Genomic DNA, 144,179 nt, shown 5'->3' with positions numbered 1-144,179 from the left:
CTAAGTAAGCCAACTCCTCCTGAACCCCGCAAAAGAAAGCCTGAAGAGCACCTGGGGATCATGGGTCTCACTCCTGTGGCCCGCTGGGAATCATGGGTACTCCCACGCCTGTGGTCCACTACCGGTCATAACAGTGCGTCCTCTATGTGCCGAGTATCAATTTGCTTCAAATAAAATCATCTCACTTCTTTTGTAAATGTGTATGAGTTCTCCCTTTCAGTTCCTTGGATAAGTGGCCCAAAACCTAGAAACACATGGCCTACCTCCCGACCACTGCTGACAAGCCGGCAACTGACATGCCCCAACAGTCTTCCTGTCTCTAGCCCTATCTGGGTTACTGCTACACCCAGATATTTGTTTGAGTGATGGATATTTGAACTTGGGTCCTCCGGCATGCGCAGGAAGCCCCCTCCCTACTTTTTGTTTTCTGCACCTGTATACCTCTTGCTTACAAGAAAAGTGACCTGAGTTTAGATGCGTACGGAGAATCTAATTCTGATCATGGTTTCTATTGCTGCAATGAAACACTTGGAAGGAAAGTGTTTATTTCACTCTCACGTCCGCACAACAGCTCATCGTCAAAAGTAGTTAGGGCAGGAATGTGGAAGCAGGAATGTGGAGGCAGCAGAAGAGTGATGTTTGGCTTCCTCCTCATGGATGGCTTTTTCAGCCTGCTTGCTTAAAGCACCAAGGACAAGCAGCCTAGGGATGGCCCCACCCACTATGTGTTGGTCCCTCCCACATCCCTAATTAAGAAAATGCCCTATAACTTGTCTACTCTCAATCTTATGGAACCAGTTTCTCATTTGAGGTTCCCTCAATTCTGATAATTATAGCTTTTGTTAAGCTGACATGAAATTTGCCCGCGCATGGTCCAAACCCGTTTCAATGGCCCTATGTCTTACTGTTGACCACTAGATGGCACTATGCCAATTTTCTCTCCAAAAGATCTTGAACACTTCAAAATATATTAATGAACTCTTGGTCTGTCTTTGGACACTCTAAAGTTCAAATAGTCTGCAGAAATAGAACCTGAGGGAGACCAAACAAACACAGCTGGTCTATTGAGTGTTTCTCTGGGTTTATGAAAAGTACACTAGTTGCATAGAGATTTGTAGGTGATGATCAATCAGTCATCTGCTGATACACAATACAAAAACGCTACCAAGAACCATACCAAGGTCACAGTCATCATCATCACAAGATAACTTATTACTCACTCAAGTCCAGGTGGAGCTGTGGCAGCGTTTGTAAGATATTTTCTATTCTCTACAGACTGTGGACCTGCCGTGTTACACTCAACCTTGTTGGACACAGTGATTCACTTACTTATCAAACACACATTCACTGTTGGCCTCCAGAGTCCTGTTCTGCGTTAGGCATGGTGTATGTACCAATAAACCAAAAGTCAGGGCCCCTGCTCACAACATGGCCTGTGTTATGGTAAGTATGTTGCACACACACGCTAAAGGTTCTGGGAGAGGGGAGTGTGTGTGTGTGCGCATGAATGTGTATATATTCAATCAGTTCTCATTACTGGGAAATCCCGTATTAGCCTCTTCACAAAGATGAACTCACGATCTCAGGGCTCTCTTCTGCATCATTTGAAACACGGAGTGGCTCAATTGTGAATCACCCTACACGCCTGATTCTGTCTATCTTCTTCATCTAGTTTTCATGTCTTAATTGATTTATCTCTCCAGTCTACGTAGTACCACAGTTTTATAGTTTTTATGGTGAGTCTGCTGTTCATGGTGCCAAGTGCTGTCTCGTCTGTCAAAGTACAGGATGACTGAGATGTGTCTTCTGGAGAAAACATGAGTTTCAGAGAGGGCTGTCATACTTCCATGTTAGTGAGTTAACAACAGGTATTAAAGGTCTTTAAATAAAAAATATGAAGTAGGGCTGTGTGCTGACTGTAATAAAAGAAAACAAGGCCAAAGGATCACGGAGGCCAACCTGGGCTTCCCTTGGGGCAATGACTGAATGTTGTCAATTCAGTCTCCATGGTGACTTATGCCTACTGTGACCTGCAAGCGTTGACTGTGTGTGCTTGAGTGTGAGGAGCACAGATGGCCCTGGACAAGGCTTCCGTGGAACACATCCCTATGGCTGCTGGGCAGGCTCTCCAGTGGATCTCACACACACAGGGAAGAGGAGGGGGTTAGGAATGTTGGAAGACTTTTCTGGCTGGTTGGAGGCCGCAGTCTGCCGTAACCTGACATCTTTCTCTAAGCTCAGCAATATGGAAACTCGCTCCTTCTCCAGCAAGGCTTCTTGTTCTCTATCTTCCCTTATCTGGAGAATTTCTCTGGGTCTGGAAAACTGACTTTATCTAAAAACTGACTCTAAACCTGATGCCTGACTCATCTTTAGCTTGACCTTTGGCACAGATCACTGCTGAGAAGACTTGGAATTGAACTCTGCGGTAGGACCCCACTGCTGTGGACTAAGCCTGTGACAGGAGTGTGCCACTTACTGCAAATTCGGGCTTGTCCCCAGGTCCCCAATTCTGTATATTCCTTATACTCTGGAATAAAACTGAGCTGATTCACTGGAATCTGTCTCCGTTAGTGCTCTTGGGCTGTGTGAAGAGCTTTTTCCTCTTTCCCCTCTCAGACTGATGCCTGACAGGCCTGGAGGGGAAAGAGGACCCCACAGCAAAGCTATCTCCCCTCACTGCAAGCACCCACATTGCTGAGGGAAGGGGGAGCAACTGTCCATCTCTAGGGTGAATGAGAAAGTCAGTCGCATCATGGGAGGTTTTATTGCTGAACTTTCAGAGATGGTAAAGATTTTAGAAATAATTTCTTTAATTTAGCCCACTGTCTATTTCCCTACCCTAACCAGAACCACTTTGCCTTGGTGACTGCAAAAGTATTTCTTATCGTATTCAGAAATGGAGTGAAGGATGGGGACATGTGTCTGTCTTCCTTCCCACAGGGCCTAGGTGACGTCAGCTGAGAGAGTTCCTAGAGCTCTCCAAAGAGAAATGAATCCAAGATGCATAGTGTCCAAGGTAAAGGACCCTATAGCCAGCTTTGCAAAAACACTCAAAGCTGGAGCCAGGCATGGTGGCACACACCTTTAATCCCTCCACTCAGAGACAGAGTCAGGCTATCTCTGTGAGTTCAAGGTCAGCCTGGTCTGCGGAGTGAGTTCCAGGACAGCCAGGGCTAGACAGAAAAATCCTGTCTCAAAAAACAATACAAAACAAAAACCACACAGAACTGGACCTCTAAGTACCGCTTGAGGAATCTCTCTTGATCAGGGCTTGTGAAAAATGTTGCTACCTACGCAAAGGACTCGACTTTCCCACCAGTCGGAAACCAGGAAGTCGACTCACAGGCTGCAGGGAAAGTAGCGTGTAAATACCTAACACGGAACCACTCAGAACCGCTCAATGATGCTTTTGTTCTCTATCGGGAAAATGATCTTCTTACTGAGGACATGTAATAAAAAGAAGCTTAGAGAGATGTGAAACCAGAGAGGAAGCCCTGCAGCGCTAACCCTCTGATAAAGGACGAGATAGCGAGAGCAGTCTGACAGAGCTCGGGGTGCGGGGGCTGGGCGCCAGCGGGCTGGAAGAAACAGGACGCCACCAGAGAAGTGCACATCTCCAACTGGTGTGATGTCTGAAAAACAGACAGGTAGAATCTGAGGAGGCTAAACAAGTTGGCGTTTTCTCCTGGCGAAATATTGGAACCTACCATTAAGACATTGGAGCCTAGGCATTGAGAGCAGGTGGTGCCAGACTAGACACTGTGTGTGTGTGTGTGTGTGTGTGTGTGTGTGCGCGCGCGCGCGCGCGTGCGTGTGTGTGTCTGCTACTAGAGGGGCGGTTCAGAAAGATCGTGTGTGTGTGTGTGTGTGTGTCTGTGTGTCTGTGTGTGTGTGTGTGTGTTGGGGGAACACGAACTGGATCGTTCATGTTATAGCCATGTGTTCAGCAGGGCCTGACTGAGCTCAGACCAACTGCCAGCATTGGGCCGCCACAGAAAAATCAGTGCTGTGGAAATTCTGAGCTAGAGGTTGACAACTTACAAAATTTCTGCAGCTGTGCTTGATGGTGGGCATACATAAAGATGCTGCGCTCCTGGAGTCTGCGCACGCAGGTGCACCTTGGCCCCTTCACAGCACCAGCACTCTCATGGCCAAGCAGAGGAGAATCCAGGGTGAGGAGACAGCTTAGTGAGAAACGTGCTTGTCACACAAGCATGAGGGCCTCAGTTTGGGGTCCCGGAGTCCACATAAAAGGTTAAGCATGGCTGTGTACATCCATCCCCCAGAACTCGGAGGAAGAGAGGGGAGGCTGAGACAGCCAGAGCTCCAGCCCTGTGGTGAGCTCCAGCCCCACTGACAAGAGCCTCTCTCAAAAACTAAGAACATAGCACTAGGGAGATGGCTCAGAAGTTAAGGCCACTCACTGCTCTATCAGAAGACCAGAGCTGGGATCCCAGCACCCACGTTTAGCAGCTTTTCACCTGTAACTCCAGCTCCAAGATATCTATCATCCTTCCTCTGACTTCGAGATGTACCTGTGCATAAACATGCACATACGCATCTGTACCTGCACATACAGACATACATAAAGTATTTAAAAGCATTTGAAAATATAAGGTAGAGCACAATAGAGGATGATACTTGATATACTTGATGTTGATCGCCAATCTCTACATGCAGACACACATGTACATATACATCTGTCATACATGTGCACATACATACATCACAGATACGTATACAAAGGAAAGCAGCTTAAGGGTTCGGTGGTGAATGGGTTTAAAATGTGGCAAGTCACACTTTGAGATGAAATACACCTTTTACCATTTGAAACACCTCCTAATGAAAGAATGCGAAGAGAAAACGTGCCATAGCCACATAATGGGAAATGCTTTTGCAGTAAAGAATGAGAGGATGTGCTCTACATACTGACGAGATTTCAGAATGGTTTTCCCTGTGAGAAGACAGTCATGGAAGACTGTGCAGGGTGTCCTTCTCACTCCTCTGTATGAAGTGCTCTGAACAGACAGATTAAGGGAGAACAGAGGATCTGGGGTGGCCTAGGTAGGTTGAGGGGAACGGCAGGTGACTCCTAGTGGCTGCATGCCTTCTGTGGGGGTGATGAAAGGCTCTCGGGATGAAGACAGCAGTGGCTGCATGCCTGTGTGAACATGTAACCCCGACCATACTGCACTTTAAATGTGTGAGTTATATGGTGTGTGAACTTTATCTCAACACACTTGTTTAGAGGGGAACTGTGCCGGTGGGAACATTGAACAATACAGTCTGCTGTCTGGTGCCGTGGAGGAGGTTCCACTGACGTATGTGTTTCCTGACCAGCCTGCCACGTTGCATTCCTTGGAGAACAGAACCAGAAGTGGTCATCTTTGTACTTCCAGGGACCAGCACAGTTCCTGGCCCGGAAGACAGTTCCTAAGTGTTGTGGAGAAACAAATTACGAGCGAGGGCTTTTTGTAAACATATGATATTGGAGGCTTCTGCAAAGGTAACGGCTCACACAAAAGACCCACCCTCTGGGCCAGTGAGATGGCTCAATGAGTAAAAGAACTTGCTGACAACCTGTGTTTGATTCCCGGAACCTACATAGTAAAGGACTCAAGAAATTGTTCTGTAACTTCCACATACATGAGCATGTGCAAGCACACACAGAAATAAATAAATAAAATATAATTAAGACTCACTTTATAACATTAAAATGCTAAATTTGATTAAAATTAAACAAAAGAATTGAGAGTTTCATTTTTTCAAACACCTTTTCATTGTTGAAATACAAATAGATTGCAGAAACCACATGCAGACATTCCTTCTGTGTAGGCAGAGAGAGGACCTTCCAAAGTAAATTCACACAACCAAAGTTATGATGTCTTTTTCCTGCTTCATCTTTTGCTGTCGAGCACCAGACTCTCTCTCTCTCTCTCTCTCTCTCTCTCTCTCTCTCTCTCTCTCTCTCTCTCTCTTTCTCTCTCTTCAAGACAAGGTCAAGACAAGGTTTCTCTATAGCTTTGGAGATTGTCCCAGAACTAACTCTTGTAGACTGGGCTGGCCTGGAAGTCACAGAGATCCACTTGCTTCTGCCTCCCGAGTGCTGGGATTAAAGTCATGTGCCACCATTGCTTGACTTGATTCAGTGTTCTTAAAGAACATCCACTGACTGCTTGATGGGTATGGATGTCTCTGAGGGCAGTCAGTAGCAGATATTGCTTAAGGCTCTTCGAAGCATCTTGTTATTTGTTTACTTGTTTTTATAGTGAAAAAATTGTTTAGAATTAGCCTGATGGACTCAGTTTAGATGATCCCAATTTTGTTAGCAACATCCAAAGAATCATAATCAGGACCCACGAGAACATCTGCCTTCTTTCTGTCAGGCCGTATGAGGGTATTGACTTTGGCCACATCAAGTCCATAGAGCTTCACAGTACATTTGATCTGGTCCTTGTTGGCCTTGACATCCACAGTGAGCAGTGTGTTGCTGTCTTCTGTCTTCTTCCAGGTTGAGTCAGCAGTTGGGAGAATTGGATGATGGTGTAGTGGTCAAGCTTGCTCCTCCCGGGTGCTCTTTTCAGTATATTTGGGCTGCCTCTAGAGCCATGCGATCTTGGGCCACAGGAAGGTGGGTGATGTGCAGGTCTTCTTTTTGTGGCTGTGGACATCTTTCAGCTCTAACTTCTGGGCTTTCAAGACCTTTGCTTTGCTTTAACTCTGGAAGGGGGAGGAGCTTCCTTCTTCGCTTTGAGGGCAGGGAAAGGCGAAGTATCTTGTTTCGTGAATGGTGAACATTCCATTTTTAAAAACTCATCCTGCCTTAGCTTCTCTGAATGAGGACTTAACCATTCAAGTACATCTGTAAGAGGGGGAAAAAAGCTCCCTACTCAATATACAGTGTATCAAGGGAACAAGTTGTCGTCTTTGACAATCCAATAGTGTTACATCCAAAGGCATCCTATCTTAGTAAATGGGTTGCAGCTCATGCGTGGAGAAGAAATTAAATCTTCACTGAAGTGTTATTTTTCACTCCTCAGAGAAGCAAAACCCCAAACCGGAGTAACATTCTCTTTGCTGGTGGGATGCTCTGTGGTGTAAGCCTCTCAGAAAATCTGGAAATAGCTCATAAAACGACATGCAGTGCCTTCTGGCTCAGCAATCTCACCACTAGGAATCACTTACAAAAATCATCCTTTCAAAAATAAGAAAGGCACACACACTAGGACTTTTCTGCTGAGGCCAGGAATAGCGCAGCCTCATCACCAGGGGCCTGGCTGACTGCATTAAAACTCATCACACACTAGCGCGCTGGCAGATAGGAGTGACATTCTGCGTGCTGACAGGAGTGAGAGTCACAGCGATGTGCAGCCCAAGAACAGCACAGCTGTGTAATGGGCTGTCCTTTCTCTAGCCTTGGAAAGGCTAAATGTGTACACACATGTCTGCTTGCTTTTCTAAAAATAATTAAGTACATGGAGAATTACTGCATAAAAGTACAATAGAATGTAACAGAGATCACAGACAGAATTTTCTGAAGTGACCTTGTCTGGTGTGTGTTTGTGTGTAAATACATCAAAGCACAATTAAATAAGCATGTTTTTTTTAAAAAACACACATGCATTTATACACACAATGCACACATGAATACATACACACAAAAGAAGCAAAATATCTATAGTTGTAATTTAACTTACAAATATCAATATGAACTCATATGGTATTATAAATATTTCTTGCTTTCGTCACTATGAGGTCTAAAAATAATGATCATGATTGGCCAACTCATGAATATTCACAGGCTTCAGACTGAGGTTTTAAAAATTTGTTCCACGATGCATGGGATGAAGGCTTCTGAGGAATGGCTAATTTTTCTTCAGAGGCAAGAGATGTGCAAAGCGAGCCTGGACCATGTTCTCAGACAAGAAGCAAAGAGCACTATCAAGGCTATGTTTAAAGGACACAGGAGGGAATATGAGAAGCAAAGCTAAGAATAGACTATTCGAGTATCAAAGGGCGGAGGAAGAGGCAGCTGGACCGCAGAGAAGGCTGGGAAAAAGGCTTAATGGCTTCTTTTGCAGAAGACCCAGGTAGAAAGCCCAGCACCTGCAGCAGCTATTTCACAACCATCTGTGACTCCAGCTGCAGGAGAGCTGATGCACCCAAGGTGTGCATGGCACCTGCATGTGCATGTTACACATGCATGCATTCAGATATATATATATATATATATATATATATATATATATATATATACACACATAAAATAAAAATAAGCTTTTAAAAAGACTTTTAAAATGCAATGAATTAAAACACAATTCATGTTAAAATTCATGTGTTTACTAAAATGGTTAGTCATCTTAAGAAATAGCTAGGGCAGGTAACTCTCCTTATTCTAAAAACTGGTAAATAAGGGAAAGAGTCAATATTTACCCTACCTTCTCTGAGTAAATGACACCATCAGGGAACAAAATCTTTAGGAATGGCTGCTCTGTGTAGGAGAATATCTGCTAAGATTTACAAGAGGATTGAGCCTTACGGGAAATAGAGGGCCAAGAGTGGCAGTCTCTTCAGAACTGTGGAAGTGAACAGGACAGATGGCCCAGTGCTAGTGCTCTTATTGGCTGCTTACTAATTGCACATTTTGACAGTTCCATGCATGCGTGCAATGCGCTTTGCTCATCTTCACCCCTCCATTGCCCTCATCTCCTTCCAGCTTCTCCCCAATTTCTGTTTCCACATCTTTTTGTTGTTGTTGTTCTGTTTTGGTTTTTTGGTCCTTTTGTTTTTTGAGGCATGATTTCTCTGTATATCCCTGGCTATCCTGGAACTCACTCTGTAAACCAGGCTGGCCTCGAACTCAGAGATCTGCCTGCCTCTGTCTCTAAATGCTAGGATTAAAGGTTTGCATCACCACCACTCGGCTTTTAAATTGAGGTTCGTTTGTTTGTTTTTAAAGATTTGTTTATTTTTTGTGCATGGGTGTTTTGCCAGCATGTATGTCTATGTGAAGGCGTCAGATCCCCTGGAACTGGAGTTACACACAGTTGTGAGATGCCATGTAGATGCTGGGAATTGAACCTGGGCCCTCTGCAAAAGTAGTCAGTGCTTTTAATCAGTGTGCTATCTCTCCAGCCCATTTCCACACTTTAAGTCTCCTATCCTTCATGCCTTTTTCTAATTTTGCATCCCATTCTCCATATGAAAAGAAAAAACCATTCAGCTTTTGTCTTTGTGAGTCTGACTTATTTCACTGAACATGATCTCCAGTTCCAAGCACATAACAAGATTTTGTTCTTCATGGCTGAATATAACTGTGGTGTATACAGATCCCACTTCATTTTCTTTATCCATTAATTGTAGGACACCTAAAATCAATATTTGTTCTGTCTCTCTCTTTCTCTCTCTGTGTGTATATATGTATAATGTATGTACATATATGTGTGCAGGTGTTGGCGGCCCCTGTGGATATGTGTATATGGAGACCAGAGGAGGATGTCAGCTGTCCTCATCTACAGCCCCCGCTGTGTTCCCTTGAAGCATGGTCTCTCTTCAGATTTGAAGTTCCTTGTCTTTCCTGCTAGACTGGCAGCTCCAACCAGCCTCCTGTCTCCACCCTCCCCTTCTCTGCCCAGAGTGGCAGGCTTTCATGCTCAGGAAAGCTCAGAGCCAGCTTGTTGTATATAATGGGATCTGAACTTAGGTCTTCATGGTTGTTCATGTGTTCTCAGCCACTGAGCCACCTCTCCAGCTGTAGAATCATTATTCTTTAATAAATAAATATCACGACAAGAAAAAAATGGAATGGGGCTTATAGAACAAAGCCCACTGAAAAAGGCATACCAAGTGAATGCCAAGTGTGGATCTATCTTGCTTGGGTTCTATGTTGGGTGCACTGTAACTACTAATAAGGAACTAGGGAATATCTCAGAAATAATTATCTGATGATTATAAAGAGTTCTTGATAATTTATATATGATTATGATGCTGTAATTTTTAAAATGTCATTGTCTTTGGAGATGCAAATGAAAATACTGTTTAGATGAAATTATATGTGGAATTGTCTTGAAGTTTCTATTGCTGTGGCCACAGCGATATGAAGGAAATTATTATAAAGGAAAACATTTAATGGGGACTGGCTCACAGTTTCAGAGATTTAGTCCACTATCATCTTGACAGGCCGCGGCAGCATGCAGGCAGAGTGCTGGAGAAGGAGCTGCGAGTCCTACAACTTGATCTACAGGCAGCAGAAGGGAAAGCGGTGCTACGCTGGCCAGCCCTCAAAGCGTGCCTCCACAATGACTCACTTCCTCAAACAACCTCTTCCATCAAGGTCACCTAAGAATGCCACTCCCTATGGGCCAAGCATTCAAACTCTGGGTCCATGGGGGCCATACCAATTCAAACCACCACAGGGATTCTCTCTAAAATGGTCTATTAGTTCTTGAAGAGATGGCTTAGCAGTTAAGAGTGTGACCACTCATGTAGAGGACTGTGCTGATTTTATTTGTGCTCTAACAAATAAAGCTTGCCTGGAGATCAGAGGGTGGAGCTAGCCACCATTTAACCACAGAAGTCTGATGGTCTGCACAGACAGACAGGAAGTGACATGCCTGGGTGGAGAGATGAACATAGGTGGGAAGAGACAGGAGCTTGGCCTTTTTGGGGCTGAGGAGTTAACAAAGTAAGAGATGGCTGTGGCTTGCTCCTTTGTCTTTCTGATCTTTCAGAATTTATGTCAATATTTGGCTCTGGGTTTTTATTATTAAGACCAATTAGAACTCGTGCAACATCTGGCACCCAACTTTAAGGCAAAAATTCATGAAAAAGCTGCTTGCCTGACTTTGCAGCCTCTGGCACTTGCCGAAGCTGCATGTGGGGGCTCCTGCCCAAGTCATTATCATACCAGCTAGGTTTTCTTTTTTTCCCCAAACCTCTGAGTGAGTTTGGGATTTTCCTATTGTAGCCTCTCTAAAACAGTCTCCAGCTGCCACCCAAATTTCAGAAGTATCTGGACTCCAAACACCACAGGACTTACTCACCCTTGACCGGCTGGCTCTGCCTTCAGGCAGCTTACACCATACATGTGCTTCTTCCACACAGTCCCGTGTGCATTTTCAGACAGGTGGCTCCCTCTCCCACCTGGGTGTGAGCTTCCCTAGACCCCACCCCCCTCGGGCAGCTGCCATCCACTTTCGTCTATAGCTGTCCCAGCCAGGCTGTGCACCGCTACATGGTCTCATGCTCCACCGTCATTGTCAGCAGAGCTGGTGAGACCATTGGGAATTCTTTTTTTTTTTTTTTTTTTATTCTTTTTTACTTAAAATTTCCAACTGCTCCCCGTTTCCCATTTCCCTCCCCCTCCTCCCACATATTGCCCCCTCCCCCTGTTCCCCTCCCCCTATCCCCACTCCACTTCTCCTCCCCCTAGTCCACTCCCCCTCCCTCTCGATACTGAAGAGCAGTCCAAATTCCCTGATCTACATGAAGACCAAGGTCCTCCCACTTCTATCTAGGTCCAGGAAGGTGAGCATCCAAACAGGCTAAGCTCCCACAAAGCCAGTTCATGTGTTAGGATCGAAACCTAGTGCCATTGTCCTTGGCTTCTCATCAGCCTTCATTGTCTGCCATGTTCAGAGAGTCCAGTTTCAACCCATGCTTATTCAGTCCCAGTCCAGCTGGCCTTGGAGAGCTCCCAATAGATCAGTTCCACTGTCACAGTGGGTGGGTGCACCCCTCGTGGTCCTGATTTCCTTGCTCATGTTCTCCCTCCTTCTGCTCCTCATTTGGACCTTAAGAGCTCAGACGGTTGATCCAAATTGGGTCTCTGTCTCTCTCTCGATCCATCGCCAGATGAAAGTTCCTGTGCCATTCTCCTTGGCCTCTCGTCAGCTCTCATTGTCCACCACATTAAGAGAGTCCGGTTTTATCCCATGTTTTTTTCAGTAGCAGTCCAGCTGGCCTTGGTGAGCTCCCAATAGATCGGCCCCCCTGTCTCAGTGGTTGGGTGCACCCCTCATGGTCCTGACTTCCTTGTTCATGTTCTCTCTCCTTCTGCTCCTCATTATAACCTTGGGAGCTCAGTCCGGTGCTCCAGTGTGGGTCTCTGTCTCTATCTCCATCCATCACTAGATGAAGGTTCTATGGCGATATGCAAGATATTCATCAGTATGATTATAGGATAGGTTCATTTCAGGTTCCCTATCCTCAGGTGCCCCAATGAGCTAACTGGGGACATTGCCCTGGGCTTCTGGTAGCCATTCCAGGTTCAAGTCTCTTGCCAACCCTTAGGTGGCTCCCTTAACTAAGGTATGAGTTTCCCTGCTCCCCCATCCAACCTTCCTTTACCCCCAATTACCCCGATTCCCCCAGTTCCCCTCATCCTCTCCTTCACACTTTTCTCTCCCCATCTCCCCTCATCCCCATCCCACCCCACCCCCCAAGATTCCCATTTTTTGCCCATCAATCTTGTCTATTTCCCATAGCTGGGAGGATATCTATATGTTTTTCCTTGGGTTTACCCTCTTGTTTAGCTTCTTTAGGATCACAAATTATAGACTCAGTGGCCCCTATCCATGGCTAGAAACCAATTATGAGTGAGTACATCCCATGATCTTCTTTTTGGGTCTGGGTTACCTCACTCAGGATCGTATTTTCTATTTCCATCCATTTGCATGCAAAATTCGAGAAGTCATTGTTTTTTACCGCAGAGTAGTACTCTAATGTATATATATTCCACACTTTCTTCATCCATTCTTCTATTGAAGGGCATCTAGGTTGCTTCCAGGTTCTGGCTATTACAAATAATGCTGCTATGAACATAGTTGGACAAATGCTTTTGTCATATGCTAGGGCATCTCTTGGGTATATTCCCAAGAGTGCTATTGCTGGGTCCAGGGGTAGGTTGATCCCAATTTTTCTGAGAAACCGCCACACTGATTTCCAAAGTGGTTGCACAAGTTTGCAGTCCCACCAGCAATGGATGAGGGTACCCCTTTCTCCACAACCTCTCCAGCAAAGGCTATCCTTGGTGTTTTTGATTTTAGCCATTCTGACAGGTGTAAAATGATATCTCAAAGTTGTTTTGATTTGCATTTCTCTGATCGCTAAGGAGGTTGAGCATGACCTTAAGTATCTTTTGGCCATTTTAACTTCTTCTGATGAGAATTCTCTGTTCAGTTCAGTGCCCCATTTTTAATTGGGTTAATTATCCTTTTAAAGTCTAGTTTCTTGAGTTCTTTATATATTTTGGAGATCAGACCTTTGTCTGTAGCGGGGTTGGTGAAGATCTTCTCCCAGTCAGTAGGCTGCCTTTTTGTCTTAATGACAGTGTCCTTTGCTTTACAGAAGCTTCCCAGTTTCAGGAGGTCCCATTTATTCAATGTTGCCCTTAATGTCTGTGCTGCTGGGGTTATACATAGGAAGCGATCTCCTGTGCCCATATGTTGTAGGGTACTTCCCATTTTCTCTTCTATCAGGTTCAGTGTGTTCAGATTGATATTGAGGTCTTTGATCCATTTGGACTTGAGTTTTGTACATGGTGATAGATATGGGTCTATTTTCAGTCTTCTACAGGTTAACATCCAGTTGTGCCAGCACCATTTGTTGAAGATGCTTTCTTTCTTCCATTGTACACTTTTAGCTCCTTTATCGAAAATGAGGTGTTCATAGGTTTGTGGGTTAAAATCCGGGTCTTCTATACGATTCCATTGGTCGACTGCTCTGTTTTTATGCCAGTACCACGCTGTTTTCATTACTGTAGCTCTGTAATAGAGTTTGAAGTCAGGGATGGTAATGCCTCCAGAAGTTCCTTTATTATATAAGATTGTTTTGGCTATCCTGGGTTTTTTGTTTCTCCATATAAAGTTGATTATTGTCCTTTCAAGATCTGTGAAGAATTTTGATGGGATTTTAATGGGGATTGCATTGAATCTATAGATTGCCCTTGGTAGAATTGCCATTTTTACTATGTTGATCCTCCCAATCCAGGAGCAAGGGAGATCCTTCCATTTTCTGGTATCCTCTTCAATTTCTTTCTTCAATGCCTTAAAGTTCTTGTCAAATAGATCTTTCACTTCCTTGGTTAGAGTTACCCCAAGATAGTTTATGCTTTTTGTGGCTATCGTGAAAGGTGATGATTCTCTTATTTCCCTCTCTGCTTCCATATCCTTTGTGTATAAGAGGGCAACTGATTTTTTGGAGTTGATCTTGTATCCTGCCACATTACTAAAGGCGTTTATCAGCTGTAGGAGTTCTTTGGTGGAGTTTTTGGGGTCGCTCATGTACACTATCATATCATCTGCAAATAATGCAAGTTTAACTTCTTCCTTTCCAATTTGAATCCCCTTTATCCCCTTATGTTGTCTTATTGCTATTGCTAAAACTTCGAGAACTATATTGAAGAGGTATGGAGAGAGTGGACAGCCTTGGCGTGTTCCTGATTTTAGTGGGATGGCTTTAAGTTTCTCTCCATTTAATTTGATATTAGCTGTCGGCTTGCTGTATATAGCTTTAATTAAATTTAGGTATGACCCTTGTATCCCTAATCTCTCCAAGACTTTTATCATAAAGGGATGTTGAATTTTGTCAAATGCTTTTTCAGCGTCTAATGAAACGATCATATGGTTTTTTTCTTTCAGTTTATTTATATGATGGATTACATTGATAGACTTGCGTATGTTAAACCAGCCCTGCATCTCTGGTATGAAGCCTACTTGATCATAATGGATAATTTTTCTAATGTGTTCTTGGATTCGGTTTGCCAGAATTTTGTTGAGGATTTTTGCATCGATGTTCATGAGTGAGATTGGCCTGTAATTTTCTTTCTTGGTTGGGTCCTTGTGTGGTTTTGGTATCAGAGTTACTGTAGCTTCATAAAAGGAATTTGGCAATGACTCTTCTGTTTCTATATTGTGAAATACTTTAAGGAGTATAGGTATTAGGTCTTCTTGGAAGTTCTGGTAGAATTCCGCATTGAAACCATCTGGTCCTGGACTTTTTTTGGAAGGGAGGTTTTTGATAACTGCTTCTAATTCTTCACGACTAACAGGTCTATTTAGGTTGTTCACCTGGTCCTGGTTTAACTTTGGTATATGGTATTTATCTAAAAAAGTGTCCATTTCTTTTACATTTTCCAGTTTTGTGGCATACAGGCTTTTGTAGTAAGATCTAATGATTCTCTGAATTTCCTCTGTGTCTGTGGTTATGTCTCCCTTTTCATTTCTGATCTTATTAATTTGCAAATTCTCTCTCTGCCGTTTGATTAGTTTGGATAGGGGTTTATCAATCTTGTTGATTTTCTCCAGGAACCAGCTTTTTGATTTATTGATTCTTTCAATTGTTTTCTGTGTCTCTATTTTGTTGATTTCAGCCCTCAGTTTGATTATTTCCAGTCTTCTACCCCTTCTAGGTGAGTCTGCTTCTTTTTTTTCTAGAGCTTTCAGGTGGGCTGTTAAGTCTACAATGTGTGCTTTCTCTGTTTTCTTTAAGTGGGCAGTTAGTGCTATGAACTTTCCTCTCAGGACTGCTTTCATAGTGTCCCATAGGTTTGAGTATGTTGTTTCTTTATTTTCATTGTCTTCAAGGAAGACTTTAATTTCTTTCTTTATTTCTTCCTTAATCCAGGTATGGTTCAGTAGTTGACTATTCAGTTTCCATGAGTTTGTAGGCTTTCTGGGGGTAGCATTGTTGCTGAATTCTAGCTTTAATCCATGGTGATCTGATAAGATACAGGTGGTTATTAATATTTTTTTGTAACTGTGAATGTTTGCTTTGTTACCGAGTATGTGGTCGATTTTTGAGAAGGTTCCATGAGCTGCAGAGAAGAAGGTATATTCTTTCCTATTTGGGTGGAATATTCTATAGATGTCTGTTAAGTCCATTTGATTCATTACCTCCATTAATTCTCTTATTTCTCTGTTAGGTTTCTGTCTGATTGACCTGTCCATTGGTGAGAGAGGAGTATTAAAGTCTCCTACTATTAATGTGTGCGGTTTGATGGCTGCCTTGAGTTTTAACAATGTTTCTTTTACGTACGTGGGTGCTTTTATATTAGGGGCATAGATATTCAGGATTGAGATTTCATCCTGATGAATTGTTCCTGTTATGAGTAGAAAATGTCCCTCTCCATCTCTTCTGATTGATTTAAGTTTGAAGTCAACTTTGTTAGAAATTAGTATGGCCACACCTGCTTGTTTCCTAGGTCCATTTACTTGATAAGCCTTATCCCAGCCCTTTACTCTGAGTAGGTGCCTGTCTTTGTGGTTGAGGTGTGTTTCTTGTAAACAGCAGAATGTTGGATCCTGTTTTCGTATCCAATCTCTTAGTCTGTGCCTTTTTATAGGTGAGTTGAGTCCATTGACATTAAGTGATATTAATGACCAGTGGTTGTTAACTCCGGTCATTTTTTTTTTAGTAGTAGATTTTGTGTGTTTCCCTTCTTTGAGATGTGCTGGTAAAGGGTTTCTAGATGTCTGAGTTACTGTGGTCATTGTTGGACTCCTTGGATTGTGATATTCCTTCTATTACTTTCTGTAAGGCTGGATTTGTGGCTACGTATTGTTTAAATTTGTTTTTATCCTGGAAAATTTTGTTTTCTCCATTTATAGTGAACGAAAGCTTGGCTGGGTATAGTAGTCTGGGCTTGCATCCATGGTCTCTTAGTTTCTGCAGTACATCTATCCAGGACCTTCTGTGTTTCATGGTTTCCATAGAGAAGTCAGGTGTAAGTCTGATAGGTTTACCTTTATAAGTAACTTGGCCTTTTTCCTTTGCTGCTCTTAGTATTCTTTCTTTATTCTGTATGCTTTGTGTTTTGATTATTATATGGCGAGAGGATGTTTTTTTTTTTTTTGATCCAGCCTATTCGGTGTTCTGTATGCTTCTTGAACCTTCATAGGTATATCTTTCTTTAGGTTGGGAAAGTTTTCTTCTATAATTTTATTAAATATATTTTCTGGACCGTTGAGCTGCGCTTCTTCTCCTTCTTCTATTCCTATTATTCTTAGGTTTGGTCTTTTTATTGTGTCCCATATTTCCTGAATGTTTTGTGATGAGAATTTGTTGGCCTTGCTGTTTTCTTTGATCAGCGTGTTTATTTTCTCTATGGTATCTTCAGAATCTGAGATTCTTTCTTCTATCTCTTGTATTCTGTTGGTTATGCTTGTTTCTGTAGTCTCTATTCGTTTACCTAGATTTTCCCTGTCCAGCTGGCCTTCTGTTTGTGTTTTCTTCTTTGCCTCCATTTCAGTTTTTAAGTCTTGAACTGTTTCCATTATTTGTTTGATTGTTTTTCCTTGGTTTCCTAGGGTATCATTCACTGATTTACTCAATTCTTCAAACTTTCTGTTATACTTCTCATCCATTTCTATAAGGGCATTTTTTACATGCTGTTTAAGGGCGTCAATCACTTTCATAAAGTCAATTTTATCTACTTCTTCATGAATAAGGTGTTCATGTCCTCCTGTTGTGAGGTCGCTGGGTTCTGGTGGTTTCATATAGTTTTTCAGATTGTTGGGTGAATTCTTGCATTGGCGCCTGCCCATCTCTTTCTCCGAATGCTCCCCTATGGATCTTCTTTTACCGGATCAGGTCTCCTTGCCTACTGATGTACTTTCCCAGTGATGGCACCCTGCAGTGATAGCTCTCCTGGTGCTCCAGTGATGTCTCTCCTGGTACCAATATCAGATCTCCGTGCCCAAAGACGGCAATCCTGGTACCCAGATTAGCTCTACCACTGATGGCTCTCCTGGTGCCAAGATCAGATCTCCGTGCAGGTTGGGTAGTTCGTAAACAAAGGCCTTACCTTGTTTGGTGCAGGCAGGCCAGTGAACCAAAGGAAGTCTCGCCTGCCTACTTGCCCTGAGGATTTGCCCCCAGCGCCAGACAGACTGAGCTGGATGGTGTTATGTGCCCAAAGAGGAAAGGGGGCAGAAGGAAGAAGGGTTCTGGATGCAAGCTGGGTGGGACAAGAAGAGAGAGGCAGTATGCAGGGTGTAGAGCCCCTGCAGGGAGGCAAGGGAGTATAGGGTGGGGGATGAGGAACTTCAGAGTTCCCTGTCCAGGGCTGCTTCCGCCGCCGCCAGTCAGGTCACAAACTCTCCCCGCTGCTGTCTCTCCTGGTGCCTAGATCAGATCTCCATGCAGGTTGGGTAGTTTGTAAACAAAGGCCTTACCTTGCTTGATGCAGGCAGGCTGGAGAGACAAAGGAAGTCTCGTCTGCCTACTTGCCCTGAGGATTTGCCCCCAGCGCCAGACAGACTGAGCTGGATGGTGTTATGTGCCCAAAGAGGAAAGGGGGCAGAAGGAAGAAGGGTTCTGGATGCAAGCTGGGTGGGACAAGAAGAGAGAGGCAGTATGCAGGGTGTAGAGCCCCTGCAGGGAGCCCAGAAGTATAGGGTGGGGGATGAGGAACTTCAGAGTTCCCTGTCCAGGGCTGCTTCCGCCGCTGCCAGTCAGGTCACAAACTCACCCCGCTGCTGTCTCTCCTGGTACCTAGATCAGATCTCCGTGCAGGTTGGGTAGTTTGTAAACAAAGGCCTTACCTTGCTTGATGCAGGCAGGCTGGAGAGACAAAGGAAGTCTCGCCTGCCTACTTGCCCTGAGGATTTGCCCCCAGCGCCAGACAGACTGAGCTGGATGGTGTTATGTGCCCAAAGAGGAAAGGGGGCAGAAGGAAGAAGGGTTCTGGATGCAAGCTGGGTGGGACAAGAAGAGAGAGGCAGTATGCAGGGTGTAGAGCCCCTGCAGGGAGGCAAGGGAGTATAGGGTGGGGGATGAGGAACTTCCCATTGGGAATTCTTAAAGGGGGGAATTAGTTAAAAAGAAGAGAGAAAGTTTTTCCCACATTAAAAATGGGAAACATGATTACAATGGGAGTTAGGTCTCTGTATGATAATACTCTGAATGGTTTGAAAAAATGGAACACTTAAATGAGAGGATAACTAATTTAGATGGGATCTATGTAATGTCAATCATAAACATTATCAGCTTTGTCATTTTTGTTTTATCACTAAAATGTTGGTTAATCTGAGTCCTAAGATACAAGTTTAAGAGAAACTTCATAAAACAGATCATAGAGATATTCTGATTAAGACAGAGGAATTTAAAGCAGCCACTCTCAGCATTGCACTTCAAGGTTAGAGAATTGCCTAACATTTTCAAACACCCAGGTTTAATTTATCCAGTAACCTCACAGGAACAACTGCCAAATGACAGATATCCCCAAGGCTGTGAAAGAGCTTGATGGACTTCTGTGGAAATATTGAATTCAAGGAGATTCAAGGAAGCAATAGTCTCATATGGCATGCATTCACCTTTTGTGAAGCAAATGTTAAACTCGTGGTCAGTTAGTAATAGAACTATCCCTAAAGATGGGATAGACTTGGTTAAAGCTGTTTTAGAGTCTGGTCCACAATTACAGTGGAGTACCTTGTTCAGAGAAGAGGCTAAGATTATTGAACAACAGATTAAGAGGAAAGGTATGGAAATCTCCCAAGATAAACTTCTTGGAGAAGAAAATTATGCTACTATAGGAAGGATATCTCTATATGATAACCATGCCCTGGATTTATGCCATGCAACAGCTTTGAATGCTTGGGACAGAACTGGAGAAATGGGAAAGAAAGTTGAGTCATTTATTAAAGTTATACAGGGCCCAAAGGAAGCCTTCATGGAACTCTTACAAAGATTGACTTCAGCAGTAAATAGAATGATACCAAGTTGAGAAGCTATACAAACAATAATTGAATATATGGATTTTGAAAATGCTAATGCACAATACAAGTGGGTAGTTAGGCTACTAAATGCAAGACCAGTATTCTCAGAAGAATGGATCGAAGATACAATCAATATTGAATCTCAAGGCCATGATAATGCTTGGATAGGAGAGGTAATTTCCAGAGATTTGAAGAAAGATTGAAATGTTAAGTGTTTCAATTACAGTAAACATGGTCACGTGAAAAAGGATTGTAAATAGGGCATTCCATAAATAATGTTTTCTCTAAGACTAATCCACACAGAACACCCCTTCCTTCTGAATTATGCAGAAGGTATGGCAAGGGCAGGCATTGGACTAATGAATGTATCAACAAAGGACAGTCAAGGTAACTCTTTACTGTTGAGAACCTCATTGAGAGACCTCTCATAGGCCCTATGCCAAATTCAGTTCAGTCATTTCCTGTCATCATGGAAGAAACTCCTCCCCAGAGTAATTAAAGAACCTAATGCCTATTATAAGGAACCATACTGCTCTAGATGATAAAACAGCTATAGAAGAGAAAACAAAAAAATCAGGAGAAACCATAAAGCAAATATTTTGACAAACTTCTATAAGTTGAACAAAGACCAAAACTAAAAATATTAATAAATTACATTGTCATTGAAGGTCTTTTAGACACAGAGGCTAATGTAGCAAAAATTGCATCAGAATCTTGACATCCAAATTGGTCTCATAGGGGGTAAATGTTCAGTTTTTAGGGATTGTAACATTATCTCAGGTAAAACAAAATGAAAGATGAGTCAAATATATAGGGACAGAAAGATAGAGACTATTATGTGACTAACATAGCAATAAATTTTTCGGGGACATGATTTGTTACAGCAATGGAATACTCAGATTAACATTCTCCCAATCTTAGAAGCAAACAATAAATTAATGTATGCTTCTAGGAAAAATATATTAGAAAGTATTATAAAGAACAGTCACCAACCATTTGGGTTGTACAAGAACAGGACACAATAGCTGCTGATATTTTAAAGGCACCAACATCCCTACCTTTAAAATAGTGATGGACAAACCTATATGGGTTGCACAATAACCTTTAGCAACAGAGAAACTGCAGGCCTTAGAATAGGAGCAGTTAAATGTTCAGCACATTGAAGAATCAACCAGTCCTTGGAATTCTCCTGTATTTGTTTTTAAAAAGAAATATGGAAAATGGAGAATGGTAACAGATTTAAGAGATGTTAATAAGGTGATTCAGCCTTATTAAGTCTTATTTAGCTTTCTTAAGTCTGGCAGTTTTTTTGCCTTCTCTATTGTCTAAAGGATGACCTATTATGGTTATTGTTTAAAAAGATTGTTTCTTTATAAGAAAAAGACAGATAAAAAATTGCCTTCACAGTGCCTACTTATAATAATTCTCAGCCTGTTAAGAGATATCAATGGAAGATTCTCCCACAGGGAATGCTAAATAGCCCCACCCTGTGCCAGTATTTTGCAAGTCAATCACTGGAAATGGTATGTAAGCAATTTCCTGAATCTATAGTTTTCCTTTACATGGATCATATTTTACTAGCTGATTCAAATGTAGATACTTTACAAAGAATGTTTGAAGAAGTTGGTGCAGGAGAATTATCTGTATTCTGTCAATCATGTATTTTAATAAAACGCAGGAAGTATAGGCGGGAAAACCAGACAGGAAATAGAGGTGGAAAAAATAGAACAGGAGTATTCTGGAAAGCAGGAAGCTTCCATTCCCATTCCGGCCCAGACCACTGACAAGCAAGATGTAACCTACCTGGCTGAAAGGTTCCAAGCCATGTGGCTAACATAGATAAGAATAATAGGTTAATATAAGCTACAAGAGCTAACAAGAAGACTGAGCTAATGGTCCAATCAATTTTATAACTCATGGAGATCTCTGTGTGATTTTCTTTGGGACTTGCCAGCTGTGGGGTACTAGTCAGGACAGAAACCCCAACAAACTGGCCCTTCATGTTACAAGAAGTAAAGAATATTTTGCCTTGTTGGGATTACAAATTGCTTCTGAAAAAATATAAAGAGGAGGCCAGGCAGTGGTGGCACACGCCTTTAATCCCAGCACTCAGGAGGCAGAGACAGGAGGATCTCTGTGAGTTCGAGGCCAGCCTGGTCTACAAGAACTAGTTCCAGGACCGGCTCCAAAGCTACAGAGAAACCCTGTCTCGAAAAACCAAATATATATATGAGATTCTATTATTTAGGCTATAAAATAGGCTTACAAAAATTAGACCCCAAAACACACAAATTATGAGAGATTGGTTGTAGAGTGTAAATGACTTTCAAAGATTGCTAGAAGACATTTCTTATCTACAGTCCACTATTGGGGTAAAAAATAATGAACTAAGTATTTTGTTCAAAACCTTAGATAGTGACAAGAACTTGGATAGTCTAAGAGAATCATCAGCTGAAGCTGAAAGAGAATTGGCTTTGGTGGAAAAGAAATTACAGGATGCACATATGGATCATTTAGATACAAAACTTGAATGCATTTTAGTTATTTTACCCTCTAAACACTCTCCTATAGGAATATTAATGCAGAGTGAATATATTATCTTAGAATGGATCTTTCTATCACATAAACAGAGTAAAAAATGAAAAACTTACATGGAAAAGACCTATGAGTTGATTCTAAAAGGAAAATAGAGACTTTCTTGAAGAAACTCCTTATGGAGTTTATTTTCTTTGTGGCAAAAGTAAGCACTGGGCAAGAAAGTGCCCTTGCCTTGACTGCCAACAGTATATTGTCCAAAACTGGACAAGCAGGACACAATGAAAGTGATGGCTCAACTTTGCCAAGACAAGGTAGGACAGTCCTTCAGAATATCCTGCTTCACAGAAAAGTCTTTTAGATATGCTAGGCCTGTAGGCAAAAGGTGGATGTAAAGGAAGTTTGGGTGACTATCCAGGCAGCCAGATGTTTCTGCCATATCTCACATTTCTTTGGAAGTTGCTTCCTTGCACTTCTTGCTTACTTAGAGGATATTATTTCCTTCTTGGGTCTCTGATGGAGTTGAAGACTTTATAGTTACAGTTTTCCTTGTTTGTAGCATTAATTCTAATTGTTCTTAATACTAAAATCCCAGAGTCAGATATAGGAGTCAATACTGAAAGTTTAGAGAAGCAGAGCAGCCAACCACTAAAGAGTTCTTACCTTGACCAAAGGGATGATCCTATCTCTGCAAATCCTCAGACTGCTGCCATCCCTACAAAACCTCAGACTGCCTCTCAGACTGAATCCTCAGACTGCATTCCATCTCCACAAAAACTCAGAATGCACCGAGTTCCTGTCTTCTCCCACCTTATATTCCTCTCTGCCCTGCCTTATATTTCCTGTTTCCATCTCCCTAGCACTGGGATTAAAGGCATGTGACTCCCAAGTGCTGGGATCACTTTTGTATGAGCTCTGTTTCTCTTTTAGACAGACTCAACCTTGTGTACCCCAGGGTGGACTCGAACCCACAGAGATCCATCTGCCTCTGTCTCCTAAGTGCTGGGATTAAAGGTGTGTCCCACCACTGACTGGACTTTGGCTAACTAGTTACTTATCTATGCACTCTGATCTTCAGGAAAGCTTTATTTGTTGGATCACAAACAAAATATTACCACATTTGTTACCAGATTCAGAACAAAATTTACTAAAGAGGTGTAAAATGTATATTGTTGAGAGATATAAAAAGATAGTTTCAAGTAACGCAAATTAGGATAGAAAGTGAATTAGGTACAACATTTTGAACTCAATTTCTATAAATTTTTTAATTGCTAATGGACTAGACATTGTTGTTTTTGCTGCCTATATATTGTATATAGTTATTGTACTTATTGTATATAATTTTTCTTGTATTAGTTATTACCTTTTTTATTTTTTTATTTTTTTTTAATTTTATTTACTTATTATGTATACAACATTTTGTCTCCATGTATGCCTGCATGCCAGAAGAGGGCACCAGATCTTATTACAGATGGTTGTGAGCCACCATGTGGTTGCTGAGAATTGAACTCAGGACCTCCAGAAGAGCAGGCAGCGCTCCTGACCACTGAGCCATCTCTCCAGCCCCAACCTTTTTTATTTTAGACAAAAAAGGGGAAAATGTGGTGAGCTTTTTTCAGCTGAGGATTAGCAAGGTAAGAGGTAGATGTGGCTTGCTTTTTTTTTTTTAAACCTTTCAGCATTTACCCCAATATCTGGCTTCAGTTTTTATTATTAAAACTTGTGTAACAGAGGACAGAAATTTGGTTCCAGTTCCCATGTTGCAGGTGTTTGCAACCATCTTTAATTCCAGCTCCAGGAAATCACATGGTCTCTTCTGCCTTCCAGACACAAATACACGTGTGTGTACACACTCAACACAAATAAAAATAAAACCTTAAAATGATACATTAGTGACAGAGAGAAGTAGCTAAAGTACAGAACAGATGAGCGTGGTCAAATGTGAATGATCAATCTTGGCTGATGTCGTCAGAGGGGCTCTGTCATTTTACTCCTTTTGTTAGTTAGAAGGTTTCTTAAGGAACATACACACTAGCTTTTCTGTATTCATGAATCCCAAGAATTTTCCTGGAATGTTACTTAATGCTCCTGAGACAAGGCTTGTCCTTGAGCCTGCAATAATAATCAGCCTATGACCAAGCCATCTTTCATTCCTGCTTCTAAAGCTTAGGATCTAAAGTGTTTCATGTCCTCTGAAAACATGTTTCATTTTCTAACTAGAGACAATAATACTTTTTTTTTACTGCTGTGTGTCTTCACCAGCTATTGCCTTATAGTGAAGACTCAAGCTTAGTGGAGTAATTTGAACCAGGAGTCTTCTTCATGCAAACTCATGAGCAATAGCCCTTGCCAGGTAGAAGCACAAATCCATTTTGGCTCCCCAGAAGATTTGTCTGCATAGCTCCTGAACATAGTCAAATGAACCTTTGCACAGGCCTTTGGCACTCAGTTCAGACAGTCCTTGAACCAAGCTGGGGAGCCTGGTGTCTAACTGAGCTTGCTTGATACTGGCACACCTGGCCCTGCCCCTTGGGGACCTGGAAGAGAGTGTCACCCCTGTATGCATGTCAGGCAGTACACTGACCTGCTGCATGGCCTCTATGCACATGTGCTATGCCCATCCTTTAAAAGGCAAAATTCAACCTATTCCTTCCTTTTCCTCTTCCTCTCTCCCACCAGTCTTTGGCTCTCTGCTTCTCTCTACATCTTTTGCTCTCTCTCTAGCTCTCTGTCTCTCTCTCCCTCCCTTCCCCCTCTCTTCTCATGAGGCAACTCTGTACTTCCTTTCTCTTTCTCCTCTCTCCCTTCCTCTCCCTTTCCTCAATAAAACGCCCCATGACCTGTTTGTTCCTCGCCCGCTGTAGTTTGAACCAAATCCATCTCACACCATATCATAATAATTCCTTGCATGCATTTGCAATGGGTGAGATATTTGCCCTTGTTCTAATGTCATTTCGTTGGTGTCATAAAATATCCAGACAGAACTCAGCTTCAGGAGAAAGGGTTTGTGTCAGTTCACTGTTCCGGGTTACTGTCCGTCACTATGGAGAAGCCATGGCAACAGAAGCTTGAGGCAGCTGCTCACGTGGATTCAGTCAAAAACAGAGAAATAAATGCTCTCCCAGTTGTCTGGACTCAACTTGGTTTCCCCCCTCTTTGTTTTTAAGTGTGTATATTTGTGTTGGGGGAGGGTGTGTGCACGCAAGTGCTGGTACGCTTGGAGGCCAGATGCGTGTGTCAGATCCCTACAACTAGAGGCCCAGCAAGTTGTCAACTACCTGACGTGCTGGGAATGAAACTCAGTCCTCTGCAAAAACAGTAAGCACTCAACCAATGAGCCATGTCTCCAGTCCTCTTCCCCATCCCTACACAGTCCAGGACCTATCTTTAGCTGTATATCAATTCATAAGCACCAGGTCTCCAGCAGCTGCAACATGACCTCCATTTACCCAGACCCTGTTGGAGTCAGCTCCCTGCTCGTAACAAATACCTCAGATAATCAACACTGAAGAGACAATTGGTTTTGTTTTTAGCTTTAGAACTCTCAGCCCATGGTTAGCAGCCATATCACTTTGGACCTACAGAGCACATATTAGCTGAAGTTTTCAGTGAAGCAAAATTACTTCCATCGTGGCCAGAGAGTGAAAGAGAGCCAGGCAAGGCCTGGTGTCCTATAATTCCCTTCGAGGCCATGCCACTGATGACCTGAAAAGGCCCATCTCTTAAAAGTCCCATCATCCCCTTGGACAAGGGACTAATCTTGTAATACATTGACTAGAAGGTAGGTACACTTATCCCAATCATGAAGAGCTTCCCTCCCCCACACATACACACACAAATGCATGCACCTCTCTCTCATAAAGATATTGTGGTCCACGAGGGATGCACCCGCCCACTGTGACAGTGGAACTGATTTATTGTGAGCCCACCAAGGCCAGCTGGTCTGGGACTGAATAAGCATGGGTTGAAACTGGACTCTCTGAGCATGGCGGACAATGAAGGCTGATGAGAAGCCAAGGACAATGGCATTAGGTTTCGATCCTAATACATGAACTGGCTTTGTGGGTGCTTAGCCTGTTTAGACGCTCACCTTCCTGGACATAGATAGAAGACCTTCGTCTTCCCGCAGGGCAGAGAATTTGGACTGCTCTCCAGTATCGAGAGGGAGGGGGAATGGTGTGGGGGAAGGAGAGAGGAGTGGGGATAGGGGGAGGGGAGTGGGGGGAGGGGGCAATATTTGGGAGGAGGGGAGGGAAATGGGAAACGGGGAACAGGTGGAAATTTTAATTAAAAAAGAATAAAAAAAAAATTCAAAAAAAAAAAAAAGATATTGTGGTCCAGATCTTGGTTTTACCTTTTAAAATTAAAATAGAAAATCTGTTTTCTTAGTGTCATGGGCCTCGTTTCAAGTGTTTAGTAGCCATCTGCAACCTGTGGTGACAATAGGGATAACAGATAAAGCATTCCCACCCCCTCAGCTCAGTCTATAGGACAACTGTGGTCTAGAAGGTTGTTTCTCAGTTTTGATAGCATTTCTAGTCTTTCATGAGTGCCCTAGATGGGTCAACATCCCGCTTTATCCTAAAGAAATGAAGTCCCACTGGCATCACACAAGCCCCCTCTGTGCCAATATCTAAACCTAATGTCCACATTTGCCAACTGTGGTGGTTAATTTTAATAGACAACTTGACTTGATTAAGAAACATTAAGGCATTAATGAGGCACACTTTTGGGGGTTCCTGTGGGGATGTTCCAGAGAGGCTTAACTAAGAATGGAAAAACCCCTGCATATGGGTGGCACCATCCCCTAGGCTGAGGGCCTAGACTGAATAACAAGAAAGGGAGCCCAGCCCCAGCATTCATGTCTCTCTGCTCTGTGATTGCAGACTCAGGGTGATGAGTGGCTTTGGACTCCTTTGCTGCTCCTCCCCCACCACCATGGACTATGTCTCCTCAGACCGTGAGCTGAAATAGATCCACCATCGACTGTGTCTCCTCAGACCGTGAGCTCAAACAGATCCACCATGGACTGTGTCTCCTCAGACCGTGAGCTCAAACAGATCAACCATGGACTGTGTCTCCTCAGACCGAGAGCTCAAACAGATCCACCATGGACTGTGTCTCCTCAGACCGTGAGCTCAAACAGATTCTCTTTTCTTCAGTTGCCTTTTGTCAGATATTTGATCCCAGCAATGAGAAGGAAACTAACACACCAATGTGATGTAGAGGGTGGGGCGTTGTGTCTTACCTAGCAGCTCTGCTAACTTGTTGTATATGTCATATGTCATATACTGTGTTCCTTTTTTACAGTCGCAGCAGTGAATGAAAGCTGTCAAAGGGAAAAGAAAAATCCACAAACACTTATACATTTAAGAGATGTCTGTTGGGGCACAGGGTCTGATGTGGCTAGTTTCTGATGTTTGGTTTTCAGGCAGATGTGGAGAGTAACTTGGTTACTAGTGATGATATAATTATGATATTAATAAGGTAACAGCAAGAATCACAGGAAGTTGCACTGTGCTGGAGTCCCTGCAGCCACAGAATTGATTTTATCCTCTACAGCGGACAGTGAAGTAAACTGGGAATGAAGGAGACATCACCCACTGAAGATTTCAGTCCAGAGCAGGAATGCTGCCATTGAACATTGGTCCAGAGTTGGCTGGTTCAGTCTGTCTCCCTGTGAGGCAGTCCAGACTGTAGAGATTATAGTGTAATGTGGGGCTGCTTCCTTCAGGGGCTCACAATTTGTCAAGCATAGTGGTGACATTTGTAGTCCTAGCATTCGGGAAGCAGAGGCAGGTGGGTTGCTGTAGTTCTGAGGCCAGTGTGTGACGTGCAGGCCTAAGGAAGCAGAAGCAGGAGGATTACTGTAGATCTGAGGCCAGTGTGTAACGTGCAGGCCTAAGGAAGCAGAGGCAGGAGGATTACTGTAGATTTGAGGCAGCTTGGGAAGTACAGGCCTCCTGGGGAACATAAGGAAACTTGCCCCAGAAGATGAGAGATCAGCACATAATATGAAAGTGTATTTATCAAACAGAGGCAACGTTCTTGCCCAGGCAATTCACAGGAAAACACCAATGACACTTCCGAGAGATTGTTTTCTAAGAAAAGTCTTTTTAAGGTTTGCCCAGGCAGGCATGGCGGTATACCTTTAATCCCAGAAACAGGAGGCAGAGGCAGGCAGATCCCTGAGTTGAAGGCCAGCCTGATTTACAGAGCGAGTTCCAAAACAGCCAGGACTACACATAGAAACCCTTCTCAAAAGAAAAGAAAAAAATAAAAGAAAAAAGTTTTGCTTCAGGAGCTAGACTGTCCCTGAAAAATCACAGAATATTCCTGGCACGTGTTTGACATTCCAGCACACACTAACCTTGGTAATTAATAGTTAGAATACATCATCTTCACAGGAAGGTGCTGCTGCCATGCTTTATGACTTTCAATTAATATTCAGAAATATGTCTGTGTGAAAATGAAAAGATTTGAGCAGAAGCAATTGTGGAGCCTTTGAAAAGTGCAATTGAGAAAATATACTGAGATGGTTGGAACATGAATTATGAAATTACCTTCCAGCCTGACATTTGGGGAATCTCATACAGTCAAACATTCCAACAGAAAGGACATCTCTTATTAGAGTAAAAGTTCAGAATCGGGACAAAATGATGGCATGAACTGGACCAAGAAAGAAGTCTCAGCAAGTGCAAATCTTGGTTGACCTTCGACATCAAGGTATATTTTCCCAACAAGGTCTTGGGTCTTTTATGGAGTGGGAGATTGCAAGAGGGTAGAGACATCAGATCATGCACTCATTCTTCTAATTGTTTCTTATCTGATTATGTCTGCGAAAGGCTGGAGTTTTCTGCCCTCTCTGTCTCCCTTGCCTTCCTTTCCTTCTTTGTCCCAGTAGGAAAGGGATCTTGGGAAGGCAGCAAGCTAGGTAGGGGAGATTTTGAAGTGGGCCCCAGGAGGCCAAGGAGAAGAGCTGTTGGGAAGGGATGCAGAGAGGGAAGAGAGCAAAGGCCTGGTCTCGACTGTGTACGTTTCTCATAGGCTGCTAAGGACCAGTCATGGATTCTCAGTCCTTCAGGCTCCGGATCCTTCCTCCCCAGGCCTACAGGCCCTGTGCAAGGAGGCTGTGTGGCTTTCCAGCAACTTTCTGCAAGAACTGTGTCCTGGAAAGCCTCACAAGAGACAATGTGGACACAGCCCAGGAAACCCGAAGCCTGATGAGAGAAAGAAGCAAAATATTCCACTCATCGCTTCATGCCAGGCTCTGACGGGGAACGTCCACATTTCTCCACAGATGTTTTGGAGCTAAGTCATAAGATATCTTAACAAATGTGTTTGCTGTGGTAGGCAGCAAACGGATCCTTGGCACCCACAGTTGTGCTAGCGTTAGGTGACTATAGCCAAGGACTTGGCATAATTAATTTATGTGACAAAAGAGTTCTTTTGGCTCTTAATTTTGGAGCTTCCATCCCAAGATCTGGTACCCCATTTTCGGGCTTCTACTGGGGGGGCCAAGTGGCAATGGCAAGGGATGTACGAGAGTGTGGGCTGCTTACTTTATGATCAGAAAATGAAAGAAAGTAGGAAGAGTTGGGATCCCATAGTATCCTTTGAGGAGATGCCCTCAACGACCCAAAGAGATCCTATTACCCCCCACCTTTAAAAGTTCTGCTACCTCCCAATAATGCCTCTCAGGCCAACAAAGTTTTTTTTTGTTTTGTTTTGTTTTTGTAGGCTCATTTTTCTTGTTTATTCTGTGTGAGTGCGTGCATGCCACATGCATTGTCGGGGTCAGAGGGCAACTTGAGAGAGTCAGTTTTCTCCTTCCACCATGTGGGTCTCCAGGAGTAAAGTGAACTCAACTCATCCAGCTTGCTGGCAAGAGCCCCCACCCACTAAGCCGTCTCGCTGGTTCCAGGGTCCATGGGTCTTACAGGACGGTCACTCCTCCAGGAGCCTGGTGGAAAGGGAGTCTAAGGAAAAGATTAAACTAAGGCTCTTGGGTGGCCAGGTGGCCCTCACTGCACTGGGGAGCACTGAGGAGCAGAGGGGAGCACTGAGGAGCACTGGGGCGCCTTGGTGGAACTGCTAAGCTCGGCAGTGAAGGAACAGGCGGGAGAAGACAGCAGAACAGAGGCTGAAGTGATACAAGTTTAGCTTTGAAGGTGGAAGATGTACCAAACCAGAGAGGTAGACAGCCTCTAGAATCTCAAAAAGGCCTGCAGAAGAAACAGGCCCTGCTGGTCCCGCAGGCTTGAGGAGCAGGCTCTTCTTGACATCAGCCTAGGGAGACACACTGTAGAGATCTAACTGCTAGAACTACAAAATAACACAGTTGTGCTATTTTAGGGCTCTGTGCCTGGTCATTTATTACAGTGGCCAAGGGGAAGGATCAGGCTGGCTATTAGCCAGGTGAGACTGTGTTCAAATCCCTGACAAATTCAAAATATCGAGCAATGAGCTGACTCAGCAGGGCAGGGCATTTGCTGCCAAGCCTGGTGGCCACAGGGTAGAGGGAGAAGAGCAACTCCTCCAGCTTCTTCTTTGACCTCTACAATCAATACGGAAGAGCCCGGAAGCCAAGAAAAGAGGTCTCAAGGTGGTGAAGGTGTCCAGCCCAGAGAGCTGAGAGCTCTGCTAACTTCCACACCAAAGTCAGCACTGCTGTCAGCTGAGTCCTACTGATCCACTCTGCCACCGGCCCCCTCAAGTAAAAACATATTAAGTTGTCTCAGAAGGAACCTGGGGACTGGTTCCAAATTTCTTGATTCCACAAAATAAATAGTTCATGGTTGATAACTCCAGAAAGCATATGCTGGTAATTTCTTTCTTTCTTTCTTTCTTTCTTTCTTTCTTTCTTTCTTTCTTTCTTTCTTTCTTTCTTTCCTCTCTCTCTCTCTCTCTCTCTCTCTCTCTCTCTCTCTCTCTCTCTCTCTCATTTATGCGTATGTGTGCTCATGCACACACGTGCTTATGCATATGTGTGTTCATGCATGTGTGCTCATGCACATGTGTTTATGCACATGTATGTTTATGCATATATGTGTTAATGCACATGTGTGTTTATGCATATATGTGCACATGTAGAAATCAAAGGCCAACATGGCTGTCTTTCTCAATCACTTTCCACTCTAGTTTTTGAGAGAGAATTTCTTCACTGAACATGAAGTTTGCTGTTTTGGCCACTAAGGTCTGCCTGTCTCTGCCCCCACCAGGTGTGCCTAGCTTTTACATGGGCGCTGGGATTCAGAGCTTAGGTCATCACGCCTGCAGAGCATGCACTTGCTCACTGAGCAATCTCCCCAGATCCCTGGAATACATACAACAACTATGTGGAAATGGACCTGGCCAGCCAGTGTTTCCAGTTCCATAGGTAATGACCCTAAAGAAGGAAGTGCTTGATATTTCCCTGCCTGTGCTCAAGTGGACCACTCCCTTGTAACCCCTCCTCATTTCCGCCTCCCAATGAAATACCGTGGTGAGATTTAATTATCAATGACCACACAAGGAAGAACAGACTTAGAATATGGAAATCTTCACCATGTGGCCGGAATGCACCAAAGAGAGCTTGGGCCAGACTTAGTAAATCAAAGTAAAGTGGCCAGTTCAATCTAGATCTCAGACGAAGGAAAAACTGTTTTATTCTATATTTGCAACATGAAAATGCTAAGAAATGTAGCGACTGTTTATCTGAAGATTTACCCGGGCATCTTGAATTTTCCTGGGAGCTCCGGTGAGCTCCCTTTCAGAGTGTTCTTTCTGATTGCTCAGGAGGCAACTGTGGAGCTGTGGGGAGGGAAAGGGGCTGGAGCTGAGCAGATCTGGCAGGACTGTGAGTCTGGCACCTGGACTAGAACTGTGACTCACTTTACCTGGCCAACACAAGTAACTGAGGGACAAGTCTTCCTTGGTCACCCTCTATAAGATTACATTTGACTATCCATGAAACAGATTCCAGTTCTCAAATGAGTACATAGTAGTTGCTTAACAAAATGTCAGTTCCCTCCCATTGATTTGTTATTCCTCTTTTTGATATATTTACTTAGTGCATGTATGTGTTTATGATTTGTGAATGTGTTTGCATCAGGGGCATACATGCCATACACATGTGTGGAGGTCGGAGAACAATCTCAGTTTCTAGGCCTTGCCTTCAACCTTGTTTGTGAAGATGCATACACTAGACGAGTGGCCCTTGAGCCTCTGAGGGGTTCCCCTGTCTCTGTATCCATCTCTTGCTGTTGGGGTGCTGGGGTACAGCACACATGGCTGTATCTGGTTTTTACAGGTTTTTTGGGTCAGGCTTGCATATCAGGTGCTTTTGCCTGTTTATTGCTCCCCCACTCTGGCCCCTGGTGTTTTCTGTTTGGGGTCAGCCTCTGAGGAAATGGTCATTTTTCTGGAACCTCAGTGGATATAGTGAATAATTCAGCCTTTTGGGCCGCTGTCATCTTCTGCCTTCGATTTGGAGGAATCTTCAGCAGCTCCTAACTGAGTTGGCAAAAGAACTGTCCTTCCTCACTGCATAGCCCACAGCAGCTGGCCTCCTTTGAACCATTCATTGTCACACTGTTGCTGAATGTGCTTTCCTTTTATTTTTAATTTCCCAGCTAATAAAGAACTATGGAATGATGTTCCAAAGAGGCCAGCTTCAGGGTGTGACCATCAGTCTTCAGGTCGGTTTACAGAATTATTTTTGTTACCAAGATAATTCTCTAACTATGTTACATTTGGGCAAATGCTAACTATTTGAAGTTATTTTGTAATATGTCTGTACTGAAACACAAAATCGGTTTGCTTGGGCTCTGTGGGAGCTGGAGGGAAATTTGAGGCAACTCATTGTGCTGAATTGTCCATACGTCATTTTAAAAGCAGATAATATATCATATAGACAGATAACTTAAAACAAAAACAAGCCACTTCCTAGAAGAGAAATGAGACCAGCCCAAGTTTGCCATTGTTCTAATTATGGCTCTATTTTTCCCCAGGGCACAGGAATCTTCATTTAGTTTTTTCAAAGCAGTATTAAGGAAGTTAATACTTCCTGTTAACAAAAAAACAGTCTCATTGAAATGTTTAAAAATGCTTCAGACCAGTTGCTATTCTGTCTACTGGTGAGGTAACAGGGATATTGTCTGGAAGACTAACAACAAGGAAAAAGATATCATTTAAGAGCACAATTCCCCGAATTACTCAAAAAAATACTTTATCTCTTTACTGATTTCTTTAGATTGCTCTGAAGTCCATTTCTATGCTTCCTCACTTCTAGGAAACAAAACAAAACCAACTCCACCCATCATTAGCAACTGTGAAGGCTGTTTTCAGTTGTTATAAAATTTTCCAGTTGTTGGCAAGGATATGGAAAAATTATATCTCTCCTGCTTGGCTATTATAAACCTTGCTGGATTTTTGCATCCCCCACCCCCACCAAATTTCCAGTTGAAACCTCATCTCAAAGTAGGTAATGGTATCCAAAAGTGGGGCCTTGGAGAAATAACCCAATTATGAGATGATGGATTATGAATGGGATTGGTGCTGTGATGAAGCAGGCCTGGCCTGGTGAATAACCTGTTCCTTTCATTGTGTGAGAACACAGAAAGAGCTTTACAGTCTATGACCCACAGGAGCGCCCCTATATTCCCAACCCAATCAACCCACCCAACCAACTCAACCCACTCAATCAACCCAACCAACCAACCCAATCAACCCATCCAACCAACCCAACCCACCCACCCAACCAACCCAATCAACCCACCCAACCAACCAACCCAATCAACCCACCCAAGCAACCCAACCAACCCAACCAATCAACTCAATCAACCCACCCACCCAACCCAACCCACCAAACCACATTGTAAAGGGAGAAAGTGACTCCCCCAGTTTGTTTTTTGACCTCTACAATCAATATGGACAAGCCTGGCAGCCAAGGAAAGAGGTTTCAAGGTGGTGAAAGATATCTAACCCAGAGAGTTGATAGCTCTCCTAATTTACACATCCAACCCAACCAACCCACCCAATCACCAAAACCACCCAACCGAACCAACCCATCCAACTTACCCAATCCAAGCAACCAACCAACCTCCCTAATCCTGTGTACCCTATCTTGGACTTCTGTGGTTGTCTGAATTAAAATGACCCCTATAGGTTAATAGGGAGTGGCACTATTGGAAGATGTGGTATCATTAGAGTAAGTGTGGCCTTGTTGGAGGAAATGTGTCACTCGGTGTCTTAGGATTTCTATTGCTGTGAAGAGACACCATGACAATGAAAACTCTTATAAATGAAAACATTTCATTGTGGTGGCTAGCTTACAGTTTCAGAGGTTCAGTCCATTATCATCATGGTGGAGACATAGGGGAGTGCAAGGAGACCTGGTGCTGGCTCATCTTTACCAGAAAGCAACAGGAAATAGACTGTGGTACTGGGAGAAGGTTGAGCATAGGAGAATACAAAGCCAACCCTCACAGTGGCACACCTACTCCAACAAGGTCACAGGTCCTAATAGTGCCACTCCCTTTGGAGGCCATTTTCTTTCAAATCACCTGGGGATAGGCTTTGGGGTTTCAGAAGCCAAAGGCAGGCCCAGTATTGCTCTCTTTTCCTGCTGCATGCTGATCTAGATGTGAAACTCTCAGCTCCTTCTCCAGCACTGTGTTTGCCTGCACACTGCCATATTTTCTACCAAGACAATAATGGACTTAAACTCTGAACTATAAGCCAGCCCCACTTAAATGTTTTTCTTTATAAGAATTGCTGTAGTCGTGGTGTCTCTTTACAGCAATAAAACCCCAATTAAGACAACTTCCCAGACTCTAGAACTACTAAAAAAAATCAATTTTTATTGTTTGTAAACCACTGAGCAAAGTTTTAAAACAGAAATTTATATTTCAGGAGTAGTTAATAGAAATTTTAACTTTCATTAAATAATTTTTTATACTCCAGTTATATGAAACGAGCAAACAAAAATATGCACTCAGACTGTGGCATGTTGTTCTGGCAGCTTGGAGAACCATAATGCAGAGCAAACAATCCATTACTCCTACTCCTGGCCACACCTGCACCTGCACAGAAGCCTACAGGAATGTTGAAAATAGTCTTACTCATAAATACCTTAAACTTAACCCTAATGCAGCCCAACTCATGAAGAGCTAAACAAATTACACTGTTAGGCCAGAGTATGGGGAGCAAACAGACCCAAACAGCACTACTAGGTAATAAAACTGGAACAAATAGAGATAACATGCAAAAATCGCACACTGTATTAAGTGAAAGGAGACAGACCCAGGTGACCACAATAGCAGGGCAAACAAAGCCGAGCCACAGAAATAGAGAACAGGTCACTACTGCCAGGTGTACTACCGAGGAGCAGGAGGAAGCATTCTGCTGTGGTGGAATGTCCTGCCTTGTCTTGGTGGTGCTAGGACTCCATATATTAGTCAGAATCCACAGAAGTGCAGACCTTAAAAAGGCAAATTTTACTATATGTAAATGATACTGACTCAGTAAAAGTGATTTTTAAAAGTGAGTCATTTTGAGACCTCATGGGTATTATTGCAATGCTAAGTAAGCTTTCATTAAAATGCCACATACAGCCAGAAAGCAGTGGCACACACCCTTCATCCCAGAGCTCAAGAAGAAGAAACAGGTGGGTCTTTATGAGTTTGAGGTCAGCCTGGTCTATAACTGAGTAACAGGTTAGCCAAGGCTACGTAGTGAAATCTTATCTCAAATAAAAACAAAGATTAAATTAAAATACTTGATATAAACAGGCTTGGGGAGGCACATCTATAGAGGAGAGGGACAGTCCCTTTTCTGCTTCATAAAAGAACAACCATTCAGTGGCTTCTTTGCCTGCTTGAACATGAGACAGTACATATGATTGACAGAGACCCTTGGCTGACTACAGGGCTCTTAGAGAACAGTGGTCACTGTCCATCCCTCTTGGTGGATGCCCTCCATGCCATGGACATTTGTTCACTGTCCATACCAACCTTGTATGCTTGGACACAACGAGTCCCTCAGGTGACCACAAGGCTTGTATTTGTCTTCTTGGTTTTAAAGAGCTCCCTTCTCGCTGCTGTTCTTCACATGATAGCTCTTATAAATTCTACAAGGCCCTGAAGCACATATCCAGCAGCATGGAGTAATAGATCAATACCTCTCAGTGATTATGAGTGGGGCTATTCCCCTCCTTTGTCACTGTATGTGGACCTACACTTGACCTGGGTGCTGGAAAGGAGGAAATCCATATCATCTTTTATTATTATTATTATTATTATTATTATTATTTTATTCTTTTTTAATTAAAATTTCCACCTGTCCCCGTTTCCCATTTCCCTCCCCCTCCTCCCAAATATTGCCCCCTCCCCCCACTCCCCTTTCCCTATCCCCACTCCTCTTCTCCTCCCCCAATTCCATTCCCCCTCCCTCTCGATACTGAAGAGCAGTACAAATTCCCTGCCCTGCGGGAAGACCAAGGTCCTCCCACTTCTATCTAGGTCCAGGAAGGTGATCGTCCAAACAGGCTAAGCTCCCACAAAGCCAGTTCATGTATTAGGATCGAAACCTAGTGCCATTGTCCTTGGCTTCTCATCAGCCTTCATTGTCCGCCATGTTCAGAGAGTCCAGTTTCAACCCATGCTTATTCAGTCCCAGTTCAGCTGGCCTTGGTGGGCTCCCAATAAATCAGTTCCACTGTCACAGTGGGTGGGTGCACCCCTAGTGGTCCTGACTTCCTTGCTCATGTTCTCCCTCCTTCTGCTCCTCATTTGGACCTTAAGAGCTCAGACCGTTGCTCCAAATTGAGTCTCTGTCTCTTCTTTTTATTGAAATGAATTTCGGGAGCAATCATCAGGAATCCTTGTCTGTAGCCCAAGATTGGATTTTGCTGCTGTTGTTGACTTTTTCTTATTCATGTCTTAGATAGGGTTTTCATTACCGGGATGAAATGCCATGATCAAAGCAATGGTTTGGGGAGGAAGGGTACTTGGCTTATACTTTCATGTCACTTCTCATCACTGAAGAAAGTCAGGACAGGAACCTGGAGGCCGAGGCCATGGAGGAGAGCTGCTTACTGGCTTGCTCCTCATGACTTGCTCTGCCTCCTTTCTTACAGAACCCAGGACTATCAGCCCAGGGATGGCACTGCCTACAATGGGCTTCGCTCCCATCAAACACTAATTAAGAAAATGTCTTATAGGCCTGCCTACAACCCGACTTCATGGAGGCATTTTCTCAGTTGAGGTTCCCTCCTTTCAGATGACTTTAGCTTGTGTCACATTGACATTTCCTGTCCCCCTAAAGCATCTCAGGTTTTTGTTTTCCTTCTTGGGCCTTTTGGAGATCTTTTGGTATACAACTGTGCCCATGAACAATTTTGTAGAATGATCAAACTCTTGGCCCTTCTGACCTAGAGGGACTCCATTCAGGAACTCAGAAGCGGCAGTGACGGGGTGGGCTGGGTCCGTCAGTTCTGTCAGCTCCCTGCTGGTTTTGTCTTAGAGGACCTGGCAATAATCTTACGTTTCAGTCTGCCCTGTGTTACCTTCTTCACAGACACTGCCTTGGCCTCACATGCATGAGGCCTCTTTAGTTTTGTTTTCTTTAGCTTGCTTGGTCATTCAGCCCTCAGATATTTTCTCCAAACCATTGTGGCTGCGAGTGGACTTTTGTGAAACTCGGTGAGAAACCATATGCTGGGGACATTAACCGGCCATGAGATTGTCAGCTTTGTTACTGTGACAAAATACCTGGAATAAACAAGGTTACTGACAACGTCTCAAACTTGTTTTAGGCTACATTGACCTGGACCCAAAGCAAAGCATATTATGATGATGGAAGTGGGTGTGGTGGATAAGGATACATACGTCATGATCTCTGGGAAAGAGTGGAAACAAGATCGACCCTTTAACAGCATGCCCTCAGATCGTGCCCTCCCAATAATCTATTCAGCTATGAACTCAACGTGGGTTAATCCGTTGATGAGATGAGCACCGCTGTGATGAAACCACCTCAAAGTCATCACCACGTGAGGACCAAACTTTGAACGCATAGCAATGTTCTCTTGTTGGCGAGCCTTGCTGAAGGTTTGTAACATCATTTGCTTTCGGTCACACGTCACGTATTGATTGCATATTGCCATATACCGAGTGCTGTGGGACTGCAGAGTACGGTAGCAGCTGGGTGTGCCGTGGTGGCCGGGTGTGGGGGACACTTGCCTACTCTAAAGTAAGCTGGCCATTGTCATTTGGAATGCATCTTGTGAAGGAAAAGTTCCTGGGTCACTCCTTTTTAATGGGCCTGAGCCGCTCTGTGGAAGAGAAGGCGGGTGCCCTGCTAAGTGTTGAGCTGAGGCACATTTTGGATTTAAGTGCTGAAGAGGACTGTAATCAGAGAAAATGACATTTGCCCTGGAGGTGAGAGAGGAGACCAGTGCCATGGAAGGTGAGGGGAGTTGGGTGAGATGTAGCCACGGGGGAAGGGTCATTAAGAATACCGCATAGTTTGGTCTGTGTTCCAAAGGCAATGGGGAGCACTGGGGTTTGAACAGGGAGTGCTATGATCAGTTTCATTCTCGTCTTATATTTCCACGAACACATCCTCTTGTTCTTGGCTCTCTTGGCTTTCTTGGTTCTTTTGGGTCTCTTTTGGTCTCCTTTCTTGCCCGTCTCTCTTTTTCTCTCTCACTCTCCCCCCTTCTCTCCTCTCAGGGCCTGGTTCAGTCTGCCAGCCATTTTCAGTCTGCTATTTTCTTTCCCTGCTGTAGACTCTTCCAGATGCCTCTGAATGTTCCCTCCCTCACATCTACGATAGAAACCTTCTCTTCAACCACACAAAAAGAATACGCACTCTTGGCAGCAGTGACTGTAGCCATATGCGGAATGCCCTGATCCTTCTTTTCCTCACATTTGCCCATCTCTGGCCTGGTCTCTGTCATTAGCTTATAAACAAGATTCCATCTTCAGTCTCCCTGGTAAGCACGGAGCCTGCAGATATGGCATCACTCATATCAAATGCTTTTGTTCCAGTCATTAAAACCATTGATGAGTTCACAGGACACATGTTCTCCTAAATGAAGGCACAAAAAGACTGATGGTCACAGCAGTGCCCTACAGCCCTCCAGCTGGGGCCTTTGGTCTTTGCTGAGCATTCACTTATCTCCCAGACCCCCATGGACTGCTGCCAAGGAGCGACTTGGCCTTCAGAGCTATAACTCCACTGGCCTCACAGCTCCGTCATGGTCTGCCAAGCTGAGTCATGGTGGCTTGGCTTGACTTTCCACCTCCTAACTTCATATCAGGCCACCAATCTAGGTGCCATTTTGGGGAACTTCAGTTTAGTGTCCTTCCCTTCCTGGGAAGCTCATTAGAAAGGTCCTTCCAGGAATGCCCCCTTTTTTGAGACAGCAGTCTCTATGTAACCCTGGCTGTCCTGGAACTCCCTGTGTAGATCAGGTTGGCCTCAACCTCATGGAGATCCTCCTAACTCTTAGTGCTGGTATTAAAGTCATGCACTACCAAGCCCAGCCTTAAGACCCTCTTGAGTGGGGACTCCCAGCCTTGCACACAGGCTGCTCTCCACATCTCCCATACCATCTCTGCAGACCAATGTGACAACAGTGGGGGACCTTTGCCGGACACAAAATCTCCCACTATGCCCCGGGCCTGTGAGCACCCACTACCTGTAGATCTATGTGACTAAGCAAGTTTTCTCATGACGATAAAACTGAGACTGAATGCACTTACTCTGTCCATTTCCAGGGTTAGAAGATGATACCATTTTGATTTAATTGTATTTTCCCCTCATATATCACCATCTTATTATCATATTACTCTCAATATATAGAACAGTGAAGAGAGAAGATAATAAAAGTGTTGAGGTGTGGCGGACCGCTTCCCACCTCCAGGGAGGGCTCCCAGCCACCGGCTAGCTTTACCTAAAATAATTACACGGAAACTGTATTCTTTTAATTACGCTTGGCCCATTAGCTCTAGCCTCTTACTGGCTAACTCTCACATCTTGTTTAACCCATTTCTATTAATGTGTGTAGCACCACGAGGTCGTGGCTTACTGGGAAGGAATCTAGCCTGCTTCCATCTCGGAGAGGAAAACTATGGCAACTGCCTGACTCGGCTTCTTCCTCCCAGCATTCTGTTCAGTCTACTCCACCTACCTAATTTTCTGTCCTATTAAAGGGCCAAGGCAGTTTCTTTATTAACCAATGAAAGTAACACATAAACAGATGACCCTTCTCCATCATTTCCCCTTTTTCTGTTTAAACAAAAAAGAAAGGCTTTAACTTTAACATAGTAAAATTACATATAACAAAACAGTTATCAAGCAAGAATTACAGTTACAATATTTATATCTATTTTATCTTTTATCATAACTAAGGAAAACAATAATTATCTATATATTCTTCAACTCCATCAAAGATTCCAGAAGGATATAGTATTACCTAAGGAAACAAGAAATAAGCAACTTCCAAAACTCTAGAAATGACAGAGACAACTCATTGCCTGGACAGTCACCCAAAGTTCCTTTGTACCATTGGGGCATCCATCTTCGACCTTCAGGCCCATAGTATCCAGCAGACATTTCCATGAAGCAGGAAAATTCAAAGGCAGTTCAGTCACTATCTGCTGTCTCCTGCAGAATGTCTCACAGACTTTTTAATGAATCAGGAACCCCGAAAGACATCTCACCTTTAGGCAAGTTCAGCAGTCCTCTCTCTGCGGGTTCTCTGTGTCCAGTTTATGCAGTAGTCCAGGCAAGAGCAGTTTCTTGCCCAAATGGCTATCAAACTCCATAAGGTGCCTCTTTGATGCCCATCTTTCTCTTGAAGTAGATTGGTGCTGCCAGGAGCAGACGTGTCTCGTTGTCCTGAAAAGCCCTAAGTTATTAAAACATTTAAAATGCCATGTTTTGTAGTCTTTGAAAGATATGAAGAATGCCTATCTGAAATATATCTTGCACATCTAGAAAATCTAACTAACATGACTACAAGCTAGACTATTATCAATGATTATCTATTAACAACCTATATTTCCTAATTATACATTACATTTTAAAATGAACTACACAATTACAATGCCTTAATCAAGATCAGAAATACGTATACATATAACAAAACTGATCTTAAATTTCGATCAATAAGGCAAAATTTATACCAATGCAAATTATTCATATCTATATCATATCCCCCTTTAAATGTAAAAGAACATTTATAAACAATATTTGGGAACATGGGCGCAGTTTTTTTTCTCCAAACTGCTTTAAAAGGACATGTCATGCTTCATCAACCAGCAAAAGATTTTTATGTAAACATGTTCATTACAAATTCACAGGTCACCACAAACGGATGGGTCTCTGAGAAGCGTGATTGCCATGTCTCAGAGGTGGTAACAGGCTGTGAGATTCCACATAGCAAGCAGGACTCCGAGGCTGTGAAAAGAGGTTTAATTGTGGAAGCATTTGCTCTAAAAAAAATAACCTATTGGAGTTTAGAAACATACATTTCTAAAGAATAAAAAATTGTAAAGTTTTAGTTTTTCCTAATAGTGGATGTTTACAAAATGTGCTGAAACCTTTGAATTTGCTTTTCACGTGGTTTCTTTGCCTTCAAAATGGACACCTTTTGATTCCCTGGCAACTCTGTCTGTAGGTGCAGACCTAAGTCTTTCCTGCTGCCCTTTAAGCCTTTGCTTCTAGCCTATCTCCATTCCTCCGTGACACCCACTGACCCCTGGACCTTGGAGCATTCTCTACCAGGAACCCTGTAGCCACCACACTAACACTGGATCCAGAGTAGACAACAGAAACAAGGAACAGAGTCCCCACCCAACAAAGGCAAGATCTGATGTCTACACCAAGAAACACTTAAAATGTTGTAATTCTAGATGTTGAGATCGCAGCACAAAACACAAATGCAAACAGTAAAGACAACACGCCTCCTTCAGAACAGTCAAGACAACATGCCTCCTTCAGAACAGTCGAGACAACACACCTCCTTCAGAACAGTCGAGACAACACGCCTCCTTCAGAACAGTCGAGACAACACACCTCCTTCAGAACAGTCGAGACAACACGCCTCCTTCAGAGGCTAGCAATCCCATCATAAGACCCCAGTCTCTGCAATTTAGCTGAAGCACAAGATAAGGACTTCAAAATATTATGAGTATGTTCAAAGACCTTAATGAGGTTATGAATAAGTCCCTCAATAAAGACTATGAAAACATGAACAAACAGTGGAATGAAATAATGAAAACATTTTAGGGCCTGAAAGTAGATACAGAATCACTAAAGAAAACCAAAACTAAAGTCAAACTGGAAATGAAAAACTTAGATGTCAAACAAAAACCTCAGAGGTAAGTCTTGCCAACAGAGTACAAGACAAGGAAAAGAGAATTTCAGGTGCTGACAAGGCAGAAGGAATGGATAGCAAAGTCAATCTAAAATAAAAAAATTCAGGCAAAAACATCCAGAAAACTGAGACACTATGAAAATACCAAACCTGTGAATAATAGGGATAGAGAAGGAGAAGAAACACAGGTCTAAGACATAGGGTATATTTTCAGTAAAATGATAAAAGAAAATTTCCCACTCAAAAGAAGGAGGTGTCTGTCAAGATATAAGAAACATACAGAGCACCAATTAGATAGTACCACATAATAATCAAAACACTAATTTATAGAACATAGAAAAGATATTAAAAGTTACAAAGGATAAAGACCAAGTAACATATAAAATAAAAAGATCACAGGCTATTGCCAAGGCCATCGATTGCTCTCTGCATCCTGATGGTAAGGCCCTAGTGATGACGATAACACTAATGTCTCTTTAAACCCTGAGCAGCTGAGCTGGCGCCTAAGCAGAAGCTTCATCCCATGACCAGCATTCATGGTATTGGAAAACACTCTACAGGCTACCTGAGAAGAAACCTAGTCATCAACCTCTCCCAGCTACTGGCCCTATGATCCACAGCAGTGACCGGCCTGCAAGACATCCGGGTGTACATGGCACAGATTTGATGGTAGTGACCAACACTGCTAAACCAACACTGTTAAAGCAGCCAAGAACCTGAGACTGGATATGTCACCTGCCTGGGGAAAAATCTTTGGGCTAATATTTGCTAAAGGAGCATAGTTATGGAATGACTCCTGGTGCCCTTCACTACACCCACAGACCCCGCAACCAGAGGAGTTCCTTTGAGCAGTAGTGGGACTCACGACAGGGACTCACAACTGGGCGGAGTGCACAGATTGTCAGGCTGTGGAGTGCTTTGTCCTGAACGTGACATTTTCCTCAATTCTTCCCATCGGAGCTCAGGGAAGTACGTGGAAAAATATGAAGAAAGAGTGTAATAGCCAAAGTGGATGCATGAGTCTGAGCAAGCCGTGTCTTCCAGGTGCCACAGGACTGACCACGTATGCAGTCACAGTGGCTGTGGCCTGCATGGGACACACGTATGCAGTTACAGTGGCTGTGGCCTGCATGGGACACACGTACGCAGTCACAGTGGCTGTGGCCTACACAGGACACACTATGTAGTCACAGCTGTGACCTGCACGGGACGCACGTATGCAGTCACAGTGACTGTGGCCTGCTCAGGTTGAAGCCACACTGGGGTCCCAGCAATGAGAGGGGGAAATGGACATGGGGTCCCACCCCTAACCAGGAAGATATTTGAAATCGATACCCACTGGGAAAGGGAAAGTCAGCTTTTGCCAATGGACTCTCACTGGATAAGTCAACCACACTCTATGGCAGGCCCATGCCCAGAGCAATTCCCCAACATAAAATAAACTCAGTGCTATTTGGGGGGGGGGCATTTTTGTTTCAATTTGCTTTGTTTGGACTCTTTTTTTTTTTTTTTTTTTTTTTTGGTCTTATTGGTCTTGTGCTTGTGTGCTTTGATTTTTAAAATATTTTTAAAATTATTTATTTTTATTTTATGTGCATTTGTGTTTTGCCATCGGTGTTGGGTCCCCTGGAACTGGAGTTGCAGGCAGTTATGAGCTGCCCTGTGGGTTCTAAGAACTGACCCCTGGACCTTTGAAAGAGCACAGCTCTTAACTGCTGAGCCATCCCTCCAGCCCTAAAAGAATATTTTGGTCCAGGAAGGATTTTTATTCTTTTCTTTAAGGTTTATCTATTTCTTTTATGTATACGAGTGCTCTATTTGCATGCATGCCTTTATTCCTGAAGAGGGCACCAAATCCGATTCTAGATGGCTGTGAGCCACTATGTGAGTGCTGGGAACTGAACTCAGGACCTCTGGAAGAGCAGCCAGTGCTCTTAACCACTGAGTCATCTCTCCAGCCCTTGTTTTGATTTTTTTTTTTTGAAGAACATAAAATTGGCTGGGTAGGATTTAAGAGGAACTGGGAGAGGGAAAAACACGACTGAATTTTTTTTTCCAGTAAATATTAGACAAGTTTTACAAACCTGTGAACTTTTGTGTCAGTAAATAACAGGACTTTAAAGGTCACCAAGAAGGGCTGGGGAGATAAGCGGCTGGCACGATGCACAAGCACATACAAAGTCAGTAGGAAAACAAGTTACCATGGCATAAAGATCTGAACACACTCAGGTTAGGGATAAAGATGGCAGGGCGAGCATTTGAAAATATGCTAAGTCCCAGCCTACAAGTTGGAGCATGCTCAGATACTACATGCCAATTAGAATGGCTAATATAAAAACAAACACCCAAAGGGCTGACAAATGTAAGTGCTAAGGATGTGGAGCAACCCAGCCTATCACCATTTTTGATGGGAATGCCAAATCCTGTAGACACTTTGGAAAACAGTCTGAGGTTTCTTATAAAGTAGAATATAATTAGCATGTGACTTCACCATCTCACTCCTAATTGGTAATTGTCTCCAACAGAAAAGAACTTTACATGTCAGTAAAACTCTGCAACAGTCTAACTCTAAAAAGCTAGTTATATCAGTAAAGAGGAGTGGACTAGGATCTGCCCAACAACTCGGAGGGACCCTCGGACGGCGCGGCACTCCTCTGGAAGCAGTCCAACTCGAAGGGCTTCCAACTCTCCCAATCATAGAAGAATGCAGGAACAGAAAACAGAGGGCTGTGGCATGGGGGTGGCGATGGGGGAGGATCTCCTCCTCAAGGGAAAAGGGGTGCCAGGATGCTGCAACTGTCCTGTGTCTCGTTTGTGATGGCTACGTTGTGTCAGAACTCAAAACTATAACCGAAAAGGCTGAGTTTCATCCTCATATAAGAAACTCTATGGGGAGTTGATGCTAACAATGTTTATTTGTCCACAGATATAGTAAATAAAAACCTCAAATATAAATTTTCACAACTTCTTAGCCATTGAAATAGATCACTAAAATCAGTAATAATAAATCTGCGTCGCTCCTCTGCACTAAAAGGTGGCCTTAAGAACCTCAGCATGAGAATGTGGGTCCTCTTGGGACTTTAGTGCTCACAGAGCCTTCCTATTCTGCCTCCTTGCTCTTGGGGGACCAAGAGCTTGAGTACAGTGACAGCTTTATGTGGGGGGATTGTGTGTGTGTGTGTGTTTAAGAGGAGGCCTTCGGTGCCATTCTTCAGGGGCTATCTACCTTTTTGAGGCCAGATCTTTCATTTGAAGTCTGAACTTACCAGGCAGACTACGCTAGCTGACCAATGGTCCAGGGTTTGGCCTGTCTTTGTCTCCCCAGCAGTGTGGCCACAAGAGCCCACTCCTGGCTTTATTCTACCTGGGTTCTGGGGATGGAACTCATGCATGCAAGGTAAACATTTTATCCAGAATCCCGAGCCACACTGAAAGTTTTTACTGGACTCCAATCCCCTCTCACTGTGCTTTGGTTCTCTACTATAACCTCTTCTGAGCTGATGGCCACTTTGTTATTCTTCCTGAACTTGGAGAGACACCTTAGATGAAAACAACCCAGTCCTTTGACCACATGTGGGTATTCCCTCTCTTTGCCGGTCTTTGGCTATGACGGAAAGACCAGTAGGGCCCATTTTAACTGTTGGCTCTCAGCACAGGATGACGTGAAGTTAGATAGCCTCTCTGGACACGTCAGCAGCAGGGGACAGCACTTGGGTTAGGTGGCACAGTCCTGCCAACTGTTTGTGGAAAGGTGTGTCCCTCTGTCCCAGCTTCAGAAATGGCTAGGTGTCTGTGGTGGGTGGCAGAGCTCGTCCCAGATATGTGGTCTGACTCAGGAACATAGAATGAAGTATGACATGGCTTCTGAGTCTAGGAGAGGACAGGCATCAGAGGGACAGCGAGAGAAAGTGCTGTGAGAACTTGGGTTCGATGGGGCACTTCACCTGGGGTTCTCCCCACACCTGCTGGACTGCTGTCTTCTCCCAACACAGACAGAAAGTCAGGCACCTGCATGAGATGAGCCTTCAGTGAGGCCGACTGGAAATGCCGGTCTGTATTCCCTCACATAGACAAAGGGTTGTGCTACCAGCTCTTTGGCCAGAATGAAGCTACAAGTTACAGGATAGGTGATTTTACCTTCTTGCTATAGATAATCTTGTTGAAGCTTTTTAAATTTTCATTTCCTTCACCTTGAGAAGCATTTCTAACTATTAGATTTACTAAGGGAAATTGAAGGGTACTGTTGGCCAAGAACGACCCCAAATAACTGTAGGAAGGAGAAGAGAGAGAGAGAGAGAGAGAGAGAGAGAGAGAGAGAGAGAGAGAGAGAGAGAGAGAGAGAGAGAGCCAGGCTCAGCAAAGCCATAGGCAGGCATGGTGGAGGGTGTCAGTAGACAATGAGGTCATGCATGTGACCCTGTCACCTTTGGGATCTGGAAAAGCAGTCGCATGGTGTGGCTTCTATATGTCTGTTATCAAGGATTCCAGAACTTACTGAGCTCAACTTCGCTGATGCCAGCGAGACTCTTGCTGGGCCTGCCCCTGGACACTCCATCACCCAGGGTCAAGTTCCCCCTCTTTTCTGGTAAGACACTAGCAGTGGGAGGTAGCCTGTTCATCATCACTGCCCTAGGGCTCCGGAAGTCCACAGACAGCCTTCCCACAGCCTCCTTTGACAGTCTGCCCTCCTGAGGTCCTGGCTCTCCAGCTCTCTGGATCTTTCTCTGGTCACTCAGGGCCCAAACATTAAAAGCTTCCTGTATAAAGTGGTCCTTTATCTCCAACTACAAACAAGTTATACACCTCGTGGGCAGTGTTCCCCATAGCCTCAGTCAGTGCACAGTGGAGTGGAGGGCACATGCTGTCAGACCACCAAAGAACAAACATTTCAGCATCACAGTTCTTCCACTGAAGACAGACCTCTGCCCAAGTTCACCCCTTTGCCAAGCATGTCACAAAGAGCTGGTTTAAAACTGGGGAGACAGTTGGTACATACGAGAGAACCTGAGTTCTCTCTTTAAGATACCTGCAAAAAGCCAGACGTAGGAAGTACTTGGGCTTGTAACCTCAGTGCCGTAGAATGGCTCTCTGGGGCTTGCTGACTCACTGGCCAGCCAGGCTGAAGCAGCTGTCTCAAGTCATAGGACAGCATCCTAAGGAACAACACTGGACCACAATGGCCTTGAACTCAGAGATCTGCCTGCTTCTGCCTCGCTAGTGTTGGGACTGAAGGAGTGTACCATCGCGCCTGGCTGAATCATAATTTTTGTAATGAGCTTTGTTTTAGCAAGACATGAAAAATTATCTTTTATGGACAAATAAAGGTTTAATAGTCTCTTTACCATGCCATTGAAATACTTTTTCACTGTACTGTTTATACCTGTCACAAACATTTGACTACACACATGCATATATCTGTCTTCATCATGTTTTTCCTGTCATTCAATTGGCTTTGAACCAATATAGCAACATTAGCATGGATCACTGTGGGGAACCATATCCACCCGCCCCCCGCCACAAAGTAGATTCTTAACGCCCTTAGTACTTTGATTTTAGGAGTTCAAGGTACTTTAACTTCACTGAAGCATCCTGTTGATATCTCTGGGTAGGAAAATGATATTAAGTTATCATTATTGGCTTTGTACAGGGAAGAATGGAAGTACAAAGGTGAAGTCGGTCCAGAGAGACCCTGAGAGTCACAGTGCATGTGGGTGTTTAGCTCTGCACCCCACTTTGTGGAGTTTATTTAATACATTCCACACTAAAAGGTATGATGGTTTTGTTGAATTGAGTCGTATCTCTCTTTGGAAGATTAACAGAATTCGATCACTGCACATCCCTGCACTTATTTCCCGCAGCTCTTTATGTCGGAGAAAGAGCCCATGAGTTACAGAGCCATTATCTGCTTCTGCATTCAATTCACAATCAACTGCTGTCACCCCAGGGGAACTGCAGTCAGAGGGAAGAAGCCAGCGATGGATGGGCCTTCTGTTCAGCTGGGTGTCCGTGGCTGTACGGTGGCCCTTATTAACAGGCCCATAGCCTCTCAGATTACAAAGCTGCGTGCAATTTGCTTAAGTGCTTGCTTTAGCCCTTCTGGAGTATCTGAGAACCGGCTCCCATGGTAAACCCACCCCAGTGGCCACTTTCAGTCTTAACTGCTTCGTTGCAAAAGGGCCACGCCAAAAGAAAATCACTGTAGGATAATTAATTTTCTTACAGTCACGTCATGGAAATTTGAATTTATTTTGTGTGTGTATATGCACATGTGTGCAGTTACCTGTGGAGGCCTGGAGCTGGAGTTACAATAGCTGTGAGCTGCCCAGGAGGGTTGGGTACTGAATTCAGGCTCTCAGTCTTCTTAACGGCAAATCAACTCTCTAGATCTCCTCCTGGTCTGTAATTTAAATGCACGAGCGACACACACACACACACACACACACACACACAGAGGACTGTTTTTTATTTCCATAAAACCGAATTACTCGTGCACAAATACTGTGGAAGAAAAGAGGGCCTGCTGCCTGAATATATTTCTGACATTCTTCTGTAGAAAGAGACTACGCACATCAGCATGGCAACTTTATTCATTCTTTCTTTTCTTCTTTTTTTTTGGGGGGGGGTTTCTCCAAGAGACAGAGTTTTTCAGTAGCTTTGGAGCCTGTCCTGGAGCTAGCTCTTGTAGCCCAGGCTGGCCTCGAACTCACAGAGATCTGCCTGCCTCTGCTTCCGGAGTGCTGGGATTAAAGGCGTGCGCCACCACCGCCCAGCAACACTTTTTCTTGAATTTCCCTGGCATCTTCTTTTTTTCCTTTGGTCCCATGTTCTATTCACCTTTTCCACCTTTTCTAGACAGCACTTAAATCATTTAAAATTAAGAATGCCAAACCACAAAGGCTAGGGTTTTTTTTTTTTTTTGAGATTTCGTGGCCAAGTACCTGTCACTGTGGCAAAAGAAAACAAAACAAGAAACAAACAAAATAAAACAGGTACAAAACAAAGCCACACACCCTGAATTTAGTTCTCAAGGATCTAGCTATACAATCTGACAACCTTGCTTGTTGTTTTTGGGGGGCAGGGTCTCCTTCTTTTGAGAAAAAACAGAGACACAGAATATTTCCAGAAAATAAAAATCCCTCTACTCATTTCTTGCACTTCAGTCCCCAGCTTTACACATCTGGCCTATTCCCAAAGTGCTTAGAGGACACGGGCAGGAGCCCTCGCCAGACCACTGGAGGACAGAGCGCAAAATAGTGTAAAGGAGACAGCACCTTCAGAATTGTCAAAAATAAAATACAAAACAAAACAAAAACCCTTAAATAGTCGAGACAGAAAGAAGAGAACAGCATCAAGAAGCACACTACAAATGCAAGTGAAATATAAATACTAGGGTGGGGTACAGACCTCAATAAGGCAGGACACCAACGTTGCCAAAAAAAAAAAAAACAATCTGAATGACACCAGGTGGGAGAGGCACGGGAAGGGAGGGGCTTCGCCACCACACCAGCGGCTGCCCCTGCGAGGAGGTGCGCAGTGGAGAGTCAGGACACATCTGTTTAGTGAAAGCCCTGGTGCTCTGCGCCCAGGGCAGGCAGAGAACTCGGGGGTCATTCTGCACATTGTCCGGAGCCCAGGGCACTGCGGGAGCCCTGCGCCCCGCCCTGCTCCTGCACCGGCCGCGATGTCCCGTCCTTGGTCCCGTACGTGCCCTGTTCCTGGAGCCCGGCCCCGGTGGCACTCGCGTCGGGGAAGCGCGGAGCCGTGCCCGCGAAGGAGTCTCTGCGCGCCAGCGTCTCCTCCTGCACCGGGCGGCCCACGGGATCCGGCTCCGGCTCTGGCTCCGCAGGGCCCGGGCCCTCCTGCGAGGTCTGGCTGACGTACACCACGATGATGTCGCCCTTGAAGTTCATCACCTGCCCGCTAGAGATGAACGTGGAATTGCTGTTTCCCGTCACGTTCCCTGCAAGGGGCAGAGTATGGAGAAGGTGCATCAGGGACTACAGGGTGTCATTTGGAGCCACAGCAGGCGTTCCCTTGGAAAGTTTGGGCCACCTTAGAGGCCCCCCTGTGACAGCAGACGGGGGAGGGGAAGAAATTATTGAAAAGACGGGAAAGGACACAAGCCTGTGGGGCCATTCTTGTGTTTCATCTTCTCATACCTCGCTGGGATCACACACAACTTCAGGACACTGGCAGGAGAACCCACCTGGATTCTGGAATCTAGACAGCATTCAGTTGGAGAGAAGTGGGGCAGGGATAGAATACTGGTAAGGGAAAAGAGAGGAGAGGGTGGAGGAGGCGGAGGCTGATGTCAATAGGTAAAGTACAGGCAGCCACCCAGCCAACAGACCTCAGTTCACAGAAGCAACTGAGAATGGCCTTACCATTTCCTTCCAAAAAGGTCGAAGGTCTCAGCCACACAGAATGACCATGGAGCTAAACGGGCTCACAGTTTAGATATTAATAAATTCAGTTTTACTCCTCTAAAAGAAAAGAAAGGGGCAGAGAGGAGGGAGGGAGAGAGGGGGAAAGGAGAGAGAGAAAGGCGAAACAAAGAAATCCAGTCCTATCCTTCCTCGGTGGATAACTGGAAGTAAGCAGTCTTAGGAATAAAACCCCTGGCAAGCAGGAAGTCTAACCGACATCAGGAAACGTGTCTCCTTTTATTATTCTTTCACTTAAAGATTAAATTTCCAGAAATCTCCCAGGTGAAAAATAACTGGTCAACCCCCAACACTCAGCATCACAAATAAGCCTGGGTCTGTCAGGGGACAGGGACACCCCAGTGGCCCCTCTTCAGGTCTCCGGTCCTCCTGTTCATGCCTAGCTTTTGTTGTGAGCCAGCTCCACCATAATTTATTTAATACAATGAGGTTTGCTCTACCCTCCTGAAGGAAGTCTCCTCAAACTTGGACAGGCTTTGTCAGACAGTGACTAAGGTGCTATGGACATTCAGGAAATTCCTTTGGGGCAGCCTTCCTGCTGCTGGTGGGGACCTCCTGAGAAGTCAGTGTGGAGGCACAGCGAAAAGTCCATGGGAAGATAAAGATTTTAAATGTGAGCAACAAATCCAAAGACACAAAGGCCGGTGATTCCCGCTGTTCCCCCAGGGTGCATAGCACACCATCAGGGAGCCTAGCTAGTGTTTCTGCCTCCCTGCTCACTTAGATGGTCGCCTGCAGCTGCTTCTAACCTGCACTGTGCAGTAAACAGACCTTATCTATGACTTTCTCTCCCATCTCTTCTTAGTTCTCATGCTTTCACCAGATAAACTCAGGGGAAAGTCAAAACAAGAAACCAAGGTAACACAGACATGTCACAAATGTAATAGTCTAACTAAACACATGCCATTTAATAAAATAGATAACCGTGAGTTGCTTAGAAGTATGGTTTTCCTCGGTACAGCCATTCTACTGTTTTATTATGCCATCATTTAATATGTCCTTCAATATACTAAACCACAATGGGCCTCTCGAGCTAGTGCAGGATTGATTTATAATTCTGGATTTAATCTCATCTCTTCTTTCTTCTCGTCATACTTAGATTTATCTGGTGGTATCATATTACATGGGATTTATTTATCATTAGCATTTTTATCTTCCAGCAAATTGTCATGGCCAGCCCACTGCTGCTTACTTCTCTTCTGTCAGAACCTCAGATAATCAGAACCAGTAAAACCCTGAGCTTTGCATGCTACACACAAAGATGTGTAACGTTTTGCATCTGGAGCCATTTCCCCGTAACAGATTTATTCTGGTAGTGATATACTAAAAACCCTGATATACAATTCTTGTTTTTCATTCTTATTTTCAGTGTGAAACTCAATCTTTTTCGCTTACAGGACATAAACAATCCACTGTCCTTTGATTCACAGAATAATGAGTGCCATCCATGGAAGTCATGGGTCAGGCAGAAGGAACAAACACCTTTTAAATTGCTGACAGCAAGTAAAAAAATGTACCTAGAATGAGTTATCAATGTTATTTAACAGTGTTTTGGATTTTTGTTTGTTTTCATGAAAGGTTTGAGTTATGGGCCAGCACAAAGGCTCAGGGTAAAAACACTCTTCCAACAAGAATGATGACCCGAGCTCAGACCTCAAATACCACTAAGCAAGGAGGGCATCAAACTGTCCTGAAAACAGTCCTCTGACTTCCACAATGGCACTGTGGTGTGTGTGCATCACCCCACAAATATATAGTGAATAAAATAAAAATGTAAATGAATGATACGACAAAAACAACCTTTGATCAAGTTCTCCAGGCTAACATTCCTGGTAAACCGTCAACTGATACAGATTAAACTTAAGAAAAAAAATCTGAGGACTGGAGAAATAGCTCTGCAGCTAAGAGCACCAGCTGTCTTCCAGAGGACCCAGGTTCAATCCTCAGCACCCACATGGCAGCTCACACCTGTCTGTAACTCTACTCCAAGGTTTCTGGCGCCATCACACAGACATACATGCATGTAAATCATCAGTGAACATAATAAAGAATAAAAACAGGCTTAAAAACTTCCTCCTGACTTTCCAGTATGTAAAAGGCGGGAGAATGGCCATCAAGAATGTGTCACCTACTCACCTGCCAGGGCCACGTGTGCAGAAGCAGGCTTTGGTATCACAGCACCTAGACATTTCTATTAATTTTTACACGAGAGAGGTTGCATTTTATCCTTCAGTAGGCTCCTCAAATCATGTCAGCGGCCCCGAGGAGCTATGCGGTAAGGCCACAGAGGCTCTGATCTAGCGTCACTGCTTTAGGAGCAACGCTAATAATCTGATAAGATGGCCGTATTTCAGAAGTGTTTGCCAATCTAATTTTCTCTATCAATGAACTAGTTACTCAATACGAGGTGATTGTAGATATCTATTGACTACCCCTCTCTTATTCTCTCTGTCTTTCTACACAGCTGAAGATTCCCTTGAACTTCCTATCCTCTTGCCTCCTCTCCTGTGTGCTGTGGCTTGCTGTGGCCACAGACACACACCATCTGGTTTACACGGTGCTGTGCACCCAACCTGGGGCTTTGGGCATGCCAGGCAAGCAGTCTGCGATCTGATCCTAGGATATGCTTCCCTGGTGTTTAAGCCTCTTGCCACTGGCTAGAAAACTCAAAGGCTTTCTGATGATGGAGAATTGAATCTGCACCTCTAAGGATGGATCTACACAGTGTGTCTGTCAATCAGATCTTCAATGCTTTGATCTAACGTTTGGTTTTATTGCGTTAAAGCAGTGTGAGAATGAGAGGTTATTTCTGAAGATCTGAGTGCAGACCGCTAGAGTTTGTTCCCCGGTTCCTGCACAGCCCTCTTACCTACTTCAAATTCAATGGCACGATATTTTTAGCAAATCATTTTTGAATAGTACCAAAGTTTTCAATAGTTTATATAGCAATAATCCTCCTGTCTATCAAATTTACCATTTTTTGAAAGCAAATATAATGGTTAGGTCCTAAAGCACAATGAGGTCAGTTCACACTCACAGCCCTGGGAACACGCATGGGCCATTCAGTGGTGGGAGCGGGTGTGGTGTGTGTTTACAGTGTTAGTGTGTACAGGCATGTATACATGGCCGTGCATGTGCACACGCAGAGGTTGACGCTGGGTGTCTGCCTTAATTCACACATTATTTTTGAAATAAGCTATCTCCCTGAATGCAGACCTCGTTAGTGTGGCTAGGCTGACTTACTAATGAGCTCCAGGGATCCTGTTGATTCTACCCCCCAATGGCCGTTGCTAGGATCACAGACATGTGCTGTTGCACCCCATTTTTACATGTGTGCTGGGGATCTGGACTCGGGATCTCACGCCTGTGCAAGAAGAAGCTTTACCAGCCAAGCGACCTCCCTAGCCCTAAAGCCTGTGTGTTTTCAAAAGCCTGCTGCTTTTATGGAAGACTCATGGAACCTCCAGGAATACAAGAAAAGGAAGGCCTGTCCTTTGCCCTGGCTTGATTGTCTCCTCCTGGGCTCCCTTCTCACTGATTTATAACGAAAGATGGTTGGAAGCATGTGGGAGAAAGAATCAATGTCAGGGAAAGCAGACACTTCCAGAGACAGCTGGAAGGGGACAGATATGGCAGGCCAGGCAGCGATGCTCACTGCACGTCCTACCCATGCCTGTGGAGACTCCGGCATATCTGGCTCAGCCTGGCCACTGGCCCTCACTGAGCTGGAGTAGCCCTTCACCTCGGGCCCGTGCTCTCTAATTCTCTGAAGCAGCAAGCCCCTTCCAAGGCAGAGCAGTCAAACAATACCCACGCCACTGGCGGCAACTTCAGAGGCAATGGTATGGTGCTCTGAGGCAATGGTATGGTGCTCTGAGGCATAAGCTGCACCGGCAGATACTTGAATTATGGCTGCACTGCTTAATAGCTTCGTGATTCTGGATGAGGAACTCACCCTATAAGATTTCCATAAGTAATTAAGATAATGCACACAAAGTACTTATTGCACGGTTAAGCAAATCTCCCTGCGAGTGCACTATACGTATGCACAGATAATATGCAGGTCCATACACAGAGCCCAAAGTCAAGCGTCTTCACACTCCACTTGATTTCATGAGACAGTATCTCTCACTGAACCTGGGGCTCGCTGACTGGACTGGCTGGGCAGGGAGCTCCGAGGGTCCCTGTCTCCATGCCCCAGTCTAGGGATTATGGGCGTACACTGCTGCACATGGCTTTTTAAGTGGATGCTGGGATGCAAACTCAGATCCTTATGTTTGCTCAGCAAGAACTTGGCACTGAGCCATCTCCTTAGTTCTTGTAATGAATGCACGTCACTGATGAGACTGTAAATTTTAGGTAATGGCGGCCAAGTCCCTGCTCTCTGAATGTGGAGGAGCTGGTATGTGAAGGCTACTCATAACTAGGACTGCAAAGCCAGAATGCCATGGGCATTTTTGTTACATTTAAAATGGGTTAGTTGACTTAACACTAATATTTAATGTGACTTGACTAGATAAACGATCAGATAACATGACAGTATTAAAAGCAGCGTCTAAGACAATGGGAATAATGAACAAATGATCTACTTCATCATTTCATCATAATCAGAAAGATGTTTGCACTGTACTAAATCCACACTTTATATAGAAGACTTTTCCTACATTTACTTATAGAAAATGCCTTTCTCAGGCAGAAAGCACAGGCTTGGTTCTGAGAAGACACTTCCTGGCAGAATTTGCATTCTCAAGCAAGGGAATGCAGTCTTCTCGTCACAAAAGCGTATCACGTTGTGTAAGATGCATATCATATGAATATTAAATCACAAGAAGCAGCCAGATAAGACATACAAATTGTCATGGAGATTTCTCCATGACGAGAACTAAAAGTATGCACAAATACACTCAAACATTTTATATTTCACCCATATGCTTCTCATGTCGCTTTCCTTTTTATAGCAATGCAAGTTCTGTTTCAAGCATTCGGGAGACATCGAGCATGTGATACCAGGGAAGGAAGTAATGTACAACAGTTCTATTCTGAATCATGCTGAGAATTCGTTAGAGGCTGCATGGAGCAAGCCCTTCCCAAACGAAGTCTATCGGCTCAGAATAGAGGATAGTACTAAGGCAAAGAAAAATGCGAAGAAATTTTTCTTTTTCCACTGTCATGTGTGTGCAATGTGTATGTACACATGTGTGTGGTTACATATGTGTGGGTACGGGTGAGTGTGTATGTGTACAGGTGCATGTGGAGGCCAAGGGTGATTGAGAATATCTCTCTTCTACCTTGTTCACAGAAGCAGAGACTCTCAACCAAGCCCGGAACTTGCTTATAGACTAATCTTGCTTGTTTTGGGGATCCTCTGTTTTAGCTTCTGGGCCTGGAATTACAAGTAGACTTCCACATGAACCTGGCATTATGTGGGTTCTGGGGATCTGAACTTGGACCCTCACACTCCAGCTGAAGTGTTTTAACAGCTGAGCCATGTAACTAGACCACATTTTTCATATATTTTGAAATAATGTGTTGATTTTTAACATTAATGAATAACAAATGCTACTGACAAGTAAATTATAAAACTTCCTCCTCCAGTGCCCGGGCTCCCAGGACGCTGCTAGGGAGGTCTGGACCGCTAGGTTAAAGCGGCTTGACTTCGCTGTTTCTGCCTCTTCTCCCTGCACAGGTAAATGTGTCCAGGATGGTCAGAGTCGGCTCTTCCATCCCCTTCTCCCCTAGCTCCCAGCACCATAGACATGGGCGGCTGGGACTACATTGATGAAAGAACAGTTTCCTGTTCAAGTATTTGTTCTGTTTAAATGAATAAGCATATAAATAGATGTTCATGGACATACGGAGACGATACCCAAAAGTGGAGGGACAAGAAGCTTATGAAAATTCCTAGTGACTGCTATGGCAGTGGTTAACCTTCATTGTCACCTTGGCTGGAGACTGGTCACATCTTTGGATGTGTCCTTGGTGGAGCCGTCACCAGAGTGGGTTCACTGAGAGTGGAAGACCCGAATGTGAGTAGGTGGCATAAGCTCACAGTTGGGGTGGGGGAGATGGAATAGAAAGGGGAGGGGAGAGGAGAGGACCACGGAGTTCTGGCATGCCTTTCCTCCATTTCCGGTCATGTGATGTGAACCGATCCACTCTGCCACACCTTCGCCATCATGCTGGACTGAGCTGTGGGCCATAAGCTTTCCCTCCTGACAGAGTTGCTTCTGTCAGGTATTTGCAGAGTAACATGAAAAATAACGAATGCATTGGCTGCCGGCTTGCTGATAAAGGCTGTGATAGCATCTAGGCTTGTCTAGAAAAGCCAGCGTCATGGCAAACAGGTCACAGGCTGCAGGACTTCACCTCTGAAATGGCAGGTTCTTCTTACTTTATCATCAATCCATTCTTATCTTCAAAGCTCCAGACAGTCCATACAGGTTTGGTGGGAAAGAGCACAGAGCTGGGCTCCTCAAGGGGTGCTGCTGTCCTGTAAACAAGCAACCCTTTCCAGCTCAGAAATGGCTGAAAGAAATGGGTGATTTTGGAAGCTGAAGCCGAGTAACGGGTCAGCAGAAGACGCGGTAAACACGAGCGGCTGTTATTCTTTCCACCAGAATACCAGTTCTCCACGGGGACAGTGAAAACTCTCCTAATTCCCTGTAGGAGGGTGTCGTGTCTGGTCAGGATGGCCCCCATAGGCTTATAAATCTGAATGCTTGATCCCCAGTTAGTGGACCTGTTTAGCAAGGATCGGGAAGTGTGGTTTTGTTAGAAGGTTGTGTAACTGGGAGTGAGCTTTGAGGTCTCAAAAGCCCAAGCCAGGCCCAACCTCCTTCTTGTGTTCTTTTTGCATCCTGCTTGCCAGTCAGGATGCAAGCTCTGGGTTTCTGCTCTGGTGCCACGCCTGCCACCATGCTTCCAACCTTGCTAATCATGAATGAACTCGCTAAAACTGTAAGCTAGCCCCCAGCTAAAGGCTTTTTTGTGTGAATTGCCCTGGTCACAGGGTCTCTTCACAGCACTAGAACAGTGGTAAGACAGAGGCTGGTCTAGGGGTTGAGGTACTACCATGAGCGGCCTGACCATGCTATTCAGATGACAGAAAAACTTGGAACTTTGGACTGGACATGAGACGGAATGCTATGACTGAGGCTTATGGGTGGTCCCAGAAGGAACTTGGAAGACAACGTTGCTGAGAGCTAAAATGGAGGCCCAGCTCAAGAGGTTTCAGAGATAACTATGTTAGTGGCTAGGGTATAGATAATTCCTGTAATATTGTGGCAAGGAATGTGATTGCTTTCTGCCCCTGTCCTAAAAATCTGCTGGAGGCAAAGTGGAAGAGCTTTGGACTAACATCATAAACTGGAGATTTCAAGACAGTCTAGTATTGGCTGTGTCATGTGGTTATTAATGATTACTCATATGTAGATTTATAATGAAAAAGAACAAGCAAGGCAAAAGGCAATACAAAACATATGGTCTGAAGAGAAAGAGAACCAGGAAATGCAATGCCGGATCCAATTCGCCCAATGCTTAGTGGAATAAACAGAGAGTGCCCTCAAGGCAAGACCCCACCAGCTAATCCCGAAGCTTGGGAAAGAAAAGGCCCAACGACTTATTTCTTCCTAAAGAGCTACAACCAAGAAAAACATGCACAAATATAATTTAAGAAAAGGGCAGTTTCCAGCTCCACAAAGCAGCGAGACTTGGCAGTTTCAGCAATGTGGTTCTGGATTTAAGAGTGCAGAGGTAAAGGTGTTGTGGAATATTCTGCCATGGTTACATAGACCATGTGGCAGGGCAGTCCTGCATAGGGACCAAAGAGGCCATTGTGTGAGGCTGTGAAGGCAAACTATGGATTCACTGGAAGTCCCAAGATGCTGGAGAGCCATGGGTTATCTGCCAAGGAGGGCTGCATACAGGGTGTTGAGCCAGCCCAAGGAAAGGAGGCATTGCTGTCAACAAAGCTGGAAGCATGGGAGAATCAAAGAGCTATCAAGCTCCTTGACATCAGACATGGAGCTCCAGGATTTGAGGTGTGCCTTGCCAGGTTTCAGTCTTGCTGTGTCCAGTATGTCCTCGCTATGACTTCTTGTTCTCTCTTTTGGAATGATAATGCTACTGTATGTTGGAAGGCTGTGACTTGCTTTTGCTTTAACAAAGGGTTACAATTAAGAGATAATTTTGAATCTCAGAAGAGACTTTGCACATCTTTTTTATTCTGAGACAGGTTTCTTTCTATAGTCCTGGCTGTCCTGGAACTCACTCTGTAGACTAGATTAGCCTCAAATTTACAGAGATTTGCCTGACTCTGCCTTTCAAATGCTGGGATTAAAGGTGTGTGCCACTACCACCCAGTGAGACTTTGGACCTTTAAACAGTTTGAAACTGTGACAGACTACAGGGACTTTGAAGTTGGACTTAAGGCACTTTGCATTATGATATGGGTACAAGTCTATGGGAACCAGGGAGTGGAATGCAGTGATTTGAGTAATAATGGCCCCCAGAAGCTCATAGATTTGAAAGTTTGGTTCTCATTTGGTGGATTGTTTAGGAAGAATTAGGAGACACCACCTTGTCAGAGAAGATGTGGCTTTGTTCAAGGAGATATGTTACTAGGGGCTTGAGGTTTCAAAGACCCATGCCAGGCCCGGTCTCTTGCACTCTCTGCCTCCCGCCCGTAGATCAGCTCTCAGCGCTGCTCCACTGTCCTGTCTGCCTGCTTGCCACCATGCTTCCCACCATAATCACAGAAACTCTGGAACTACAGCAAGCCCCCAATCAAATGCTTCCTTTTAGAAACTGCCTTGGTGACAAAGTCTCTTCACAGCAAGATTGTTACCAATGGCATTGTAACCACAGTAACCATCATGTGCCCAGAATTAAGCATCACTTATGAATCAAGGCCTGGAAAGAAAAAAATCTTCACTGGTTTCTGCTACTAATTCTCACTATTCATTAAGAGTAGGGGCATCACTAGAGTAGACTTGACAACCATAAGTATTTTCTCAAGTCATCTCTACCTGTGGAGTTTTCTGAATTTATGTTTTGTCAAAAGCTGCTAGCATATTCTGGAGATACGGCTCAGCAGGCAAAGTCAGGAGTTGCTGGCCATCAGAGTCTGATCCCTGACTCACAATGGGAAGGAGAGAATAGATTGCCAAAAGCTGACTTCTACGTAAGAGTCATGGTACATGTGCACACATGTGCACACATACACTAGGTAAAATGTGGTTAAAATAAGACTGTATGGTAGGTACTCTTTCTCCTCCAGAAGTCCCCAGTTAGACACCACTTGATTTTGGCTATAAGTTAAGTGAACAGAATAACAAACTGGTATAAACCTAAAAATCCCAGAAACAAGGCTACCTATTTTAAGTCCTCAGAGCACATGCCTTGTAGGAGGGTGGGGCAGGTCTTTCTCTTTCCTCAAGCATCACACACATTATAGAGAATGAATTATGATGGTTTGAAAAAGCTAAGAATATATTATTTTGACCATAAGGACTGTTTGTACAGAAGTAATTATGGAGAGAATGGGGTGGCCTTAAAAATCAATCTGGCTGCTGCTTCTCAGGTGAGAATTAATTTGTCCTACCAGTAGTGATGAGCTGACTGCTTCTGCTGATGTTCTGCATGGCTAAACATCAGACATGGAAAAAGCAGTGTCAACTTTTTGCAAATGAACATTGTCTGTTGATGACATGTGGTATTCTTTTCCTCTATGCCTAGGGAGTATTTGATGGACACACCAGACTACTGTTTTTACTCTAAGTGGAGGACAAAGTTTGGTTTTGGGTTTTGTGCTTCTTTCTCCCTCCATGTCACACATCATGTACACATTTTCTTCAAAGTTCTAGAGTCTTGAAGAGGAAAATCAGATCAGTTCTCTCCATACGCAGAATGTCTCCTCTCCTTCAGTCTGACAGCTGAGATGGAACAGTATGTCTGTGTGTTCACAGCTGCCATGGAGACAGAAGTGCAAACTGCTCTACCAGTCAAGTCAGGAACTATACTATCTTGTGGCAAAAGCAGGCTTTGTGCTTCAGGGCTCAATCTGGCCAGGGCCTGGCTGTAAAACGCAGCTGCTGGCACCACTTGAAGTCCCAACCAAGAGCAGGGAAAGAAAGGCACCTCTGGGGAGGGGGATCCCACATGTTTCCTCCCTTCATCTCTCCCTCCTTCCCTTCTCTTCCTCCCTCCCTCCTCCTTCCCCCTTCCCTTTTTTCCCTCCCTCCCTTATTTCCCTCCCTCTCCCCTCCTTTCCTCCTTCCTTCTTCCCTCCCTCCCTCCTCCCTCCCTCCTTCCCCCTTCTCTTTCCCTCCTTCCCTTCTTTCCCTTTCTCCCTTATTTCCCTCCCTCTCTCCTCCTTTCTTTCTTCTTCTCTCCCTCTCTCGCTCCTTCTTCCCTCCCTCCCTCTTTCTTCCCTCTGTCCTTTTTCTCTCCCTCCCTCTTCCCTCCCTCTCTCTTTCCTCCCTCCCTCCCATTCTCCTATCCTTCCCTGAGCTGGGGGATTCTGAGAAGCCTTTGAAGTGGTACATACCCATATATTCATTTTTTTCTCCTGGTGAATGTTTACAGTTTCCAAAAGATTCTCAGTCAGCTCCCTGCCTTTGACCAGGCTAATAATACCCAGAGGACACCCTCACAATCAGGTACAAAGTCCTCTATGATACATAATTTTTAACAGATGGTGTTCTACCTTCAGGCAAAAAAAAAGTCATAATATTATCATTGGTGGGCGATTTGTGTTCCAGCAATGTTGCGGAAACAAATCTCTGCAGTGATACTTGATTGTAAATTGTTGTCTGGGTTTAATAAACATTAAATGTGGTAACTATAAAGGGGACTTCTCTTAGAAAGCAACAAAAGGCACTTACTGCATCCTTAACTTGCTACTTAAATAAATCATAAAGGATCAACTAAACAGTTTTGTTTGTCCTCAGATTTAGAAGCTGAAGCTTCTTTTAACAACCACCCCTCCCCAGATATGAGAGAACACCACGATTCAGTCACTCCTAAAATGACTATTGACTTTGCCTTTCAGGGTTTGGTCGTGAGGTTGGAGCACTAACTGCAAATCCAACCATGAGAAGCCTGAAGACAGAGGGCTCAGGCATGCATAAGGCGGTAACAGCCTGCCTGGAGGACAATGTCATGATAACAGTCAGCGCAGCCCACAACACAAAGTCCCTGTGAAGATGCTCAGCAGAGGACTGGACATTTGTTCAGCTGGTAGAATGCCTGGCCAACACACGTGAAACCCCAGTAAACGTGGTGCAATGCCCTACACTTGTAAGTCCGGTATTGGAAAGATGGAATCAGAAGTGGGAGGAGCTCAAAGTCATCCTAGCCATGTAGAGTGAGCTTGGGGCCATTCTGGGCTACAAGAGACCCTGTGTCAATAGGCAGAAAGGAGTTGGGCTGTGTCTCTCGTGCTGGTTTTCTTTTCTCCAGAAGACTGTGAAACATGCCTCTGACCCTTCACCCAAGACAGGCCTTCAACCCCAAAGTGGGAACCCAGGAAAGCTACTTACCAGATACAGGTGGCTGGTCACTGGAGGAACCCCCAGGTCCCGAGGCTCCCCTCTCCGAGCTTGGAAGCGTTGCATCAGCCCTGTCCTGGGGCTGCCCTCCTGCCTCTGCCGTACTGGCTGCTGCTTCGCTGGGAAGGCCCATGCTGTAGGCACACTGGGGCAAGGGTCCACATTTCAGAGAACCCAGAAGCGGCTCATGGTCCTCCCCAGGAGTGTTTCCACAGCCCGTGTAGCCGTCTGTTGAGTTGGAGCTGGCCACCCAGGGCAGGCAACTGTCACCCTCTATTTCTCTTTTCAAGTACTTTTCAGGGGACAAAGGGATACAGTCAGTTCTGCATGGGGGCGCAAGGAAGCTACAGCCTTCAGACTCAGCCGTGCTCTCAGTCCCTGTGAAACACTGGCTTAAACTGTCATTCTCCCCCACTTCCAGAGGCTCCTGGAAAGGGGGTGTGGATTTGCTCCTGGGCTGGCTCAGGAACAGCGAACCATCAGAGGGCTGTGAGGGCCGGTCTGTGTACTCATCCTCTGTGGGAATCTTCCTTGAGAGGTTCCCCTGGATCTCGACTTCACTGACCAATGTGAGCATCCTGGCATCTCCGCCGTCTGCTGCACACACAGGCTCACAGACCCCAGAACCACCTTCTAGATAGCACATGTCTTCTGGAAACATCTTCTCCCCGAGGGTCATTAGTAACAGTCTTTCACATGCTTCTTGCTGACCAGAGGTTGCTGAGTGTGCACCAACACAGCAGTCCCCTGAGGACTCCTGAGGATGTGAATTCAGAATATCCAGTTACTACATCTGCCTAAACCCTGCAGAAGAGCATTGCTATGGACTGCTTCCACCTTGACAACTACAGGTGGCCCATACTTTATAGATTTGTTTATGCTGCTTAAAATCACAGAGTACGGAAGAACTCTGGAAAGGGACACAAACAGAAATGACTGGCTCCTTACCGCAGTGAACAGCATCTGCACACTACAGGGGAAGAGGGAATGCAAGTGACACCTGGACACATCTGTCTCTAACAAAATGGCGACAGCCGCGCAACTGCTGAATTGCAGGCCGCAGCTCTGCCTGCAGCATGCTTTAGTTCTGTGAGCCACGGAACTCAGCAAATGAACGGAAGGGTTTGTATGTAATGCTGGGAAGGGAGAGAGGAGAGCAGATCTGTGGCACTGGAGCTGAATTTTAGAAAGCAGACTAATGTCTGCAGCTGACAGATCTTACGGCAAACAGATGCAAACGGCAAACTAGGATAATTAGCATTTTAATATCAAATCTGGATTGGAAGATAGCTAAGTCACTCTTAACTTTTTGTTGTTTAGTTTGGGATTTTTGAGACAGAGTCTTAGGTAACTGAAACTGGTCTTAGGGAGTACGGGATGACTCTGTGTTTCTGATCCTCCTGCCTCTGCTTCCCAGGTGCTTGGATTATAGACAAATGTATTTTCTGCTGGTTTTCAATCAGGGTTTTGTGCCTTTTCAGCAAGCACTCTTTCAAGTGCAATACAAGACCAGGGCCACAACTGAACAACTTATCTAGTTAATTTATTTACCTACTTACCTGTTTTAAAGGAGAGAGTGAGTGGAACATGAGCATCCATTGTTTTCTTTAGAAAAGATTTTTATTTTATTTTATTTTATTTGTGTGTATGTGTGTGTGTGGTGTTCACGCCTGTGCATCTGGGTCCACTTGTCCTAGCCGGCCAGAAGAGGGCATAGAATCCCCTTGCACTGCAGTTGCAGGCTGTGAGCACCTGTGGCTGTGAGCTGTGAGTGCTGAGAACTGAGCTCAGCCTTCTGGGGTGAAGTGCGTGCTCCAAATCACCGAGCCGTCGCTCCAGTCCCAGTTTTGTTTCTGTTTATCTTTCCATTTTAACAGAGACGATTCATTCTTAAGGAAGGTCATTTACACACTTAAAAACAGAGGAATTCCCAATCTCCATTCACTCAGAAGTGATTCCAGACTCACTTGGTTCACAGACAGAAAGAGCAAAGACTAAATCTGTGTGATAAAGTGTGAGCTACTGATGAATTTGAGCATCGGGCATCAGGCCTTTCATTGCAATAGTCTTAATATTTTCCAATAATTTTTGAAATTATGACAAAGGAGAATTTTTATTAAATAACTACAGAGTAAGAAAAAGTCGTAGATGGTTCCTCCTAGGAATCAGCACTAGGTGATCATGTCCAGTTCTAAAAATACGTACACAGAGAAAACAGAATTGGAACGAAGACTATTGTCTGGCTCAGGGGTCGTACGCTTGCCTGGTACGAGTAAAGACCATTCGGTGTCCAGCCTGGGATTAGGGAAGGCGTGGGAATGGGGCGGGTGAAGACAATGGGCACTGACTTACTGAACCGGGATCAGTTTCGGGACAGAGTTTTCACTGCCTGGTAGGCAGGGTTCTCCACAGCCAGTCAGTTACCACTCTAGAGACTATGGCAGGGCTTAGAGGAGGCAGTAAACACTTTTACCTGGTTTCCACTTAGGCTGCTGCAAGTATCATTGACCCAGTTCCATAAATTAGCTGGAAAAAAAGCAAAGATATAACTACATGTTATAATTTTCTACTTATTTTAATATAAATTTTATCTTATATATTTAGCTTATACAGTATGATGTGATAAGATAAATATAGATGGCACAGTAGTTACTATAATAAAATGGATTAACTTATCGAACATGTTAAATGGTGACCTGTATGTGGCAAGAAGTGCCAAAATCAACTCAATTAGCAAAATCTCTCACGCTGTACTACATTCTTCTCTGGGTGTGTTTCTCCTATACATCTGCTGCTGTAGCCTTTGACCTGCACCTCCCCATTTCCTTCCTGCCCCTGCCTGTCACTATTTCACTCTCTTCCTTTGTGTATTGACTTTCTCCCATTTTAGATGAGTCTACATAAACATACCACTGTAAGTGTCACAGAAGGTATTAGCATTCCTGAGTGACGGTATTTGGTTATAATTCAGCCAGGGCTGGGGCTGAAACTCCGTGGCAGAAAGCTTGCCTGGCATGCACAAAGCTCCGGGGTCCATCCTCAGCGTGGGGGGTAACAAGACTAGTGTGTGCCTCACTCAGTGGGACAGTACTTGCTTAACAGAAGAAAAGACTTGGGTTCAGTCTCCAGCACAGGAGCGGGAGTCAACCAACCAATTAATAAATTGACTGATTTAAACACTCTGAAGGCATCTTACTTTTTAACAACAGAACTTGCTGATCTCTAAAGGGAAAAACACTGTCAAAATTAGTTTCCGCCAACTTGACACAAACCTAAATACCTAGGAAGAGGGACCCACAACGGGGGGGAACTGCCTCCATCAGACTGACCTGTGAACTGTCTAAGGGACACCGATTGTTGATTGATGTGAGAGGGAGAGCCCAGCCTATTGTGAGCAAGCAACCCTGGGCAGGAGGGCCTGGACTCTCTAAGACAGGTAGCTGAGGAGCTGAAGAGATGTCTCTGTAGTTAAGAACGCTGACTGCTCTTCCAGAGAACCTGGATTCAATTCCCAGCACCCACATGTAGGCTCACAATCATCTGTAAGTCTCGCCCCATGGGATTTGATTCCATGTTCTGGCTTCTAAGGTTAGCAGGCATGCATGTGGTACACAGACTTACATGCAGACTAAACATCCACACATACAATACATTTTGAAAAGAAAGGTGGCTGAAGACACGGGAAACAAGTCAGTAGGCAATCTCCATGGCCTCTGCTTCAGTTTCTGCCTCCAGGTTCCGGGCTTGAGCCCTGATTTCTGGACACTGAAGTGTAAGATGTAAAGACAAAGAGACAAACAAACAAATGTCTCTCCCTTCTAAGTCACTTTTGGTCATGGTGTTTATCATGGAAACAGAAACCAAACTAGGACCCACTAATAATCCATCAAATCCCTGTGATGCACCCGGGTCTGTCATGGTACAGAACACCCTCATTCTGACTCCATTCAAAACCTTATTGTGCATAAGAGAAAGCAAGATAACCAAGAGAGGGGCACAAAGAAGGTGTATCTGACAAAAATATGCAAAGTTTTATCCCATCTATTATTAAAATCCAATGTTTTCTTCGGTCACTATGAACACTGAAGCCAGGAGCTGCGGATTCTTGTGGTTTTGTTTTTGCTTGAATATATGTATGGGATGTTCATGTATGTACATATGTGTGCTGTGCATGCATGTGTATATGCATGTTAAAATGTGTGTGCCCATTCATGTGGTGTGTGTGGGCACGTGCATGTGCACATGACTCCAGGAATCCTCATGAGTCACCCTTCACGTTGCACACTGAGGCAGGATATCTCACTGAAACCCAAGGCTCATTAGTACAGGTCATGTAGATAGCCAGCTTGCTCAAGGGATGCCCTTCTAATCTCCCTGGCCTCAAGTGTGGAATCACAGGTGGGAGGCAAGGAACCACCACCTATGGCGCTTTCATGGAAGGTACCCATATTCTTTTCTTCAAGGCTGCTTTTCAGATGCCACTGTGGACACAATACCTGTCAACGCTTTCCATCCCTTCCTGTAGTAAACACCAAAGATGATGGCAGGAACTAATAGGACAGAGACGAAGAGGAGCAGAATGACGAGACCGGGCAAGTAAATCTGGGCTTCTGCGGCGGAGAGAACAGTGTTAAGGATTACTTCATTTTACCAAGTTAAAATTAATAAAGTCCTATAAATCCAACCCAAGAATCACGGATGTGGGTGTCTAGGTAGCCAGACGTGGAGAGCTCCCAGCCCTGAATTCAGAGAGTTCTCAGCTGTTAGAGGACACACTCCACAGTGTAACCCACCCTGCTCAGGGGTCTCCCCTCCAGGAGAGGGCGGCCCAGGCCCCTTGTCCTATCTCTGCTTGAGAATGAGCTGAACGCCATTCATCACACTGTTCTGGTTCATCTGGCTAAGTTTATCTTTCAACAGCTGCTGTTCTTATTCATGGCCTTATTGTCACTCTGTGACCTGGTTCTCTGCTTGTTGGGAAGGTCTTTCCCCAAGCTGCTTGCTTCTGGGGTGCAGCCCACCATGCAGTCTCTCACCTAAAGAAGTCAGACAGAAGCCTCTGCTAGCCAGCAGCTTTCTGTCAAGTTTTCAAAATCATTATTTAGATTAGCTTGATCTACAAATGCTCACAGATAATCACAGACAGATCTAACAAGTTGCCTTCTTTGGCTTGATCAAAATCTTCACATAGACACCCTCACTCTATCACTCCTACCATGCATTGGCATTTATGTTTATAGCTCACCCCTAACTCGGTGTGAAAAGAATATCAGCTGGAGAGATGCTCAGAGGTTAAGAGCACTGACTGCTCTTCCAGAGGTCCTGAGTCAATTCCCAGCAACCACATGGTGGCTCACAGCCATCTAGAATAAGGTCTGGTGCCCTCTTCTGGACAGCAGGCACACATGGAGGCAGGATGTTGTATACATAATAAATAAAAACAAACAAATAAATCTTTTAAAAATGCTATCAAGTAGCTAGCATGTAGAAAGGCACTGGGTAAAATCTCCAGCAGACAAGAGAGAGGGAGAAATGAGAGAGAGAGAGACAGAGAGAGAGAGAGACAGAGAGGGAAGGAGGAAGGAAGAGAGGAAGGGAGGGAGGGAGGGAGGGAGGGAGGGAAGGAGGGAGGGAGGGAGGGAGGGAGGGAGGGAGGGAGGGAGGGAGGGAGGGAGGGGGAGAGAAAGGAAGGAAGGAAGGGAGAGAGGGAGGGAGGGAGGGAGGGAGGGAGGAAGGGAGGGAGGGAGAAAGGAAGGAAGGAAGAAAGGGAGGGAGGGAGGGAGGGAGGGAGGGAGGGAGGGAGGAAGGAAGGAAGGAAGGAAGGAAGGAAGGAAGGAAGGAAGGAAGGAAGGAAGGAAAAGAAAAGGAAAAATGAAATTGGGAGGGGAGGTGGAGAGAGGGCTCAGCACTTGAGACCTGGCTGCTCTTCCAGAGGACCCAGATTCAGTACCCAGCACCTACATGGTGTTTTCCACGACTGTATGTAACTCCTGTTTTAGGGGATTCAATTCCCTCTTCGGGCCTCCTCGGGCACTGAGTATACGTGATATACACAGGCATAAATGGAGATGAAACACTCATATACATAAAATAAATAATTTTTTTTTAAAAAAATCTCATACTGTTCAAAAGTAGACAAAAAAAAAATGATGGGACTAGAGATACAGCTCAGCAGTTAACAGCACTGGCAGCTCTTCCAAAGGACCCGTGTTTGGTTCCTAGCAGCCCATAACTGTCTGAAGTCCAATGTCATAGGATCCAGAGGATCCTATGCCCTGTCCTCGCCTCCTGGAGCAATGCACGCATGTGGTGCACAAACATAGGCGTATTAACATATCCATACACATAAAATAAAGAATAAGTCTTTTAAACAAATAAAATGCTGACAAAAAATGAAAATAATACCAAGACAATCGAGGACAGAATGAACTGAAGAGCACAAATGAATCCCTGTCGTTAGCTTGTCACTCTGGAGAGACCCCCCTGGGACCATGGACCACCCCACAGGCTCTGCTCATCCTACCCTTGGGTGGTTTCCTCAGGGTCAGGGAGGAGCTGCAGACCACGTCTGATTTCTTCGTCCCTGGCTGTGCTTCTAGCCTTCCAAGGAGGGAACAGCTGTGAGGAAAGAGCAGGCAGTGCTGTGGGTCGACACTTTAACTTTCAAAACTCCACAAAGGACCCCTAGCTAGACTGGGAGCTCCTTCAGGAAGGAAAGCCATAACTTCCTCAGCCTTGCCAACGGAGCAGAAGCCCTCAGAGGTGGACAGAGTGCCCAGGGAACGATGAGAACTACTGAGAACACAGCAGGCAAGAGCAAAGAAGGAACTTATGTAAAGAGGACTTCAAATGCTGAACATGAAAAATACAATCTTCTTAACATAAAACCTGGGTGTACTGCACCGGGAAACAGCGTTTCCTAAGAACCTGTTGAGCCACGTGCAGTGGTCTACACTGTAATCCTGCTGGTGGGGTGCTAGGGCGGCATAGTGAGAGCTGTCTGCAAACAGTAGCTGCTGGGAAGAGGAGGAGCAGACACAACAGCAGCAGCTCTTGGGATGGGTCATGCGAGCTTTGGAGAAATAAAGACATGTTTGGAACTGAAGGCTCATTGCACTTAGCGCTGGTGTTAAACAAGAGGATGTGAAGCGCTCAGAGCCTGTCCCACATAACTCACGTAACTCACGTGCGGTGCTGCCCTATATGTTAGTCACGGGTCCCTAACCCAAGCCCCAACAGTCCGATGTGACGCTTTCAGAGCACCGACATGAAACCAGACGTCATGAAGCTTTGCTCTATTCACACGATAACTTAGAATGTGTGATCACCTTCAGGCTATGTGTAAGAAGTACGTGAACAGTTCTGTACTGAGCAGTTCCGACGTGAGCAGTTCCGTAAGTGAACAGTTCCATACGTAAGCAGTTCCATATGTGAGCAGTTCTGTGTTTGGACCTGGCATCCTTCCCTGAAAGTTCTCAGGACACAGCTAGGCTCTGTGTGTAAGGTGTATGTCAGTAGTTCCGTACGTGAGCAGTTCTGTGTTTGGACCTGGCATCCTTCCCTGAAAGTTCTCAGGACACAGCTAAAAGCATGCCAGAACCCAAAACAAATCTGAAATATTTCCCACGGATTTGGGTAAGGGATGCTTGGTCTGTATACCACACAATCACTACACACTTATCTCTGCAGAAAACTCAGAGCTGCTTCCAGGGCGGCAATGGGAACTTAGTAAATAAATGGTGGTGCATTTCTCCAGTGAAGTCACAGCAATTGTAAGAAGCCGCAGAGACACCCATTTCAGTGGAGAAAAACATCACCTGGGTTCATCCTTGGCAACAAAAATAATAAACAAACCGGGAATTAAAATATCTGTGAAAATGAAATCTCAAGATGATTACAGATGGGGTAAAATCAAAGGCACAGATGGACCTCTGTGATTTGGCTTGTAAGGAGCTTCAAGATGACTCAGGAAACCCAAAGCATTTACAGTGCACACAGACGCACACAGACAGAAGAGTAAAGTAGTGAGGGTGGGGCCTGACAGCGCTCAATGACAGACAATAAACGGCTTAACTCAAGCTGCGGACACAGCTCAGTCACAGAGGAGAAGCCTAGCATATCTGGAGGCCTTGCATTCCACCCGTCCCAGACAAAGAAGTCATAAACAATTTTCAATTAAACAAAGTTAGGTTAAAGAAAGAGAAGCTGGAAATGGAGGTCATATAGTTCCAAATCTAAGAAGTGGCACAAAGCTGGGACACACGCTGGGTCCAACAGCGAGCTTCCAGGCCCATTCCCTACTGTGGCAACGACACACATTTTCCAAGAGGAAGCTAACCCGACACACTCGACCCGCCTTCCACCCAGAGCTGCTGAGGCGGATCGGGTCCTCAGGCTTCTGCATGGTCACTTACTTGGTCCAGGGTCTGCATTTGTCCGTGGATGAGGAGACATCTGAGAAGAAGCCCAGGAGGCAGGGTGTGCACACCGTGTCCATGTTGAGCCGCACTGTCAGACACACACACAAAAGTCAAGATAAAATCAAGGAGACATTTAGAGATCGGCCAGGATGGTGTCCCTGAAGAATTACCCCGTCTTCCTCGGTCTGCCTGGCTCCCTGTATCTCCTGCTATTTCCTCCAGGGTGGAGGAAGTGTTTACAGAATTATGTTTGGAAACACTTCATGTCAGGCCACAACGACTACATCTGATGCCCAGCTAGGTACAGCCTTGCCTGGCCTTTCACTTCAGCACAAATTCCCGTCTATGTTACGGGGCTGAATTTTGCTGCCTATTTCCAGCCTTCAGGCTGCATCAGTTCTCAGCTGCAGGCGAATGCAGTGCCATCCCTGTCTTTAAGGGAAATGTCTTCTTCCAATGCCAAAATAGCTCATTACTCTAAAGTCTGGGTGGGGGTAAAAAATGGTACCAAGCATTTTGGATATGGGCTATATGACACTATTTACTACAAAAGTTATTATTTCAAAACTCGGAATAACTGAAATGCCTGCCGACATTTGACTCCACCACTGACTTACTAAAGAAATGGGGGTTCACTGCCAAGTGGGGTGAGCAGCTCATTTCACCAGGCTACAGAGTGTGACGGTCACAGCACTCCCCTACCCCCAGAGGAACGCTGTAAGTCTTTTCCTCCTAAAGGCTGTGATTGCTCACAGTACAGAAGTAACTAGAGACAATATGTGAGGCAAATGGATTGGACTGTGTCCCAAGAAAACATAAATGCGAATGCTGAGACAGTGTGGGTCTTGCCTTCATCCTTAGTACTCAGAGCCAAAGCTGGTCTTGCCTAGGAAGCTTGATTCACCTCTCACATTTCTCCTAAACTAAATTAGCAACATAAGACATGCCGCAAGCTTCCGTGTCTCCTATTGTTATTGCAATGGGCGCATGACAATTTGGTAGGCACAGATGGACAGTACTGACTACAGCATGACACCAAGATCAGGCCGTCGGCTAGTGCTAAGCCTTCAGATGGCTTTCGATATTAGTAGCACTTCTAGGGTTTATTTTCATGAATACAAATCAACAATAAGAAATTAAATTTCTTGGTACATGCCTGATAGGAAGTATGTTTGATTTCTGTAATTTGGCAATAAATAAGATACATTGCCACACTGATACGGCAGTGTGACTCTCTAGGTAACAATCGTAATAATGCTGGGGCTGTTGACTACTAACATTAACTGAAACAACTTTATAAACGGTGAGCACAGGCTAGAATGTTTTTCCCAGCACCCATGTCAGTCAGCGTAATGCCCGACTCCATGGATCCATCCAAGTTCCCTGGCCTCCTCCAGCACTGGGACACACATACACAGACACAGACAGACACACACAGACACACACAGACACACACACAGACACAGAGACACACAGAGAGACACACACAGACACACACAGAGACACACAGACACAGAGACACACACACAGACACATACACACAGACACACAAACACACACAGACACACAAACACACACACAGACACACACAGAGACACACAAAGACACTCACAGACACATAGACACACAGACACACACATAGACACACAGACACACACATAGACACACAGACACAGAGACACACACACAGACACAGACACACAAACACACACACAGACACATAGACACACAAACAGGCACACAGACACACACACATAGACACACACACACACACACAGAAAGACAGAGACAGAGTTTGTTTTTTAAAGATGAACAAAGGGTGGGTGAGATAAAGGCACCTGACCCCAAGTCTGATGATCTGAGTTTAGTTCCTGGAACCTACATGATGAAGGGAGAGAACCAACTCTCAAGAGGTGTTGTCTGACTTCCACAAATGGGCTACGGTGTATACACACACACACATACACACACACACCAAATAAAGTTACAAATTAAAAATAAAAGAGTAATGCAATCTAGAAGATTCTGAGGAGGGTTCAGGGACTTTCCATTCACCTGACTTTTGGTGGTTCTTGTTTAACTCTGGCCCACCAGTGATATCCTGAAGGCTTCATTTCCCTTCTCCCTTTTACAACCAGGCTTCTCACACTAATACAAGAGGTAACATTTCTGTCTACCCTGAACCCAAACCTTGGCCTCACTATACTAAGCCAGGAGCTGCAATACTGGTGACCACAAAGCTGCCCTCACCGCTGCATGGGCTGCTTCTCTTTCCCTGCTTACCCAGAGCAAACGTGTGGTCACTGAACAGTCTTTGTTTTGAATCCAAGTATACTGCAAGTTCGGGCATGAGTGACTTTGTCTTCTCAGGGTCTCTTGTAACCCAGGCAGGTCTCAGACTCACTGTGTAGCTAGGGATGACCTTGAACTCCTGCTAGGACCAAGTGTGTACCACCATAGCAGGCCCCATTCGGTACTGGGGATGAGTACAGGGCTCTGTGCATGTCAGGTGAGCACTGTGCAAACTGACCAGGACATCCCCAGCCTCAAGAGTGAGTCCACCCACCTGTCAAAATGGATCATTTCCAAGGGTTCAAGGCAGAGAGAACTGTTAGGTGGCAAACCCTGGACAAAGGTTAACTGCCGTGGCTGACGCTGGCCACTAGCAGTTTCTGGCAGCTTCCTCTTTCCTCTGTACCTACCTGTTACAGGGTCCACCTGTCTGCAAAACCCTGCCTCCTACCCTGAACTCTTCAGCTGGGGGGCTGGGCTGCCCTTCCCCCAGAGGATCGTCTTGTATAATCCAGAGATTTTGGCTACACTGGTTCTTTTTACCCTTTTACCCTCCTGGCCTCTAAGTCTCCTGGCTCTAGGTCTCCTCGCCCCTTTTCTCACATGGCACAGCTTGGTCATGATCACTGTGAACTTTCTCAGATAGATGTCCCTGCCTGGCTACACGCTACCTCATCTACAGTAACCTTCTCCTCCACTGTTCATAGGAATAGTCATGTCCTCCTTTTCATTCAAGAATATCTTCCAGAAATCAGAAAGCAGCAGGCAGCACCCTTGTTCACAGAGGCTGCAGAATTTGCAGGGATTTGACTGTGGTGGGGACGGCTGGCCTCCGTCTCACAACGTGCCCCGCTGACTTTTCCTGAGAGCATGTGTGGATGAATCAGTGCGCTGATGCAGAGGCCTGCCGTGCTGGCTAGATACATTCTTCCGTGTGGCTTCAAATGAATAATATTTTAGTTTCCCAGCCCTGTCCAAGGGCACTGGCTTTAAAACCATGTCTTTAAGTGAAAGACTGGCAAGCATACTCTGAAAACTAGCTTTGTGCCGCTTCCTAGAAGCTGGGAGCTAGAAGGGCTGGCTCTCAGAAGCACTTTCGCAAGACCAGAGGATTTCTGCTTCTTTGCTTTCAGCAAAGCTGAAGGGCACAGTGGAGTTCTCAGATGGCAGAGTATTAACAATACCCACAACTCTGTAGGTGTTCCTCAGCAGCTATGCTAAAAACTCAGAAAGGAGCAAGAGAGAACTCTGCTAACGCGCACTACTGGTGGGCCACTCAGCCCAAATATAATCATGGGGCAATCCTACTCTCAAGGTTCAAAAGCTGTGAACTCTTAAGATTTTAAAAATCAAACAAACGTTTGGCCAGTTATATGGTAATGAGCATGGTGGCAGCTCAATCCAGAAGACTCTCAGTTTTACTCTGTGAACGCAAGTCAATTCAAGTTTTTTTTTTTAAATAAATTTCAAATTAGTTCTTACTCTTTCTTATTTGAAGGGCTAGAGGAGATGATGGGGAAAGGCCTTCCCAACAAAGAGGAAGAAGCAATTCTGCCTGGAAAGAGGATGGGTGCACAGAAACAGAGGGAAGAGCATGGCTGTTCCAACAGTCAGCTTAAGTAGTGCTCTGGAGAGAAGGGCTTTCACAGTGCAGTGGCTGGCTTGAGCTTTAGCCAGGCTAGCTGGCCAGCCTGCTCTAGGACTTCACATTTCCTGGCTTCCTTTCTTGCTGGAGCTGAGATCAGCTTTCAGTGTGGGTTCTTGTATGGGGCTTAGGGCCGCACGCTGGTGAAGCATTCTCTGTATAGACAGCAATGTCTCCCCAGCCTTCCACTGCCTGCTCTCAACGTGTTACTGCAGCTATAACCTCCCAACAGCCATTCTTTAGAAACTCTTTACATTGGCAATCAATATCTGTAGATGTCAGTTTCCAACATGTCCCAAGGTGTGCACCCTCTTCTAAGATGCTGCATGATGTTTACTGTCTTGGCCAATCCCTGCACTATACTGTCTGGGCCTCGGTTTTCACAGACTGAGACACAAAGCTGAGGGAGGGGCAAGGGAATTTGGGATGACTGCCCATGTGCTGTTGGAAGCTGGAATAAACTGGGTTTTTAGTCCACGTTAAGGTTCCTCAGAGCCAAGCGGGCTGCCTGGAGCACCCTCGACACAGTTGTGACAAATCCCCGGAAGTCCTCTGGGCAGGGGTGTAACAGCAGGGCTCTGTTGGAGAGTACACACACACACACACACACACATACACACACACAAAACCATGCCGTACAGGGATGCTCGGCCCCAAAGCCAGGTGCACACTCCATGTTACGGCGGCAGCACTCGCAGTCTGGGTTCCAGTGGTAGCCGGCTGTGCAGGCACAGCGCCGTGGGGCCGTGTGATTGCCAGGGTCCACTGCCACCAGGGCCTTGCCTGTGGGAGACAAGAGAAGATCAGCAACCAGTAAGAAGCAGGAGACACAGATGCACTGTACACCCGGTGCACTGTCCCCACCCAGCTGCATCTGGCAGCCAACAGGGTGACTCATTGGGTTTGAGGAACTCCGGAGTTCCTTCCCGCACTTCCTTGTCTGTAGGAAACCATCCAATATACCCTGTTCTAGAGAGCTATGTGGGCTCTCTAGACAGCTTTGTGTTAGGAGGTTTAATTATCTGTGGAATTGCACAGCAGTGCACAGCTGCTAGTTTTTGTTGTTTTGGGGCTTTTGTTTTGTTTTGTTTTTCTTGTAAATTCAGATGTCAAACAAAATTTAGATAGACCTAACAAAGTTTCTGGGGATGTGAGTACATCCAGGGGTCCTGAAGGGCTCTGGGGTGCTCAGTCAAGACGACAAAGCATAGAAACAGGCAGCAGTCTGTCTGACCTACGAACCAGGGTCTCTCTCTCTCTCTCTCTCTCTCTCTCTCTCTCTCTCTCTCTTACACACAACACACCAACACACACACAGACACACACACACTCCTCTTCCCAATAAACAGAAAGGGCTTGGCTTCTTACTCTATTTTCCCAGCTTCTCAGTTTTCTGGAATATAGGTGTATGGGAACTTAGTGCCCAACACACAATCATTTTTATTGTTCAGATTCACGTGACTGTCCTTGTTCACTACAATTCCTATTGACACTCGCAGGGTATTTTTGTCACCCTGGACATGGGCTGAACCACACAAAGTGTGGAGTCACTCTTCGCTCTCCACGAGGACCTCTGCGTTCCCGTCTGACTTTCATATCGAGTGAATTCTCCTCTCGCCCCGCCCCCCACCTTCCAGGATAATCCTGGCGGTTGAAACCAAACCCCATGTGCTCCAGTAAGGCATTCTACCACTGAGCTAGGTTCACAGCCTAAATGAGCATCCTTGCTGCAGTCTATCCAAAGCACTTTTCTCATCTTTGGGCTTTTATCTGCCAATGACCTTGTTTTAAATGGCCCCATGTGTAGTGCTGTCTTGTGTTTCAAGAAGGCAGTGATGTGTCCTGCACAGAAAACATGTGTGGCATCAAGCTGTGTGAGTCTGAGTTGTGTGCTGACTCACAAGACCTACCTAGTAAACAGTGAAATGCACATGACAAGGGGGTTTGTGCGTGCGACAAAGGCCTCTGATGAGAAGGGCTTGTTGGAAGCTAGTCCTGAATTCTCCTAGGAGCTACGAGTGATTCAGGACTCATGAACTCAATGATTGGGGTGACTTCATGGAATGCAGCTACTGTGGATAAGGACACTGAATTGTACAGGTGTGCACACACGTGACATGAAGTCAAAACATCATTTAGACTGCCCAGGTGGCTGTCACGATGGCTCACTGGCTAAGAGCCCGTACTGTCCTTGCAGAGTTCCGTTCCAGGTACCCACATCCTGTAGCTCACGCCTGGCTCTAACTCAAGCTCTAGGGGGCTGGACCTTGTTTGGCCTCCTTGGGCACATGCTGCCATGTACAGACCACCCCACACATACACATAATTAAAAACAATGACTCTTTAAAAGGAAACAAACAAATAAAAAACAGGCAAAAAGCTTCTCTGTAAAGGCTGAAAGGGTCCATCTCATCTTGATTTTCTTTTTTTTTTTTTTTTTTTTTTTTTTTTTTTGGTTTTTCGAGACAAGGTTTCTCTGTGGTTTTGGAGTCTGTCCTGGAACTAGGTCTTGTAGACCAGGCTGGTCTCAAACTCACAGAGATCCGCCTGCCTCTGCCTCCCAAGTGCTGGGATTAAAGGCGTGCGCCACCACCGCCCGGCTCTGGATTTTTCTTTATGGCTTTTGTAGCTTAACTCCCAAAGGGAAAGAGACAGGGAAAATCAAACTTGTTTCTCCCTTCACTGTCTCAAATTACAGACAATTAAGAAGGGACATTATTAGTTTTATGCTTCTTAGACCCAAGAATGAGCCCCATTTGCCCTGGTACCCACTGACCAAACCCGCGTAGCACAAAGGGCAATTGAGCAGAAACATGTACATAGTACATATGCGCAGACAGGGGGCATGCGCAGACAGGGAGGACATGCCCCGCTGCTTTTCTGTGCAAGTGTGAGTGAGTGGAGGTGGCAGCAGTTCCAGAACAATCGGATGTGTTCAGCTGTAATTAATTTTGGCAGTAGACAGAATGAATCCTTATTTCCAACAGACAGTAATGACTCAAGGTCATTAAAGGAAATAAAAAGACTTGATCAGATGCTTGTGCCCATGGAGTTTCCACATCACTTTCTCCAGCTGAAACCCGCCAGCTGTCTCAACACGTTAGAAGAATGATAGTGTTCATGAACGCGTATTTCCTAGCGCTCTAAGGGCCATATCCTATAGAGATTAAGTCACCAATAATGGGTCTCCCTTAGCACTAAAGGAGAGGTCCCACTGGGGACAGAGATGGCTCAGAGGTTAAGAGCACTTGCAAAAGACCTCAGCTCGTTCTCACTGCCCTTGTCAGAGGATCTGTTGCCTCTTCTGATCCTCTTGGATGCCCTGTGGGGTGTGTGTGTGTGTGTGTGTGTGTGTGTGTGTACTGATGACAGCCTGGGCTCACTTCACAGTGGTATGATAATTTGACCACCAATTAAAACCAGTGTCTGCAACAAACTGCAGCACCTCACCTCAGACACAATGGCATGCATGGATTCATCGTGATAATGCAAAGGCTTGGGAGGAAGCTGAACAATCCAGCCAGGGTTCAGAAAGCCACAAGCACTTAATGTGCCTTTTCTGTATGTGCTATGCTTCAGGGAAACAAAGAAGTGACAGGACGGAGCCAGCATGGTGGTACATGCCTTTATTCCCAGCACTAGGGAGGCAGAGGGGCAGAGGGTAGAGCAGGAAGGTGGAGGCCAGGCTGCATAGGAAGCCTCTATTTCTAAAAGAATCAAGAGTTAGAGATGTTGCTCAGTGGTAAATCATCTGGCTGGCATGTGTAGGCCTTGGAACTGATCCCTAGAACTGGAGGAAAATACCCAACTCATACTTGTCATTGCAAATATTACAAAAATAAAATTCCCACTCTTATTCATCTGCACTATACTAGGATGAAGGGGTTTTGCCAGATCCTAGCCCAAATAAACCAGGATACTATCAGCCTTCTAAATTTAATGCACAATGCAAGAAATACCAAGGAAAGAATATGACCAATGACACCCAGGGGATGCACACCAGAAGCTGTGCTGGAGTAACGTGGTGGATGCATTAGTATTCCCAATAGAAAATGGAGAGAAGAGAGAGAAGAACCTCGTAGGGAATTCATGAGACACTTTTATATTTTGATTCCTAAACATAAGTTATGTTTTTTAAATGGAGCTGAGCATGGAGATGTAGTCCTATAATCACAGTAGTGAGTTACAGGACAACCTGAGCCACAGAGTAAGATCCTGTCTCAAAACCTTATATTTAAAATATATTTATCCAGCCCCACTTCCCAAAATTATGCCAGCCTGGTGAAACAATAAACTTTAACAATAAAAATGTTGCTATTTAGGAAAAGGCTCATCAGTCAGATCAGTTGGAGGCCACTTCTCGTCTGTTTATCCTGGAGGAGTTAATCTCAGGTTTCAGTTTCTCTGTCTTTAAAATGGGACAGGTACAGGACTAATGACACAGGCACCAAACACTGGGACAACGTTTTGTCAATGGTAAGATGTGTCCGCAATTAAAGTGCAATGCCTATTCTGGAGCAGAAAGGTGGGAATGTCTAACCTGCAGCGCTGGAGACACTAAATCGTGAGCAGAACCTTTTCCTACAACAATAGAGGAAAAGCAGCAGGCTTATTTATCACTTGTCTACAGAACAGATTTGAGGAGCATAAGGTGGATGGTGCATCTCCACGCCCCCCGTGATGTGTGTCAGTGCGACAGACCCACCTGCATCACAGACTTTATGCAGCAAGCACTTATCTTCTTCGTTCCAGGTGTCCAAGTACTCATCTGGGCCACAGGGCAGACACACACTGTCAGAGGTAGGGGTGCATTTAGAAGACAGGTATCTTCCTTAAATGGAGAAGATAATGTGTCAATCAAAAACAAAACAATGACAATAAATGCTGATCAAAACTAAACAAGCTGGATATTGCCATGCATGCCTTTAATTCCAGCTGGTCTCTGAGATCCCGGCTAGCCTGGTCTAAGGAGCAAGTTCCAGGGCATCTAGGGCTACACAGAGAAACCCTATCTTAAAAAAACCAACCATCCCAACAAACAAACAAGCAAAAACAGACAGATTAAAAGAAATAAAGAAAGGACAAAAAGGAAGAAACAAGAAAGAGAGAGAGAGGGAGGGAGGAAGAGAGGGGAGGGGAGGGGAGGGGAGGGGAGGGGAAGGGACCAGAGTGAAGAAGAGAGGAGAGAAAAGCAGAGGGGAGGGGAGGGGAGGGGAGGGGAGGGAAGGGAAGGGAAGGGAAGGGAAGGGAAGGGAAGGGAAGGGAAGGGAAGGGAAAGGAAGGGAAGGGTGTGTGAGGATCTGGGTTAAATCCCCAGAGCTGCATGAAGATATAAATGGCAATCTGCAGATGTGGTTAGAGAGCCGCTGGTCCAGGAACCTTCTATGACAGGGTAATATGTGAGGAAAGGGAACTGCAGGCTCTGAGCACAGCACCTGGGCTCCTCGAGCATCTGCTAGTCCTATCCTGCCCCAGACTCTCTGTGTGTGCTGTTGCTCCCTCCGAGGTTTGCTGTGACTATAGATGTCTCTTAGTTTGTCTAAATAAACAAGCAAGCAACCAACCAACCAAGCAACCAATCATCTTTTGCACTCCCAAACTCTGCTGACTGAGAAATCGAACTCAGAAATTACACTGTGCCCTGTAGACCTTGAGGAGTTTGCTGGAATGGACTAAGGGAAGAATTGGGCTGAGGAAGTGGATTGGTCTTCCCCTCCCATCCTCAAGCTCTCCTCTACTGTCACCATGGATACTTGCCTACCTGTGTTCTATATGCACTATTTGCTAGCGGCTAGTTTACTTTGACCAAGAGTCTTCCCCTGACGCATGTGTGCATGTTACACATACACACACATACTTGATCAAAGTATTGGCTCTGAAGCCAAGTGGTGGAGATGCACACTCTAATTCCAGCACTTGGGGGGGGGGGCGCAGAGGCAGGCGGATCTCTGTGAATTCGAAGCCAGCCTGGTCTACAAGAGCTAGTTCCAGGACAGGCTCCAAAGCTACAGAGAAACCCTGTCTCGAAAAAAAAAGTATTGTCTCTGTGTCCTCTATACTCAAGAGCTATTTGCAACCAAAAAACCCAGGAAGACCTCAGTTATAAAGTAACCCAGCTTCTGCCACCCTCTCCAAGAACAAGAGAAAGTGAGGACCTAAGTGGTTGGTACTCCACAGGCGCACACAAACACTGGCCACACTTGTGGAAGGTGGTGGATGGGCAGCCTTCGTGTTCTTTGACTGCTATATGGGAGAAGATCTGTCAAGGGTTAAGCAAGTCCAGTTAGCTCTTCTGGAATAAGACTGCTGTGCACACGTTTTCAAGGGTCAGCTACACTTCAGGCTTTACTCGGATGTGATTTCAGGAAACTCTGCCATCTCAGGGCGAATAGAAGACCAGTTTCTGAAACTGCCCTAGATTCATAGATGATGCTATCTATTGAGGGGAAGCATTATGCCTTCTGAATGGCAAACATCATTACCTACCACTGTCATGAAAGGTCTATAAATTTCTTCCTTCATCTCTTAGGCCAGAAACAAAAGGAAAGCTAGAAATCCCTGAGGTACCTGGTTCGCATTTGCTGCAACACCGTCCAAGGTGCTCATAATGCCTCTCTCGGGTGCATGGAGGAGCCACCAGGAGGGTCACCTGAAAAGAAAAGTGACATCAGGAAGGCGCTGTGCACAAATTATTCCTGGACAGCAAACAGTGACGGGCAGGGCTGGAGAGATGGCTCAGTGGCTAGGGCTTTGCTAGCCAAGGCTGATAACATATGGAAAAGGAGAGAATCAGCTCCCAAAGTCTGACCTCTGACCACATGAGACCACAAACACACAAAACAAGTAAATAGAGAGGAAAATGAATTGTCCAGTTGTTCTTCTGCAAGGCATACGAAAATACTGTAAAGTGCTCATGCTATTGCCTTCAAAAATTTCCCTTCCTACTTTAGTCCATTCCCCTAGGATACACAAACCCAGCCTTTCAGCACAGGGCTCATCCTGCTTAGACAGTTAAAACACTTCGGTAACACAGAGAAGTAGGGTGAATTAAAGGAAATTTCCGTGTGTGCAGAGAAGGTGAAAACATCTTCATAAAAGACACTTAAGAAGTTGGCTCCAAGCCCTCAGACCCCATCATCCTCCCTGCAGCCAGTCTCCACCCCCAGCTCTGGCAGACTCCAGGTATAGTCCACACTAGTCACAAGAACAGCACTGTCTGGGCTCCATATTCTGGTCTACAACTTTTGAGGAGGACTTTGGCTTTATCAAACGGCAGGCTAAATGTAGGAACCCAAAGCGCCCCCAAACCTCAGTGGAGACACCCTACTGCACCTAAAGACCTGTCAATCACCACTTAGGCCAGAGAAGAAAAGGAAAACAATGGAAAAAAACACCCATCCAACAAGGACAAAAACAGAAATCAACACCTAGACCTATAATCATCCCAAATCCAGATGCCTAAACACCAGTGTAAGAATACAACCAACAACATAAAGGGCACCATCAGAACCAAACTAACCTATGACAAAACCTGAACATTCCAATGCAGCAGAAGTACAAGACAATAACTTTAAAAATAAGTTTATGAAGATGATAGAGGAAATGAAAAAAAAATCTCTTAAAGAAATCAAGGGAAAAGACAGAAAAAAAATTAGAAAAAATCAGTAAGTATGTTAAAAAAAATACCAAGAAAGATAAGAAAAAGCAAACAATAAAGTAAACACAAACTGAAGGAATTCTAGAAATGAAAAATCTGAGTAAACAAAAACAGGAACTACATATGCAAGCATCATCAACAGAATATAAGATATGGTTGAGGAAATAGATTCAACAGTCAAAGAAAAATTTAAATCTGAAAAATTCCCAACACAAAACATGCAGGAAATCTTGGGCACTATGAAAAGACCAAACCTAAGAAAAATAGGAATAGAAGAAGGAGAGGAATCACAACTCAAAGACCCAGAAAATATATCCAACAAATCATAAAAGAAAACTTTCCCAACCTAAAGAAGGATATGCCTATGGAGGTACAAGAAGCTTACAGAACACCAAATAGACTGGACCAGAAAAAAAGTGTCTTCTCACCACATAATAATCAAAACACTAAACATACAGAACAAATAATATGAAAAGCTGCAAAGGAAAAAGACCAAGTAACATATAAAGACAGACCTGTTAGTATTACATCCAACTTCACTGAATGACAGAAGGGCCTAAACAGACGTCTTGCAGATATGAAGAAACCACATATACCAGCCCAGATTATGATACCCAGCAAAATTTTCAATCATTATGGATGAAAAAACAAGATATTTCATGACAGAGTCAAATTTAAACAATTTATGTCCACAAATCCAGTCCTACAAAAAATTATAGAAGAAAAACACCAACTCAAGGAAATTAGCTACACCCATGAAAACACAGGCAACACATAATCTCATACCAGTAAAGCCCAAAGAAGGAACACACACACACACACACACACACACACACACACTACCACTACTACCACTACCAGCAACAACAAAAGAAACATGAATTAAAAATCACTGGTCATTAATACCTCTCAATATCAATGAACTCAATTTATCAATAAAATATATAAGATAACAGAGGGATACAAAAACAGGATTCATACTTGTGCTGCATACAAGAAACACACCTCAACATCAAAGACAGATATTACCTCAGAGTAAAGTACTGGGAAAAGATTGTACAATCAAGCAACCTAAGAAGCAAGCTGAATAGCTATCCTAATATTTGACAAAATAGATTTCAAACCAAAATTGAAGAGACTGAGGACACAGCATATGCATCAAAAGAAAAATTCATCAAGGTGAAGTCTCAATGCTGAACATCTATGCCACAAATACAAGGGCACCCACATTTGTAACAGAAGATTACCAAATCTTAAACCACACATTGAATTCAACACAGTAATTGTGGGAAACTTCAAAACCTCACTCTCACCAATGGACAGGTTTGCCAGACAGAAACAAAACAGAGACATAACAGAACAAGCAGATGTTATGACTCAAATGGGCCTGAGAGATTTCTACAGAGCATTTCACCCAAACACCAAAGAATATACCTTCTCAGCACCTCAGGGAACCTTCTCCAAAACTGATCACATATGGAGTCACAAAACAAGTCTCAACAGATACGAAAAAAAAAAGGAATAACTTCCTGTATCTTATTAAATTGCCATGGATTAAAGTTGAGTTCAACAACACAAACTACAGAAAGCCTACAAGCATATGGAAAACGAGGAACTCGCAACTAAATTACCAATGGGTCAAGGAAGAAATAAGCAAAAAAATTAAATACTTCCTAGAATTCAATGAAAATGCATGTACAATACACTCAAACTTATAGGACACAATGAAAGCAGTGCTAAGAGGAAAGTTCATAGCACTAAGCACCTGCATAAAGAATTTAGAGAATTCTCATACAAAAAAAGCAAGCATATTCACGAGGAATAGATGGTAGGAAATAATCAAATTGAGGACTGAAATCAAGAAAATAGAAACAAAGAGAACAATACAAAGAATAAATGAACCAAAGAGTTGGTTCTTAGAGAATATCAACAAGATAGACAAACCTATCTAAACTAACTAAAAGACAGAGAGATGATGTCCAAATTAACAAAACCAGAAATGAAAAAGAGAGCCATAACAACAGACAGTGAGGAAATCTGGAGAATCATTAGGTCATACTTCAAAAACCTATACTCCACAAAACTGGAAAATCTAAAAGAAAATGACAAATTTCTTGATAGGTACCAAACACCAAAGTTAAAAAGACCAGATATTTAAATAAGACCTATAACTCCTAAGGAAATAGAAGGAATTGTTTTTAAAAATCCCCCAAACAAAAAAAGCCCAGCGCCAAATGATTTTGGTGCAGAATTTTACCAGACTTTCAAAGAAGAGCTACTGCCAATACTCCTCAAATTATTCCACAAAACAGAAACAGAAGGAATATTGGCAAATTCTTTCAATGAGGCCACAGTCACCCTGATACCCAAACCACACAAAGACTCAACAAAGAAATACAATTACAGGCCAATTTCCCTCAAGAACATTGATGTAAAAATACTTGATAAAATTTATGCAAACTAAATCCAAGAACCCATCAAAAAGATCATCTACCATAATCAAGTAAGCTTCATCCCAGAGATGCAGAGATGGTTCAACATATAAAAATCTGCCAATGTAATCCACCATATAAACAAACTGAGAGGAAAAATTATACATGGTCATCTCATTAGATGCTGAAAAAAACTTTTGACAAAATCCAATATACCTTTATGATAAAAGTTTTGGAGAGATCAGGGTTACAAGGAACATACCTAAACATAATAAATTCAATATACAGCAAGCCTATAGCCAACATCAGATTAGATGAAAACTCAAAGCAATTCCACTAAAATAAGGAACAATACAATGCTGGGCATTCTCTCTATATCTATTTAATATAATGCTCAAAGTTCTAGCTGCAGTAACAAGACAAATAACACAAATTGTAAAGGAAGAAGTCAAAGTGTTGCTATTTACAGATGATGTTGTTGTGTGATATTCTCATTGTCTTCTGACAAATAAAGCTCGCTTGAAGTCAAAGGGCAGAGCTGGCCACTAGCTGACCATAGAGGTTTGGAGGACTGTAGAGAGAGGAGACAGGAAGTGGTAAGAAAGGGCTGAGAGAGGATCTTGACCCTTTCGGATGAAGGAACGGAATAGGTAACAAGCGACTGGTGGCTGCTCCCCTGCTTCTCTGATCTTTCGGATTCTCATCCTGATAACTGACTCTTCTTTTTTTTATTGATAAAGAATAATTAGATAAACACTCTATCTGGAACCCAACATGGGGCACAAATTTACAAGACAGCTGCTTGGCCCTTCCCGTGCCACCAGCTGGCTTTTCATTTCTTTCAGCAAGTCCTCAGAGTGAGTCTGGACTTTTCCTCTTGCAGCCTCTCTACAACAGTCTCTGGGTGCCACCTAAACTCCACAAGCCCCACACCCCAGAGGCACGTGGGCTACAAACACTGCAGAAGTTACCCGCACGTGACCACCTGGCTCTGCATCAGGCAGCTCCTGCCATGCGTCCTTCTTAGGCCCTATCCTGTATCTACTTTTCAGACAGCTGACTCCCTCTCACCGTGGGTTGCAGGCTTCCCCAAGACCCCCTTCTTAAGCTGCTGCCACACTAGGCTGCCACCCTGACATTCACTCGGGCTTCTATTGTTGCAACCACCACATACTCTCAGCTCACCGCTACATGCTAGAAGCGGCAGCTACCCTCAGTCAGGCTGTGAGCATCTGTGTTTTGTGCCCAGATGTGCTACACAGTGACATGGCACTTACACTTCACTGTCATCGTCAGCAGATTTAGGGAGACAACTTGAAATTCTTAAAGGGGAATTAGTTTAAAAAGGAGAGAGGTACTGGAGAGATGGCTCAGTGGTTAAGAGCACTGGCTGCTCTTCCAGAGGACAAAGGTTCAATTCCCAGCACTCACAAGACAGCTCACAACTGTTTACACCTCCTGTTCGAGGATATCCGACACTTTCACAGACATGCATGCAGGCAAAATACTAATGTACATGAAATAAAAATAAATAATTTTTAGAAAGAGAGAGAATTTTTCCCACGTTAAAAGATTGAGAAGCACTGTTATGACAGAGGGAGTTAGGCCTCTGTATGATTCCACAATGGATCATTTAAAAATGGAATAATTAAATGAGGAGATAATTAACTTAGCTGGATTTTATAATGTTATTTATAAGCATTATTGGTTTGTTAATTCTTGTTTTATCCCTAAAAACAAAGGTGGTTGATATGAGTGCCAAGATACAGGAGATGGAGGAGGGTCATCTTTCTATTTGTTGCTTTCATTGGTTAATTAATAAAGAAACTGCTTGGCCTTTAATAGGACAGAAAATTAGGTAGGCAGAGTAGACAGAACAGAATGCTGTGAGAAAGAAGCTGAGTCAAGCAGTCGCCATGATTCTCCCACTCCAGACAGACGCAGGTTAAGATCTTCCCTGGTAAGCCAGCTCGTGGTGCTACACAGAATATTAGAAATTGGTTAGATCAATATGTAAGAGCTAGCCAATAAGAGGCTGGATCTAATGGGCCAAGCAGTGTTTAAAAAAATACAGTTTCTGTGTAATTATTTCAGGTAAAGCTAGCTGGGTGGCGGGAAGCAGCCCACCGCTCCTCTTACTACATACAGGCCTTAGAATAGTTTACTAAAGAAAATAATACAATTTTGACTGATAATGCACAAGCCTTAGAAAACCATACTAAAACAGAAAATAGAGATATTCAGACAAAGACAGGGTAATTTAAAGGAGAACCAACTGCACCATTATAAAATTAGAGAACAGTCCACAGTTATCAAAAAAAAAAAAACCCTTAATTTATTCAGTCACCCTACAGAAACAACTGCCAAATGACAGATATTTCACAGGCTACTAAGAGCTGACTGGATTCCTGCGGAAATGTTAGATTTCAGGGGAATTAAGGAAGTGATAGTCTCGTACGGTATTCATCTGCCTTTTGTGACACAAATGTTAAGTCCGTGGTCAACTAATAACAGAATTGTCCCACACAACTGGAAAGACTTGTTTACAACAGTATTGGCACCTGGTCCTCAATTACAGGGGAGGACTTGGCGGAAAGATGAGGCTAGGACTATTGAACAATGAAGTAGGGCTAGAAGTATGGAGATTTCCCAAGACCAACTTCATGCAGATATACAGTCTATATATGATGATCACACCCTGACTTTATGCCATGCAGCAGCTTTGAATGCTTGGGACAGAGATGAAGAAGTTGGAAAAAAAAATCTAGCTGTTTACTAAAGTTATACAGGGCCCAGAAGAAACCTTCAGTGATCAGTGATCTTTTATCTTTTTTTTTTTTTCAAAGATTGACTTCAGCTGTAAATAGAATGAAACCAAATCCAGAAGCTAGACAAATAATAATTGAGTCATTGGCTATTGAAAAATGCTAATTCACTATGCAAAAGCACAAGATTAGCACCCATAGAGGAATGGATTCAAGTACTGAATCTCATAACCATAATGATAATGGTGCTTGGCTAGGAGAGGTAATTTCCAGAGGTTTGAAGAAAACTCAAAATGCCAGATGTTCTAATTGTGGTAAGCAAGGTCACCTAAAAAGGGATTTTAGGTAGGGTGTTTCTAGAAACAATGTTTTTTTCTAGGAATAATCCAAACAGGAGACTCCACATTCTGGAGTGTACAGAAGGTGTGGCAAAGGATAACATTGAATCAAGGAATGTAGATTAACAAAGGACAGACAAGGTAACCCTTTCCCATTTGGGAATACTTGGGGTGGGGGCTCTCACAGGCTCCTACGTCAAAATTGGTTCAAGCAATCCCTGTCACCATGGGGGAAACTCTTCCCCAGAGCAATTAAAGGACCTAACACCTACTGTAAGAAAGAAAGAAAGAAAGAAAGAAAGAAAGAAAGAAAGAAAGAAAGAAAGAAAGAAAGAAAGAAACCATACTGCTCTAGATGACATAACAGATTTAGAAGATAAAACAAAAATTTCAGGAGAAACCATAGAGCAAATATTATAAAGCAGATTCAAACAGGAGAAACCTCTGGATTAAAAGCGGTGATAGTTCATCAAACAGGGTAACCATTAAATCTAAACTAGTTTATATGACTAACAAATCCTTCTCATTTGATCAGATACAATTTGCCAAAAGGAAAACTTCTCAAAGTTAGGGTTGTGGAAAGGTTTGTTTTTGTCTTTTCAGGAGAATAAAAGCATCCAGCTAAGGAATCTGAGGACCACTGGACAAATGAGACATCTGGAGAAAAAGGACAAATCACCCAGAGAAAATGTCCCAAGAAAAAGAGAAATTGGTCTATCACATTTTCAACAGAATAAAATTTCATAAATCTTCCCAAATGTTTGTTTCTGCTGTTCTCTATAGACATACAATGCAAATGGTCTTTTTATACTCCCAGTTTAAATAAAAGTTAAAACTGGCTTTGGAGTTGAAGTGTGGCTCTCTCCTCCTCTAAACCCAAGCATGCTTGTCAAAAGGAAAATCTAAAATCTCTGTCTCATGTTAGAAGAGCCACTTGATATGGGACAGAATAAAAAACAAAATTAAGGGATTGCTCTATTGCCACTAATATCATAATCCTTTGGTTTTATTTTGACTCTTTAAAACTTTCTTAAGGTATAAATATCAACCCAAAATTTTTAAGTATATATATATATATGTATATATATATACATATATATATATAAATTTTTTGTCATGATATTAATGATCATATAGAATACTAATTCCAGAAAAAAGGCTTCCTCTAGCTTCCTGTATATAATTTCAGGTTTGATTCTCTATCAGGTAACTAGGAATTAAGTTTTTGTACTCTGGATGCACATAACAAATTATGGTCATTTATCCTCTTCAAGATCTGCTGCATATGACATTTAAATTGTTTAAGTCTTCTGCAGTGAACCATGACCATGCCTAACATTAACCTTTGACGTCTTCAATGGGAGGACATGGCCCAACAACAATGATTCCCCCTGGACTATGGCAATGCCACTAAGCTGACAAACAGGACCCAAAGATCAGCTTTGGACCACAAACTGCTCAGGACAATTTCAAGGTGGCTACCTGAGATGGTCCAGCCTCACAAACTACTATTGCCAGGTTTTAAGACAGCCCTGCATTTTTCTTATTACACACAGACTGGACAACAAATGATATAGCTAGCTCTCCCAGGACTTAACAATTATCCCAATTTTTTCAAGGTCCCCTAAAGATGCCATTACTCTCAGACAACATAAACTAATTTTAAGAACATGATATCCATATTCCTAAGAGGTGGGGTGGGTGGTTTTTACTTATTTAGTGGGTTATGGATATGTGTCATCATTACAAGTTATTACTGGTAATGGCCAGAAAAAACTGAACAGATCCTGTTCTGAAAAGCAAAAGGGAGGTATAGAGATGATAGAATAAAAAAGTGGACTATGGAGTTTACTTTTAAACCATAAAAGCAACTACTAGTCTTAAATATATTGGTATAGATTTTTGTATATTGATACAAATTTGAGGTTATTTTTGTTATACTGTATATATGTTTCTACTCTTGTTTAAGATATTTTTGTATATTGATACAAATTTAACGTTAATTTTGTTAGAACATACTGTACATATGTTACATATGTCTTTAAAGTAATGTACCTGTACATCTCATTTAACAATATAATGCAAATTTCTAGTCTTTGGAAGTTACTATTACAAATTATCTAGGATAATAAAGAAATGTAGATTATTAGTCATCTATTACAGTCAAAATTTTCAAGGTATATTTTCAAGGTCAAAAAGAGATATATTTTTGATAGACATATGGTCCTCAAATGCTTCAGAGAGCTATAGATTATGTCATTTCAGAAGGTTTAATAACATAAGGTTTCAATTTTTTTTTACAATGAGATATTTCTGCTCCTGGTAGCACCAATATACTTCAAAGAAGATGATGGGCATCAAAAAAAATCTCCATATGTAGCTTACTTTCTTTGTGGCAAAGTTAGTCACTGGGCAAGAAACTGCCCTTGCCTCAACTGCTGACAGTATGCTGTCTAAACTGGACAAGAAGGACACAAAAGAAAGTGACTGCAGAACTTTCACAAGATAAGGTACAATAGTCCTTCAAAATTCCTGCTTTATAGAAAAGTCTGTCAGATATTCTCAGCCTGAAGGCCGAAGATGGTTGCCCTAATGTTGTTACAGAGGATCCTTGAGAAACTGTCCAGGCAGCCACCTCTTTCTGTCATTTCTTAGTTTTGGAAGCTATTTGCTCTGTTCTTCCTGTTTACTCAGGTAATATTATATTCTTCTCAGGTCTTCATCAGAGTCGAAGACTAATCATAGTTTTTCTTGTTACCAGACCCAGAAGAGAAACTCACTAATGATGTGTAAAGTGTATAAGGTTGAGAGACAAGATAGTTTTGGGTTAGTAATATAAGCTAGGATAGAAAGTGAATTAGGTACAAAACTTTGGACTCACCAAGATAGGATAGATAATGGAATATTTTCTCTGAATTTATCAAGTGTAAATGAACTACACATTGTTAATGTAATTCTTGCCTGTATGTTTTTGTAAATAGCTATTGTACTTATTGTATACAGTTTTACTATGTTACTTCAAACCTTCACATTTTATTTAGACCAAAAGGAGGACATGTAGTGTGATATTTTGTTTGTGTTCTGACAAATAAAGCTTGCTTGGAGTCATAGGGCGGAGCTAGCCACTAGCTGGTCAAAATTAACCATAGAGGTTTGTAGGACTGTGGTCAGATAGGAGACAGGAAGTAGTAAAGCGGGACTGAGAGAGGATGTTGGCACTTTTGGAGGGAGAAATGGAAGAGGTAAGAGGCAACTGGTAACTACTCCCCTGCTTGCTAATCTTTCAAGTTCTTACCCTGATATCTGACTCTCAATTTTTTATTGATAAAACATAAATAAATAAACACTTCATGATATGATAGTATACATAAGTGACACCAAAAATTCTGTCAGAGAACTCCTACAGCTGATACACACCTCTAGTAAATGGGCTGGATACAAGGTTAACTAAAACAAATCAGTATACATTTTAAATGGGATAAGAAAGAATCAGGGAAACACCATCCTTCACAATAGCCACAAATAATACAAAATAACTTGGTGTAACTAAGTAAATAAGACATGTATGGCAAGAACTTCAAGTCTTTGAAGAAAGAAATTGGAGAAGATTTCAGAAGATGGTAGATCTCCCATGCTCAAGGATCAGTAGGATTAGCATAGTAAAAACGACTATATTACCAAGAGCTATCTACAGATTCAAAGGAATCCCCATTAAAATCTCAATACAATTTGCCAGGCGGTAGTGGCACATGCCTTTAAACCCGGCACTTGGGAAGCAGAGGCAGGTGGATCTCTGTGAGTTCAAGGCCAGCCTGGTCGATAACAGGCTCCAAAGCTACAGAGAAACCCAGTCTCAAAAAAACAAAAACAACAAACAAAAATCTTAACACAATTCCATACAGACATTGGAAAAGCAATACTTAACTTCATACGGAAAAACAATAAACCCAGGATAGTTAAAACAATCCTATACAATAAAAGAACTTCTGGCGGTATCACCATTCCTGATTCCAAGCACAAATACAGAGACTGCTGCAGTAATAAAAACTGCATGGTATTGGCATAAAAACCAGTCGATCACTGGAATCTAAATGAAGACCCAGATGTAAATCCACACACTTATGGACAACTGATTTTTGACAAGGAAGCCAAATTTATACAAAGGGAAAAAGACAACATCTTCAACAAATAAATGATGCTGTTATAACTTGATGTCAGCACATACAAGAATGCAAATAGATCCATATCTATCGTCCTGCACGAAACTCAAGGCCAAGTGAATCAAAGACCTCAACATAAATTTACTTATACTGAACCTGATAGAAGAGAAAGTGGAAAATAGTCTTGAATGCATTGGCACAGGAGAGAACTTCCTGAACAGAAAACCAGTAGTGCAGGCACTAAGACTGACAACTAATAAACAGGACTTCATGAAACTGAAGCTTCTGTAAGCAAAGGACACCGTCAATAGGATAAAACAGCAGCCGTCTCAATGGGAAAATATCTTCACCACTCCCACATCTGACAGAGGGCTAATATCTAAAATATACAAAGAAATAAAAAAAAAAAAACTAGAAATCAAAAAGCCAAACAACCCAGTTTTAAAAATGGGGTACAGATCTAAGCAGAGAATTCTCAACAGAAGAATCTCAAATAGTGGAGATACACTTAAAGAAATAAAGAGATATCTTAATCGAGAGAGCCATTATGGAGCTAGCAAGAAACCTGGCACTAGAGAAATTCCCAGGAATCCTCAAGGATGACCCCAGCTAAGACCCTAAGCAATAGTGGTTAGGATACCTGAACTGGCCTTACCCTGTAGTCAGACTGATGACTATCTTAAATGTCACCATAGAACCTTCATCCAGCAACTGATGGAAGCAGAGGCAGAGATCCACAGAGGAGCACTGGGCTGAGCTCCCAAAGCCAGTCAAAGAGTGGGAGGAGCGAGAATACGAGTGAAGAGGTCAAGACCATGATGGGGACACCCACGGAAACAGCTCACCTGAGCTAATGAGAGCTCACCTGAGCTAAGACAGTGAGGGAACCAGCACAGGACCACACTAGGTCCTCCAAATGTGGGTCACAGTTGTATGACTGGGGCAGACTGTTGGGCCACTGGCAGTGAGACCAAGATTTATCCCTACTGCTTGTGCTGGCTTTTAGGAACCCATTCTCTTTGGAAGGATACCTTGCTCAGCCTAGATATAATGGGGAGGGCCTTGGTCCTGCGTCAAAGCAATGTGCTAGACTGTTGAATCCCCATGGGAAGCCTTACCCTATCTGAAGAGTGGACGGGGAGGGTGGGATGGGGGGGAGAAAAAGGGAGCAAGAGGAGAGGAGAGAGTGGGAATTGGGATTGGTATACAAAATGAGAAAAGATAGGTTTTAAAAAAGCAAAAATAAATTTAAAAAAGGAAATATTCAACATCCTTAGCTATCAGGGAAATGCAAATCAAAACAACTCTGAGATACCATCTTACACTGGTCAGAATGGCTAAGAACAAAACACCTGTGATAGTTTATGCTGGAGAGGATGCAGAGTAGGGAGAACACTCCTCCATTGCTGCTGGGAATGCAAGCTTGTACAGTCACTCTGTAAATCAGTATGGCGGTTTTTTAAAAAATTGGGAATCAATCTAACTCAAGAGCCAGCTATAACACTCTTGGGCATATTCCCAAACAATGCTCTATCATACCACAAGGACACTTGCTCAACTATATTCATAACAGCTTTATTCGTAATAGTCAGACCTGGAAACAATCTAGATGCCCCTCAACAAAAGAATGGAGGGAAAAAGTGGTCCATTTACACAGTGGAGAACTACTCAGCAGTAAAAACAATGACATCAGGAAATTTTAAGGTAAAAGGATGGAACTGGATAAAACCCATCCGGAGTGAGGTAACCCAGACCCAGAAGACAAATACGGAAATCACTCACTAATAAGTGGATATTAGCTGCAAAGTAAAGGAAAAGCATGCTACAATCCACAGACCCAGAGAGGCTGGGTAACAAAGAAGGCCCAAGGGGGATGCGTGGATCTCCTGGGGAAGGGGAAAAGAAGCGATCTCGTGGGTGGAGAGGGGCTGCGTGGAGATGGGAACATGAGGGATCTGACTGAGGGGTGGATGCAGGGGGAAAGGACTGAAAGAGATGACAGAAATGGGGGCATTTCGGGGTCAGGTAGAGCCCTGGGGCAAGGGAAGCTCCCAGGGATCTATAGGATGACTCCGGCTAAGCAAGGGCGAGTGTGTAGCCTGAACTGGCTGTCTCCTGTTGAAGGATTGGGATGCCAGCCCAGCCATACAACCTTTGACCTACAGTCTGTCCTGCCAATGGGATACATGGGATGAGGACTGTGGGAGTGGTCAACCAATGACTTGTTCAGCCTCAGACTCACACCATGAGAATGAGCCCACCCTGACACTGTCTGGAGTGCCAGTGTCCAGGGGCTGGATGGCCCACAAACGAAACATGAGGGCTGGGTGGTGGTGGTGCACGCCTTTAATCCCAGCACTCAGGAGGCAGAGGTAGGTAGATCTCTGTGAGTTCGAGGCCAGCCTGGTCTACAGAGTGAGTTCCAGGACAGGCTCCAAAGCTACAGAGAAACCCTTTCTTGAAAAACTAAACAAACAAACAAAAAATTACAACTAGAACCAGACATGATTGAAGAGAGAAAAAATGTCAATGTAATGATGCCTAACAATATACTGTATTCTTATAGATTGGTGATTGCCCCAGTGGTCATCAGAGAGCTTCATCCAGCAACTGACGGAAACTGATGCAAAGACCCACAGCCAAACCTTAGGCTGAGCCCAGGGAATCCCTGATGAAAGGTAGCAAGGACATTATGAGTTAGTGGGGGTCAAGGACATCCTAAGGAAACCCACAGAAACAACCTAGTCTCGTGTGAGCTCACAGACTCTGGGTCAACATCTAGGAAGCCTTCATGGGACTAACCTACGCCTTCTATATATGTGTGACAATTGTGTAGCTTAGTCTACTTGTGGGACTCCTAGCAGTGGGGTCCGAGGCTGCCCCTAATGCTTTGCTGGCTTTGGGGAACCTATCCCTTTTACTGAGTTGCCTTGCCTAGCCTTAATTCAAGGGCACGAGCTTAGTCCTACTGTAACTTGCTATGCCAAGCTTTGTTGATACCCGTGGAAGACCTGCCCTTTTCTGAACAGAAACAGAAGAGTGGTTGGGGGAGGGGAAGATAAGGGGCAGAATGGGAGGAGAGGAAGAACGAGATACTGGGGCCAGGAAGTAAAATAAATGAATCAATGTAGTTAGTTAAAAAAAAAAAAGAAGTGGAACCCACTTCTCCTATGTCAGTGAGGACCCCACTTCTCCCGTGTCAGTGGGGACCCCACTTCTCCCGTGTCAGTGGGGATCTGCTCCATAAACTCATACAGGAACGCAATGAGCCAATCATACGGCCAAACCAAGGGATTCACTTTGATAAGCTTCCTTTAACACTGGGGGATATTTAACACTGCTTACCTCCCAGGATGCAAAAAAATTTTAAAAGTTGAAACAGCAAAGACTTGGAAGCATTTTGGGGGTTAAGCCTGAGAGTGCCTGTTGCCTGGTGGAGTCCAGCTAAGGTGCTGTCTCTTTGCCAGGCTTAAGGCTTCGAAACTGAAATGGCCCCTTCTTGCTCATGGTTTGAACTTACTCCCCAGATGGTGGCCCTGTTTGGGGAGTCAGGGCCGAGCTGGCAGCAGTCCCAGGGCCGAGCTGGCAGCAGTCTGTGACCAGCACAGGCCTCAGAGTCTTCACTTCCCTTTCTGCTTCCTGGTCTGCTGTGACATACGCACCCCGTCACAGCCCTCTGCCTCCCTGCCATGATGGAGTGATCCCTCTGACACCCTGAGCCAAAAGGAATCCTTCTTCCTTTGGGTTGTTTCTGTCAGGCCGTGTGTTCGTAAATAACGTAACTGATACCTGCTCCAAATCAGTATGACTCTGATACAACACAAAATGTCCATGTCCCCCATGATCGCCACAGTCTTGAGCTGTCTCCTTTAATTTTTCAGTGTGAGAAGGCAGCAACAAACACAGTGGCAAGCAGTTGTGTTAGAAGGAAAACTGAATAGCCAGCGATAGCTAACCAGACCCTCACATTGAGTGCACAGCTCGCTATGCTTCCTACCTCTCCACACAAGTCACAGACTCCCCCATGGGATTTAGAGATAAATGTTATGTACCTACAGATGAGCCTGACCTCCGCAGAGAAAGGCCAGGGAAGTTCTGAGAAACCTGGCAGTGAGCTCAGGACGTTCACATCAGCCAGATTAGGACACAGATACCGGAAACCAGAGGGCAATAGGAAGCTGGGTCAGGGACAACTTTGTAAAACAGGCGATCAGAGAGAGTGAGGACATGGAGAATAGTGTTAGAGAGGAAACGCAGGAGCCAAGCCTGCCAAGAGATGCCCGTTGCTGAGATGGTGGAATATGGAGGTACCAGCCCCTGTCTGATTGGATTTGAGGCCTACTGAATACAGGAGACATTCGTGTCTAGTATGGTAAATTTGGCCAAGAGTTGGTAACTGGAGAGATCATAGGCTTTAGGGGAGAAACCACAATTTTGTTTTGTCACATAGACATGTGTTTAAAACTGCCTTCTAAACATCCACGTTTTGTTATTTGGGTTTGGTGTTTTTCAAGACAGGGTTTTTTTGTGTAGCTCTGGCTGTCCTGGAACTCACTCTAGACCAGGCAGGCCTTGAATTCAGAGACCTGCCTGCCTCTGTCTCCCAAGTGTTGGGATTAACAGTATGGCCACCACCACTCAGCCTAAACATCCATGTTTACACCCCTAGGTTAGCACTGCTCTGAGCCTTCCTCTCATTGCAAAAGACAACAGCTAATGAAGAGACTCAGAAGTGAATGCAGTACCAAGACTAAGGGATGGTGGGAAATGATCAGCTCTAAATGGGACAACTATACCACCCTTTCCCAGGATCTGGGGACCTCATAGAAGATTATGGGGGGAGAGAGACATGAAAGATCCAGAGACTGAGGGGTAATTCTGCAGAAGATGTCTCCTGAACAGGACATGATCATCTCATTCATGAACTCACCATAGCTGTGGTTACCCACAAAGGAGTTGCACAAAACTAAGCCTGTCACAGGTTCACCAAGGAAATGGGAAGGGCTTGTGAGGCCCCATCCCTCCCTGAGTTTATGGTTACTAAAGGAGGGAAGCTGCTGTCTTTAAGGGTGTAGCCACTAATAAGCTGTGCATGTTCTAGTAACTTCCCGCTTACGCCATGCAAGTCACCGTAATGAAGCTTAGTGGGTCACATAAACAAAGAAATGCATGGAAGGAGGCTGGGACTTGCTAGAAAAAGTCAAGAATTTTGTGGGTGTGGGGGTGGATGAAAGGGAATATTGAGGGGGTTAAAATTAATGAATCATATACATATATATTATATGCATGAGACTATCAACGAATTTTTTAAAAAGAGTAACGTGAGACAAGAACAAAGAGAGTTATCCTTGGTGAAGATCAAAATCAAAGAGAGTTTATTTGCCTATTGGCCATCTTGGAAGGAAAGTGTGAAGATAATAGGACTTGGAAGAAACCACATGAGTCTCATTTATGGAAAATTATTTAATGAAGCCTTCTGGCCTGGCAGCAGATCAAGGAAGACAGTGACAGAGGCCCATGAGGAGGTCACGTTCCGTTACCAGGACTGCTGAGGGGATGGCTGAACTGAACTTGCTTCTCAGACTTGGCTATCAAGCTCCTAGACTTCAGGTTCTGTGAATGGGTGCTCCACACATTCACCTGGGATGGGGCCCTCGGGACACCACAGCAAGCCCAGCACAGCTTAGCAGGAACAACTGAGACAAGATCTCCAGCTCTCCCTTGGGCCCTCTCATTCTCTCTTCTCTTATAGGATTCCATTTCCGTGGAGGGAGCTGAGCCTCTTTTCTGGTCTCAGTGGCCCCCTCATCAAAGGCACGAGCAGAGGCAAGAAGCAAAACTGGATGTGGCTGATGCAGATTTCATCAGACAGGACTTGTCTGAGCCTAAGGATGTGAACACTCGTGTACACTGATGACAAAGGCAGATGTGTGGGCGGCTGCACTTCAGACAACAAATGTTATCAACTGCTTCTGACCCATTAAGAAAGCAGCAATGGTGTCTGTCAGATAAGCACACACTTTTCCTGGGTGACACTCAGAGGAAGGTACTTTTTAGGGGAATTTGGCAGAAGAGCTGAAGCGACTGCTCGGAAGCACTGTGATGGTCCAGCCTGCGCCTTGGACTATTGAACATCATCCCCCAGAATACGGAGTGTACTTGATTCCACATCCAGGACAGAAGTGATTATCTCTGCACCAGGTCCAGGTGTAACTCAGGCTTTAGCCCTCCTCACGCACACACGCGGGCATACACGCGCACACACACACACACACACACAATCACTGATCTCTGAAACCACTATCTGACCCAACTCGAAAATAGATCTTTACAAGTTATTCCTTCAAACCCATTTCTCCCTCAAACATTTGCCTTTCTATAGCTCTATGTGTACACAGTTTCTCTGAAAAATTAGGTATTACATAACTCACACATCATAAACATAACCTCTTAAAAATTGCCAGACTTGATTTTAGTATATCCCCACAGGCATATAGACTGGACACTGTTTGTCCAGTCCTAGAACATGATTGTCCTAGTAGCCTGGACCTTGCTATCAGGCTGGTCTTTAATTCAGAGATCTGTCTGCCTCTTCCCCCTGAGTATTGGGATTAAAGGCATGCACTGCTTCACCCAGCTAACCTGCCACAGTTTAGTTTTATTTATTGGTGGTGGTGTGTGTGCAGGTGTCTTCCAGTTAAACACCTGGGTTCCTGCTCTTCCTGCTGTGCCCCTCCTTTTGGCAGGACTCTATTTCCAACCATCTCACCACCAGCAGTGGGCAAGAGCCCAGACACGCACTCAGGGCCCCTCCCAGAACTGTGACTCATTTGAGAGACAGACATCAGAATCACTGCTTAGGGACCAGGCTGTTTGTAGTGAGTTGGATTGGGGGTATTTTGGGGACTACAAACTGGCCTGTCATTCTTAGAAATCTTAAGAAAACTCCTAACCACCAGGCAGTGTATTGAGAAGGCTCTACTACATTTTAATCAATACGCTAGAAAATTCTTTATAGTTCACACAATAAGCATCTACTAACCTAAGAAAATACTTTCCCTGACTTCACAAGAACTATTAGCGCCTGTGAACAGGACACATCTCCATGCAGTGCCTCCCATGGCAAGGCAGTATTGTGTGCTTAGGTTTTTCTGTCTCCTTACCATGTGGTTTTTGGTTTGTGTGCTTTTGTTTCAGAGCAGACAAGCTGGTGTTTGGCTTATCCACTGACATAATCTTCTAGAAGAAAAATGTCCACAATTAAGCGTCTGGGGTCATAAGGCATAAAGGTACTTGTTGCCAAGGCTGACAACTTGAATTTGATTCCCAGGACACATGTGGTGGAAAGAGAACGAGTGTCCTCTGACCTACACACACTCACACACACACGCACACACACACATGCACATGCATATGCACATACACATACCACACGTATTTATACATACATACACACCACAACGCATGCACACACACATGCATGCACACAAGCACGCACACACACACGCACACACACACATGCACATGCATATGCACATACACATACCACACGTATTTATACATACATACACACCACAACGCATGCACACACACATGCATGCACACAAGCACGCACACACACACGCACGCACACATGCACATACACATACACACACCACACATAATTATACATACATACACACTCCACACATGCACACACACGAACATACATGCACACACATGCATATACACATACACACACAACACATGCTTACACATACATACACACCACACACGCACACACATGTGCACATGCACAAACATGTACACACAAACATAGATCATAGATACTTACACATGCATACACACATGCACACACGTGCACATACACACACCACACACGTGCATGCACACACAAGCATGTACATACCACACACAAACACACACCACACATACTTACATATAACACACCCCACACACACATGAAAGAAATGTAATAAACATCTTTTATAATGTTTATCGATGTTCCTCTGCAATAAAGCCATAAGCTGAAGAAATGTTTCTGTTTCAGAGCCAGGAGGACCTGTGTGTAGAACCCTGAAGGCGAGCTGTCTTTAAGACCCATGTCTCAGGCTGTTAGCCAGCCCAACTGCAGGGAAACTCATGATGTTTACTCAAATAGCTTTCTTCTCCAGTGAAAACTAACACGGCATAGAACAACGCTCAGAGGAAAAGAACCTCATCCAGGCCCAATGGGGCTTTCCATAGACTGTATTTTATAAAATGTCATCTGTCTGTGACATATTTGAGAGATTGGTCATAATTTCAGAAAGGATGGCATCAAATTTCTAAATGTTATAGTAGAAATAAACCATGTGGGTTGTTTTTTTTGTTTGTTTGTTTTTTGTTTTTTTAGAAACCATTAAGTGAGAAAATCAACACTTTGTTCCCAGCCCTTCTAGTTTGGGGAGTTCTTCCACAGGCTGACGAGGTTCCCTGCCCAGAGCCGACACAAAGGTGGAAGGAGAGACAGGACACTGAAAATTATCCTCTGAATTCCGTGCCTGAACAATGCACCCCACACTGCACACACAAAAATAATAGATAAAAGTTTAAAGAATTCTCTCTAGGCACTATTGGGACTGATCCTATTCAGGATAGGAAACAGAAATCACCAGGGACTGGACTCCAGACACTGAGAATTCCCCTACTATGAATGGCTCACCCTGAGAAAGTACTTTTCTGAGCCACCTAGAAGTAAACAAACCAACACAAGACAGCATTTAAAGATCTGAGCAACCTACAAACAAATGTTTTCATTTCTTCTTTTTCTCTGTTGTTGTTTCTTTGCTTGAGACAGGGTTCTTTCCACCATGACTGGTCTGGAACTCACTGTGTTGACCAGACTGGCCTGGAGCTCACAGAGCTCTGCCTGCCTCTGCTCCTCATGGAATGGGGTGGATGACAAACAAGCTGCTCTCTTCCTCAATTGTTTTCCTCCCCTGCTAAGGATAGAGCCAGGAAGGCCAAAACACTTCCCTCACAAGTAGTTCTCCTGATGTGCCGACACACGGACCTTCCACCTGAGGTGTTCAGGGGCCGACACACGGACCTTCCACCTGAGGTGTTCAGGGGCCGACACACGGACCTTCCAACCGAGGTGGTCAGGGCTACCTTCTCCTTAACTGCTTCCTCCGAAGCTTCCACTGCCCTCCTCTATGTTATGTGGCTTTCTGATTTGTTGTTGTATTTGCTTGATTGTGTTCATCGCAGGGCTGGGAATGGAGTCCAGACTCTGGAAGGCCAGACAGGAGCTCATCAGTGAGCGACATCCAGCAGGAGTCACATGGCTGTAGGTGGAAGGACAGCTTCCCACTCGTGTTTCCTGGTTAAATGTTCTTAAACGGAATGGAAGTGGCACCGGGGTCTTTGTAGTCCCAAAGTCAGATACAATCAATTTTTCTAGGGGAAAAATATGAAATACTGGCAGATGTCCGATCTGACCAGAAGAAATACAGAGGCTGTGGCTGCAGAATTCACAGTGGAGAAGGGGGCGTGGTAACAGGGTGACCAGAGGGTCTCCCAGGACAGGCTTGGTGGCTCTTGAAATGGGACTTTCAGTGTGTTCTGAACAGAACAACACAACACCCAGTATTACATTTCTATAACTTGAGAATCAAAAAGCCAAAAATTAAAAAAATAAACCTCTAAATGTTCACAGCAGTGCTCATAATTCTGCCCATCATGCTACAGTGAGAGCCAGGTGCAGTAATCCATGACAGCGACTTGATGCGAGCTCGCCGCGACCGTCCAGAAACTGAAAGGCCTCTCCAATAGACGGTGGGAACAGGATTGCTTAACAGCTGTCATGCTGGGCGCGCTGTCACAGAGGGCTGTTTCCTTACCCACCTGAGCGGAACTCGTAGGTATCAATCACCCGCACCCACGCCTTCCCGGGAGGTCAAAGCGCAGGAAAGAAGACGCCAAATACTGAAGGCCTGGCAGTTCCCACGCACTTGCTTCCTTTAGCAGGGTCCCAGCAGACGAGGCTGAAGGACGGGAGGTTTCAGGGGCACAGCCAGGCTGTAACCTGTCTCACCGAGAACCTCACAAGTGGCCAGTCACTTCTGTAGTTTTGTGCCTGGGATTCAGTGAGCTGGGAGAGCACTTGGGTATAGGCAAGAGTTTACCCCTTTCATCTGCTGATAAAGCGATCACTAGATTCTATCTGCCCTTCGCTCTTGTTAAATAGGACATTGATTGAGTTATGACCAGATGCCCGTCTAGACGTTCTCACTTTGCATAAACGCTTTAACTCCATTTTCACTCTTACAGATGTGGTGAAAATGGATAGAAGACTCACTTTTCTTTTGTACAAACAAAAACTGCATCTCACATTTCTGAAGAGCATTGAAGAGCCATGTATGGAAACTATGCCATGAACCGAGGAAGCAGTGAGGTCAAGAAATTGTCTGGAGATCACTGGTGTATCCCAAATGTGCCTCTGGGCTAGTGTTCGCCCCACCTGATAGACCACGAGTTACAGAGCCTTTGAGGAATGTGGAACCCCGGATTATCCCAGTGGTACAGGGGAGAAACCACAGAAGCAGTGGATTCAGAATGGAAGAGCTAGACTGGGATCTGCACAGTGGCAGGCGGGGGCTAGCCTAATGCAGCAAACATCTGGCTCCCCTCAGCAGCTACACATAGCAAACACGGGCAACGGTGGCACTCCCAGAGTGACCAGACACAACCTGTGTCAAGTAAGTGCATTCCTACACGCGGCTCTTAGAGGAAAATCTCCTACCCGTGCGTGATTCACAGAGCTGTGTTAAGTGCAGTTTGTTTGAGATGGCTGTGAGAAAGAAGATCTCACAAACCCTGTAATTCCCCTGATGCTCAAATGACTTTGATGCCTGTGTCCAGGGCTGACCTTCAAGACTTCAGCTTGGAGGTGCTTCATCCCAGCCGGGTGGCTCCTCCTAGCGACACTGACAGTCTCTCCCCACATACACACCATTCTGTAGAGGGCTTGGGGCAGTGCGCACATATTTTTTATTTTTGCAGTTACAAGAAAAGGCCATGTTTTTGGTATTGTTACTTGTTTTTTTTTAATTTATTTTTTATGTCTGAGATCTGTCTAGTCTGGATCTAATCAGAGGTCACCTTCTTTTCAAATTTGTCACCATCACACTATCAAAGGCATCAGTGTTGAGCTCCAGTGTTGGCCAGAATGATGATTAGATGGCAGGCCTGTCTCTGCCCCCACAGACCTTTTAGTAGCAGGTAGACACAGACACAAGGGCAGAAAAGAAACCCAATGTAGAGCCCTCACAACAGCCAACCACTGGAAAGGTCCGAGTTCAGTTCCTACTAAGGGTGCAAGAGGAAGGAGGGAAAGCATGTTCCGGGCACCCGGTTGGAGTCCAAACCTTCCCTGGGTGTGTATGTGCTAGAAGCAGGAGGGGGGGAGTAGATGCTGAGGGGGAAGACCCACAGAGGAGGCTACCACTCCCTGGGTGGAGAGAGGAAGGGCTGAGGCAGAGAGAAGGATGGAAGGAAAGACAAAGCAAGACAGGGTACATGAAGGCAGATGTAGGGCTTATCCTGGACCTAGCAAGCTCTGAACTCGAGAGGAGAATACACAGGATACTTGGCCTTCCAGGGAGGGGCGGCAAAGGCAGTATGGAAGGGAGGGAGGGAGGGAGGGAGGGAGGGAGGGAGGGAGGGAGGGAGGGAGGGAGGGAGGGAGGGAGGGAGAGAGGGCTTGTTCTTTTGAGTGACTCCATGACTCGCACTATGAGGGCTGCTAAGACCCAACAGGCAGCAGGAAGGTGGTCAGTCCTTCGGGACACGTGAAGAACTAGGATCCCAAGCTCCAGCAGGGAGGCTGGAGGGCAAAGGTTGGACGGAGCAAACATTCCAGCAGTAAAGGTTGCTTCCCATTATGACATGCAGGAGTTGGCTCTTTTATGTTTGTCCATCCATTGGCATTCTAAACACCTTGTGGTTAATTTACAGTCTAGTGTATGATGAAGTGGCCTGAGCTGACTTGCTCTCTTGACCCAAAAATACCCTACAAAATCATTCAAGTAAAGAGGTTTGAATCTTCATGTTCACTTCAAGAACATCCATGAAACTTCTTTGACTATCAAGGGCATGGGTATCTGAAAAGCCACCAAGAATCTGAAAGATGTGACTTTAAAAAAGCAATGTGTAGCCGGGCATGGTGGTGCACACCTTTAATCCCAGCAGTTGGGATGCAGAGGCAAATGGATCTCTGAGTTTGAGGTCAGCCTGGTCTACAAAGTGAGTTCCAGGGCAGCCAGAGCTATACTGAGAAACCCTGACTCAAAAACAAAAACAAAACAAAACAAAACAACAAAAAAAACCCACAAACAAAAAAAGCAAGGCATGTCATTTCAGGTGGTATAATGGTGGAGTTGGGAGGTATGGCCAGGCTAAACAGGGGGGCTAGACACAGGGATGTAGAGTCTGCAGCTAAACCATTAAGTTCATGTAGGTGAACAAAGCAACTGGGGACTAACAGAGCTCGTGGCGGGACTGACCTATACATGTGTTCCCCCTGCCACAGTGAGATAATGCATGCGCCTAAGCCATGAGAGGATGTTGCACAGAAGAAAAATATATTCCAGGGAAATTGAAGGGTTGGGGAAAGCTATGGCATGGGAATAAACTCAGCATAAAGTAAGTGCAAATAAAGTTTTTTTAAAAAGTTTATTAAGATAAAATAAAGTTTTTAAATTGTCATTTTTAGTCATCTGAAGTACCCATTCATTGTCACTAAAATCTCAACAATGTGCAACTATTACTTTTGACTTTTCCCAGAACACTTTCATCTTTCCAAACAAAACCACTACAGCCATAAAATAAACACTTCCTCATTCCTTTTCCACCTGCCTCGAAACATCGGGCTGACTTCCACACAAGTAGAAACACATAATGTTTGTTCTTTACTGTCTGGCTTGAGTCATTGAGCAAATATTCAAGATTTGTCCACACTGTATCATGTATGTAACTTCATTTTTATGATTGAATAATATTCTACCAAATGGATATACAACACTCTACTTACCCAGCTATCTGTTGATGGATACTTGAGCTGTTTCTACATTCTGGCTACAGTTAGCAATTCTTTGAAGAACAATAGCACACAAGTATAGTTCAGTGTGTTATAAATATTTTTGGGAGTCTAGCTGGAAATCATATGGTCATTCCAGGTTTAGATTTCTAAAGCTTTTCCATGGGGACTGGTCCACTTTATGTCACACCAACAACATACAAGAGGACCTGCTTTTGTTCCTTTGCCATTCCTTGATTATTTTCTTTAATATTTTATTTGAGATAAAGATTGTTTTTCCTGTGCAATAAGAAGCAACGACTTCTACGGTTGGTTTCTAGGAGCTCACTTCCTCACTGATGACCAGGACACATCTAGGTTTTGCTTCCATTCTAGGGATGCATTGTGAGGACCTAGGAAAACCCAGTTAGCATCACAGACGCCATCTAGAAAAGGGCCTCCATCTTAAGTGACCAACCAGGTGTTGAGCTTAGTTCCAGAAAAAAACATGGAATATGCTGTGGCAGCAAGACACAGCCAATCAGAAGACAGGGCGATAAACTTTATAGTCCAGGTGTTCCTCAGACAGCCTGTTAGCAGTTTGTGGTTTCATGCCAATTGCCTGACCGAAGATTTTAAAGATCACCTTGTCCCTTACCCCCTGACCCCTGCTTGTCTTTTTTTTTTTTCCTTTAAAAACTCACCCTCCCCTGAGTTCAGGGCCACATTCCCTTCAAGCCTGTGTTGGAGTATTGAGTTGCAGACCAAACTAGAGCTTGCCAACAAAGACCTTTGTGAGCTTGCATGAGAAACCAGCTCTTTGGTGGTTTCATTGAGGGTTTTGCGACACGCATATAACATTTGGTGTGTTTGTCGGGAATTTGCACGACCCCACGGACCCCAGCCCGAAGCCCCAGCCGCAAGGGTCTACAACTGGTGGGTAAGTGCCTTCATTCTTATTCTGTCCACACTCACATTTCCTACTTTAGCTTCTTGTGGCGCGCCCGAATCCGTAATTGTGATCAACAGTGGTTAGGGCAGACATGCTGGACAACCGTGATCACAAAGGACTGGAAGACGTTCCAGACCCTGTTGGTAAGGACAGAGGATGGAGATCCTCGGTTTGAACGGTGTTTGGGCACACAAGCAAGTCGCTCCCACAGTGTGACACAAGCTGTCTTTCTGTTTGTCACTTTGCTTTTACTCTTGTTGGGGCAAACTTTTCCTGTGTTCTCAGTCTCCTGTGGTGTCTGAGTTTATCTGTATTTGTGTTCCTGACTTGACGGACACTACGGGAAAATGACTTCTTCTCCCCTAGACTTATTCTTGAATCATTATAACGATATCAAAACACAGGCTCACAACCTATCAGTCCTGATGAAAAGTCTAAACTTGTCACCTTTTGCAGGCTGGAATGGCCAGCTTTCAATGTTGGCTGCCCCCAAGGGATCTTTCAACCTGACCATACAGGAGCAGTAGAGGAAATTATCTTCAGGCCACAGGGGGGGCACCCCAACCACTACACAGTTATCTGGAGAGACCTGGTAGAGGACCCCCTTTCCTGGATTAAACCATTCTTGCTCTGGTAGGTTAAGATCTTGGCCACTGCTGAGAAGTATCCACCATCCAAACCCCTCAATCCCCAAGCCTGAGATCCTCCAAGGAGGCAGCACAGAGGAAGAGGCTTTCCCCATCCACTCTACACCCTGGACCCTGGCACATCTATTCCACCACAAGATCCACTGACAATTCAAGCGGTTCCTCCTCTGCTGATCCTGGCTGCTCTAGAGGGGGACCAGCCCACAGGACCCGTAGCTGCATCCCTGACCTGGTGACCACAATCAGTCCCCTCAGGGTAGTGGGATCCCCAGACCAGAATGGGAATCAATCACATCACTATTGCCCTTTTGCCACTAGTTATCTTTATAATTGGAGAGCCCAAAATACACTGTTCTCGGAAAACCCTAAGGAACCCGTTAGCCTCTTCAAGACAATTCTTTTCACCCATTAACCCACTTGGGATGATTGTCAGCAGCTTTTGTAAGTCCTCTTCACAATGAAGGAGAGAGACCGGATACAGACCAAGCCCCGGAAATTGGTACCAGACCCTATGGGAGAGCTGACCGTTAATCAGGCTCTCATAGATGCAGCCTTCCCCTTGCATGGGACCACAGCACAACTGAAGGTAGGGGAGTCTCCTGGCTTATCATCAAAGCAGCTGCAAGATGGCCTGCAAATCTGAGTAAGGTCTAGGATGTAAGACAGGAAACAGATGAAAATCCAGAGGTGTTGCTGGAGTGTCACCAGGAGGTATACACCCTATGACCCAGAGTCCCAGGAAAATGCTGATGCGATGGTCCTGATTTTCCTTAACCAGTTAGCTCCAAATATTAAGAGAAAATTACAGAGGCTAGAACGCTGCAGAGAGAAGAGCAGGGATTTAGTAGTGGTGGCTCAGAAGCATATAATTGAAGGAATAGTGCAGAAGGAAAGGAAATTAAAAAGGTGCAGGGCAAGAACCAACACCTCGCTAATGTGCTGCTGCCGCTACCATGGAACCAGAGGAGTGCAGGAGGTGACCGTGATGCCTGGCGGCTGGAGAGGAGGATGAGAAACCAAAAGGTAACAAAGAAAGACCCTGGCTGGGAAAGAATCAATGTGCGTACTGTAAAGAGGAAGAACATTGGGCCAAAGAGTGACCCCAGAAGGCAACTAGAGGCAACACTAAGGTCCTCAGTCTGAGGGATGTGGACAGCGATTAGGGGAGATGAGGTTCAGCCCCCACTACCCAAGCCCAGGGTAGCCATAAGAGTGGAGGGGAGACTGATGTGGATTCCCCTCTGTATGCTATGAATATGCTTTATTGCCATTGGTTGATAAAGAAGCTACTTTCATCCACTGGCTTAACAGAATATAGCTAGGCTGAAAAAGATACATAGAGAGAGAGTAGGCAGAGTCACAGGGATGTCATGTACCTGCCGGAGAAGAAAGACATCTACATACCAGTATTGGTAAACCACAAGCCTTGTTGTAAAATATAAAATAATAGAAATGGGTTAATTTAAGATGTAAGAGCTAGCTAGAGATACACTTAAGCTATTGGCCAAACAGTATTTTAATCAATACAGTTTCTGTGTGATTTCAGGTCTGGGCAGCCAGGAAATGAAAGACCAGCCTCCACTATCAGGAAACCATCTGACTTCATGGTGGACACAAGAGCTCAGAACTCTGTTACTGACGGTTGATGGGACTCATGACAGATATAAAGACCTGGGTCCAGGTGCCACTGGAATTAACCTTATTCATGGACTACCCGAAGAACAGTGGACTTGGGAGCCAGCTGGGCAACCAAGTCATTTCTGATAATCCCAGAATTCCCATACCCCTTGTTGGTTCATGATTTACTGATCAAAATGAAAGCCGAGATATATTTCTCTAATGGAGGAGTTAAATCACTTAATGAGGATGGGAAACCCATTAAGGTATGGGTGACCAGTAGTTTGACTAAAGAGTACAGGTTTTATCAGGTAGCCACTGGGCCTGACCCTAGCTGGAGAGATGGCATAAGGAGTTCCAATACGCTTGGGCCAAAACAGGAGGAATGGGGCTAGCAACCATCTATGTAGAAGTTAAACCAGGGGCAGATTCAGTCAAGGTTCACCAATATTCCCTTCCCCTAGAGGCCAAGAAGGGCATCACACCACACATCAGGAGGCTACTGGACTTGGGTATCCTCAGGTTTGTGCATACTCCAGTTGCCCATCAAGAATCCTCATACTAATGATTACAGACTAGTCCAGGTCTTACGGGAGGTCAACAAGAGGGTAGTTGACATACACCCCACAGTGCCTAACCCAGATGCCCTACTCAGCTCCATGGCCCCAGGCCAGCAATGGTATACTGTCCTGGACCTAAAAGATGCCTTTTCCAGTCTGCCTCTGGACCCCGAGAGCCAACAGTACTTCCCCTTTCAATGGCATGATCCAGAGATCCGGATCGACGGCCAGCTGATGCCCCACCATCTTTGATGGAGTTTTGCATGAGGATCTGGGTGAGTACCAAGGACAGAATCCAGATATCAGTTGGGTGCAGCGTGTTGATGACCTGCTGATTGCAGTCGCAGATTGAGAGATTTGCCTAACTGCTGCCAACCCTGGGAGACCTCGGGTACTGTGCTTCACTCAAGAAAGTCCAAATCTGCAAGTATCAAGTAACATACCTGGGGTACATCTTAAAGGAAGGGCAGTGGTGCTTAAGATCCTAACACCTACTACCCCCAGGAGGTGAGCAGGCTCTGCGGGTTTCTGTATCCTGTGGATCCCAGGCTTCGCAAACTGGCCAAACCCTTACATGAGGCCACCACAGAAGGGTGTGATTTCACCTGGACGAAGGGCCACCAGTGGCCTTTGATAAACTCAAACAAAGCCTGATCTTCAGCCCCGGCACAGGGTCTGAACTATTTCACCAATGGGATAGCCAAGGGGGTCGACCTGGTGATTGCCTGTATCCTACCTGTCAAAGAAACCGGACCCTGTGGCAGCTTGATCTTGCCTCCAAATAATGGTGACTATGGCCCAACTGGTCAAAGATGCTGACAAGCTAATCTTGGGACAAAGTCTTACATGCACTTGAGGGAGTTCTTCAATCAAGCCCCTGATCAGTGCCAGAATGACCCATTAATAGACTGTTGCTGCCTGAATAACTTTCCAGGTGCCTCAGCTACTCTGCTGCCTGATCTTGACCTGGAAGTGTTATTGCATGACTATTCTGAGATCCTGGTCCAGGTGCACAGCATTAGGTCAGACTTGTGTGGCACCTTATTGCCTGAGGGGGAAGTTACCTGGCATACTGAGGCAGAAAGTACGTGGGGGCAGAAGTCACCACCAAAAGGGAAGCAATATGGGTAGAGTCAATGCCAACTGGGACCTCCACCCAGAAGGCAGAGCTGATAGCACTAACTAAGGCACCAGAGCTGGGGCAAGGGTGATGGAGGAAGGTCATTGGTTAAATAATAAAGAAACTGCCTAGGTCCATTGGATAGGCCAACCCTTAGGTGGGTGGAGTAAACAGAACAGAATGCTGGGAGAAAGAAGCCGAGTGAATGAGTCGCCATGATTCTCCCACTCCAGACAGACGCAAGTTAAGATCCTCCCTGGTAAGCCAGCTCGTGGTACTACACAAAATATTAAAAATGGGTTAGATCAATATGTAAGAGCTAGCCAATAAGAGGCTGGAGCTAATGGGCCAGGCAGTGATTAAAAGAATACAGTTTCCGTGTAATTATTTCGGGGCATAAGCTAGCCATGCGGGCGGCTGGGTGCCGGGGATGCAGCCCTGCCGCTCATATTACAACAGAAGGTGAAATGGTCTTTTGGGGTTCCTGACTCATGAAAGAGTCTGTGAGACATTCTGCAGGACACAGCAGATAGTGACTGAACTGTCTTTGGAATTTCCTGCTTGATGAAAATGTCTGCTGAAAACTATGGGCCTAAAGGCTGAAGATGGATGCCCCAATGGTACAAAAGAACTTTGGGTGACTGTCCAGGCAGCGAGATGTCTCTGTCATTTCTAGAGTTTGAAGTATCTTACTTCTTGTTTGCTTAGGTAATATTATATCCTTCTGGAGTCTTTGATAGAGTTGAAGAATGGTTAATTATAGTTTTCCTTACTTATGATAAAAGATAAAATAGATATAAATATTGTAACTGTAATTCTTGCTTGATAACTGTTTTGCTATATATAATCTTACTATGTTAAAATGAAAGCCTTGCTTTTTTGTTTAAACAGAAAAAGGGGAAATGATGGAGGAAGGTCATTGGTTAAATAATAAAGAAACTGCCTAGGTCCATTGGATAGGCCAACCCTTAGGTGGGTGGAGTAAACAGAACAGAATGCTGGGAGAAAGAAGCCGAGTGAATGAGTCGCCATGATTCTCCCACTCCAGACAGATGCAAGTTAAGATCCTCCCTGGTAAGCCAGCTCGTGGTACTACACAAAATATTAAAAATGGGTTAGATCAATATGTAAGAGCTAGCCAATAAGAGGCTGGAGCTAATGGGCCAGGCAGTGATTAAAAGAATACAGTTTCCGTGTAATTACTTCGGGGCATAAGCTAGCCATGCGGGCGGCTGGGTGCCGGGGATGCAGCCCTGCCGCTCATATTACAACACAAGGGCAGAGCGTTAACTTCTACACTGACAATGGGTACACTTTTCTATGGCGCATGTGCATGGGGCAATATACAAAGAAAGGGAACTGCTAACCCTGGAAGGAAAAGCCATTAAAAATAAAGACGAGATCCAGGCTCTCCTCAGAGCTGTGTGGTTACCCAAGAAACTGGTCGTCACCTATTGCCTAGGGCACCAGAGAGGGGATGGACCCATACCCAGGGGAAACAACCTGGCAGACAAAACCACCCGGAAGGTGGCACTCCACCTTTGCACATGTACTCGTAGAGCCACGGACACCTAATCTACCCAAGAACCCTGGGCATACTGAGGAAGATGTGGCCCGGATTAAGAGCCTCCCTATGGCCCAGTATCTAGACGGGTGGTGGAGAGCTACAGATAGCAAGATTATCCTGCCTGAACAGCTGGGAAAGAGACTGCGCAGCAAGATCCATCAGTCCTCTCATACGGGAGCATGGAGGATGCAGGACTTGCCTAGAGGGTCAAAAATCAAAATCAAAGATGTACAACAAAAAATTATAAATATTGTCCCCAACTGTAAAGCCTGTCAGCTCATCAACAATGTCAATGCTGCTACCAACCCTAAAAACCCTGGGAAACCCTAAAAACTCAGAGGAAAGAAGCCTGAAGTCTACTGGGAAGTAGACGCCACTGAGGTAACCCCTGGCAAGCATGGCTACAGGTATTTACTAACATTTGTAGATACTTTTTCAGGGTGAACAGAGGCCTTCCCCACCAATATGAAATGGTGCAGGAGGTGGTAAAGAAGTTATTTGAAGACATGCTGCCTATGTATGGTTTTCCCACCATGACAGGGTCAGACAATGGACTGGCTTTGTGTCCCAGGTAAGTCAGAGGTTAGCCACTTTCCTGAGGAGAGATTGAAAGTTGCATTGTACATACAGACCCCAGAGTTGAGGACAGGTAGAAAGGATGAGCAGAACTCTAAGAGACTCTAACTAAATTGACCTTGGAGACTGGAGCAGATTAGGTGGTTCCCCTTCCCTTTGTATAGGGTCAGAAATTCCCCCTAACCAGATAGGGCTTACACTATTCGAAATCAGGCTTGGTACTCCACCTCCCATCATTCCCAACATCCAGGCAGATTTTCTGGCAGAATTGGATGACCAAGACCTCCTCAATACTATACTATACGAGGGGTCCAATGGGCACGCAAGAAAGTGTAGCCCGAGCTCAGGACCCTCTATGATTCTGGTGCTCCCCCTGAACCCCACTGGGGAATTGGGTCTACATTATGAGAGACTGCCTGGGTCACTGGATCCCAGACGGAAAGGACCATACATCCTCCCGTTAACCACGCCCATAGTCATCAAGGTTGATGGTATAGCCCCCTGGGCCCATTACACCCATGCCAGGCCTTGCTGATCCCTTCACACTCAAGGAGGACTACCAAGACGAAGTATGGGAGGTGTCAAGAGATCCAGACAACCCCCTCAAATTCCAGTCCCGGCGCAATGGTAGTATGGCTCCTGTTGGTGATGGTACCCATCGGCATCTGAGCTGCAGGAAACCCACATGCCCCATGGAACTAAACTTGGATAAATATCAACACAGACAGCGGTATTATAGCCACTGGCACTACTTCTGACCAGACCCCTCCAGGAGCCTGGTTCTCTGACCTTTACACGGACCTCTGTAAACTGGCAGGAGAGAGCTGAGACCCCCCTCCCCATCACCTAGACCAAGGAGCATCCTATTACCAGTTGGGTTGCAATCATTAGATCCCATGGGTTCTGTGTTTGCCCTGGTCATTCTTGCTCCAAGCCCCAAAGATATCAACGTGGGGGGCCAGAGACATATTCCCATGCCAGCTGAGGATGTGAGTCCACTGGATGGATCAACATGTCGCCCTCTGTCCCTGGGGATTTAATAACTGTTCAGCGAGCCAGAGTTATGAAAAGAGAAAGCATCTGTACAATGGCCTGCAACCCATTGGTCATCGGCTTCACTGAAGCTGGAAAGTAGGCTGACTGGACACTGGTAAGACTTGGAGTCTACAACTTTACCATTGGGGCCATGAGTCGGGACTGACGTTCACCATCTGCAGAAACTAGTCACCCTTCAGAGTCACGATGAGCCCCAAACAGGTAATTGATCCCATTGCATCCAAGTCAAGCACCTCACACCTGAGCATTTCACTGCCCCTAGGGACCTGGCTCAGCTTGTCCGCCCCTGCAGTGACCACAGGCCCCCCAGGCTAACTCGGTCCAGCCAGAAGACTCACTTCTAACATTTCTTGACCTAGCCCTAACCCAGCATGCCACCAAGCCTGACCTGACTGTTACTTTCTGCTTTTGCTAAGATACTGCACCCACCCCCTTATTATGTTGCCGTCGTGGGAACTTAAGCTCAGACCTCAGATTCTACCCAGTGCTGCTGGCAATCCAAAGGACAGCTGACACTCCATCAGATCTCAGGCCAATGCCTCTATATAGGGAAGCCCCCCCCCCAGTGACAGTCCCTCTGCAATTGGACCCTATCACTCCCCAGCTCTCAGAAATACCGGATTCGCTCAATGACACCTGGTGGGCCTGTTCTACAGGGCTGACACCCTGTGCCCATACCGTGGTCCTGAACAAGACCACGGACTTCTGACCACACGGAGAAGGATTTATATAGCAAACTGGAAGGGGCCTCCTCCAAGGTTAAGAGAGAGCCTGTGACAGCCCTGATCCTGAGCATACTGCTGGGAGCCAGCTTAGTGGGCGGGGATAGGGGCTGCCTCCCTCATCACCCAGAATCAGCACTGCTCCCATCTGCACAAAGCCACTGATTTAGATCTAGAGAGGTTAGAAAGCCTGTCTCCCACCCCCAAGAGTCTTTGACACCTTGAGCAGAGCAGTGAAGCAGAATAGATGGGGCCCAGACCTCATCTTTCTCCAACAAGGGGGATGGTGTGCAGTACTGGGCAGAGAATGTTGTTTCTGTGTTGACTGTTCAGGAGTAAAGTGTCCATGGCCAAAGTCAGAGAGGGGCTAGCCAAACACAAAAGACAATGTGAGGCCCACCAAGGCTCACTGCCTTAACTTCCACCCTGCTTGGTCTGCTTTTTATCCTGGTCACTTGTATTTTAAACAAGTTAGGGCAGTTTATGAAAGAGAGACTGGGAGCCATCCAAATGCTGGTCATGTGGACTCACTCTGGCCCCTCCACCAAGAAATCATAGAATTTGAAGGGTTCCATGATTGGAACTTCTAAGAACCAGTCAGAGGGGAAAATGTGAGGACCTAGGAAACCTTACTTAGCCTCACAGATGCCACCTGGAAAAGGGCCTCCATCTTAAGACATCTGGTGACCAACCGGAGGTTGAACTCAGTTCCAGAAAAACACATGGAATATGCTGTGGCAGCAAGACACAGCCAATCAGAAGACAGAGCGATAAACATTATGGTCCAGGTGTTCCTCAGACAGCCTGTCAGCAGTTTGTGGTTTCGCGCCAATCACCTGACCAATGATTTTAAAGATCGCCTTGCCCCATACCCCCTGACCCAATCCTGAAATGCGAAGATAAGGAACTCCCTGCTTGTGTTTTTTTTTTCCTTTAAAAACTCCCCTCGCCTGAGTTTGGGGCCGCATTTCCTCCATCTGCTGTGTATGACTGTTGGGTTACAGACCCAGCTCGAGCTTGTCAAAAAAGAGCCTTGTGCATTTGCATTGGAAACCGGCTCCTTGATGGTTTCACTGGGGACACAGGCATAGTAGCATCAAGTTGCTAAGATCACAGGACTCAAAGCGTCAAGGAAGGGGCTGCCTTACTTGTCCACCTCTGTGCTGCTCCTGGCCTCGATGAAATTCAGAACTGCTCCAAATGTGGATGCTCACATCATGAAGTTGCAGATTCTGACCCAGTGTGTGGGGGGACATCTGAGACTCTGCGTTTCTAGACTCATGTTCTGAATGGTAAGGTCAGGAAGACATCAAAGACAAATATGAAGGGCAGCCTCTCCAGACTCCTGGTGCCAAACACAGCTGCTCGGCCCGGCCTCCAGTTACTCCTCGCACTTCCTCTTAGCAGCCTGGCCCGGATTCTTGATCTAGGACACAGTCTGGCTACTCACCCTGCCATTTCTCCCGCCTTTCTCAGCCTTCCAGGTTCATAGCAGCTTGTGAGCTGAGGTGTGAAATTGCTCATCTTGATCATTTTGTTGAAGTTGGCTTTCCCTGCACTTAGGTCATTGTACGCTGGGGCTGGTGGTCTAACCAACTGGGATTTCTCCTGCTCTAGTTCATTTGCAATTCCACGATTTCTTTTCATTTATTTACCCCTCCTGGTAGACTGTAAGCCTGGGCTAGATCCTCAACACTCCATTTCTACTGAAGCCAGTGAGATACCCCAACGTATTCTCCCTGGGTCACTTGCATTGCTTCATGCTATACTGACCACTCCAAAGGCCCTGGAATCTGGGTATGTATATGTCTGTTGATGTAAAGGACCAAGTGTTCAAGTAATATAGTGGTTCTCAACCTTCTCAACGCTGTGACCCTTTAATATAGTTCCTCATGTTGTGGTGACCCCCAATCAAAATTATTTCCATTGCTACTTCATAACTGTAATTTTGCTACTGTTAGGAACTGTAATGTAGATATCTTATATGTAACCCCTGTGTAAGGATCATTCGACCCCCAAAAGGGTCATAACCCACAGGTTGAGAAGCACTGATGTAACAGTCGCTGAGAGACTTCTGTTGTCCCCGGAATTAGACATTCTCTGTATTGAACAGAACTAAGAACAAACTGACCCTTACTAAAGGCCTACTGTGTGGGAAGCACTACGTTAAAGACAGGTTTCCTTACTTTTCTGCATCTTCACAAGCAAGATGGAGCAACTTGCTCAGACGGTGAGTAATTCCTGGACTGGACAGTGCTCACCCACCCAATCAGTGAATACCACCAGAAAAGTGCACTATGAGCTCCCATTTTTCCTTTACAGAAAACCCTGTGTCCTCCCTGCTTTGGATCAAGTTCACATATCCCAAGCATAAACCTGGAAAAAATCATCAATCTGGGGCAAAATCTGAGATACCCCGGGGGCGCGAACTACAAAAATCAGTTTAGTGCTCACTTCCAGAGGCTGAGGCCTCTTTTATCATGGGACAGCACACAGAGCCATTTAACACACTGCACAGCTTCTGGTAACTTTTGTGTTTGTCACATGGGCCAGGAATGGAGAGCCGCTCCTGGCTCAGCCTATGACCTGGACCACATTCATTTACTCTAGCCCAGTGGTGCTCAGTCTCCAGTTCTGCCCTCCCTAACCCAAAAGGACAGCTCTGGACAGCTAAGATCGCGGTGCACTCTGGGACTCTGACCACTTATAATTTTTACACATAGACTGGATCCCGGTATCTTCGTCATCGGGATTCTCACGGGTAGAATCTGGCTGTTGGGAAAGGAGCAATATTTTTGTAGTATTGTCTTTTCCATTTTAAATTCTGTGACCATTGGAAATTAACAGTTGAGTTTTGAGATACAGTTGTGTTCACGTCCAGATACGGCCCCAGTGAACTTGATTGTTCTGCCTACATCTCATCCTCCACCATCAGAGGTCTGCTTTTAGATTTCCAGTCACTTTGTAACACCTCACTGTCCCCCTCAAGGGCACCACCCACTTACTGCCAGAGAGCTGAGCTCAGGGTAGAGAGTGGCCCAGAATATTCTCTCCATGTTCTCTCTCTCTCTCTCTCTCTCTCTCTCTCTCTCTCTCTCTCTCTCTCACACACACACACACACAGACACACACACACACACAACACAATCTGTGGAATGCCTTTCAAGGAACTAAAACAAAATGTCAGTGATGGAAGACAGTGTACATGGTACACAGACATCAAAATAGAGCCTAGAAGTTTGAGTCAAAGGAGATATATTAGTTACTTTTATCATTGTTTTGAAAAATAAAAAGCAGAAAAACATATAGGCATCCTCCTGAACAGTAACCTTCATCAGGCAATGAAAGGAGACAGAGACAGAGACCCACATTGGAGCACCGGACTGAAATCTTAAGGTCCAAATCAGGAGCAGAAGGACAGAGAGCACGAGCAAGGAACTCAGGACTGCGAGGGGTGCACCCGCACACTGAGACAATGGAGATGTTCTATCGGGAACTCACCAAGGCCAGCTGGCCTGGGTCTGAAAAAGCATGGGATAAAACTGAACTCGCTGAACATAGTGGACAATGAGGACTACTGAGAACTCAAGAACAATGGCAATGGGTTTTTGATCCTACTGCACATACTGGCTTTGTGGGAGCCTAGGCAGTTGGGATGCTCACCTTACTAGACTGGGATGGAGGTGGGTGGTTCTTGGACTTCACACAGGGCAGGGAACCCTGATTGCTCTTCGGGCTGACGAGGGAGGGGGACTTGATTGGGGGAGGGGGAGGGAAATGGGAGGCGGTGGTGGGGAGGAGGCAGAAATCTTTAATAAATAAATTTAAATTAAAAAAAAGAAATGAAAAAAAAAAAGAAAAACAAAAAGCACCTGACAAAGACTCAGTGGAGGGAAGACTCATTTTCTCTCACAGTTCCGAGGTCCTTTGGGGCTGGGAAGGTGTGATGCCACAGAACTGTCTGTCCATCTGTGGTGGGACAGGAAGCCGAGCCAGGGACTGTGGCTTTCAACGTAGAACGTGCTGCCACACTCAGGGAGTGCTCTTCCTCTGCCGCTCTCTCTGAGACCCCTCTAGTCCATGTGCCCAGCTACAGGCCTAAAAATTCTAAATCCAGTCAGGGTGTCAATGATAGAGCAATGATCTCAAGAGGTATACTCAAATTTATCGTAATTATAAGAGTAAGGCATAACGAACCTTGGAAAATGAAATTTAACTTCCTCCAAAAGCTAGTGAACCCAAACATTTACCCTCTGACAGAAGGCTGTGTTGAGGTCCCAGATTCAAGCCCAAGACTAGCAGGCAGCGGCTGTGGGTAAATGGAAGTGTGTACAGGCGAGGTGGGGAGGCGCGGGGCCGACACATTGTTGCCACCAGTGTCTTGGTCTGTGAGGGTGGAGGGAATGTGGCCTGTGCTGGTCGTGGCAGCAGGGCTGTCGTGGTTCAGTACTGTTAGCCTCTGGTGTTGGGGGGCAGAGAGGAATCGGGGTCCCTGTGCCTGAGGAAGTAGCAGGGAGGAGTCAGTGAGTCACACTCCTTTTCCTTCTGAATCAGAGATCGACCAGCACACAGAGCCTGGGCTGAAGGCACGCTGCGTACCTTCTATCTCTTGTAGCCTTAAAAAGGGGGCATTTTCATTTCTGCTCATCGACACGTCCAGAAAACCTTCAATAAACGCATTCTCTACTAGAGAACACAGAGAACATGAATGAGCTCAATCCTGTCTGGCCATTCTGGGAGGGGTTTGATGCGTGTGTATATGTGTATGCATGTAAGCCACACATAGGTACACATGAAAGCCAGGGGTCGACATTGGATATCTTCCTTGACCACTTTACATTTTTATTTCATTTTGATTAAAGGTTTATTTGTGTATATGTGTTACCACACGTGTGTGAGTGTGCATGTAGGCACACATACTTGTGTGCATGCACAGAGGCCAGAAGAAGGTGTCACGTCTCCTTTTCCAACACTCTCCACCTATTCCTTTGAGGTAGGTCTCTCCGGGAACTCTGGACTGACATTTCTTCTGATGACTGGAAGGCTGCAAGTCTGAGCAATCCTTCTGAGTCCAGGGACACGGTGCGGGTGAGGTCAGAGGTGTGCATGAGACGCTTGTCTGGTTATGTGGGTGCCGGTCCTCATGTGTGCTCAGGAAGGACTTTAACCATGGAGTCATCTTTCTGGTTCCCAGTAAAAGTTTGTGAGACAGGGTCCCTGACCAGTCCTGAAGCCCTCAGATTCTCTCTCTGCCTCCCCAGAAGTTGGATTCCAGGCACATGCCACCACACCTTGCTTTGTATATGGGTCCAAGGGTTAGAACGTGGGTCCTCTGAGAGCTTGATGACATCCCTCCACTTGGGGAGGGCTTTCTGCCTCACAGAGGGCTGCACAAGGTGTTCGCCTGAGGTGTTAATCTCATGGGCACCAGAGCACTTGCCAGTAAGGAGTTGTACCTTTGCCCCCTGCCGGTTGTATAATTGTGGGCATGTTTCTTAACCTGTGTATGCCCCAGTTTTCTTATCTCCCTGGCAAGTGAGTGGGCAAGACAGATAAAGCCAGCACATGAGTGGCACGTAGGAGGGGTCAACCAGTGGCAAGTGCTTCTAGTTAGTTCAGTAGTCACATCCTGTTGTGAACACATCACTTAGAACAAACCTTTCCATGAAAGCCATGGCCTATCACAGCAGCCCCTACCTTGATGAGAATTCCTGGAAGAAGGTGCTGAGCTGCAGATGACTGGACCCCACCCTACAGCTTCTGGGTCAGGTGTGAGGTTCGCACAGGGATGATGCTGGGGCCAAAGACTACAGCTGGAGAAATCCTTTTGTACAGGCGGAATACAAACCTGGTATGCACAACAAGCTAGAACTCAGAGTCACACTCCTTCTGCCACTGTCTAGTTCCTACCAAATCCAGTCCTTCTCTCTGGCTAGGCAGTCAAACACCAGACTAGATGAGATCTTCCTCAGGTATGCTCCACTAACCCCACCTCCCTCCTGTCCACCCCTTCTCCCTCTCCCTGGTCGGTTAGTTTCTGTCACCTGACACAGACAGGAGTCACCCTGGAAGAGGAAACATTAGTGAGGGCTTGCCTTCACCAGACTGGCCTGTGGACATGTTCTGTGGGGACATTTGCTTGATTAATGATGGATGTGGGATGGCCAGGCTCTCTGTGGATGGTGACCACGCTGGGCAGGTGACCCTGGGTTGCACATGAAGGCAGGCTGAGCAAGCGATGGCTACAAAGCCAGTAAGCAGCACTCCTCATGGTTCCTGGTTTGACTTCTTCCCTAATGCTTGTCGTTGGGATGGGTATGTCAAATAAACCCTTTCTTCTCCAAGATGCCTTTGGTCAAACCATTCTATCACAGCAAGAGAAGTCGAACCAGGAGAGCCCAACACCAAATTCCAAGTCTCCATTTCAGTCTTTCTCTGTGCTCCTGGTGTTGCTCAGATTGGGAGGAAGAATGGGGTTGGGTGGTCCTGAGCTGTCGGAGGTCAGAAATGCCTGCGTCCTGACTGCCATCCTTTCTGCAAAACCCTGGGGAGCTTTAGTTTTGGCAGTAAGTATCAAATGAACATCAACTGCCTTGATAGGGACAAAAGCTTACCAAGAGAGTCTAAAAACCAGCATGGTCAACCTGAGGGTAGGAAAGTAGTGGGTGAGCAACCTTGAACAATAAAAATATTAAAATAAAGAAGACATTGGCCTACCAGTCCTTGTATCCATTAAAGGACAACTTTGAAGAAATGGGGTCAAATGGAGACGTGCTGGAGCTAGACAGCTTTAGGGAAGTTCCCGGCATCGGGAATGTTTAAACAATGGCACAGGTTGGTGAGGGCGGAAGTGAATAACTTCACCCAGCTTTAAAGAGAACATGGGAGCTGTGGCCCAGGTTGTTTGCATCTGAAAAGAAAGCAGATAAACAGCCTGGAAACGGGGTTGCCAACTGCTGGGTTCTAAACCAGACCTTTCGGTCGGTGCTAGCGACATTAGATGAAGTAAAAGAGGGTCAGTGCTGCTGCACACGCGCGGGTCACTGGGTTCAGTGCTCAACACCAAGTAATAAAGCAGGCGGGGCCTCACATGTCTGTGCCCTCAGCACTACGTAGGCTGAAGAAAGGAAGGACTGCCTGGGCCTTCTGGCTGCCAGCCCAGCTGAGAAATGCTTGTTTCAGAAGAATAAGGTAGAAAGTGATGGACTAGGAGAGTCAGTGTCCTCTTCTCACTGGCACACGCTCATACACATGTGCTTTGCACTTCACACTCACACAAGAAGAAAAACTAAATAAGGTAAAGGGGTGCACTTCCCACTTGGAAGGCAGTCCAAACCCTGGCCGGGCCAACCTGCCACACTCGCCCACCATAGGCAACACCACGCCGATTTCCCCACTTGCTTGTTTAGGCTGCACATTCACCAAAAGCTAGTTTTTCTTCCTCATTCTTGATGGAAAGCCTTCAGATTTCTGCTGGTGCAAGGAAGTGGCCCTTGTGCCCCCACCACTCTGAGCAGGCAGTGTAATGAACTTCACTTCTCTGGTAAGCCAGAAGGGTTGTTCTTGTGGTCAGTTCTTTCTGAAGCTCGGAAACCTGATGGTTCAGTCTCTGCCAAGGACTTCCATGTCACCTGCTGGCTTGGGAATTTTTTTTCTTGGTGGAATCCAGGAGGAGCTAGGCAGAGAGGAAAGCAACAGCAACCTGCCAGGAAAATGATTTCACAAGGGAGAAGTTCGGGTCCAATACAAACACTGCATCTTCAGGAAGCAGGCTATCTCCCTGAGGCTGGTGTGTGACACCACAGGTCAGGTCACACCTGTCGGGACGCTGTGCCCTGGGGAGGTCACAAGCCACTTATCTCTGTCTCTTCAGGGCTTTCAGACCAGGGCTTTCATCAGGGTTGTCTCAGCACAAAACACCTCTAGGGCAGGAAATGGCTCTCTGGATTCCAAACACACATGGCCTCAGGCTAGCCCTTGGGCCTTTAAATGTTGCCTCCACACTGGGGAAACTCAGGTTAACTCCACTACAGTTCAGCACTTTAACCTTCATTTTTTTTTTATTTTTATTTATTTATTTTTTTTTTTTTATGTCTGTTTTCACACAAACCTGACAAAGACTGATTTGAACCGAACATTTTCCTCAAGGAAATCTCTAATCCAGGTGGTAAGCTGCTGTTGCTTGGCCTCAGCTCTGCTAGCCTGCTGTTCTGAGAGGTCTGGGCATTACATCCCTTGCCATGTGCACCGCAGGCATGGCCAGCAGCTCTGAAATTGCCCCTGCACTCAACAACTCCTCTTTCACTATTGCCCTGACCTGATTTGAGCCTTTTCTAGTTCTTCCTTGACCCAAGGCAGAGGCCTCTTTGCTGGCCCACACCAGCCCTGGCTACTCCTCCCCTCACCCAAATCCGATCACATCTCTCTCCAGACCACGTGCAGTAGGGTTATAGCTGAGCTATTCTGCTTGTACTTAAAGCCTTGAGTGCTGGGTCAGGCCTTCTCTCCCTACCCCACATCCTTGAGTTCAGGAATGCTGTCCTCTCTAGTCAGAAAGCATTCCATCAAGGGGCCTCCTGCAGTTCCTGGCTACCCCAGAGGACAGGCTCAACCCTGCCTCTCTTCCCTGGCACCACAGGTGATCTCCCTGCATACTTCAGGTTGGGACGACCCCCACTGAAAATGCTCCACTGTTTATATACGGCTAGAATTCTGGTCTCCTAAGGCTGGGTTTGACCATGGTTCGGTCTCTTTTAGCCTGTTACAGTCTAAATGGTAAGGGGTGTTGATCTTGCTATATGAAGTGCCTGCATTTAACCCTCTTTTCCCTCTCTGCTCACAGATGAACGCCTGTGCTGCATGCAGCAGTCAAAGCTGAAGACTGATGTCAGCCAACAAAACAAAAGCAGAATAAAGTTGTCATCGTGCAGCTGAAAAGAATGTGTTCGCACCTGCTGACTGCGGCTGCTTTGGGCTGTTTGTCAGAGAGAACGGGAACATGCTGCTGTAGGAATGGCAGTGTCAGCCAGCCCTCTGGTGACAGAGGCAGACCGGGAGCTTTGGGAGTCAGGGTGGGGAGGGGTGGTCGTGAGGAGGAGTAGGGTTGGGGGGATAGGGCCTGGAAGGGAGCACTGGCAGGAAACACACTTGGTTCATCTCTCAGAATCAGGACAGAAAACACCACAGGACTTCCAACTTCAAAGCACCTGACCAACTGCAGAGGGACCAAGCCTGCTGGCAGAAGCCCACAGCTCCTTCCTGGTTCCTCCGGCCTCAGTGTTTGTGGGCAGACAGTGTGAGTTGAACTTAAACTGTCTTTCTAGCTCTCTAGCAGAGGGTACTCCAGCACCCAGAGGGAATCCTACAGCAAACAAGGGTAAGGATGTGAGTGCAGGAAGAAAACACTGCCCTAGACAGAAGCCTATCCCTGCAGGGACACAGTGATAGAGCTAGGGACCCACGGGCTCAAAGGCAGCCAGGGTCCCAACTAGAGAAGACAGGAAGCTACAGGAAGCAGAAGAGAAGCCCCCAGCTCTTGGGAGGCTGGGGAGATGCCTAGGGCATGAAATAGACTAGTTAGACAGCCAAGGGCTATCAGTTAGGGCACAGACACACAGGAGACAAAAAGCATAGACATTCCTAGAATCTACCAAACGTCTGAGGTGGGAAAATTGCTCACTTTTCCCTTATGGACTCCAAAAATAAGAACATTCGACTGGGAGCTTATTTCCTCTTACTTCCCCTGCAGATAAAGTTCACTCAGCACCTCCTCAAAACAGCAGCTCTACCAGCAAGCTGAGTCTGGAACTCCCCTTTCGAGGGCCTCATAAAACAGTGATTTAATGACTCCAGAGACATAACTTTATTGTTACCATTTTTTCCTCATGTAGGAACAACTGCCCGCTGGACAATGAAAAGGCAGGCTGAGAATGATCCTGTCACAGGTAGTCCAGAAGGCCGAAAGGGAGTGAGGGCAGAAGCATCTGAAATCCTACCAACCCAAGATCCGAAAGCTTAGAACCGTGTGTCCATGTTCTCAAACAAACAGCTAATCCACACCCAGGCTTCCCAACTGAAATGAGAGGGTGTGCCATGGAGTACAAACACAGTCACACCCTAGGGGATTTCCTTGGAGGGGTCCCCTGAAGGCTTTTCCAGGGTCTACTCGCTTATTCGTCTGTCCTGCCACCTCAGTAAGGGCCACGTCTGAGTTATCTCAAAACTATAAAAGTTTAATAGCTCATCTGTTTGGTGCATTTCCTGAATTCAGAGCCTTGAGGTAATCTGTAAGGTCATAAACACTGGGTTTCTCATTGGCAAGATCCCTTTACGTCTAAACCACAGGCACCATCCCCTTGACCTAGAAAGTTTTCTTCCTGACCCACCTATTGGATCCTTTCTTCTCTGAAGCTTGATTTCCCTGTCCTCCAAAGACTATCTGAGAAAATCTTCTTCCCAAAGCTCCCTCCTCCTCCACTGTGTTTTTCTTATCACATACTTTATTACCATCACAGCTTCTTCCTACCATCACAGCTTCTCCCTACCATCAAATTCTCCCACTGTCTTTGCTGTCACATACTTTTTTATTACCATCCCAGCTTCTCCCTACCATCCCAGCTTCTCCCTACCATCACAGACTTTCCCTACCATCACAGACTCTCCCCTACCATCCCAGCTTTTCCCTACTATCACAGCTTCTTCCTACCATCACAGATTCTCCCTACCATCAGATTCTCCCACTGTCTTTGCTGTCACATCTTTATTACCATCACAACTTCTCCCTGCCATCCCAGCTTCTCCCTACCATCACAGACTCTCCCTACCATCCCAACTTCTCCCTACCACCACAGCTTCTTCCTACCATCCCAGCTTCTCCCTACCATCCCAGCTTCTCCCTACCATCACAGACTCTCCCTACCATCCCAACTTCTCCCTACCACCACAGCTTCTTCCTACCATCACAGCTTCTCCCATTGTCTTTGCCATTTAACTATAACCTAGGCAGATTCAATTCTGCATTTGTCCTGTTTCTTAAGAGCATGGTTTACACTCTGCAAATGTCCGCTGTTGGCATCTGTCCCAAAGCCTTAGGGAACCTGGTGAACGTACGCACAGTTATCTCGATGACAAGTGTGCAACTGAGTGAATAGCCCAGCTATCAACACAGGACTTAGGACTTTTAAGAGGCATGTGTTCATCAGCTCTGAACGCAGGCAGACAGATACCAGATAGTAGGACTTCCACTGGGGAGGAGAGACACAAGCAAAGCACCCAAGAGCACCTTAGGTCACCTGAGTGGACATGGTTGATGCAGAAGTCTGTGTATGATCCAAAGGCACACAAGCAATGTTCACTGTGAATCTTCACTGTTGTAGGGTCATCGGCAGTGAAATGGCTCGTCAGGCAATACCTGGCACTAAGCTTGCTGACCTGAGCTCTGTCCTCGGACCCACAAGTTGGAAGGACAGAGCGATCCCCAGGTTGCTTACGCTTTGACCCGGTGGTCCTCAATCTTCTAATGCTGTTACCCTTTAATACAGTTCTTCATGTCATGGTGACTCCGAACCATTGCTACTTCATAACTATAATTTGCTACTGTTATGAATCATAATGTAAATATCTGAAATTTAGGATATTTAATATGCAGGATATCTGACAGGCAACACTGTGAAAGGGTCATTTGACCCCCAAAGGGGTTGAGGCCCACAAGTTGAGAACCATTCACTGCAAGTCTGATCTCTAGCCCACCCCTCATATTTAAAATATGATTTTGTTACAAATAAAAATTGTATATAATTAAAATGACTTAAAGAAAAGCTGAAGGGAAATAGATGTTAGAGACAGGATGATCTGAGAGATCTACTTATACCACATACCCTCAGTCCATTGTGCCCACAAATTCCGCACACAATTCAAACTGCTAATGAAGACAATTTAAAATCTGTGACTATGTTGAGCATATAGCAACTTTCATGTTATTGTTCACTAAATAAAACAGAATAGCAAGTGACCCACACAGCACGCAACTTGTCATCCGGAGGTGAGAAGAGCATATGAAGCTGGAGACACACCTCAGTGGTGGAATGCTGGTTCTCATGTCCTGGGCTCTGGGTTCCATCCCCAGCATGGTCAAGAACACATCCAGTACTTGCATACATTCAAACACACATACAAAATACGAGAAGTGCTGGCTAGTTCCAAACCCTTTGCTATTTTGTTACTGGAATCAAATGCGTGTACTTTTTTTCTTTTTTCCATTTTGCTGTGTGGTCAGGCAGGTTTTTTTCCTGGGCAGCTAGCTGTTCACTGGAGACCCAGTTTTTTAGTTCAGACAAGGTAGCTCCCTCTCTGACCTGTTGAACACTTCATTAAGCAACATTTGAAGAGCTTAAAGTAGTAAATTTCACTAGGTTGTAGTGGCTTCTTTTCCCTCAGCCACTCTGAGAGACCCATTCTCAGAGAGAATGGGAATAAAGTAGAATGTATCTTTACTAGAATCAAGTTCTGCTCCAACCTTGAACGCATTTGCACAGTTTCTATTCTGATTCCAGCTAAGCCATCTTTCTCCTCTCTCTTCACTTCAAACCCCCAGGGCAGTGACATTCACAGAAGCCTAAGACTGATGTTTAACGGGAGAAACGAAATCTGAAACTGCTGAGCGGAGAAACCTCACTGACATTTCCCTTCCTTCAGAGGAACTCCCAGGCACACTAGGCGTTTCAAGGTTGGATGTACAAGCTTCATTGCCCTGAATGGCTAGATCTTCCAGGACAGAAATGAACATTTAGCTTCATGCTTTAAATGGCTGAATGATGTGGAAAAGAAATCACTCTTAGAAACCCCAATCGAGCCCCTAAGTTGCCAGCAGCCCAAATTCTTTATCACACACTAGCGGCTCCTTAGCGCGGCGCGGGGTACAGGATGGACCCGAGGGGGTTCAGGGATCTGGGAGCTCTTCAGCGTGGGGATTTGGCTGCAGGGGGGGGGGGGGGTTCTCCACAACCGACTTTTGCCTCCTCCTCTAGGCTGCTGATGGCGTCTGCAGAGCTCCAGAAAGACCCTAGCTTCTGAGTACTGCGTACTCCTGTGATCTCATTCCATTGCCATTGGGCCCCAGACCCATGCCAGGAGGAAGCAAGGGTTGCTAGGCTTGTTCCTGGCAAATGGCTCAAGGCGCACCACTACCCTACTTTCAACCGTTGCAAAGACATATTTCATCCTAACATGGTCAAAGGTTTCTAAGCACAAGCAATTCCTGTCGATCCATGAGCTGTTTGTGGGGAGGAGGGAAGAAAAGGAAAACACGAAAAGGAAAGCTTGTCACCTTTGCCGAAGTAACTTTGAAATGCTACCTTCCTGGACATGAAGGATATCCCTCCTACACCTCTCCTTCCTCCCAGGAGAGATGGAGGGAAAACTAAGACAGAAGAAAGTGTGAAGGCCAAGACAGGCACTCCCCGCTCCCGGGGATTCACATGGATTGAAAGGAGACCCCCATGGGAGTAGTCTTTAGGAAGGGGTCACTAACAAGGTCTGTAGAACTTCTTGAGTCACGTTAGCTACAGGCAGGAGGTACCTACTAGCTGCACCCTGAGAACCAAAGCACCATCAGAGCTCCGCGCTCTGCAGATCCCCTGTCTAAGTCGGGGCTCCGTAAACCTCTTCCTTCCAAGTTCCAGGATTCCTCCAGTTGTCTTTCCCTCGCTCCACGCTCCAGCTGGAGTCTCCGTACCTGCTCACCCCCTCCCCCGAACCCCCAGTCTCGGCTAGTGCCTGTGGGGCGACTGTGCCAGGAGAACTGGACCTTGGGGGGGGGGGCGGCGGGCGACGGTGGTGCGGGTCCTTACCTGCAGCGGGACGAGCAGCAAGCCGAGCGCCTGCAGCAGCACTGACAGCGGGCGGCGCCGCCGGGCGCGCGAGGCCATGGCGCGGTGCGGGCCAGCTGGGCGCACGGCCTCTGTGGCCCCCGGGCGTCACCGCCCTCCAACCGCCTGGTCCCGCCCCGCGCGCCCGGCCCCGCCTCGCACCTGCCCCCGCGCCGCAGCCCGAGTCCGCCAGGGGGTGCCGGAGCGTGGGCTGCTGGGGTGCGGAGCACCTGTGGCTTTGACATTCCACACGCGCTCCAGACTTGCGCTGTGCACCGCCCTGCTGTCCCCAGGCACTGAGCTCTCGGGGTGCAGCCTCCCGCGGGCAGGCCCTAGACAACACCACCAAGGTTGCCATTCACCTTTCTTGAACCCTGCCTTCCTGCCAGCCTGCAGAAGGTACATCCCAGTTGGGGTTTTCTTAACTACAATTAAAGACACAATTTAGTGTCCACGCCCCCCTCCCCAATCCTTTACACAACCCTAGTCTTTCCCTTATCCTGGCATCCTGGCTGCCTCCAGCAGCTCTCCTCGAGGTCAACGCACCTGTCTCTGACCTTCACCCCCTCTGCCACACCTTGAGCAAGCTCCTCAGGTAGACACTTGGCACCGTGCTTGACGAAGCCCTTCACCAGAACCGCCAAGTCACTGCCTCTAAAACAGAACTAGTGTAATGTCTGGGATGTGGGATGCAGCGATCCTGTTGTGTTTGCTGCTTTCCGGGTTTGTGTTCCTCCAAATTCCAGGTCAGTGTTGGCTACACTGGTACACCCCTGCCCATGTTGTAACCAGGAGAGGAAGATCCTTGTCTCCAGTCAATAGAAACACTGTTTTCAATTCCTTGGGTGCCAGAATCGTCTCGGCCAGCTTTTCGCCCACCGTCTTAATGACTTTCTGTCTACTTCTGAGAAAGCTGTGGACAGTTCTAACAAGGAAAAGTAGGGTTGTCTATTGTTCCTTACAGTTCTGTCAGCTTTTCACGCCCTTGAACCTCTTTAGGACATCGAGATTTAGGATTGTCTTGGTACACTGACCTTTTATCATTACTATATACCCTTCTTGATCCAAGGTAAAATTCACATTCTGGTCTACATTACATTTATGAGTAGCTGTGACACCTTTCTCATGAATAGTATTTAAACAGCATACCTGGTTCTGCTACATTGTAAGGTGCTGAAGATGGCAGAACACATGCTGTGTTGACCATCAGCATCCCCGTATTGGAGCACTTATGCCATTCACGTTTGAGAACGCCATAGGTGCTGACGGAGACTGCTGATTGCTTTCTATTTGTTATACCTTTATTCCCTTTTTATTTTTAGATTCCTTTGGAATACTTTAAAACAATACTTTATTTTATGAATAGCAAAACAAACTGTGTTAAATGATGCTACAGTAGAATGATTTGATATCATTTTAAAACAGAAAAGAGAGGGGGAAATTTTCAGGTTACAAAACCCTTTGGGTTATTTTTTTTAAGGAGTCCATTTTGCCCCCCATCGTTAGCCTACTTCATGCGTATCATTGTTTAATTGTATGTGTGTGCACACATGTGTATTCATGACTGCCTGTGTGTCTGTGCACATGTTGGAAGCCAGAGGTCAATATTGAGTGTCTTCCTTAATTACTCTCCATCTTATGTTTTTGATGAACTCTCACTGAACCAGGACCTCACTAATTCTGCTAGACTGATTGGCCAGCAAGTCCTAGGGACCCGTCTGTCTCCTCACAATGCTTGTTTAACTTTTAAATTCCCTGCTGTACAGCCTGGTTGGTTTACTGCCCAGTTGTTTTTATGTTTTCTGGAAATTAATCTGTGTGTGTTGTCTAAAAAAATTTAAAAAATAGAAATTATTTGATGAAACAATTCCATGTCTAGGAATTTAGCATGTTAACACAGAGAGGGAGGGCACTAAACTATATCCTATAGCACTCTGATACAACCACACACAGAAAAAATGTGAATAGCAGTAGAGAAATGTTTGGCAACACTGTGCTGTATCATCATTGGTAATAGTTAAAAAAGCCGGGCGGTGGTGGCGCACACCTTTAATCCCAGCACTTGTGAGGCAGAGGCAGGCGGATCTCTGTGAGTTCGAGACCAGCCTGGTCTACAGAGCTAGTTCCAGGACAGGCTCCAAAACCACAGAGAAACCCTGTCTTGAAAAGCCAAAAAAAAAAAAAAATAGTTAAAAACACTTTCCTTTTTGTTGGAAAGATTGTCCACATGGAATGTAAGAGACGTGACCTACAGAACAATTCATCTGCGTTTGTCAACAACCACAACTGTGCTTTTATTTACTATAGTGAAGGGAGCTTCTGAGAGAGAAACAGCAGCAAGAGCTGAGCGAAATACACCTGGTGTCTTCACCACAGCAGCCTCGAGAAGCGTTCTACAGTGGCAAAAGAGGCCCAGAAAGGCTCAGAACTGCTCCGTGGTCTCTGGGCAATAAATGGCAGAACTGCCTCACTAGGAAGTGAGATTTTAATATCAGGGGAGTTGCACAGGGGAGAAAATAAAGTCATAACTTTAATTTTGATGTTTTCAAAGTGCAAATGCTCCTTGCTGATGATGTGGTTACATGAATGTAGCAAGCTTTCTTGTCAGGCTATCTTTTGTGGGACTGCCAGCTCTGTAATAATGACATGGAGACTTAATATTAATTATGAAACCGTGCCCTTAACTTAGACTTTTTTTACAACTAGCTTTTATAACTCAACCTGCCTCTATTGATCTACATATGGCCACATGGCTCTGTACCATATGACCTATTTCTTCAGAGTCCCTGGTGAAATCTGTGAGCCTAGATTCCTCCTCCTCTTCCTGTCTTCCCCCTGAAATCCTGCATGTCCTCCCCTGCTGAGTTATTGGCCATTTAGTTCTTTATTAAACCAAGCAGAAGGCACCTTAGACAGAGACACATCTTTGCAGGGTACACAAATACTCTGCAACACACAAAGATGAGCTCACGAGTCGGGAATAATCCAGGCAAGTGGTCAGATGTCATAGCTTAGGAACACAACACATTGCAGAGTGCTCCTGGTTCCCATCTTGCTTCCAGGTTTGCGCAAGCTCTGGTTCAGCTACTGTGGAGTAAGAGGAGAGTACGCCATACCTCCTGAATCAGGAGGATCAGGGGAGGATCAGGAACCAACATTCTCAGCGTGGTTTGGGTGGATGTTATTATTGTGCCGAGACAAAGCTGGAAAAGTGGAGCTTAACTGCCCTAAACCAGGAACCAATTGACATTACACCGAATTTACACTGCTCGTCTACAATTTTTAAAAGGCATTTTTACCTTATTTATAGATATGTGTATATGCTTGCTAAGTTTTATGTGTAACATGGAGTGCCCATGGAGTCCAGAAGATGGTGCTGGATCCCCTGGAACTGGAATTACAGGTGGTTGTGAGAAGCCTGATGTAGGTGCTGGGAACCCACAACCGGGCCTCTCGACAAGACCAGTGAGCCCCCTTAACTGCTGAGCCATCTCCTAGCCCTTACAATCTGCATTTTTAAACAGTGTCTAAAAATAAACCGAGGCTTTTCTGTCCAACCTGGTCCTGCAGCTGCTTCCAAAACAATCACTCAGAGGCTTAATATTACTTATAAAAGTTTTGCTCAGGCTTATTACTAGCTACCTCTTATATTTAAATTAACCCATTTCTATCCATCTAATATTGCCACATAGCTGTGCTGTTACAGCTGGTGTTACCAGTCTGTTGTTCCTTGGGTAACTGGCTGGTGTCTTCTAACTCTGCCCTCCTTCTTCCTGTATTCAGTTTGGCTTTCCTGCCTAGCTCTATCCTGCCTTGCCATAGGCCAAAGTAGATTTATTTATCAGCCAATGGGAGCAACACATATCCCCATCATACAGAACGACAGCAGTCTCATGATGTAGTCCTGGTTATCCTGGAACTTGATGTGTAGTCTAGGCAGGGCTCCAATTTACAAAGATCTACTTGCCTCTACCTCTTGAGTGCTGGGATTAAGAAGGTGTGTGCCACCATCTCCTGAGTCATCTGTTCCCACACCTATGTTCCCATCTACCTAAATTCAAGAAAAGGGGATGAGAGATTGACACCCGTTCTTCCCCCACCCAAACAGCAAGAGTTCCAGGAACTGTAGTTTATCATCAACAAGACTTTGGGGTTTCCAGGTTGTTAGGGCCAAGGACCCTTATAGAACTGAGATCTGAAGACCTGACTCATCACTTGTATTGAGTAAACGCCTCTCTTCAGATCTCAGGTCAGAGATGGGGTAATGTGGGAAGACTCCAGCGGCCCTCTCCCTTTTCCCATAGTGGTCAAAGTCAACCTGTAGTCAGATAATCACCCAGATGTAAATGAAAAGGCACTTAAAAATGGTTTGGTTTTGTTGTTGTTGTTGTTGTTTGTTTGTTTTTTGAGACAGGTTTTCCCTGTGTAACAGTCCTAGCTGTCCTGGAACTCACAGGAATTCACCTGCCTTTGCCTCCCGAGTGCTGGGATTAAAGGTGTGTGCCACAACCACCTGGCTTTAAAAATGGTTTTTAATAGAAGAAAATTACAAAACGAAGTAACACTCCAACCCTTTGTGTGCTCCCCACTCTACCCCTTTCTTCCCCACTGTTAGTCTGTTTCTGAGGTTCACCGGGAGTCTAGACCCCCCACTCTACCCCTTTCTTCCCCACTCTTAGCCCCTTTCTGAGGTTCATTAGGAATCTGCCCCTTTCTTCCCCACTGTTAGTCCGTTTCTGAGGTACAGCAGGTTAGACCCCCCACACCTATTCTGCCCCTTTCTTCCCCACTCTTAGCCCCTTTCTGAGGTACAGCAGGCTAGACCCCCCTTCTGTTAGGGATGATGACTCTTTACAGTTGGGGCTTTGGTGTCCCTTCAGAGTTGGTCCTCATCCAGTTTGTAGTCCACTGAGAGGACAGGAAAAGTGCTCTCTCCCAGTCTCCTCTAGGGATTTCTTGGGCCTCTCCTCCCTCTCTTGTCTTTTACTCCTAAAAAAGAAAAGAAAAGGTATGTGCCGTTATTTCTGCTCCCCACCCTCACCCCCCCCCATCGCTTCCAAGATAGGCTCTTGCATGCAGTGAGACTGGCTATGAGCAGATTGCTGTCATTGGCAACCAAATGATGGGGTTGAAGACCACACACACACACACACACACCTCCTTTTTGCATGTTTCCATGACAGCAGTGTAGACTTGGTTCTTGGAGTTAAATCCTAAGAAGTGTAAGGACAGCCACAGGTGCGAGGGAAGCCATACCGAGCCATCTAACCTGTGCTGTCTTGGATGTGGACGGGGCAGTGGTTGGGGACTGGATAAGACTGGTTCTGAGAAAAGGAACTGACGGTGGAAGAAGGTACTTTTCACTGTGGCACTGCAGAAATACCAAGGCTTGCTCCTGGCACATTTCCAGCCTTGCCCTCTTCTATTTTCAAATAAGATTAAGGGACTGAAAACTTCTGCTTGGAAAGCCCCAGAGGTGAGTGTGCTCGTTTTGGAAGCGTGTTAGAAAAGTAGAAAGCCCACATTAGCATGCTGCATCTATCAACATGGTTTTAAGAACGAAATTGCTTTAAAGAATTTATTTTGATCTGTACAAAAGTGCTCCTCAAATATTTTATATTCATTAATGTAGAACACTGTTTGTTCACATGGTTCATCAGAGTCAGTGTGAGACTCTCAGCTTTCACTTTTCCTTTCCGAGGCAGGGTCTCACTGTGTAGCTCTGGCTGGGGTGGAACTTACTGTGTAGACCAGGCTGGCCTCAAACTCAGAGAGAGATCTTCCTGTCTTTGCCTCCTTAGTGCTGGGAATAAAGATGTGTGCCATCATACCTGGAACGTATTTCTTGTACATAGCGTTGTTATGAGAAACATGAACCTATTTATTTCTAATTCTTTCCTAAATATTCTCAAGAACACACAAAATAATAGTAAGGCAGTGACTTGTCACTTACAGAAGCCACTTCAAATGCTATTCCTGATTTCAAGGATCAAGTTTAGAGGCTGGAACGATGACTCAGAGATTGAGAGCATTTACTGCTCTCGCAGAGGACCCAGGGTCTGATTCCCAGTGCCTATGTCAGGCAACTCATAACCATCTGTAACTCTAGCTCCAGGGGATCCAAGCCTCTCTTCTGACCTCCACGGGCACCCGCAATTACAAACACAGCCCTCCCCACACCTACACATAAGTAGACAACTTTTTAAAAGATGTAAGTTTGTAAGTACACACACAATTAAATTTGGGTTATCTGAAAGCTATGTATAATGTATTTTAGACAAACATTTCTTTGTATCAACATTAAATATTTCCGATTTTAAGAACTGGATGTTTTCATTGGTAGCGGGGAGACAAGGGAGGGTGCCGATGAGGACGCACAGCTGATAACGACAGGACTTACGGAAAGGGCACAGCTCCTTGGAAAGCCCCGCTTGTGCGTTGCCTCGAGTTTTCAGAACCAGAAAGGTAAAGAAAATGCACATATTACGTTGGTTTTGTGGATAGCTTGCAGCTATTAAGTTTCATTTGAACAGGTCTTCATCTAATCCCTAGTGAACAGGAACCACTTTTGATTAATTGTTTGTAAATGTTGGGGACAATAAGCAGCGATTGCTTTATGAATCTTTTTTACATGTAACATTAAAATAGCTGCAATTAGTGGACATAGAACTAAAGAAAATGCAAGTTGTAAGTTGCTTACTACCTACAATGTAGATTTTCTATTTAAAACACTCTTGAAACATAAGTTACCAGTTTATCAGTATTGATTCAGGAAAAAATCAAGATGCAATCAATGTCTTGCCACCCACCCCAGCGTAAAAGGACCTATTGAGCAGTATGGGAGGGACAGATGTGGTGTCTGAAATAAATGGGTTTCTATGTTGTAACTAGCCATCTTTTCACACTTTTTGGATATTTTCTGATAAACTTAGTAGTTTTCAGTAGAAGCTGGGATATGAATGGCATGTCCTCTCTCCGTTCAACTCTGCTTATAACTATGCCATATTTGGAGGTGACTGTAGATCCTGTAACAGAAGGCTGGGTACCTTAGCTGATCAGGCTTAGACTGGCCTCAGTACGTTCCTGTTTAGCGTGGTGTGTGTGTGTGTGTGTGTGTGTGTGTGAGTGTGTGTGTGTGTGTTGGGGGGGTGCACGCCTGTGCACGCGCTCACATTGGCATATGTGTGTATGATGTATGCCCACATGCTCACATGTGTCAACGAAGGGCAGAGAAGGTGACTTGCCTGTGACTCTGTGCCTTATTTGCTTGAGACAGGTTCTCTCACTGAACCTAGAGCTGGGCTAGCAGAAAGCCCCAGAAATCCTCCTGCCCCCTCGGACCACAGCTGTGCTGCAGGTGGTGCTCACATCTGCTTCTTGCCCAGGTATGGAGGATTTGAACACAGGTCCTCATCCTTAGACTGAAAGTGGTCTTACCCACTAAGTCAGCTCCTGAGCCCCACGGGTGACTATTCTGTTTTTCACATTTATTCTCTCTCCTCTCTCCGTTCTTCCTCTTTATGTCTCTATTGCTTTCTCTCTTTGTGCTTTTGTGTGTTCCCTTACATACGACAACACGCATGTAAAGGTCAAAGCGCAATCTTCATGAATTGACTGTCTCCCTCTACCCTTGTCTGAGTCATAACTGATAACTGAGGTTATCAGGCATGGTGGCAAGTGCCTTCACCCAATGAGCCATCATTCCTGCCCAAGGAAGATGAGACTTGTATTGACATCTAACATGTCAACAGCTTAATGGATTGTCAGAAAATAAAATCCACATGTCGGGAGCATGCAGATCATAATACGACTACTGCCAGCACTTCAAGCATTCATGTTCCTTTGTTTTAATCTTGGGAAGGGACCTTAAGTTTTCATAGAAAGACATCAAATATCAGATCGACAATAAGTCATGTCTGCAAAAAGCAGAACTGTACCATTTGATCTGGTGGACTTTTAAGTTGATCTGTGCTCACTCTTACATTCTCTTTTGGTTTTGTTTTGAGACACTGTATCCTGGGCAGCCCAAACACACAATCATTCTTAGCTAGCATCTTGATTTAGACAGAGTCTATAATTAAGTATTATTTTAGCATGCCTTTTGTTCAATATATTTGCAAGATTCATCTGTGTTATTACTGAACAATCTTGCACTATATGAATATAATACTTACATTCATAATATGGGGCTGCCAGGGTTAATTTTAATTTAGGGATTATGTTGCTGTGAAGTTCCACGGGTACATAGGTGCAGTTATAATAGGTACTGCTGGTTCTCCAGAACGGCCCAAGTTTCATCCCTCCAGACGTGCATGCGGGGCTGCATATACCGCCACTCTCTGACAACACTGTTTAATTTTTGCTCTTGTGTAAGTGTTCAGCGTTTTACTTCCTGTCATTTGGGGATTGTTGTATAATATTAGTTAAAGATGTGTTCCATTTGTTTGTGCCGTGGAACATTTAATGAAGCAAAGATGTGTTGTATTCTTTTATGCTGCATTTGTTTAACTCTGTGTGACTGTGTTACTTTGCCTGTCTAGAACACTTGATTGGTCTAATAAGGAGCTGTATAGCCAATAGCCAGACAAGAGAAAGGATTGGTGGGGCTGGTAGGCAGAGAGAATATTTAGGAAAAGAAATCTTGGAAGAGATGATCAAGAATCAAGAAAAGGAGGACAGGAGGACATCAAGGGCCAGTCACCTAGCTACAGAGCAAGCCACAGAGTAAGAAGAAAGGTATACAGAAATAGAAAATGGTAAAAGTCCAGAGGCACAAGATAGTTGGAATAATTTAAGTTTTAAAAAGGAGGCTAGAAACAAGCCAAGGCCAGGCATAAAGCCTCTGTGCTTTATCTGGGAGCTGGATGGTGGGGTCCCTCAAGAGCCAAAGAGTAAAAAATAAAAACCAACAGATACAGTGGGTGTAATTGTTTTAATGGTGTGTTGATCTTTTGTTAATTTGGGAATCATCTGGACATTTCCTTCTGTAAGTTGTTAATTGAAGCCACATCCCCCCTTTTACTTTAGTGTCTGGTCTTCATTATGGATTTGTGAGACTTCTCTATATACAGTTGATACAAATCCTTGGTTGATTATAGATAGTACAAATACATTCTGTGGATTTGCTTTTTAATCTTTCACTAGTATTTTTTTGAGGATAACTTCTCCAATTTATCAGTCTTTTTTTCTTCTTGTAATCAGTTCTTGGGCGTGGTGGTCTGAATGAAAACAGCCCCCAAAGGACCATAAGGAATGGTATTATTGGGAGGTGTGGCCTTGTTGAAGAAAGTGTGTCACTGTGCAGGGGTGGGCTCTGAGGTTTTAGAAGCTCAAGTCATGCCCAGTGTCACTTTCTCTTCCTGCTGCCTGCAATTCCAGATGTAGAACTCCCAGCCTCTTCTCCGGCTCCATGTCTGCCTGCAGGCTGCCATGCTTCCCACCAGGATGACAATGGACTAAACCTCTCAACTGTAAACCAGACCTAATTAAATGTTTTCCTTTATAGGAGTTGCTGTGGTAAATGTGTCTCTTCACAGCAATTAAAACCCAAACTAAGACACTGGGCTATTTTAGAAAGTTTTAGACCTAATTCAAGATATTCACCCTTGTTAATTTTAGAAACTTTACTGTGTTCCTCTTGAAATCTACCTCTGTAACCCACCAGAGTTATTTTCTTCCGATCTGGGTATCACCTGATGTGTAGGAATGGAAGGAACAAACCGTTTAGGACCACTGGCTGTGTTAGCCAGAGGTGTCCACTTACATGTAGGCCTATTTCTGGATTTTTTTTTTTTTTACAACAACTGACTGAGTAATCTTACCACTGGGCATCATTAGGAATTCAGCTTTGTTTTTCAAAATTGTTTTTATTCTTCTCGGTCGTTTGAACTTCCAGATGTATTTCGAAACATTTTGTGAGTTTCCACAAGAAGCCTCGGAGCTTTGGGACTGGATTGTAATACATGGACCATAAATAGATAACATGGAATCTTCTAAGACGCAAGCATAACTCCATCAGTTTATGCTCTGAAATTCTCTCAATACCTTGGAATTTTCTGATCAAAGTTTTATTCATCTTCCATTAGATTTTTCTATGTTTTTAAGGGAGACATGTGCCTATAATCCCATCACTTGGAAGGTTAATCTTGGAGGATTGTAAATGTGAGTCCAGCCTTGGCTATCTAGTGAGACACTAATTTAAAAAAACAAAACAAAAGATATACTGAATAACAGTGTTATTATGTTGCTAGTTTATTGGTGTTATACAGAAATATAACTGATGTTTCAGTATTGACTTTTTATCTAGCAAATTTGTTGAGATTTATTATTTTGTTATTAATTCCACATGTCTGAGATGTTTATGAGATTCTTTCTTGTTTTGTTTTTGTTTTTCAAGACAGGGTTTTTTCTATGTAGCCCTGTATGTCCTAGAACTTATTTTGTAGACCAGGTTGGCCTTAAAGTCAGCGATGCACCTGCCTCTGTCACACATATTCTGGAGTTAAAGGCATACACCACCATTAGCTGGTTCGTTTATGAGATTAATAATGTATATATTTGTGCTGTGTGTGAATGCTGATTGCACTAGCCAGGATCGTGAGCATAAAGGAAGATCATGACATACACTAAAGCCTTTGTGTGGAAATGCATGCGTGTACTGGTTCATGCGTACAAGGTATGATTGTGAGACCAGAGGACACTCAGGTGTCATTTTGAGACAGAATTTTTTACCTGCCTGTACAGCGAGTCCCAGAGATTCACCTATCTCTACCTCCTAGCAAGGGGATTACACACACACATCACCAGGTCCAACTCTTTCTGTGTGAGTCTTGGGGATCGAACTAGGGTTTCCAAAGGCAAACAAATATTAACAGAGCTACTGCCTTAGCCCCTTAATTCCCTCCTGATCTCCCCATTTGCCCTGTGGGTATGGCACTTACTACAGATGTTTAGGAGATAATCTTTTTTTTTCCTTTAAAGATTTGTTTATTTATTATGTACACAGTGTTCAGCCTCCATGTATGCCCTCAGGCCAGAAGAGGGCACCAGATCTCATTACAGATGGTTGTGAGCCACCATGTGGCTGCTGGGAATCGAACTCAGGACCTCCAGAAGAGCAGTCAGCCCCCAGAGATAATCTTGATTGAAATAAGGGAAAGGTCTGTTTTGTTTGCTGAGTTTTTTCATAGAGTTTTAATTTTATTAAGTATTTTTGCAGCCTCTGTTGAAACCATGTATATTCCATTGAAATTGTGATTTTTCAGAGTGAAATTGACACTGAATCTCTTGAGCGAGCTCAACACAGCAAAGTCGGTTCACACTGGCCCATGCCGCCAGGGCCATGTGCTGCCGGTGGGTGCCTGCCTAGCCCAAGAGCTAAACATCTAAGTACTTGGTTCTTTTTAGGTGTGGATATCTGGGTTTTGGCAACTTAGGCTTGTGAAATGAATAATGTTTGAAAAGGATTTTAACAATGATACTTTTCAGCTGGGTGGTGGTGGCGCATGCCTTTAATCCCAGCACTCAGGGAGGCAGAGGCAGGCAGCTCTCTGTGAGTTTGAAGCCAGTATGGTCTACAGAGGAAGTTCCAGGACAGCCAGATGTTGACTGAGGTTTCTGTTCCACCTGGTTTCTCAGCCATTTAGTCCCAGAGAAATCACACAGAGGTCTACATTAATCATAAACTGAATGGCCCATTAGCTCAGGCTTCTTATTAATTCTTATAAATTATATTAGTCCATTATTCTTATCTGTGTTAGCCACATAGCTCAGTACTTTTTTCAGTGGCGAAGTCACATTTTGCTTCTTCTGTATATGGACAGGACTGCAGAGGAGTGGACTTCCTCCTTCCCAGAATTCTCCTGTTCTCATTGACCCGCTTCTACATCCTGTCTGGTTGTCCCGTCTATACTTCCTGCCTGGCTACTGGCCAATCAGCATTTATTTAAAACATAATTGACAGAATATAGACAATTGTCCTGCACCAGCGAGGGATAGACAGAGAAATCCTATCTCAAGTCCTCCTCAAAAAATAATAATAGAAAAGATACTTTTCACCTCTCAAATAGCTGATAGTATTCACCAATAAAGCCTTCTAACAGTAGTGGTGGTTTATTTATTTATTATGTATTTTTTGTGGTACAGTTTTTTAATTTATTTTATGTACATTGGTATTTTGCCTGCATATGTCTGTGTGAGGATGTCAGATCCCTTAGAAATAGAGTTGCAGACAGATGTGAGCTGCCATGTGACTTGTGGGAACTGAACTCAGGTCCTCTGAAAGAACAGCCAGTGATCTTACTCTCTGAGCCATTTCTCCAGCCCCAAGAGTCCAAGTTTTAAATAGATAAATAATGTTTAAAATTTCTATTTCTCTTGTGTTGGTTTCAATAAGTTTTTAAAAAAACTTTTTATGTCTATTCCCATAAACCTTCTAATTCATCTCCATGAAATCATTCATAATATTTCACATCATATTTTAAGGTTTATAGAAATATTTCATTTCTAATATTCATAATTTATGTCTTCCCTGATTTGGTGCCTTCCTGGCACTTAATCAATTTTGTTAATTTTGACAAATTATCAATTTCTAACTTTGTTAATCTCTACTTTGTGCTTTGGTTTCCTGGTCCATTAACTAACTGCATCTCTTTCTCAAATGCCTTAAAGTAACAAGTGGTTTTGAGCCATTCAGATATTTTAACCTATGTATTAAAAACTACATGCATATTTTATTATGCTATGGTGTTAGCTCTAACTGCTGAGCTTTGATGTATTGCATTTTTTTATTTAATAAAAGTATTTTCTGATTCCTATTGTTCTCTCTTCCTTAGCATTTTATTTTTTATTAGCTTAATTCCTTTGTGATCAGAGAAAATATTCAGTGGAATTTCCATTCTTTGAAACTTGTGGAGAGTTTACTTAGTGGTCCAGCCAGTACTCAGCTTTGGTAAATGTTCCATGTGCAAGTGGCAACATTGTTCTTACAGTTCTTGGGGATGAGACCTTTATAAAATGTCAAATTTATAACTGTTGTTCACATGTTTTAGGTCATTATCGACCTTTGTCTTAGGGTTTCTCTTGCTGTGAAGAGACACCATGACCATGCCAACTCTTAGAAAGGAAAACATGCTGGGCGTGGGGGTACATGCCTTTAATCCCAGCACTCAGGAGTTCAAGGCCAGCCTGGTCTACAAGAGCTAGTGCCAGGGCAGGCTTCTATACAGAGAAACCCTGTCTCAAAAAACCAAAAAAAAAAAAAAAAAAAAAAAAGGAAAAACATTTAATTGATATGACAGCTTAGAATTCAGAGGTGTAGTCTATTATCATCAAGGCAGACATGGTGCTAGCTAAATATTGAGAAGGCAGGCAACAGGAAGTGGACTGTCTCACTGGGAGTGACTTGAGCATATATAAGACTCCAAAGCCTGCCTCCACAGTGACATATTTCCCCTAACAAGGCCATACCTCCTAATAGTGCCATTCCCTTTGGGGACCATTTTCTTTCAAACCACCAGGACTGTTAAACTGTTTTCCAGCAGCTTCTGAGAGAAGTGGGTTAAAATCATTAAGTCCTGAAACGGAGTGATAAATCCCCTTGCTTCGGTTTTTGTCTCAGTAGGTTTTGAAGCTGTCAAGTAGAAGACAATTTGAGCATTTCGTCATCTAATGTTCGGCTTTTCCCCTCTATAAGCTCCATGTTCTTTGCACTAGAACCTTCCACTTCTTTCAGTCTGAGGCATAGTAGTAGTGTTCTTGATTTTTGGTTTGAGACAGGGTCTCACTATGTGGCCCTGACTGGCCTGCGACTCACTACATAGACCAGGATGGCTTTGAATTTACAGATCTCACCTGCTTCTGCCTACTGAGTCCTGGCCACCTGACCTGATCAGCCAGAAGCTTTAGCACACTAACTCCTGTTCCATCTCACCCGACTTCATGTGTAGTTTCCGCTGGGCAGGTGTTTGAGGCCGTGCCAGACGCCGTCGAGTTCATCCCTCCAGGTTCATTTCCTTTCACACGGTATTCCACTTAGCTAGTGATGTTGGTTTTGTTTGGAGGAGTCTGTGGTTTGTTTTGGTTTTCATTTTTCTTAATAACCCTCCACTTTTGCTTTTTACTGCAGAGATCTACCACGTGCTAGGCCGGTGGCTGGCCACTGAGCACACGGCTCCTTGCCTTCACTTTAGAGTTTGGCTGACTAGAGGATTCTCAAGGCAGTTACTTTCTCTCACGTTTCTACAGAAGCCCTTTTTTTGCTGTCCACTATGTCACTGGTAGACTCCTGTTGACTCTGGAGTAGGATCGTCAGCTGTAGTGTACATGAACATTCTTGTTCCTGTCCTGTTCTCTGCACTTCTCTTGTGAAACAGTTTGCCCTCTTTTCTCTTTCTGCTCCATGGCCCTCATCCTTTCTCCTTTGTTTCAGTGTCTTTTAAATTGCACCTCAGTCTGCATATTCTTCTTTGGCCTTCCAGCTAGTGTGCACGCTCCAGTACTATGCAACTTGCTATATGATCTTCTATGTCAGTGTTTCCCAATCTGTAGGCTGTGAGACTCTTGAGGTCCATGACACTTTCATAGGAGTTGCAGTCATTTATGTTACAATTCATACAATAGAATAATTACAGTTATTAAGTAGCAAGGAAAATAACTTTATGGTTGGGGGTCACCACAACATGAGGAACTTTTTAAAGGGTTGCAGCATTAGGAAGGTTGAGAAACACTATTATGTAGTAATTTTGATAGTGCGCTCTTCTACAAATTGGCTTAAATTCTTTTCTTTCCCTAGTATTTGGTTTATTGTCTTTGATATAAACAGCAATTCCTCATTGACTAATATTCACTCTGAGATCTGGAATGGAGGCATGGATGATATGGTTTTGTTTCTGTGTAGGCAGTAAGTAGAGTTAGAAGCAGATCATATTAACTCCCCTAGGAACAGGTGGATTGAAATGACTCAAAGTTCCCATCTGAGACATTTCTCTTGGACTTCAGCGTCAATGGAGCTTACAAGATGATAAGCCTTGCCACTAACAGGAACTGCAGAGGATCTAAGGGATTGTTTTATTTGAATGCTGACAAGTTGGAGGGTTTTATGGATGCCACAGAGAAGACACAGTGTGTTCCTTATTACAGTAGCAATAGGCAGTTCCCTGAATTATAGGCCTCACAGCGTAAGGCAAAGCAGGGCATGTGCCTTACAGAATAGGAACTCAAGCATAGGGAAGTTGGGTCCTATATCTACAGGCAGCGCCTGCCTGACCTCTGTCCTGGAAGGAGACTTTATAATACTTTTCTTCTTTCTGGAGAACAATACTAAATCTTCCAAGACTGTACCTATTCCAGAAGCATCCATGGAGCAGACTAGAAAAGAGACAGCCATCTCTGCCTATAAGTGCTCTAAGAACTTGAGAGAGCTGTGAAGAATTGTCTCCAAGCAACAGATAGATGATCCCAATTAGCTCATTTCACTTTTGAATGTAAAGAAATAGCTAAGAGTGGTCAGTTTGAGGAAGTAGTCAATGTGAAACAGAAGATGGCAAACAAATAGAAAACAATACTGCAGAAAACAGATAATAAAATAGAAAATAACAATTCTAATTAAAATCCTCAAGGAAAATAAAGAAGTATTTTTAATTTTTTTATTATTATTTTTTGTAGTCCTAAAACAACAACTCTAAGAAAAATGATCAAAGAACACACAAAAGCACTCCTGGAGTGAACATAACTTAAAAAAAAAAGGCTTCAGAAATCTTTTAGAAAATAGAAGATTTAGAGAAGAAAAAAATATGAAAAACAAGTTCTGCAAGAGGCTGTTACCTTTTCTCCAGCATATGTATTCATTTTTAAAAAGATTTATTTGCATTTTATATGTGTGGGTATTGTTCTGCCTGCATGTATGTCTGTGTACCATGTGTGTGCAGTGTTTGCCAATGCCAGAAGAGGGCATCAGATCCTCTGGAACTGGAGTCACAGATGTTTGTGAACCTCCATGTGGGTACTGGGAATTGAACCTGGGTTCCCTGGGAAGGGCAGTCAATGCTCTTAGTTTCCGAATCTCCAGTCCCATATATTCACTTCTTATAAAGCCTTAGCAATTAGGCAGAATTTCCAG

General features: G+C 44.7%; 1 protein-coding gene across 1 annotated transcript; it reads right to left on the bottom strand.

Annotated features, from left to right (window-relative positions):
• Nucleotides 1-50,087: 50,087 nt before the first annotated feature.
• Tnfrsf11a (TNF receptor superfamily member 11a) lies at nt 50,088-128,123 on the bottom strand. The gene is made up of 10 exons (XM_057770274.1): nt 128,045-128,123; nt 81,536-81,617; nt 79,674-79,799; nt 75,608-75,751; nt 71,026-71,119; nt 69,135-69,229; nt 67,108-67,221; nt 65,085-65,137; nt 62,603-63,368; nt 50,088-50,578 (listed from the first exon to the last, which is right to left on the bottom strand). The coding sequence occupies exons 1-10, from the start codon at nt 128,120-128,122 to the stop codon at nt 50,226-50,228; spliced, it is 1,905 nt and encodes a 634-aa protein (XP_057626257.1). The 5' UTR covers nt 128,123; the 3' UTR covers nt 50,088-50,225.
• Between the last annotated feature and the right edge of the window lie 16,056 nt (nt 128,124-144,179).

This window comes from Chionomys nivalis, chromosome 5 (genome assembly GCF_950005125.1).
Source record: "Chionomys nivalis chromosome 5, mChiNiv1.1, whole genome shotgun sequence".
Taxonomy (NCBI): domain Eukaryota; kingdom Metazoa; phylum Chordata; class Mammalia; order Rodentia; family Cricetidae; genus Chionomys; species Chionomys nivalis.
This window is presented reverse-complemented; position numbering and strand designations above follow the sequence as displayed.

Bases quoted from the DNA above. Each gene is read 5' to 3' on its own strand.
- Tnfrsf11a (XM_057770274.1), bottom strand. From the start codon at position 128,122: ATGGCCTCGCGCGCCCGGCGGCGCCGCCCGCTGTCAGTGCTGCTGCAG. The intron at 81,618-128,044 runs GTAAGGACCCGC...TTTTCTTTTCAG, and splicing joins TGCTGCTCGTCCCGCTGCAG to GTGACCCTCCTGGTGGCTCC. The intron at 67,222-69,134 runs GTAGGATGAGCA...TCTCCGCCGCAG, and splicing joins CCTGAGGAAACCACCCAAGG to AAGCCCAGATTTACTTGCCC.